At 42.4% G+C, this 129597-nt stretch overlaps 3 protein-coding genes across 3 annotated transcripts; 1 reads left to right on the top strand and 2 right to left on the bottom strand.

Annotated features, from left to right (window-relative positions):
- Positions 1-31561: 31561 nt before the first annotated feature.
- LOC135519293 (inhibin beta B chain-like) lies at positions 31562-41432 on the bottom strand. The gene is made up of 2 exons (XM_064944440.1): positions 40259-41432; positions 31562-34308 (listed from the first exon to the last, which is right to left on the bottom strand). Exons 1-2 carry the CDS (start codon positions 40638-40640, stop codon positions 33479-33481), a joined length of 1212 nt encoding a protein of 403 aa, XP_064800512.1. The 5' UTR covers positions 40641-41432; the 3' UTR covers positions 31562-33478.
- Positions 41433-62658: 21226 nt separating this feature from the next.
- On the bottom strand, positions 62659-81349 carry klhdc3l (kelch domain containing 3-like). Its single transcript, XM_064944439.1, has 9 exons — positions 81274-81349; positions 70074-70299; positions 69708-69790; positions 69493-69571; positions 69169-69212; positions 68710-68830; positions 68354-68540; positions 67493-67600; positions 62659-67280 (listed from the first exon to the last, which is right to left on the bottom strand). Exons 2-9 carry the CDS (start codon positions 70240-70242, stop codon positions 66746-66748), a joined length of 1326 nt encoding a protein of 441 aa, XP_064800511.1. The 5' UTR covers positions 70243-70299; positions 81274-81349; the 3' UTR covers positions 62659-66745.
- Positions 81350-95156: 13807 nt separating this feature from the next.
- Positions 95157-116031, top strand: LOC135519291 (ras-related protein Ral-B). Its single transcript, XM_064944438.1, has 5 exons — positions 95157-95307; positions 112508-112673; positions 113266-113474; positions 113748-113925; positions 114083-116031. The coding sequence occupies exons 2-5, from the start codon at positions 112560-112562 to the stop codon at positions 114206-114208; spliced, it is 627 nt and encodes a 208-aa protein (XP_064800510.1). The 5' UTR covers positions 95157-95307; positions 112508-112559; the 3' UTR covers positions 114209-116031.
- The last annotated feature ends 13566 nt before the right edge of the window (positions 116032-129597 follow it).

The raw sequence follows: 129597 nt of genomic DNA, 5'->3' as shown, positions 1-129597 counted from the left end.
CTGTTGCTTTTAAATGAGAGATTTCTTAGCAAATTGAAGTAATTCAGTAATTCTGCTCATAGATTATGCATGTATGAAAAAACACATCCAGACCAAAGCGGGAGGTTTAAAAAATAATTAGTAGTCGCCAAAGAAGCTCCACGTCACGTTCTGACCTTTATTTACGTTGTTTTGTCATTATTTAGTATGGTCAGGGCGTGAGTTGGGGTGGGCAGTCTGTTTGTTTTTCTATGATTTGGGTATTTCTATGTTTCGGCCTAGTATGGTTCTCAATCAGAGGCAGGTGTCATTAGTTGTCTCTGATTGAGAATCATACTTAGGTAGCCTGGGTTTCACTGTGTGTTTGTGGGTGATTGTTCCTGTCTCTGTTAGTTTGCACCAGAATAGGCTGTTTCGGTTTTCCACGTTTGTTGTTTTTGTATTATGTTCATGTTTAGTTGTCTTATTAAAAAACATGAATAGTAACCACGCTGCGTTTTGGTCCGCCTCTCCTTCACCTCAAGAAAACCGTTACACCACAACTCTTGTACTCTAACATCAACAGCATGAATTTGGGTCTCTTTTCTTTTTCCTTCTTCTTCCTTTCTGCCCACATTTTTTTCAATCTTTACGAACGTCATGCCACTGGCTTTCAGTAAAGCCAGTGTGTATATGAATGCGGATGAATCAACTTTATACATGTCAGCTACTACAGCGACTTAAATGACTGCAACACTATACAAAGAGCTGCAGTTAGTTTCAGAGTGGGTGGCAAGGAATAAAGGAATAAATATTTCTCAAACTAAAAGCATTGTATTTGGGACAAATCATTCACTAAACCCTAAATCTACAGGTACTAGTTTTGTCACACCTGGACTACTGTTCAGTCGTGTCATCAGGTGCCACAGAACAGGGCAGCATGGCTGGCCCTTCGATGTACACAGAGAGCGCCCATTAATAACATGCATGTCAATCTCTCCTGGTTCAAAGTGGTGGAGAGTTTGACTTTGTCACTACTTGTGAGAGGTATTGACATGTTCAATGCACCAAATTGTCTGTTTGAACTATTGGCCCACAGCTCGGAAGCCTATGCATACCTCACAAGACATGCCACAGGAGGTCTCTTCACAGTCCCCAAGTACAGAACAGACTATGGTAGGCGCACAGTACTGCATAGAGACATGACGACATGGAACTCTATTCAACATTAAGTAACTAATGCAAGCAGTAAAATTTGATTTAAAAACAGATGAAACAGCGGGGATTCTGGAACAGTGGGGATTGTGAAGCAACAAACATAGGTGTGACACATGCATACACACACGATAACATACGCACTATACACACACTTACACATAGATTTTGTATTGTATATATGTGGTAGTGGTGGAGTAGGGGCCTGAGGGCACACAGTGTGTTGTGAAATCTGTGAATGTATTGTAATGTTTTTAAAATTGTATAACTTTGTTAATGTTGATGGACCCCAGGAAGAGCAGCTGCTGCCTTGGACACAGCTAATGGGGATCCATAATGAATACAATTACAAATCCTCCTTGTCCTCCTCCTCCCTCTTTCAACAAGAAGCATGAAGCTGATCACCACCACATCCTGCTAGACAGGGTACCAGACAGACCTAGACAGCTCATATCCATACAACCAAATGCTAGAGGGGGCACACCTGGCTGGATGCTCTCAGCTCTAGGCTAGCCAGTGGTCATGCGGTTAGATGTTAGACGTACGTCTGTCTGTGGTCCAGCCAGCCCAGCCCTGTATGCAACTGTGAGATGATACTGATTTGTGTCTATGTGAGTCATGGGGCTTTCTTATCCCCTCTGCCAGAGTCTCTTTATCTGCCAGTAGTTTAAGCTCAGTTACAGTACAGCAGTGGAGTGTGTGCATGTGCGTGTGTGTGTATAAAACCACTCAGTACAGCTGACAGTAACGTTCACAGCAGTGGAGTGTTAACTGTGTTTATCGCCAGACAGCACAACATCTGTCATGGCTTCACATACCTCCACCCTGCAGTCTGACTCACACACAGAAACAGACCAACCTGCAGTCTGCACCTGGGATTGCAAGACAGAGCTGTCTGTCTGGCTTGAAATACTTTACTTTGTCAGAATCAGGCAACAGTTTGCTGTGTCTAGTAACTCTCAACTGTCAACTCTTGTGATTGATGTCTAATAGAATTGTCACTTACAGGTCTACACAGACATCCAGCTCTTTCGCCTGTCAGATACTGTAGCCTAAAGTGTTGAGATTGTGAATTATGACAGCATTACAAAAGGTTTCAACACAATATGGAAACCCCAGAGTGTGAATCAACTGATCATAACAACGCACCACAATATGAAAAAAACATTAGTGTCAATAAATCACTACTGTAAATTGAATTGCCAATTACTGCTCATGAAATATGTTGATGAAACCGGTTTCTTCTTGTTTTACCCCAAAATGAACTACCTTCAATCCAGTCTATGAGTCTATTCATCCTCAACATAGCACCTCCCTGTTGTGACTGTCTTGGACTCCTCACTTACTCATCCATCCCAACCACTGTATTGCACCAGGACTGATCCACTGACTGATCCCTGCAGTGTTGAGAAAGCATCTGAAGCATCTCAGTAATTCCCTCAGAGAGCCTTTATGACTCATCATGGATGATAGTACAGCAGCTCACTGACATCCATCAGACAACAAGTGCCTACACACACACACACAAAAACTCACTCGGGAGCCGCCGCCCTAGGCCAAGTAAATAGGGGCTGAACCTTACGAGGAAAGACAAGCACGTACTGTATCATCACTCCTGAGTGTTTGTGCACTGACTTCCTGGCTAAAGTGGTGAACATCCCATGGCCCTCAGAAAGACCACAGCCCAAGTCTAATCTGGGCACTAGCCTGATACCAATAGATTCCCCCAGCTCAGACACAGGGTCTGGCCAATCAGGCAGCCTTAATACTCCCGACATTATTTTCTATGACCGAAAACAGCATCAGAAAAGCAATAACTTACCTTGAATTGAGTGAATATTTCTACTTCAACTTCAACTAGTTGGCAGCTGTGCATGTACAACTAACTCCCAGGCCCTAATCCACGGGACTCAATAGAGGAAGAGACAAAGCAAGAGAGGCAAATGAGTGGGCTCCATGACGAGACTACGTCATCAAGTAAATAAGCCGCCTTTACCCTCCGTTCTATTTGCAAACGTACAATCATCAGAGAGCAAACTGGATGAGCACCGTTCGAGACTATCCTATCAACGGGACCTGAAAAATTGTAATATCCTATGTTTCTCTGACTCATGGCTGAACAAGGACATGGATAATATACACAGAGTGTACAAAACATTAAGAACATCTTCTGTAATATTGAGTTGTACCCCCACCCCCTTTTGCCTTCAGAACAGCCTCAATTCGTTGAGCCATGGACTCCACAAGGTGTCGAAAACATCTCACAGGGATGCTGGCCCATGTTGACTCCAATGCTTCGCGCAGTTGTGTCAAGTTCTATTTTTGTTTCATCAAACCAGAGGAAAAAGTACAATATTTGTCCCCATGTGCAGTTGAAAACCCTAGTCTGGCTTTTTTATGGAGGTTTTGGAGCAATGGCTTCTTCCTTGCTGAGCGGCCCTTCAGGATAGGTCGATATAGGACTCGTTTTACTGTGGATATAGATACTTTTGTACCTGCATCTTCACAAGGTCCTTTGTTGTTGTTCTGGGATTGATTTGCACTTTTCGCACCAAAGTACGTTCATCTCTAGGAGACAGAACACATCTCCCTCCTGAGCGATATGACAGCTGCGTGGTCCCATGGTGTTTATACTTGCATACTATTGATTGTACAGATGAACGTGGTAACTTCAGACGTTCAGAAATTGCTCCCAAGGATGAACCAGACTTGTGGAGGTCTACAATTTTTTCTGAGGTCTTGGCTGAGTTCTTTAGATTTTCCCATGATGTCAAGCATAGAGGCACTGAGTTTGAATAAACTTTATTGTATGACATAAGTATTTGATACATCAGAGAAGCAGAACTTAATATTTGGTACAGAAACATTTGTTTGCAATTACAGAGATCATACATTTCCTGTAGTTCTTGACCAGGTTTGCACACACTGCAGCAGGGATTTTTTGGCCCACTCCTCCATACAGACCTTCTCCAGATCCTTCAGGTTTCGGGGCTGTCGCTGGGCAATACGGACTTTCAGCTCCCTCCAAAGATGTTCTATTGGGTTCAGGTCTGGAGACTGGCTAGGCCACTCCAGGACCTTGAGATGCTTCTTACGGAGCCACTCCTTAGTTGCCTGGCTGTGTGTTTCGGGTCATTGTCATGCTGGAAGACCCAGCCACGACCCATCTTCAATGCTCTTACTGAGGGAAGGAGGTTGTTGACCAAGATCTCGTGATACATGGCCCCATCCATCCTCCCCTTAATACGATGCAGTCGTCCTGTCCCCTTTGCAGAAAAGCATCACCAAAGAATGATGTTTCCACCTCCATGCTTCACGGTTGGGATGGTGTTCTTGGGGTTGTACTCGTCCTTCTTCCTCCAAACACGGCGAGTGGAGTTTAGACCAAAAAGCTCTATTTTTGACTCATCAGACCACAACCTTCTCCCATTCCTCCTCTGGATCATCCAGATGGTCATTGGCAAACTTCAGACGGGCCTGGACATGCACTGGCTTGAGCAGGGGACCTTGCGTGCGCTGCAGGATTTGAATCCATGATGGCGTAGTGTGTTACTAATGCCGTGTAGTTCTGGGCTGATCCCTCACCTTCCTCATGAGCATTGATGCCCCACAAGGTGAGATCTTGCATGGAGCCCCAGACCGAGGGTGATTGACCATCATCTTGAACTTCTTCCATTTTCTAATAATTGCACATAATTGTTGCCTTCTCACCAAGCTGCTTGCATATTGTTCTGTAGCCCATCCCAGCCTTGTGCAGGTCTACAATTTTAACCCTGATGTCCTTACACAGCTCTCTGGTCTTGGCCATTGTGGAGAGGTTAGAGTCTGTTTGATTGAGTGTGTGGACAGGTGTCTATTATACATGTAACGAGTTCAAACAGGTGCAGTTAATACAGGTAATGAGTGGAGAACAGGAGGGCTTTTTAAAGAAAAACTAACAGGTCTGTGAGAGCCAGGATTCTTACTGCTTGGTAGGTGATCAAATACTTATGTAATGCAATAAAATGCTAATTAATTACTTAAAAATTATACAATGTGATTTTCTGGTTTTAGATTCTGTCTCTCACAGTTGATGTGTACCTATGATAAAAATTACAGACCTCTACATGCTTTGTAAGTTGGAAAACCTGCAAAATCGGCAGTGTATCAGATACTTGTTCTCCCCACTGTACTTAAATTCACACAGGACACCGGATAAGACAGGAGAAATATAACATATATATTAGCCCCCCGACACAAACTATTGCAGCATAATTACTGGAGGCTGAGACAGGTGGGGTCGGGAGACACTGTGGCCCCCGTGACCCAACTATACCCCTGGACAGGGCCAACCAGTCAGGATATAACCCCACCCACTTTGCCAAAGCACAGCCCCCACACCACTAGAGGGATAACAACAGACCACCAACCTACTACCCTGAGACAAAGCAGAGTATAGCCCATGAAAATCTCCCAACGGCACCAACCCGAAGGGGGGCGCTAACCTGGACAGGAAGATCACGTCAGAGACTCAACCCACTCAAGTGATGCACCCCTCCTAGGAATTGTATGGAAGAGCACCAGTAAGCCAGTGATTCAGCCCCCGTAATTTTCCGTCAATATAGAACTGTCAAAGGTTGAGGAGTTGCAATCTACTGCAGAGAGAGCCTGCAAAGTTCTGTCATACTTTCCAGGTCTATACCCAAACAGTTTGAACTAGTTTTAAAAATCAACCTCTCCATAAATAAGTCTCTTACTGTTGCCGCCTGCTATCGACCCCCCTCCGCTCCCAGCTGTGCCCTTGACACCATTTGTGAATTGATCGCCCCGGCCCATCGAGCTTCAGAGTTCGTTCTGTTCGGTGACCTAAACTGGGATATACTTAACACCCCAGCAGTCCTACAAGCTAGATACCCTCAATCTCACGCAAATCATCAAGGAACCCACCAGGTACAACCCTAAATCCGTAAACATGGGCACCCTCATAATTATCCTGACCAACTTGCCCTCCAAATGCACCTCTGCTGTTTTCAATCAGGATCTCAGCGATCACTGCCTCATTGCCTGTATCCTCTATGGGTCACTATCAAACGCTCCCTAACCCCTCATCACTATCAAATGCTCCCTAAAACACTTCTGCGAGCAGGCCTTTCTAATCGACATGGCCCAGGTATCCTGGAAGGATATTGACCTCATCCCGTCAGTCGAGGATGCCTGGTCATTCTTTAAAAGTCATTTCCTCACTATCTTAGATAAGCATGCCCCGTTCAAAAAAATGCAGAACTAAGAACACATATAGCCTTAGTTCACTCCAGACCTAACTGCCCTTGACCAGCACAAAAACATCTTGTGGCGGACTGCAATAGCATCGAATAGTCCCCACGATATGCAACTGTTCAGGCAAGTCAGGAAACAATACACGCAGCCAGTCAGAAAAGCAAAGGCCAGCTTTTTCAAACAGAAATTCGAATTCTGTAGCTTTAACTCCAAAAACTTTTGGGACACTAAAGTCCATGGAGAACAAGAGCACCTCCTCCCAGCTGCCCACTGCACTGAAGCTAGGTAACACGGTCACCACTGATAAAACCATGATAATCTAAAATTTCAATAAGCATCTCTCAACGGCTGGCCATGGCTTCCTCTGGCTACTCCAACCCCGGCCAACAGCCCCCCCCCCGCAGCTACTCGCCCAAGCCTACCCCGCTTCCCCTTCACCCATATCCAGACAGCAGATGTTTCGAAAGAACTGCAAAACCCGGACCCATACAAATCAGCTGGGCTAGAGAATCTGGACCCTCTTTTTCTAAAACTATCCGCCTCCATTGTTGCAACCCCTATTACCAGCCTGTTCAACCTCTCCTTCGTATCGTCCGAGATCCCTAAAGATTGGAAAGCTGCCGCAGTCATCCCCTTTGAAGAGGTGACACCCTAGACCCAAACTGTTACAGACCTATATCCATCCTGCCCTGCTTATCTAAAGTCTTCGAAAGCCAAGTTAATAAACTGACCATTTCGAATCCCACTGTACCTTCTCCGCTGTGCAATCCAGCTTCCGAGCCGGTCACGGGTGCACCTCAGCCACGCTCAAGGTACTAAACGATATCATAACCACCAACGATAAAAGACAGTACTGTGTAGCCATCTTCATCAACCTGGCCAAGGATTTTGACTCTGTCAATCACCGTATTCTTATCGGCAGACTCAATAGCCTTGGTTTTTCTAATGACTGCCTCGCCTGGTTCACCAACTACTTTGCAGACACAATTCAGTGTGCCAAATCAGAGGGCATGTTGTCCGGACCTCTGGCAGTCTCTATGGGGGTACCACAGGGTTAAATTCTCGGGCCGACTCTTCTCTCTGTATATATATCAATGATGTCACTCTTGCTGCGGGCGATTCCCTGATCCACCTCTACGCAGAAGACACCATTCTGTATACTTCTGGCATTTCCTTGGACACTGTGCTAACTAACCTCCAAACGAGCTTCAATCCATACAACACTCCTTCCGTGGCCTCCAACTGCTCTTAAACGCTAGTTAAACCAAATGCATGCTTTAACCGTTCACTGCCCGCCCGCACCCGCCCGACTAGCATCACCAACCTGGACGGTTCCGACCTAGAATATGTGGACAACTATAAATACCTAGGTGTCTGGCTAGACTGTAAACTCTTCTTCCAGACTCATATTAAACATCTCCAATCCAAAATCAAATCCAGAATCGGCTTTCTATTCCCAACAAAGCCTCCTTCACTCATGCCGCCAAACTTACCCTAGTAAAACTGACTATCCTACCGATCCACGACTTTGGCAATGTCATCTACAAAAAAGCTTCTAACACTCTACTCAGCAAACTGGATGCAGTCGACACAGTGCCATCCGTTTTGTTACCAAATCACCTTATACCACCCACCACTGCGACCTGTATGCTCTAGTCGGCTGGCCCTCGCTACATATTCTTCGCCAGACCCACTGGCTCCAGGTCATCTATAAGTCTATACTAGGTAAACCTCCGCCTTATCTCAGTTCACTGGTCACGATAACAACACCCACCCGTAGCACACGTTCCAGCAGGTATATCTCACGGATCATCCCCAAAGCCAACACCTCATTTGACTGCCTTTCCTTCCAGGTCTCTGCTGCCAGTGACTGGAACGAATTGCAAAAATTGCTGAAGTTGGAGACTTTTATTTCCCTCACCAACTTTAAACATCAACTATCTGAGCAGCTAAACGATCACTGCAGCTGTACATAGTCCATCTGTAAATAGCCCACCCAATCTACCTACCTCATCCCCATACTGTTTTTATTTTATTTACTTTTCTGCTCTTTTGCACACCAGTATCTCTACTTGCACATCATCATCTGCTCATTTATCACTCCAGTGTTAATCTGCTAAATTGTAATTATTCACTCCTATGGCCTATTTATTGCCTACCCCCTCATGCCTTTTGCATACACTGTATATAGACTTTCTATTTTCTATTGTGTCATTGACTTGTTTATTGTGTTATTGGCTTGTTTATTGTTTACTCCATGTGTAACTCTGTGTTGTTGTCTGTGTCACACTGCTTTGCTTCATCTGGGCCAGGTCACAGTTTCAAATGAGAACTTGTTCTCAACTAGCCTACCTGGTTAAATAAAGGTGAAAAAAATAGGGTTAGGGGCAGAGAATCCCAGTGGAGTGAGGGGAACTGACCAAGCAGAGACAGCAAGGGTGATTCATCACTCCAGTGCCTTTCTGTTCACCTTCATGCCCTTGGGCCAGACTACACTCAATTATAGGATCTACTGAAGAGATGAGTCTTCAATAAAGACTTCAAGGTCGAGACCGAGTCTGCATCTGCGTCTCTCACATGGGTAGGCAGATCATTCCATAAAAATGGAGCTCCATAGGAGAAAGCCCTGCTTCCAGTGTTTGCTTAGAAATTCTATGGACAATAAGGAGGCCTGCGTCTTGTGACCGTAGTGTATGTATGTATGGCAGGACCAATTCGGAAAGATAGGTAGGAGCAAGCCCATGTAATGCTTTGTAGGTTAGCAGTTAAACCTTGAAATCACCCCTAGCCTTAACAGGAAGCTAGTCTAGAGAGGCTAGCACTGGAGTAATATGATCAAATTTTTGGTTCTAGTCAAGATTCTAGCAGCCGTGTTTAGCACTAACTGAAGTATATTTAGTGATTTATCCGGGTAGCCGGAAAGTAGAGCATTGCGGTAGTCTAATCTAGAAGTGACAAAAGCATGAATAGATTTTTCTGCATCATTTTTGGACAGAAAGTTTCTGATTTTTGCAATGCTACGTAGATGGAAAAAAGCTGTCCTTGAAACAGTCTTGATATGTTCTTCAAAAGAGAGATCAGGGTCCAGAGTAACGCAGAGGTCCTTTACAGTTTTATTTGAGACGACTGTACAAACATCAAGATGAATTGTCAGATCCAACAAAAGATTTTTGTTTCTTGGGACCTGGAACTAGCATCTCTGTTTTGTCCGAGTTTAAATGTAAAATATATGCCGCTGTCCACTTCCTTATGTTTGAAACACAGGCTTCCAGGGAGGGCAATTTGGGGCTTCACCATGTTTCATCGAAATGTACAGCTGTATATCATCCACATAGCTGTGAAAGTTAAGATTATGTTTCCGAATGACATCACCAAGAGTTAAAATATATAGTGAAAACAATATAGCTCTTAAAATGGAACCTCGAGGAACACCAAAATTTACAGTTGATTTGTCAGAGGACAAACCATCCACAGAGACAAACTGATATCTTTCCGACAGATGAGATCTAAACCAGGCCAGAACTTGTCCGTGTAGAACAATTTGGGTTTCCAATCTCTCCAAAAGAATGTGGTGATCAACGGTATCAAAAGCAACACTAAGGTCTTGGAGCACGAGAACAAATGCAGAGCCTTGGTAATTTACCACCTTCACAAGTGCTGTCTCAGTGCTAAGATTGGGTCTAAAACCAGACCGAAGCATTTCATATACATTGTTAGGCTTTTTCAATTTATTTGAGAGGAACGGGGGATATGATATAGGCCGATAGTTTTTCAATGTTTGGCTTTTTCAAGAGAGGTTTTATTACTACTACTTTTAGTGAGTTTGGTACACATCCGGTGGATAGGGAGTCATTTATTATGTTCAACATAGGAGGGCCAAGCACAGGAAGCAGCTCTTTCAGTAGTTTAGTTGGAATAGGGTCCAGTATGCAGCTTGAATGTTGAGGCCATGGCTATCTTCATCAATGTGTCGAGAGATATAGTACTAAAACACTTGAGTGTCTCCCTTGATCCTAGGTCCTGGCAGTGTTGTGCAGACTTGTGACAATGGAGAAGAGGAGTCCATAATTTCCTTTCTAAATAAGTTCATGATTTTATCACTGCTGAAGTGAAAGCCATCCTCTCTTGGGGAATGCTGCTTTTTAGTTAGATTTGCGACCGTACCAAAAATAAAATGTAGGACCGTTCTTATTCTCCTCAATTAAGTTGGAAAAATAGAATGATCGAGCAGCAGTGATGGCTCTTCGATACCGCACGGTACTGTCTTTCCAAGCTAATCGGAAGACTTCCAGTTTGGTGTAGCTCCATTTCCGTTCCAATTTTCTGGAAGCTTGCTTCAGGACTCAGGTATTTTCTGTATACCAGGGAGCTAGTTTCTTATGACAAATGTATTTTGTTTTTAGGGGTGCGACTACATCTAGAGTATTACGCAAGGTTAAATTAAGTTCCTCCGTTAGGTGGTTAACCGATTGTTGTACTGCGATGTCATTTGATACTTGGAGGGAGTCTGGAAGTGTCACGCCTTGGTCTTAGTATTTTGTGTTTTAGTTAATTAGTTGGTCAGGCCAGGGTGTGACATGGGTTTATGTTGTATTTCGTATTGGGGTTTTGTAGTTATTGGGATTGCGGCTGAGTAGGGGTGTTGCATAGGCTTGGCTGCCTGAGGCGGTTCTCAATCAGAGTCAGGTGATTCTCGTTGTCTCTGATTGGGAACCGTATTTAGGTAGCCTGGGTTTCACTCTGTATTTCGTGGGTGATTGTTCCTGTCTCTGTGTAGTGTTCACAAGATAACTAATTACAGCCTTTCACGTTCCGTTTGTTGTTTCGTATTTATTTAAGTTATTTCATGTATCGCTATCTTCTACATTAAAGACATGAGTAACCACCACGCTGCATTTCGGTCCGACTCTCTTTCAACAAACGAAGAACGCCGTTACAGGAAGGGCATCTAGGAATCTTTGGTTTGTCCGAGAATTTATAGCAAGGCTTTTGATATTTGGTTGGGGTCTGAGCAGATTGTATGTTGCTATTGCAAACATAATAAAATGGTGGTCCGATAATCCAGGATTATGAGGAAAAACATTAAGATCCACAATATTTATTCCATGGGACAAAACTAGGTCCAGAGTATGACTGTGGCAGGAGTAGGTCCGGAGACATGTTGGACAAAACCCACTGAGTCGATGATGGCTCCTTTTGGAGTGGGTCTGTGGACTTTTCCATGTCAATATTAAAGTCACCAAAAATGTGAATATTATCTGCCATGACTACAAGGTCTGATAGGAATTCAGGGAACTCAGTGAGGAACGCTGTATATGTCCCAGGAGGCCTGTAAACAGTAGCTATACAAAGTGATTGAGTAGGCTGCACAGATTTCATGACTAGAAGCTCAAAAGATGAAAACCGTCTTTTTTGGGGGGGTGGTTGAAATTTGGTTTCGTAAATGTTAGCAACACCTCTGCCTTTGCAGGATGCGCAAAGGATATGGTCACTAGTGTAACCAGGAGGAGAGGCCTCATTTAACACAGTTAATCCATCAGGCTTAAGCCATGTTTCAGTCGGGCCAATCACATCAAGATAATGATCAGTGATTAGTTCATTGACTATAACTGCCTTGGAAGTGAGGAATCTAACATTAAGTAGCCGTATTTGAGATGTGAAATATCAAAATCTCTTTCAATAATGACAGGAATGGAGGGGGTCTTCATTCCAGTGAGATTGCTATGGCGAACACTGCCATGTTTAGTTTTGACCAACCTAGATCGAAGCACAGACACAGTCTCAATAGGGATATCTGATCTGACTACACTGACTGTGCTAGTGGCAGACTCCACTAAGCTGGCAGGCTGGCTAACAGCCTGCTGCCTGGCCTGCACCCTATCTCATTGTGGAGCTAGAAGAGTTAGAACCCTGTCTATGTTTATAGATAAGATGAGCACCCCTCCAGCTAGGATGGAGTTTGTCACTCCTCAGCAGGCCAGGCTTGGTCCTGTTTGTGGGGGAGTCCCAGAATGAGGGACAATTATCTACAAATCCTATCTTTTGGGAGGGGCAGAAAACAGTTTTCAACCAGCGATTGAATTGTGAGACTGCTGTAGAGCTCATCACTCCCCCTTACTCGATGCCGACATCTTTCTAGCTGATTTACGTTGTGCTTGGGGACCTCTGACTGTTACATCCTAACATCGTTGGTGCCGATGTGGAAAACAATAACCCTGTACTCTCTAGACTCCCTAGTTTTAGCCTTAGCCAGCACCATCTACAGATTAGCCTTAAAGTCGGTAGCCCTGCCCCCTGATAAACAGTGTATGATCGCTGGAGGATTCTTTTTTTTTACTGCCGGTAATGGAGTCGCCAATGACTAGAGTTTTCAATTTGTCAGAGCGAATGGTGGGAGGCTTCGGTGTCTCAGACCCCATACCGGGTGGAGGAGAGACCAGAGAAGTCTCGGCCTCTGACTCGTTTCTTACTGGGGAGAACCAGATGAAAGTTTGTCAGCTGAATGAGCGTCACTGGTTGAGCATTCCTACAGCATTTCCTTCCAGAAGCAATGAGAAAATTGTCCGGCTGCGGGGACTGTGCGAGGGGATTTATATTACTATATGTACTTATTTGTGGCACAGACACTGTTTCATCCTTTCCTACACTTAAATTACCCTTGCCTAACGATTGCGTCTGAAGCTGAGCTTGCAGCATGGCTATCCTCTCCATAAGGCTATCGCTCTCCTGTATATTATGAGTACAGCGACTGCAATTAGAAGGCACATTTTAATGTTACTACTTAGCTTCGGCTGGTGGAGGTCCTGTAGAGCCATGTCCACATAAAGCATCCGGTGTGGAAAAGTTGAATGAAAAAAGTCAAGCAATGGAAAAAAAATGTAAATATAAAATGGTAATTAAAAAGTAAAAACCTTAAAGTTGGCAGGTAGCAAAGTAACGCAAGAAACAAAACGCACAGCAGCACGTAACTAGACTATGATGTGCTACAGGCCCACAGAGGTATCCACAGACACTATTAAAAGGGCTCGGGATGAGGAACTTGGTTCAGAAATCTCAGATGAGGACTGGGTAGAAGCTCTCAGGAATATAAACCACAGATCAGTGAATGCCAGACACAACCTTGTTTAGTTTAAGGTGATACACAGGTTACATTACTCCAAGGTTAAACTGCATAAAATATTCCCCGACAACTCACCACTGTGTAAGAGGTGCAAGCTGGATGAGGGGACTTTGACTCACTTATTTTGAACATGTCCTAAGTTACATACTTACTGGGATCTCATTTTTTATTACTTATCTAAAGCCTTTGATAGAGTTATAACCCCAGACCCATTGATAGCTCTGTTTGGTACATTTGATGGGAATAATCAGAAAGGGACTCTATTAGCCAAAAGGCTCATATTGCAATTTTGGAAATTGGAGACTTACCTACCTTTGAAATGTGGTTAGGGGATTTAGGGAATGTAATGCATATGGAAAAGTTGCAATACAATACCTCCAATAGAATTCCCATGTTTTACAAATATGGCAGCCAAGACTGGATAAATGGGCTATTCCCCCTTCATAATTAGGTTGATGATCTGCTGCTACTATTTGCTGTACTCCACTCAATATTTATTTTTAGTTGAACTACCCTGCTTGTAATGACTGTCTTCTTATATGTTGTCTTCTTATAATAGGTACCACCTAAAAGGATTTTAAAATTGTCTTTTTGTATGTGTATGTGAGTTAAGTTTTGTTTTGTCCTCTAAATTTGCCATTCCATTCAACAGTACAATGAATGTCAATGTTTGTATCTCTGTCTTCTTTTTTTATTGGAAAATAATAATATTGGAATGAACATTTTTATTCTCAATAAGACAACTGGAATAAACATGTGCTTAAAGGAGAATAATCAGATTTATTCAAAACAGTCAACTTTCATAAAGAACATAAATTATGTACAGAAAAGTATTTACAGACATGTGCATAGCCAAGAAAGATATGGACAATAACACTTTTGCTACAAAGTTTAAAAAATGTAAAAAGACAGAACAGCAGCTTCTGCCATTATTAGGGTGAAGGTGTGCGTCTCTTTGTTAATAACATTAGAAATTGCGCACCAGCTGTTAAGGAAGTCTCAAAGTTTTGCTCACCTGAGTTAGAGTACCTCATGACAAGCTGCAGACCATACTATTTACCAAGAGAGCTTTCATCAATATTTTTCATAGCTGTCTATTTACCAGCACAAACCGATGCTGGCACTAAGACCACAATCAATGAACAGAATAGGGCCATAAGCAAACCAGAAAATGCACATCGAGGCGACACGTCTAGTGGTTGGTGATTTTAATGCAGTGGTACCGATGCACCAAGTCTGGAACCAACAGGACCCTTTAATGCAGGGAAATTGAAATCGGTTTTACCTCATTTTTACCAGCATGTCACCTGTACAACTAAAGGCGAAAAAACTCTAGATCATCTTTACTCCACACACAGAAAGGCATACTAAGCTCTCCTTTGCGCTCCATTTGGCAAATCTGACCATAACTCCACCAGTGATGTGCTCAATACGGAAGTTGTCCAATGAAGCGGATGTTTAGCTACAGGACTGTTTGGCTACTACAGACTAGAATATGTTCCAGGATTCATCCGATAACATTGAGGAGTTTACCACATCAATCATTAATAAGTGCATCAACGATATCATCCCCACAGGGAGGGTACATACATATTCCAACCAGAAACCATGAATTACAGGCATCATCCACACAGAGCGAAAGTTTAGAGCTGACGCTTTCAAGGAGCGGGACACTAATCCAGATGCTTATTAGAATTATTAGAACACCAAGGTAACTTGTCTAAATGACTATCGGCCTGTAGCACTCACATCTGTAGCCATGAAATACTTTGAATGGCTGGTCATGGATCACATCAACACCATCATCCCAGACACACTGGACCCACTCCAATTCCCATACCACCCCAACAGATCCACAGATGACAATCTTTATTGCACTTCACACTGCCCTCTCCCACCTGGACAAGATGAACACCTACCTGAGAATGCTGTTTATTGACAATAGCTCAGCATTCAACACCATAGTGCCTTACAAGCTTATCACTAATCTCAGAAACCTGGGACTGAACACCTCCCTCTGCAACTGGATCCTGGACTTCCTGACAGGCCGCCCCAAGGTAGTGAGGGTATGTGGTTGACCTAATCACTGAAAATGATGAAACAGCCTATAGAGAAGAGGTCAGCGACCTGGCATTGTGGTGCCAGGACACCAAAATCTCCCTCAATGCCATCAAGACAAAGGAGCTGATCATGGACTACAGGAAACGGAGGTCTGAGCATGCCCCCATCCACCTCAACGGGGCTGTAGGGTTGAGAGCTACAAGTTTATCTGTGTCCACATCACTAAGGAATTATCATGGTCCACACACGCCAATACAGTCTTGAAGAAGGCACGACAACGCCTCTTCCCCCTCAGGAGGCTGAAAAGATTTGTCATGGGCCCTCAGATCCTCAAAAAGTCCCTCAGCTGTACCATTGAAAGCATCTTGACTGACTGCATCACCACTTGGTATGGCAACTGCTTGGCATCTGACCACAAGGTGCTACAGAGGGAAGTGTGTACAGCCCTGTACATCACTGGGGCAGAGCTCCCTGCCAACCAACCTCTTTACCAGGCGGTGTCAGAGAAAACCCCCTAGAAATTGTCAAAAGACTCCAGCCACCCAAGTCAGACTGTTCTCTCTGCTACCGCAGGACAAGCGGTACCGATGCACCAAGTCTGGAACCAACAGGACCCTGAACAGCTTCTACCCCCAAGCCATAAGACAGCTAAATAGTGAGTCCAGGTAGCTATTGGTGAACTATTTCACTATCTGGATTGACCCTTTTTACACAAACTCTTTTGACTCATCACATACGCTGCTGCTTATTATCTATCCTGTTGTCTATCCACTCTATCCCTACCTATATGTACATATCTACCTAAATTTCCTCGTACCCCTGCACATCAACTCGGTAATGGTACCCTGTGTATATAGCTAAGTTATCGTTACTGATTGTTTATTTATTCCTGGTGTTATTATTTCTCTCTTTTTCTCTTTGCATTGTTGGGAATGGCCCGTAAGCAAGCATTTCACTGTTAGTCTGCACTTGTTGTTTATGAAACGTGACAAATACAATTTGATTTTATTTGTCTGCCTTACAGGTCACTAGCCTGACACAAATAGATGCTCCTGGGCCTTACAGGCAGCCTTACCTCAGCTGATAAGCATCTGGTCAAGGCAGACAAGCAGGAAGTGAGTGAGTATATGAGATAATTGAGGCCTTACTCAGTGCAGCAGCAGTAGCAAGAATGATGAGGTAAGAGAAGAGGCATCTATAGACCATTACCTCAGTCTGGCTTAGCTGGACCTAGTTGTCTAGTAACAAAACATACTCTCAATTACACCACCACCTTTTTAGGAAAGAATCACCCAACTCCTTATCTGTGGAGAAAAAACAGCATAAAATCTGATGATGATCCCGGTTTTGGAACATAGGTATCTATTCCTGGTAGAAATTAAATGAAAATGTGTTCCTGCTTGATTAGTCTGTTTATAGCCCGTGATAACCACCTTCAGCACTCACATCTGCCAAGGAATATTTTGAAAGGCTGGTCATGGATCACATCAACACCATCATCCCAGACACCCTGGACTCACTCCAATTTGCATACCGCCTCAACAAATCCACAGATGACGCAATCTCTATTGCACTCCACACTGCCCTTTCCCACCTGGACAAGATGAATACTTATGTGAGAATGCTGTTCATTGACTATAGCTCAGCGTTCAACACCATAGTACCCTCCAAGGTCACCAGTAAGCTCAGGACCCTGGGACTGAACACATCCCTCTGCAACTGGATCCTGAACTACCTGATGGGCCGCCCCCAGGTGGTGAGGGTAGGCAACAACACATCCACCATGCTGACCCTCAACACACCCTCAGGAGTGATTGCTTACTCTCCTCCCGTACACCCGGTTCACACACGACTGGGTGGCCACGCACGACTCCAACAACATCATTACATTTTCTGACGGTGGTAGGCCTAATCACCGACAATGATGAGACAGCCTGTAGGGAGGAGGTCAGAGACCTGGCAAATGTTTTGCCAGGACAACAACCTCTCACTCAACGTCAGCAAGACAAAGAAGCTGAATGTGGACCACAGGAAACGGAGGGCCAATCACACCCCCATTCACATCGACGGGGGTGTAGTGGAGCGGGTCGAGAGCTTCAAGTTCCTCAGTGTCTTCATCACTAAGAATCTATCATGGTCCACACACACAACAGAGTCGTGAAGAGGGCATGACAACGCCTCTTCCCCCTCAGGAGGCTGAAAAGATTTGGTATGGGCTCTCAGATCCTCAAAGAGTTCAACGGGTGCACCATTGAGAGCATCTTGACTGGCTGCATAGCCGCTTGGTATGGCAACTGCTTGGCATGAAACCGCAAGGCGTTACAGAGGGTAATGCGTATGGCCCAGTACATAACTGGGGCCGAGCTCCCTGCATTCCAGAACCTCTATACCAGGCGGTGTCAGAGGAAGGCCCTAAAAAGTGTTAAAGACTCCAGCCAACCAAGTCATAGACTGTTCTCTCTGCTACCGTAATGGCAAGCGGTACCGATGCACCAAGTCTGGAACCAACAGGACCCTGAATTGCTTCTACCCCCAAGCCATAAGACATAAGACTAAATAGTTAACCATATCGCTACCCATGTTATCTGCATTGACCCTTTTGACTCATATTCCTAGTTATATTATACATAGCTACCTCAATTACCTCGTACCCCTGCACATAGACTCAGTACTAGTTCCCCGTGTATATAGCCAAGTCTTTACTCATTGTGTGTTTATTATTACTTTTAAATTATTTCTCTACCTTCTCTCTTTCTGCATTGTTGGGAAGGACCCGTAATTAAGCATTTCATGTTGTAGTTTCACTGATAGTCATACTGTAGTGGTTGAGATCTCTTGAAACTCTAACACCCCGGTAACTACCCTCTTAGGACTCAATGCTTCTTTATTCTTCCTTCTTTAACAGTTACCTATGCTGTGGTTGCTGGCATGGAATCAAGGAATGTTCAGAACGCACCTGAGAATGTCAACAATAAAAGTATTTAGAAGACATGAAATCACACACAATGGCCGTTTATTACAACAGAAGCTTCAGTTCTGTGGTCGGTGGTGTGGGCACGCATCCCATTTCTCGTCCGTAATCCAAGATAAAATAAAACATCTCGGGGGGGGCATTTGAGGAGGGTTGGAAAACGCAAGATGGTATCGCAGCCTTTGCATCATCTAAGAAATCATCAAGGAATCAGAGACTGTGTGTGGCATGGCACTCACTCCCTTCCCCTGATAGCGAGCCAAAACGTCAAACTCTGTGAAATTAAACGTGATCGAATGATAACCACAGCAAACTCTGGACTTGTGTCCACACCCAAAGGAAAACCCACTCAGTCAGTCTGCCAGACAGACTTTGATTCCGTATCCTTCTCGGTAACGACTCGCAATGTCTAGTATTGTTGAACCTTTATTTAGCAATGCCTAGTATATTAATATGGACAATCTGTCTACCATGAGATACAGGTCAAAAGCAAATTTTCCTCCATCATTTTTCGTCTTTCAGATACAGAGAAACTGTATTTTTCTCCCTCTCCTTCCCCCCTAGCAGGCGCCAGTCATTAGTTTGAAGAACTGAACATTGTCGTCTTATACCTACTGTCGTCAGAGAGAGAGAGAGAGAGAGAGAGAGAGAGAGCGAGCTCACAAAGCTGCCTTTTGAATGGTATAGTTTGAGTCTTTGAGTAATCTTGGCACCCCAGAACAAATCTCTTGCTGTTAGAGAGATTCTCTGGTGCTTTTATATACTTTTTAGCCAGTAGTTCTGATCGTAGCGCTCACGACTCAAAAGTGGTTACTAAGTCACATACAGTGCTTTCAGAAAGTATTCACACCCCTTGACTTTTTCCACATTTTGTTGTGTATAACAACCTGAATTTGAAATTGATAACATTGTGATTTTTTGTCATTGGCCTCCACACAGTATGCCAAAATGTCAAAGTGGAGTTGTTTTTCTTATTATTATTTTTTTTACAAATTAATCAAATAAAAAAAAGCTGAAATGTCTTGAGTCAATAAGTATTTAACCCCTTTATGGCAAGCCTAAAAAGGTTCAGTAATTAAAATGTGCCTAACAAAGTCACATAATAAGTTGCATGTTTTTTTATCATTACATGATCTTTGAATGACTCTCTCTTCTCAGCACCCCACACATACAAGTATATGTAAGGTTCCTCAGTCTAGCAGTGAATTTCAAATACAGGTTCAACGACAAAGACCAGGGAGGTTTTCAAATCCCTCGCAAAGTTGTTCATCTATTGGTAGATGGGTAAAAATAAAAAAGCAGACATTGAATACCCCTGGTGAAGTTATTATTTACAATATGGATGGAGTATCCATACACCCAGTCACTAAAGATACAGGTGTCCTTCCTAACTCAGTTGCCGGAGAGAAAGGAAAAGGCTTACGAATTTCACCATTAGGCCAATTGTTAAAACATGTAATGGCAGTCATAGGAGAAAACTGAGGATGGATCAACAACATTGTAGTTACTCCACAATACTCACTTAATTAACAGAGTGAAAACAAGGAAGACTGTACATAAAAAAGTATTCCAAAACATGCATCTTGTTTGCAACAGGGCACTAAAGTAAAACTGCAAAAAAATTGGCAAAGCAATTCCGTTTTGTTCTGAATACAAAGTGTTATGTTTGGGGCAAATCCAATACAACACATTACTGAGTAAACACTCTCCATATTTTCAACCATAGTGGGGCTGAATCATGTTATGGGTATGCTTGTAATCGTTAAGGACTGGGGAGTTTCAGTATAAAAAAAGGAATGGAGCAAAGCACAGGCAAAATCCTAAAGGAAAACCTGCTTCAGTCTGCTTTCCACCAGACAGTGGGAGATTAATTCACCTTTCAGCAGGACAATAACCTAGAACACAAGGACAAAACTACACTGGAGTTACACATCAAGAAGACTGAATGTTCCTGAGTGGCCAAATTAAAGTTCTGACTCAAATCTGCTTGAAAATCTGTCGTCTTGAAAATTTGACAGTGCTAGATATATTTTTTTAAAGAATATAGAGACCTACCCAGAAAGACTTACAGCTGAAATCACTGCCAAAGATGATTCTAACTCAGGGGTGTGAATACTTATGTAAATGAGATAAATGAGATAAAAAACATTTGTTTTCACTTTGTCATTATGGGGTATGGTGTGTAGTAAATGGGTGAGATAAATATTTTTATTTTTAAATCAGGCTGTAACACAGCAAAATGTGGAATAAGTCAGGTGGTATGAATACTTTCTGAAGGCACACTTTGTGCAGATATGTGCACCACATCATTGCTCTCTGTGTCTCCCTCTGCTGTGTCCATTGAGCCGCTGGGCCCACCATGCAACCTCATTGGATAACACTGGACAGACCTCTTGCTTGTGGACACTCAAATGAGAGGGGTTGAAGCTCATTGGCTCAAACTCTAATTGCTATGGGGCTGGTCCACGTGGAGGGCATGTATGTAGGTTTAAAAAAATACTTTTTAGTCGCCAAGGTACTGGAGAATGCCTTTAATATCTGTAATAAGAGACTAGCATATGAGGGCATAAGATTGATGTTATTCTATTCTCACATCATCGGCCAACACCTCATTTATTACTGACTGCATGCCATAGTCCCGGCTGAAAGACCAATAGGACTTTCCCATGAAGTCATCCATACACCAGGGGATATCAGTAGACCAACACTACCACAGCTCTTCTCTCCACATCACATCAGTGCTGTGTTGTTGATGATGTCTGTGGCTAGGAATTATCCTGGGACATGGACATGTTTTGATAATCACCACTGTACATTCCGATCGTTCTCTGCCATAAAAAAAAACAAGTTGAGAAGTAAACTATGAGAATGTAGTCTCTCTATCATACTCTCTGAAAATTGTCCAGCTCTTTAAATCAGCATGTCAGAATTCCCCTGCCTTTGTAGGTGTATGACTACAGAACCACATCTAACATCCCACCTCTCTCTACCACATTTTTATCTCACCTGACAATACTACTTACTGGTAGGCCTATATTATTTTTTTCCAGGACAAAGGATCCTTTTTGCTTTCTTTGATGAGAGTTTTGCTGCATCTTGGCTGGCCTGACTCAGTTCAACCCTGCATAGTTAGGTTGTGTTTTGGAGAGGGGCGAGGATGAAAAGGGCCACGGACAGAACAATGGAGCACCTGCACAATAATGAGCCCTCAGACTGAACACACATGCAGCTGGCTTGGCTGAGGAGTCATGCACGCACGCAATAAAAATGAGCATACATTACTAAAGTACAAATCCTAACATAAAAACATGGTAGTAAAAAAAATTGTTTTACAAAATATGAGAAGTGGATGCTAGTTGGATATGATGGAGCGAAAACACTTTTAACCATATGGACACGGACACACACACACACACACAGGGCTCTCTTTAAACTGGTCAGAGATTATCCTCCACCACACCTTACATCCCCCTGGATGGAATTCCCCCTCTCACACCCACCCACACCAACGTGTCATTCTTCCCCTGTGTCGTATACCGGTATCTTCACAAAGGAAGAAACTGTATTTGTCTTTGGGTGACCGGACCATTTAATGGAGAGAGAGAGAAAGAGATAAAGATGGCCAGAGATGGTTCATTCACACGTGTTGTCAGTGTCACTATCACTACCTGCTATCAGCTTTCTATCGTCACTTGAATGTGGGACAGAAACTATGTTCAGTTCAAGGGTGAACAAAAGGAAGTCTGTTTACTCTCTGCTTCTACTTTTAACTCTGCCAGCGAGTGAGAGAAAGTAGTACTCAGCTAGCTAGGACATTAGTCATCAAGAATGTCTTTCCCTTTTAAAGGAAAAAAAAATCCCATCATCCAGAATACTAGACTTTGAGTGGCTAAATTTAATCTGGCTGGTCAACAACAAGATTTCCAGACCTGTGGATATCATGGATCATATTGAAGGAATGAGGGGGCCAGAGGGGTGAGAGGGTGGTAGGGGTGAGGGGGAATGGAGCAGCTCCCAGGTTCCATAGCGGCTCAGTGTCACAGAGATTGAATCAATCCCCCCCCTATTCAGACCTCCCCCTTGTACACTGTAAAAAATATCCGTCATTTTACTGGAGAGAGACAACTGAGGACTGCCATGTGCCAAACTTTGTTTTCAGAAATGTTTTTGCCTTCAAAGTTGAACACCTCTGTGGTAAATAATTTAGGGTATACATGGACTGGACATACAGTGCATTCAGAAAGTATTCAGACCCCTTCACTTTTTCCACATTTTGTTACCTTACAGCCTTATTCTAAAATTGATTCAATAATCCCCCCCTCATTAATCTACACATAATACTCCGTAATGACAAAGTGAAAACAGGTTTAGACATTTTTGCAGAAAATATAAAATATAAGCTGAAATACAAGTATTCAGACCATTTGCCATGAGACTCGAAATTGAGCTCAGATTCATCCTGTTTCCATGGATCATCCTTGAGATGGTTCTACAAATTGATTGGAGTCCACCTGTGGTAAATTCAATTGATTGGACATGATATGGAAAAACACACACCTGTCTATATAAGGTCCCACAGTTGAGAGTGCATGTCAGAGCAAAAACCAAGCCATGAGGTCGAAGGAATTGTCCGTAGAGCTCCGAGGCACAGATCTGGGGAAAGGTACCGAAAAATGTCTGCAGCATTGAAGGGCCCCAACAACACAGTGGCCTCCATCATTCTTAAATTGAAGAATTTTGGAACCACCAAGACTCTTCCTGGTTCTGGCCGCCCGGCCAAACTGAGCAATCAGGGGAGAAGGGCCTTGGTCAGGGAGGTGACCAAGAACTAAATGATCACTCTGATAGAGCTCCAGAGTTCCTCTGTGGAGATGGGAGAACTTTCCAGAAGGACAACCATCTCTGCAGCACTCCACCAATCAGGCTTTTTTTTTTTTTTTTTTGGTAGAGTGGCCAGACAGAAGCCACTCCTCAATAAAAGGCATATAACAGCCCGCTTGGAATTTGCCAAAAGGTACCTAAAAGACTCTGGTCTGATAAAACCAAGATTGAACTCTTGGCCTGAATGCCAATTGTCACGTCTGGAGGAAACCTGACAACATCCCTACGGTGAAGCAAGGTGGTGGCAGCATTATTTTGTGAAGATTTTTAGATTTTACAACAGCAGGGACTGGGAGACTAGTCAGGATCCAGGGAAAGATGAACGGAGCAATGTACAGAGAGATACTTGATGAAAACCTACTCCAGAGTGCTCAGGACCTCAGACTGGAGCAAAGGTTCACCTTCCAACAGGACAACAGCCAAGACAACGCAGGAGTGGCATAGGGACAGGTCTCTGAATGTCCTTGAGTGGCCTGGCCAGAGCCCGGACTTGAACCCGATCGAACATCTCTAGAGAGACCAGAAAATAGCTGTGGAGCGACGCTCCCCATCCAACCTGACAGAGCTTGAAAGGATTTGCAGAGAAGAATGGGATAAAATCCACAAATACAGGTGTGCAAAGCTTGTAGTGTCATACCCAAGAAGATCACTGCCAAAGTTGCTTCGACAAAGTATTGAGTAAAGGGTCTGAATATTTAAATGTGATAGTTCACATTTTGATATTTTTTTTCTAAAAACCTGTTTTTGCTTTTCCAGTATAGGGAATTGTGTGTAGATTGATGAGGAAAACCTGCTTTTTAATACATTTTCTAACAAGGCTGTATCGTAACAAAATGTGGAAAATATCAAGGGATCTGAATACTTTCCGAATGCACAGTATCATTAATTATATTTTAGCATAACGTTATAGCTCCATCCTCGTTGATGGAAGATTAGCTGCCTGATGATGTGCTGTAGCTAGCTAACATTAGTTCAATACAAAGCTGTGCCTTGAAATTAAAATGTACTGTAGCTAAACATACAATTTTTATTTCCAGCGGCTATCGTAAAAATGTATCATATAACCTAGCTCTGTAATGTAATTGTGTTATTGCCTGGACCGTTAGCCAACTAGCTGTCATTAAGATTTGGTGCCTTTTTGAAATTCTCAAAGTTGAACACCTCCACCATAAACAATTTCACTGGCAAGCGATATACGCTAGCTAGATAATAGATCTGCTTAATATCATACATTTGTTGCTGCTGGTGTGTTAGCTAAGTTAGCTAATGTTATTGTTACATAGCTAGTTAACTGGCTGCAGCCAGGGTCAGATGGTAAACGCTGTCACTTGGCAGTGAATTAACATTGGACTAGCTATTTTAACTACTGTAACTTAGCTTAAAGTTCTGGTCTGGGTATCACTAAGATCATCTTAATTCCATTCAAACTAAAATGCTACCTTAGGGTTACTAACGTTATGCTTTTGGGAAACCTAGCCCTGGCTATTATGAATCTCAAGGCCCAGGGTTGTAATGAGTGAATGAACAGACTCCCGTATGAGGACATCAAGAATTTTCTAGCTGTCTAATGTGGTAAAAGGATGCTGTACTGCCAGCTAAATTAGTAGTTTGTTAGCTCACTCGTTTAGATTAACTTGGCTAATGTCAGCTAGCTATTTAGGTATGATAACAGGGTAGCTCACATCAGTTCAGATAGTAGGACCCATAATTGTCATGGCAATGAAAGGCTCTTTTATTGTGTCCTTCAGATATCACAAACAGTTGGATATCACTCAAATAGCACCTGTTCACCTATGTGAAAAGAACTGCATTTCTGTTGGGGTTTTCACAACATTTTCCTGTGTGTATCAAGAATGGTCCACCACACAAAAGACTTCCAGCCAACTTGACACAACTGTGGGAAGCATTGGATTCAACATGGACCAGCATCCCTGTGGAAAGCTTTCGACAACCTGTAGAGTCCATGCCCTGACTAAATGTATATACAGCATATAGAGTATAGTGTATTTCTAATTATGCTGTGACCTATATATAGATACCAGATTGATTGCTGTCATTGACAGTTTTGTATGGTGCACATTATAAATATAAGTCCAGGTGTGAATTCTACATATTAAAGCTTTTTCAAATGGAAGAATTTTAATGATCTTATCATGTGCTCAAAAGTTACTTAATAAACTGAACGTCTACCATCGCTCATGATTTGTTTTTGTTATCTTGTGATATGTTCTATCCATAGGACCAACGGCTGTCCCCAAGCCCTCAACCAGTTTCGTCAGAGCCTCCTCCAACATTAAGAGCAGGTCCCAGTTCCCCATCCAGTGAAGTGTTCACAATTCCTTGCCACAAATTACTCTAACCTCACGCTTGCAATGGAAGAAAAGAGACCAGGCAAATTACTAAGAAGAGAGATGGTTTGTATTGTCACTGATGATCTACTTAGCAAAGAGACCAGGCACGGAAGACAAAAGCTTGGCAAGTTGCTAAAGAGATCCTAGAGAATTATCCCAGCTCTTTCCAAGACAGAAGTGGAAAGAATGTAATTGGAACGGTATACGGTTCACTCCTTGTAAAGATGGAAAACGGAAATCAAGAACTCCTTGAGGCTGACCTCTGCACCAACAAAGAGGCAAGCAGGGAGGGTAAGATGGGGTGAAAATGGTGGGAGAAGGAAGTCAAAATGTTCAGATCGTTATGGATGCGTGGAGTGGCAGGCAACAGCACACCTGACACGCTGATCCTCAACACAGGGGCCCCTCAGGGGTGCATGCTTAGTCCTGTCCTGTACTCCCTGTTCCCCCATGACTGTATGGACAAGCACAACTCCAACACCATCATTAAGTTTGCTGACAACACAATAGTGGTAGGCCTGATCACCGACAACAATGATACAGCCTATAGGGAGGAGTTCAGAGACCTGGCAGTGTGGTGCCAGGACAACAACCTCTCCCACAACATGAGCAAGACAAAGGAGCTAATCATAGACTACAGGAAAAGGAGGGGCCGAGCATGCACCCATTCACATTGAGGGGGCTGTAGTGGAACGGGCCGAGAGTTTCAAGTTCCTTGGTGTCCACATCACCAACAAACAATCATGGTCCAAACAAACAAAAAACAATGGTGAAGAGGGCACGATAACACCTTTTCCCCCTCAGAAGACTGAAAAGATTTGGCATGAGTCCCCAGATCCTCAAAAGGTTATATTTCTGCACCATCGAGAGCATCTTGACCGGTTGCATCACCGCCTGGTATAGGATCTACTCGTCCTCCGACCGTAAGGATCTACAAAGGGTAGTGTGTACTGCCCAGTGCATCACTGGGGCCAAGCTTCCTGACATCCAGGACCTACACTACCTAGAAGGCCAGCAACCCAGAGTTGCCTCTACACTGTTGACGTTGAGACGGGTGTTTTGCGGGTACTATTTAATGAAGCTGCCGGTTGAGATCTTGTTAGGTGTCTATTTCTCAAACTAGATACTCTAATGTACTTGTCCTCTTGCTGAGATGTGCATGCAAAATCTTTTCTGTCTCCTGAGGGGGAATAGGTTTTGACATGCTTGCTTCACAACTGTCATGGTGTGCTTGGACCATGTTAGTTTGTTGGTGATGTGGACACCAAGGAACTTGAAGCTCTCAACTTGCTCCACTGCAGCCGCATCATGTGATAAATTCAATGTAATTTGACTCTCACGGAATAACTGATTGAAAAGAAAACAGAGCTGAAGAATTAACATGCAATTAACATGGAAAGCAGTGTGAACACATGGAGGATTGGCCCTACCTGTTCAAGGCGGCCCGTCTCGCCGATCACACAAACACCCTCCATGGCATAGCTGGCTGAGGAAATCTCAAGAAAAGAGCATCAAGGACTTCTTTGAAACAAAATATGGTGACAGAGCAAAGCGAAGACCCAGTAAAACTGATATCCTGCATTGCAGAATACTTAAAGGAACGTCTAGAGGAACTTTTATTTCAAAATGTTTTTTTATTTGTTATAGCTTTGTCCACGTAATTGATCACGTTTTTTTATTTTCTTGGTATTTTGCCTTTTCGTTACTGCATTGAACTGAGATTGAACAGAATATCACAAGCACCCCCTGCATCAACATCATGGGTTTGTAGTGTGAGTTGTTTTCATTTTCTTCTCCCAACCATTTAAAGTAGAACACTGACCATAGTTTACTCTTCACTCCCATTCATTCCAATTTATTCTTATTCACGCCCATCACTTGTACAGAATGAAATCGCCAACACATTTTTGGGACACTGGAGCATTTTTTTCCCTTTTGTCTCTATACTTCAAAAGTTTATATTTTAAATGAAACAATGACTACAGAGGTTAAAGTGAACATTTTCAGCTTTCATTTGAGGGTATTTTCATCCATATCAGGTTAACTGTTTAGAAATTACAGCACCCAAATTCATAGCATATGAATGATTACATCAAGCTTTTGACTCTATAAAAGGTACATTGTAATGGTGAGAGGTTAGCATGTCTTGGGGGTATGATATTTGTGCGTCTGTCTCTGAGTTTCATACTCATCATTGTTTACGATTCATCCAAGTTTATCCGTAATCATGGTAGCTTCCACATTAATGTAGAAGTGTTTAGAAACATATTCTCTTCTTATTTACAATAAGATGACTCCAAAAGGACAGTGTTATTTACCATTAATTTCTGTTGGGCACAAAATAATCTGAAACACAGCCAAAACAAACAGTTATTTTACCTGCTTTTTATTCTAGAACTTTCCTGGGGATCAATCCAGAACGGGGGTCAAAGGCCGAGATGAAGGGGAAAAAACAGCATCACATTCCTCCCAAACTGGAAGACAGGTGTGTTGAATTTATCTCTGAACTGATCAATTAGCTCATTTGGTCAGGTGTTGTGACTAGTTGGAGCAAAATCCTGCATTACCTGTGGCACTCCTACCATCATGGGACTTTAATTAATTGTTTTATTCTGTGTTATAGCATTTAACTCACATAATGCAAGGTGCATTTAATGTGAACACCATGGTATTTTTTTAATAATAAAACCCGAAACCCGACCACAGAGAGCACTAATCACTCATTACTATGAATTTGAAAAGACTTTCGTTAACTTGTTCTCTCTTTCACCAATAAAGACAACATCAATGTGTACTTTTGGTCAAGGATTTATTAAGGTTTACACATTGCTATTGTACATGAACTATTTATAATATTGAATGCATTTGTTGTATTGAGGAATCTATTGTTTGTTCTTTTGCAACAAATGTTTTATTTTTTTATTTTAACTACTTATTCTGAATGGTAATTGAAAAATGTCTTTAAAATAATAGTTTCGGTAAATTTACAAAGCCTACATTTGCAATTTTTCTACATTTTCATTAGATAGATAGACAGAGGAAAATAAGAAAAAGGAACTTTGTGTATATACGTACATGGAGGGAGCACTATTTTAACAACATTTCCAAATATCTGGGTCTCCTGAGTGGTGCAGTGGTCTAAGGCACTGCATCTCAGTGCAAGAGGCATCACTGCAGTCCCTGGTTTGAATCTAGGCTGCATCACATCTGACCGTGATTGGTTGTCCCATAGGGCGGCGCACAATTGGCCATAAATAAGAATTTGTTCTTAAATGACTTGCCTAGTTAAATAAAGGTTAAATAAATATACAGACAGAAAATCTACTGGCAAAGAATTAACAGTATATTTTCCACTATTTTATGGACAGTTCCTTCAAAGAAATGACAGAAAATACTGTATAAACACACTGACTGTCCATTAATAGACAGATATTTGAATAAATATGTAAAAAATAAAAATACAAATAAAAAGTATTCCCTTTAATCTATTACAGGGAATGTCCGTAAAAATAAGAAAAAAACATGTTTTTTAACAGATTTATACAAATATCACCTCCAGCTATTAACGGACACTCTGTGTTTATACAGTATTTTCTGTCATTTCTTTGAAGGAACTGTCTGTAAAATAATGGAAATTGTAACAGTAATTTTTGGTCAGTAAATGTTTTGTTTTTATATGGATTATTTTTTTTTACAGTGTATGTGGCATAGGGGACTATCAGCTCTTTCATAGCCATGGCCAGTGCTGCCCTTCCTGAAGGAAAGGTCAGGGGGCTCCTTTGCTTTGTGGAGGTGATCCCTACCCTGGCTAGAGCTGGGCTAGGCTAGCCACTGACTGACATACAAACGTGAGCTTTGTGGCCCTGAGTGTACCTTAGTGCTCTGGAAGAAAGGAGGTCAAGATGGAGGAAGGAGGGGTGAGAGGATGAAGGGGAGGAGGTGAGGGTTTAGGAGCTAAGGGGACTGAGGGGGGATGGGGTAGGTTTAGTGACAAGGCTCTAGTTGTTTTCCTACAGAGGGAACAACTTTAACGTTGTTGACTTGCTGTGTCAACCTCCCCCCACGTGTTGACCTATAGTGTAGCATATTTCGTTGTTTTTGTTTCATCCATAAACAGAGTAGAAGAAGGGGGTGTACGGAGGGAGCACAGTCAGCACAATCACTTAGAGTGATGGGTTAATGAACTTTCTGCTCATTAGTCGCTTGCAAATATGTTGTCATGTCTTCAAAGTCCTTCTACACTGCTTTACTCCCCCTATGAGCGTGTGCTGGTGGCTCCTAGTGCAGGTCGCTCCAAAGGTCACAATGTCACCCTGCATTGGAGGGTGAGGTAAACAGGGGAACAATAAGCCTTGAGGTTGATCCTAAGACACAGACTGTTTGTTAATGTCCGTAGTCTTAAGAAGAAATGGTACGTTTATTTAAAGGGTATCTAAAGTACATAAGTCCACTACACAGCTACACAGCTAACAAGCCCCAATATTACAGCAAACCTAAGAACAATCTGTTGTGTACTAAGCTCAGAACTGCTCTATATGGTGATCCTGAGATCAAACACAATGGTGAAAGAAATAGGAATGGTAACTGTATTTTCACTGGAACACATCTGTTGAAAGTCTGCCGAAAAGCCAAAGCTGAGAAAGTATAGTATGTTTCAAACAGCCAAGGCAACTTCACCAACATAAAACTTGTATAATATGAAATTATATAGAAATGTTTTTTAACACCTAGTTTAAGTGTTTAGTTGAGCGGTTCCTCCTTCGCAGTCCCTAACATGCTATTCACCCAACAGGCCAGTGTCAGGCGTAGCTATCTAGCTTATCCACTTGGCACATATAAATGGATACATTTCAACCAATTATCTCCAACAATGTTTTTGGGAATGCGTGGCATGTTTTGAACGGTTTGTGCTTGTGTGTGTTTTGCTCATGTTGTACAAGGAGATCATACATAAAGTCTCAACACGTTGGTAAATGTGTTGGCTCATTCTGTTTACACAAGGTAATGACACATAGCTACTTCTGTCATTTTGGAAACCTTAACCTCTGGCTCTGATAAACAGCAACAGTCAGATAAGGCTCTTTCAGGGGAACCTGCTGGCTGTGATGTAATAAGGCCATGTGGCTACACGCTGCTTCATCTAGGCTCTCTCAGATCTCTGCTGTTTCCCAACGAGACCAGCCCAACCCACCGTCATCACAACAATGACAGGGAAGCCTCAGGAATTAACCTGGTACAGTGTGACTGTCTCTATCAGCCATATTACCTTCAGCAAATAATGGACAGCTAGGTACAGCTAGTACTGTTCTGACAGATAGTAGCTTATACTGTATGTTAAGCAGTTAGTCTGTTCCCCACTTCAGCAAATGATGAGGAATAGGGCAGCTACTGTAGTAAGCAAGAGGCACAGTCCTGACACTAACAGTAAGATGTTTTACGTATAAAGCAGTACAGATGGAAATTGCTTTTGATATTCCTTTGTTTTGTACATTCTGTTTTGTTGTGTACCCCTCCCACTACTTTTCATACCTAGCGGCTGATGAATGTTGAGTGCCTGAAAGGACTCACTAAAATGATTTTGACCACAACACTGGAGAATAGGATAATGATGCGGAATAAGCATTTATTTTAAAGTTACAAAATATTTTAAGAAAACATATTTTACTTTACATAAACTGTACAGATGACATTGATATGACTAAATGATTCTGAAACAGGAATATATTTTTATTAAATAGAAAAACGGGAGAAAAAAAATAGAATTAAAGATGAAAAATGAAGTGTCCACATGTGTATTGTACAAAATAGATAGAGAAAGGAAATAATATAACTAAGAAATAGAATCATCATATTGTACCCTGATACGTAGATTAGGCCTCTTATGATCAAACAGCATTGTACACAGAAAGTAACGTGATGGCCTCGCCATCTAATTATAATATTAAGCTCAAATAATATTGGCCTCTTTGGTTCCATTAATAGGTCAAATAAAATTTGTACAAAAAAAATACAATTTACTTCTAGAAAAATAACTTTCAATGGCAGTTTGTTTATTAACTAATCCCGCAACTTTTCAGTGCAAATGTCATAACAATCATTCGCTTTGGAAAAATGGAAGCGAAAGATCACATTTCAAGTATTTGATAAGAGGAGTTAAAGACCAGGAGAGGAGGAGAAGAAAGATCATTTCAGTCTGGTAGAGTTGTGTAGGTGGGCATGGGTGGGTTACTATACATTGCATAAATTACGTGGCACTTATTTATGACAGGACACTCAGTACCCCTTTGAAGGCATTTCAATATGCAAGTGCTATTAGGAGTGGGAGTGTGCATTTAAAGAGTTTAGTCTGCAAGTGCTACACTGCACCATCATGCCCTGTTGGCCCATAACAAGAGTCTCCTCCTCGTCCACTTTATCGAAACAAGTAGGGGCAGTGCGGACTCTGTTTTCTCTGGATGAAGTGTGTGTAGTTGTGCACTGTGCACAAAGTTCCATCTTCACCTTTAAACTGAGTGCTCGCCTGCAGTATGGTCACAGACAGGAAGAGAGAACGTGTGGTCCAATGTCAACAACAACATGTCAACAACGTTGTTGTTGTGTCATCACCTCCCTGGACAGAAGTGTAGTCCCAGAAAGGCTTTATTCAATAATAAGCACAGGCTGATACACTTTCTGTAATAATTCCACCGGATCGAATGGGACAGTCATAGTGTCTTTGACAGTCTTTATGGAAGTGCTGGTGTTTCTAATTGTATTATCCGATGAATTGTCATTGTCAGTGCTTTTGTTTTGTCAATGTTCTGGTGTGCTTCAGTACTCAGGGAGGGGAAGAAGTCAATGTGCGGTTGGCTGATCCTGGACCTGTACGCTTCCTTAAAGGTCCAATCCAGCCCTTTTTATCTCACTATCAAATATTTTCTGGATAACAATTAAGTACTTTACTGTGATTGTTTTAATTAAAATGGTAAAAAATAAACAAAAATAACTTCTTAGCGAAGAGCAATTTCTCAAAGAAAAATGTTGCTAAGACTGTCTGGGAGTGGTCAGAGTGGTAAGGGGAAACTGAAAACGACCTGTTATTGTCAGAGAGGTTTGGAACTCTTTCTTATTGGTCTATTAACTAATTGAACACCTGTTGATGTCACTAGGCAGGCCAAAACTCCATCCCACCAAAACAGGCTGAAATTTCAGGCGGTCTTTTCAAAAGACTCTAACAGGGCATTATCATAATTTTCACAGTTTCACAGTATTATTCCAACCACATAGTGTGGAAATATATATAAAACACGTTTTTGACTGCACTGGGTCAATAAGCGCTTTTCTTTCCATCTTCATCAGAGAAGAGATAAAGTACCATTATTTTTCATCTAAAAATGGCAAACTAGTAAAATAATATAATTTGGTGATCAACCATTCCCTTTTCCTCCCATAACTCTGTTCTTAATATGAAATGGACAGAAACTGGCCTCGCTCTGCCAGATAAATAATCCATTAATACATGTTTGTTTGTGCCATATAACTAAATATATAAATATATATATATATATATTTAGTTATATGGTATATGTGTATAGTACAAAAAGGTCCTTTTGTACAAGACTTTTTAACTATAGTCGTTTGATTTGACTTTCAAAGTTCAAAGTTTAAAAAAAATCACAGACAGTCTCAGGCACAGCCACACTCTTCCACTATCATATTGGGCACATCTCGTTTTACTATGTTGTACTCATCGTCGAAGTACAGCATAGACATGGTGCTGAGCTTGGTGGGGATACAACAGGAGTTGACCGAGCCGGGGCTCATGCCCCTCATCCGGTATTGGTTGACCACTGCCGTGTGGAACGACGACGCTGACCCCGGTACCCCTGCCATGTACGCCGGGCAGCTCCCCTCGCAGTAGTTACCGTAGTAACCCGCAGGTGCGATGATCCAATCGTTCCAGCCAATGAGGCGGAAGTCAATGTAGAACTGCTGTCTGCAGCACAGACCTCCACTGCTCCCATCACACTCCAGGCCCCTCTTCCTGATGCGGTGCTTCCCTTCCACCTGCCGCGCCCGGACAACCAGGAAGGGCCTGTGTGAAGGGTCTGCTGTGTCGACTAAGATAGGAACCACATTGGATGCCTCACAGCCCTCGCAGTGCACCTCAAGGTCCTGCCGCCGGCCACCCTTACCAAACACGGCCCTCACGGCCTCTGACATGGGGAATGTGTGCCAGCCACTGCGCTTAAGGTCCACGCGCTTCTCCACCAGGGTCCACCGACCTCCTCCCCCTGGCCCTGTTCCCCCCCCGGCTCCACCTGCAGTCCCAGTCCCTGCCTCCTTGTAGTGGATCTTCACTGTGACTTTTCGTCGAGGCCCTTTCTCGGAGCCGGTGGGCTGCAGCCTGAAGTAGAGCCACAGGTTGGCCTGAGACACGTACAGGTTCTGGTTCCCTTCACTGGAGATGAGGAAGTAGAGGCTGGACTTAGATGCTTGAGATGAAGTCAGCTCATCTGATGGAGAGAAGAAGAGGGATGTGGGTTTAGTGATATACTGTATATTGTACAGCAGGGTTCCCCAACTATTTGGCCCTGCATGTCTTGTGAGCACAAAAAAATATATATAATTGTTGGACATAAAAGACAGTACAAACACCAGAAAATCAGCTCCAAGTTATTTTAATTTTGGAAATTTGTTCCAAAGTATTCCGACACGCGTAACAATATGATTTTACTGTATACAAATGTAAGCTTGGTTTGAAATTCTTATAGTTTTAAACAAATATTATATTTGTTTGGGCTTGACCATCCGCCCCCTGACCATCCACTCAAGAAAAAAAATTGTCCCGCAGCTGAATCTAGTTGATGAACGCTGCTGTACAGTCAAGGGTCAAGAGAATAAACTAACATGATTTTTAAGAGCAAGTTAGAAAAGTTGACACAATTCACAAAGTAAAACACATAGTTATCCAACTTCTGTCTGTGTGAATGAAAGTAATGTAACACTACATCTGAGTATAATTTGTAAGAGGGAGAAAGAAGTGGACAAACAACAACAAGGTGCATGAAGCAGGTAGCCAGGGAGGGAGCAGTTCAGTCACTTCTGTCTCTCCTCTCACCACTCTCTTTCTCACACATCACATGCTGTTAGCCTAGTTCCTTATAGGCTGTTTCTTCTGACAGCCCAGTTCTGGGAGCAGGCCCAGTTGGCCTCAGGTCAGATTGTGAAGACTAGCGACAGAGCCAGAGATAGAGGAGAGAAGGGGAATGGAGGAGAAGAGAAGAGGGGGATCGGAGGGGAGGGGGGTGGGACAAGGCTCGGGCCCCGGGGGGTTCATTGAGTTCGCTGAGGGCTGTGTGTGTGTGTGTGTGTGTGTGTGTGTGTGTGTGTGTGTGTGTGTGTGTGTGTGTGTGTGTGTGTGTGTGTGTGTGTGTGTGTGTGTGTGTGTGTGTGTGTGTGTGTGTGTGTGTGTGTGTGTGTGTGTGTGTGTGTGTTGTGAGACACTGCTATGAAAACCCTGAGCTCCCCGGAGCCTTTGAGACTGACAGCATAAAGACCCGAGTGAGGTATTAGGAGACAGCCGCGCTGCAGCCTGGAATTAAGCGCGTGGCCCTCCTAACCAAAAGCATGATGAGGCAAAAATAAAAGCCATTTACATGACACTGGCCACTTTCTAAAATGAAACAATGAAGAGATTCGAAATGTCTAAGGCATAATGGGGTTTGGGGTCGGCCATATATTTTTTTAAGCCTAATGATGTCTTCCAAATTACTGTGAAAACCGAGAAGTTTCTGTTTAAGAGTTAGCCAGGATCGTCTTCGGCTGAGCACATGCTGAAGCGGCTAAATTACTTTGTTTGCAAACTGATTAGCGTGAGTTGGTGTCAACAGCTGGCCACCAAAGATGGTCCTTTGTAAAGCGACCCTATGCCTACAGGGTACTCCAGTAACAGTGACTTTAAATTAATGCACACGCACACACTCACACCCACACACCACGCGCACGCACAGACTCGCATTATCATACACACACACACACACAAACACATACAGTGTAAACAACCATCCCTGTGGCAACAACAAAAGCACAAGGCATATTGATACCGAACCCTCAGGGTGCAGTCTCAAGTATTTAAGAAGAAAAGTATGCATCTGAAGTGTAGATGTAAAGGCATTGATGCAATAATAGTTTTAACCTGATTTAAATGCTGTCATTGCCCAAGGACATGAGTATATATCCTTGCCTCATTTCATATCATGACTTGCTGCTTGCCTCAACAGCTCCCAGTGATCAACAGGGGAGATGCTAGGCCAGGGCGTTTCTCTATCTGTGCCCTGGGTGACACTGTGTGTAAGGCAATGAAGTGCTGGGTGGAGAGAGATGGCAGTCTGAATCTCTAACAACAAAGATACTACAGTCTGGGCTGAAGCATTGTCATATTTTTTTAAATATGTGGTGGAGTGTATCTGTAGTTTTTCCCCTGTATCCCATCAGTGAAAAAAGTACAGACATTTTTTAATGACCCATAACTTAGCTGAGACTGGCCACATTAAACTGGTTGCTGGAGTGGATTGAGAATCATCCTGCTGGAAAACACTTAAACTATTTACATTTTCTTTGCTTTTAGAAAATCCCACAAAAACACATAGTCAGTGCCTGAACCAGGCTTTAGGGAGGTGAGTTCAGGAAGGAGGTGAGTTGATGGAGAAGGTTATGGAGGAGACCAGTTAAACAAGGAGGTGTGCTGCCTGGGTTAGTGTGACTGGGGTCAATGTGCTCCTGGGCCAGGCAGGGTTAGGACAGGGCGGGGGAAGGGAAGGGAGGGGAGGTGAGGTTGACATCTGGGTGGACCTCTCTCTCTCTGGATGGAGCTAGAGTGCTGCTGCAGCTACACCTGCCTAAGCGTGTCTCCACCTGTGCCACCAACACAAGGACAGGGCAGGCATGTAGGAAAGGTAGGCAGGTGGGCAATCAGGCAGAGAGAGAGAGAGAGAGAGGGGAGAGAGAGAGAGTGAGAGAGAGAGAGAGAGAGAGAGAGAGAGAGAGACAGACAGTGTGTGTGCACGCGTGTAGCAGGGTGCTATGCTCATTACTCGAAGTCTGCGTCGACAGAGACCAAATGGCGCGGAGCACCGTTGCTCTGACATGAGCCTCGCCTCGCAGTCAGACACACACGCACACACACACACAGCTCTGACAGGCATCCCTTAGGCTGCTGGGGTACAACGCTCAGCTCAGCACTCCAGCAATTCCCACAGAGGGAAATAGGAGAGGAGAGGGGAAAAGAGCAGAACAGGTCAGGGTGAGCCCCAGAGAGCCCCATAAAGCACCATAGAGCTGGACTTTTGGCCAGTAGTTAGTAAGCTGCTTCGCTGGTAGTGGTGGAGGAGTAAGTTTGAAGTTGTACTTAAAAAGCTTAACTCTTGATGGTTTAATAAAAGCTTTGAAAAGCAGTTACACATGGAAAAGCACATGTATAATGATGTATGAGCAAGGGGTGAATCTACAGTTAGTCAGAGCACCTGAGATATACTCATACACACACACTTGGATTGAGTGTGATGTGGAAAATTCCATGAGCGGCTTCAGACAGGGCATGATTGACGTGTCTTCATGAAAGACCCTGTCCCAGGGTAAACCCAGCAGCCAGCCCTATAGCCCTGAGAGGGATACATCCAAAATGGCACCCTATTCCCTATATAGGGCACGATTTTTTACAGTTTTTTTCCAGGGCCCATAGGGCTCTGGTCAACATTAGTGTACTATTTAGGGAATAGGGTGCCATTTGGCACACAACCCAAGGACTGGGCCAGAGTTAATGACATCCAATAATGAAGTCTTAATTCATGTCTTGGACCGGAGTCACAGGGAGTTCAACAGGTCCAAGCGGCTATACCAACGACAATCGAGATGCACACATCTCCCCCTGCACTCCGCTCCGCTCCCGTGGTTACGGGACACTGAATCCCTCCGCCAAAGCGAGGGTACGCGAGACTGTGTCATAAGAGACGGGTGGTTGGCACTGTTCCTCACCTGGAACCTTGGCAGCAAGCCTCAGCCTCTGCTCCGCTAGGCGGTCATGAGACTGAATACTGACTGAGCGATAAGAGCTATAGCTGTCTTTTTCTAGAGGACAGCGTCCCACACCATCAACACTTTTTTTTGCCAGTAACGCTCACCACAAACTCCCCGAGGCTTCTACCAGCCATCCAGAAATGTCCATCACAAACTCCCATAGGCCCCTACCAGCCATCCAGAAATGTCCATCACAAACTTCCCTAGTCCCCTACCAGCCATCCAGAAATGTCCATCACAAACTTCCCTAGTCCCCTACCAGCCATCCAGAAATGTCCACCACAAACTTCCCTAGTCCCCTACCAGCCATCCAGAAATGTCCATCACAAACTCCCATAGGCCCCTACCAGCCATCCAGTAATGTCCACCACAAACTCCCATAGGCCCTACCAGCCATCTAGAAATGTCCATCACAAACTCCCATAGGCCCCTACCAGCCATCCAGTAATGTCTACCACAAACTCCCTTAGGCCCCTACCAGCCATCCAGTAATGTCTACCACAAACTTCCCTAAGCCCCTACCAGCCATCCAGAAATGTCCATCACAAACTCCCATAGGCCCCTACCAGCCATCCAGTAATGTCTACCACAAACTTCCCTAAGCCCCTACCAGCCATCCAGTAATGTCTACCACAAACTTCCCTAAGCCCCTACCAGCCATCCAGTAATGTCTACCACAAACTCCCATAGGCCCCTACCAGCCATCCAGTAATGTCTACCACAAACTCCCCTAGGCCCCTACCAGACATCCAGTAATGTCTACCACAAACTTCCCAAGGCCCCTACCAGCCATCCAGTAATGTCTACCACAAACTCCCCTAGGCCCCTACCAGACATCCAGTAATGCGCACCACAAACTCCTATAGGCCCCTACCTACACACCTTGATCTTTGACTGTGACATCATTAAAGTCCCTCTGCTTGGGTCCCGGCCTGTGCCTGGGACTGGTCTAGCTGCCTCTCTCCCGGCTGCTCCAGGGGCCTTGTCCCTCTTTCCATGCCCTTGCTGGCAGCCTGGGCTCTGGGGGTGAGTGCCAGCTGGCCTGAAGGCAGAGGGGGTCTAGAGAGCAGGGAGCAAAGCCAGTTCCATGGCACAATGCTGCACAAAGGCTCAAAGGTATCGTGTATAATGGAAAAAAAGCAAAGAGGCCTGGTTGGATGAACCTTTATATGACAAAAGCATTCTTTAGAAAACGGAGATATGGGCACACCATACACCCCCTCCCACCTCCTCCATCTCTCCATCCCCCGAACCCACGACTCAAATGTCTCATGCATTATTCTGAGCGTTTTCCTTTGTTTTCTCATGCTTTTTGTTCTGAATGTTGACATATTGGGTTTAGCAAGAATGCACAGTGCTCTCCCAATAATTGCCTTGCTTTTGTTCCCTTGTCATGAGTGTGCTTACATCATTTCTATTGGAGGGTGACAGCTAGGAACCCATCCAGGCTGATTGTATACTGTGTGCTACAGCGTTGCACTGTGGGACCGGCATCTCACTTTGTTTCTTAATGGTATGCTTTCTCTGCTAAACAAACACTACATCTCAAATATGATGTTCTCACTGCACTAACCTGGCAATTATTGGTTTCAGTTGTTAACAGACAATAGGTGTGTGTGTGTGTGTGTGTGTGTGTGTGTGTGTGTGTGTGCGTGCGTGCGTGCGTGCGTGCGTGCGTGCGTGCGTGCGTGCATGCATGCGTGTGAAGGGGGAAAGGAGGGGTTTATCTTCGGACCCTTAAGACTTAGCTACATACACATTCTTAGAAAGTTGGATAAATGGCCAATTGAAGGGTTTTTCCCTTAAAATAGAGCTCTATGCCTAAACACGTTTAACTGCTGAAATGGGACTCAGGGTGCTTTACTATTCCCTATACAACACATGGGGGCCATTTAAGGTTTCATTCTATAATGAATTGTTGAATTGTTGAATGAATGAATGAATGAATGAATGAATGAATGAATGAATGAATGAATGAATGAATGAATGCAAGTTGAATAATGGTATGTGTCATGTTGACTTAGTGAAAGACCGTTGTATATCAGTTGAATTGTAAGTATATAGTCTTTCTTCAAAAACGGAAAACGAAAATTAAAGGCATTGGCTGTAATAGGCTACACACATCTGGGTTGAGAACTTTACGAAACCCACTAGATCCCATCAGATGAGGCATTCAATCTCGATTATGAGGCAATTATATCGTGATTATGTAGGGTTGTATCCTTCGCAATTATGGCTGTCCTGATATGAATATTAATTCCTCGAATCCTCGGAGGGGACTTGTGCTATATGCTCCTACTACACCTTTTGAAATTGAGTCATGACTCAGAACAATAAAGGGAGAGAAATTAGTTAGATAAATGCTCTGATTATTGATAATTGGGCTACCTGATTCTGCGAAGCTGATTATCTCCGAAGTCTCTTGCCCCTCGTTACTGTAGGCAGCCTGTCCATCAAGGTTAGGGATCTCAACCCTTCCGTCTTCTCGTAGTTTACCTGCGTGTAGCCGCCTCAGCGCTGTCACCATTGCCGCTTTCGGGATAGGATGTGTGATGTTGGGTCTTTCTCTCATTTGTAACCTGTTCAAGATGTGCCTCTTAACAGCTTCCAATAAGTCTATATCCACCCGTTCTGACGCCTCCGGCATCCCGCACGAAGCGCACGACTCCTGGGTCACGGTTTGAGTCTCTGCCCCAGTTGTGCCCAAAGTAAAGCAGATGGAAAGGATGCAAGCCATTAAACAAGCCAACGTGAGATTATATCTTTTCATTTTCTCTTTTTGAGACTGGAATTCCCAAGCACGATGGAGAGGAAGAATATTGGTTATTCGATACAGAGAGCAAAGAAAGAGAGTTAGGCTACTTCACAAGTTTAGCATCCTGGTAAATATCCAGCTCTGCGCCAGCGGGAATAGTTTGCACATGGAACTATGATTGATGCACACGTTAGGGTAATCCAAAACAGTCCATGCGGTTTTTGTATTCCAAAGAGGTTGCTGTCAAGAGCTAATAGATTATTCCAGATGTTCTTATTTGCTTCCTCTCGAGCCCTGTAAAGCTTGGGTCCTTTTTGTGAAGCGCACTACAGTTCAGTTCTCATCTAAAGCACAATTCCAGAGGTGTTGGTTCTTAACCGGATTTCTTGACCGGCGAATCTGAAATGAGCACCGTGTGTAGTAGGCTATCTGAATGGCACTACCGCGTCTGGCATGCCATTTCTTCAAATTTAACAAAACGAATTATTATATTCCATAACCTTTGCAAACCACATTTAGTATCTCACCGGTACGTGGGCTTTGTATCCGTTGATCAGGAGACGAAACGTTTGATGTGAAGTTCCAAATATGACGTTACCTTTACATTCAAATCACTCCTATAAACGCAATTTTAGGAATCCAACTAAATTGCAATCGAATTCATACCCAAGTAATCCCTAGATCACTGTTTTGTTGGTCTACTGGTGAGTTTGAGTAGACTATCCTATGGGTGTGTGTATGCGACGGCTCTGTCTCTGTGTCCTGAAATAGATGCTGTTATCTTTACAATGTTCTCCTTTGCAATCACGACACGGAGCCCACAGCACACGGAAAGTTTTTATACAGGAGTTGAAACCACGTGGGGCGTTCCACCAACAGGGCTCAAGGGATTATACACTGCTGCTAGAACTATCTGGGAGGAAAGCGCTGCGGAGGATGGAGAGAAGACGTTCCTATGGTTACAATAAAAAAGTAGTAGAATACGACAGAGAACACATTTTAACCCTACATTATAATTGTACACTTCATTACCTCATAGAAAATACTGTATTATAGGCCTAAACAGATAGATTGTCATTTTGAATAAATGTGAGGCTATTTCGGCAAGACATCCCATGCTCTAAAATTGGAAGGATTTTATAAATGTTGGTATTATGGTGTCTGAAACAAACAAACAAATGAAACGAACAAACATAAACATGGACGCACGTATCACACACATACACAATGTGTTTAAACCATCGGATTTTTGTAAGGTCCTGCAAGTTTCGAAAGCCAACGACTTGTTTTTGTATGTAGATAACTCAGGATAGGCAAATCACTTGACTGCAATGGGATACCACTCATAATGCAGTGTTCATACTGAAAGGCGCGTGCTTTCTGTGCGCTTTTACGCATGAGGAAAAAATGTTATAAACAGCGCCACCTTTTGTTGAAACACTTTCCCTACATTATTAAAGCATGAATCTGAAAGAAATCTGCTATTCTTTCTGAGGAAAGTGCCAACACACCAATCAGAAAACAAAGGATGTCTAAATATATCAACATGTCCCGACCTTTATGTAGGTTAGTGGGACAAGTGAACTGGCGCATTAGCCAACATTCAAGCGTGGTCGTGGATTAGGCAACAGTATAGTTACTTTTCCAGGCAGAGGCTTTACTAGACAGTCACATAGAGACATAGACCTGTGTGTGTTTATCTGTTTCTCTCTCTCTCTCTCTCTCTCTCTCTCTCTCTCTCTCTCTCTCTCTCTCTCTCTCTCTCTCTCTCTCTCTCTCTCTCTCTCTCTCTCTCTGTGTGTGTGTGTGTGTGTGTGTGTGTGTGTGTGTGTGTGTGTGTGTGTGTGTGTGTGTGTGTGTGTGTGTGTGTGTGTGTGTGTGTGTGTGTGTGTGTGTGTGTGTGTGTGTGTGTGTGTGTGTGTGAGAGAGAGAGTGTGTGTGAGGGAGAGAAGGAGAGAAAGAAGGGGCAGGGGGTGGTAATAGTAATTTATGTAATTAATAAAGATGAGATCTAAACCCTATACCACTGCACAAACAGGGTCAAAACAACATGACTCAACGGTGCTTCATAGGCCTAGCACTGTCATGGATTATGCAACAGTATACTTACTTGTCTAGGCTTTGTTAGACAGTCACATAGGGACACAGGTGTGTGCGTGTGTGTGTGAGAGACACACACACTTCAATGTAGTTTATAGGGTTGATTGAACATTTAAAAATGTTATTCTCTTCCAATGTACTTTAGATATCACATTTTTTTAAGGTACTGACAGTGAACGATTCGGTTTAGTGTGTAGGCCTATGGTTCTGCATACTTATGACTTGTGTGCTTTTACGTATGAGGAAAAATAAAATAAACAGTGCCACCCTTTGTTGAAACATCCACTACACTATTGAGCCATTAATCTGAAAAATCTCTGTTGATTATTTTTGATGACAGTACCAAGACGCTGATCAGAAAGCAAAGGCTGTCTAAAAATGTCAAAACGTCCAGACCTTGATGTAGGTTAGTGGGTCAAGTGTACTGTTGCATTAGCCAACGGTCAAGAATGGTTGTGGATTAGGCATAGGGACACAGGCCTGCTTATGTGTGTGTGTGTCATTCATTAAGCTGAACTCTATACCACTGCACAAATCAGGTCAAAACAACACGACTCAACAGGGCTTCTGCTTCATAGGCCTATTACACTCTTAATCATGCCCATATTCAGTGGTCTCCCTCATGATTGACAGAGAGAGCCTTCAGACCAGGGGTCAAAGTCATTTTGCCCATGAGGCCATTCCTGTAAAGGCTTCTCTGTAGCCACTTGACTGTGTTCATTCATTGCTTGTGGGTGAACGTCTTCTCCAACATGAAATCCTTTCTACTAATCTGAGAGGATATTGATGGGAGCACAAGTGGGGCCCATTGACATGTGGAAAATGTCTCCAGTGCTGCATGCTTGACACCCATGCTAGACTGATGGAGAAGAGAAGGTAGACCCATAACCTGATTTCCTCCTGTAATAACCCTGTAATAACCCTGTAATAACCCTGTAATAATCTCATAATGCGGCAATGGAGAGACTATTTATTTAACATGTTGTGCTCTTAGTTTTGATATAAGTAATCATAATTGCCAGTGGTAACACGAAAATATTGTATCTCACATTTTGAATTAGTAATCCTTCAGTAGAAGAACCTTGAGAATGTGATGTCAAAAATCTTTGTTAGTACCTGGCGCCATCATGTGGAGTGAGAGCACATTGCATATATATCGAATATATTTGATATTTATCAGTATTTGAATAACAGACACATATTAATCAGATCAAATGTACAGAGTGCAATGCATAAATATCATTTATAATTTTTGGTGACTGCAATATCTGTGCAACATCGAGTAAAGCATACAGTGCAAACATAGACAAAATAGTTCTACGCTTTTTGGTATGAGTAAAAATAATTACCATTAGTGCCTTTTACGTCTCTGATATTTTAAGTAGAAATTGTGCACGAATATTGCATTTAAAAGCCTGTTACATTAAATTAAGTGCCCTTTAATATAGACCACAAGGAAAATTCCGTAAAACAGATTGTTTTATATGGATAAAGGCTTTTGACCCCTCTCTGCCTTCTCTTCTTACCTAACACTAATCTGTGAGAACAATATTTTTGGTGAACAAATGCTTCATTTTGTCATTATAATAAGGTTGGTAGCAACATGTGAAATTTGTTGCAGCTCAAGTTGACTAAAAAAAACACATTGCAATTATCTCGCTATGGTCTGGCTAGCATGTGAAGTAGCTAGCACAATCAATTTTGGAGTCCACAATCTCACCATGTTCAACCTGCAGATCGATGTGCCTCACAGAGTGGAGTCTGACATTTGCAATGGCACCATGCAATGTACCCTGGACTGAAGTGGAGCAGACAAATAGGAGAAATGCGTTAGACCCTCTGTTAAATTACAAGTTTCTCGAGGTAGGAATATGATCAGTGGCTCATTCGAGAGAAGACAACCTACCTTGTATGACGTCGGGCAATATTGAAATCTGACATGTATGATAAACGTTTTCACGAGGTAAAAGGTCGTACTCCGATTAACTTCCAAAGTTCTGTATCCAATCTTCAAGGAAAATAGATTGAAAGGGAAACGTGTAGCTCTCATAGTCGATACACTATATATTGATAAACAAATGTTCAGAGACACAAAGACTACTCCATGGCTATTCTAAATATGACAAAGTTCCCATAGAGGAGTTGAATAATGGAAACACAATACTAGACATGGTACGGATTATTATAAAAACATATAAAAAGCAATAAAGTACAACAATTGTTAAAGAAATAAACTACAACTACACCTTTCTAAATAGGGAATGGTGGAAAATAATTAGACTTTCCATTTATAGTATTTCATAAATCGATAAGACAGAATTAGAAGAAAGGATGGTTAGCGAAATAATAAACCTTCAAATATAAGGACCTGGAACACAAAAGTACTCAATCAACATGGTGGAGATAAAACACAGAGGAAATAAAAGGCAGAGTATGTGGGTATGTGTGCATGTATACACCCCTTTGAGAGACCCATACACGAAGGAGCAGTACTTATGTGTTTTATGGGCCTGCAGTAAGTAGCCTATACGCAGCCAAATCAGAAAGATCAAAAAGTAGCACCGCCCTCTCAAGATTCTGAACCTGCCTGGCAGGGTTGGTCCTACAAAGCCAATCATGATATACATGATACATGATATACATGATGATGAAATTATTGAAATGATGATGAAATTATCAAAGCTGCTAATGAGAACCTTGATGACCTTCTACCTAGCCGGTGGGGATTCTGGTGGGGTGCCCCCACCCAGGCAGTGGCAGTGCTGGCAACACTAGCTGCAGTAACCCATGGGGAGGGATCACACTCAGACATTTAGAGAGGGCGCATATTATTGTGACCCTGGTGACACAAAATCATCAATGATCTGAATGCACAGAGATGCTTGGGAATAATGTCACAACGTGTGGGTGTTTCAGGGGAAGGGGGTATATCTGACCTCCATCACCTAAGACATGACAATGGTTAATCAAATCTCCCCATTTTTGCTCAATTTTGCATGTCTTCTCATACAGCTGCAACTGTATATGCATTCGTAAATCAAGGCCTTTCTAGAGTTGGGCTCTGGGATGGAACAACTGTTGAGTATCTGAGTGTACGTTTGTTTGTGGGGGAAAGGGGTTGAATGTGTATGAGTGTTTGTGTGTGTGTATGCATCAAATAACTGTTGCTAGGGAGTAAAGATCTTATGGACAATATAGGATGAATCACAATTATTGTTTGTTAAAAAAATAATTGCTTCCCAAAATGTAATTTTTGTTATGGCAATACTGGTAAGAGGTAACAACCTTTGCATAAACTACCTACATTATTACAAATATGAGCTTCCGGCGCCAACAGAGATGGCCGCCTCGCTTCGCGATCCTAAGAAACTATGCAGTATTTTGTTTTTTTTACGTGTTATTTCTTACATTGGTACCCCAGGTAATTTGAGGTTTTATTACATACAGTCGGGAGGCACTACTGGATATAAGAGCAACGTCAACTCACCACCATTACGACCAGGAATACGACTTTCTCGAAGCGGAGCCTGTGTTTTGCCCACCACCTAGGAAAATGGATAGGATCTCAGCGGGCAAACCAAAACAATGTTGCTGTAGAAGGGGCAGAAGAAGTGTTCTTCTGGTTAGGCTCCGGAGACGGGCACATCGTGCACCGCTCCCGAGCATACTACTCGCCAATGACCAGTGTCTTGACAACAAGGTTGATGAAATCCGAGCAAGGGTAGCATTCCAGAGAGACATAAGAGACTGTAACATTCTTTGCTTCACGGAAACATGGCTCACTCGAGACACGCTATTGGATGCCTTATGATTAACAAGACGTGGTGTGATCATAACAACATACAGGAACTCAAGTCCTTCTGTTCACCTGACTTAGAATTCCTCACAATCAAATGTTGACCGCATTACCTACCAAGAGAATTCTCTTCGATTATAATCACAGCCGCATATATTCCCCCCCAAGCAGACACATCGACGGCCCTGAACAAACTTTATTTGACTTTATGTCAACTGGAAACCACATATCCCGAGGCTGCATTCATTGTAGCTGGGGATTTTAACAAGGCTAATCTGAAAACAAGACTCCCTGAATTCTATCAGCATATCGATTGTGCTACCAGGGCTGGTAAAACCCTGGATCATTTTTATTCTAACTTCCACGACGCATATAAGGCCCTCCCCTGCCCTCCTTTTGGAAAAGCTAACCAAGCTAACCTATAGACAGAGACTAAAACTGGAAGCTCCCGCGCTCAGGTCTGTTCAATGCTGGTCCGACCAATCTAATTCTACACTTCAAGATTGCTTCGATCACGTGGATTGGGATATGTTCCGCATTGCGTCAAACAACAACATTGACGAATGCGCAGATTCGATGAGCGAGTTTAGTAGCAAGTGCATCGGCGATGTTGTACCCACAGCAACTATTAAAACCTTCCCAAACCAGAAACCGTGGATTGATGGCAGCATTCGCACGAAACTGAAAGAGCGAACCACTGCTTTTAACCAGGGCAAGGTGACCGGAAACATGACCGAATACAAACAGTGTAGCTATTCCCTCCGCAAGGCAATCAAACAAGCTAAGCGTCAGTATAGAGACAAAGTAGAGGTATGTGGCAGGGTCTACAGTCAATCACGGATTACAAAAAGAAAACCAGCCCCATCGCGGATCAGGATGTCTTGCTCCCAGACAGACTAAACAACTTCTTTGCTCGCTTTGAGGACAATACAGTGCCACTGACACGGCCCGCTACCAAAATCTGCGGACTCTCCTTCACTGCAGGTGACGTGAGTAAAACATTTAAACGTGTTAACCCTCGCAAGGCTGCAGGCCCAGGCGGCATCCCCAGCCGCGTCCTCAGAGCATGCGCAGACCAGCTGGCTGGTGTGTTTACAGACATATTCAATCAATCCCTATCCCAGTCTGCTGTTCCCACGTGATTCAAGAGGGCCACCATTGTTCCTGTTCCCAAGAAAGCTAAGGTAACTGAGCTAAATGACTATCGCCCGTAGAACTCACTTCCGTCATCATGAAATGCTTTGAGAGACCAGTCAAGGATCATATCACCTCAAACCTACCTGACACCCTGACCTACTCCAATTTGCTTACCACCCCAATTGGTCCACAGACGACGCAATCGCAATCACACTGCCCTAACCCATCTGGACAAGAGGAATACCTATGTAAGAATGCTGTTCATCGATTACAGCTTAGCATTTAACACCATAGTACCCTCCAAACTCGTCACCAAGCTCGAGACCCTGGGTCTCGACCCCGCCCTGTGCAACTGGGTCCTGGACTTTCTGACGGGACGCCCCCAGGCGGTGAGTGTAGGAAACAACATCTCCACCTCGCTGATCCTCAACATTGGGGCCCCACAAGGGTGCATTCTCAGCCCTCTCCTGTACTCCCTGTTTACCACTGACTGCGTGGCAACGCACGCCTCCAACTCAATCATCAAGTTTGCAGACGACACTACAGTTGATTACCAACAACGACGAGACGGACTACAGGGAGGAGGTGAGGTCCCCCGGAGTGTGGTGTCAGGAAAAGAACCTCACACTCAATGTCACAAAACAAAGGAGATGATCATTGACTTCAGGAAACAGCAGAGGGAGCACCCCCTATCCACATCAACGGGACAGTAGTGGAGAAGGTGGAAAGTTTTAAGTTCCTAGGTGTCCACCCACACAGACAGCGTGGTGAAGAAGGCGCATCAGCGCCTCTTCAACCTCAGGGGGCTGAAGAAATTGTATTTTTTGGCTTGGCCCCAAAAACTCAAACTTTTACAAATGCACAATTGAGAGCATCCTGTCGGGCTGTATCACCGCCTGGTACGGCAACTGCTCCTCCGCCCACAACCGTAAGGCTCTCCAGAGGGTAGTGAGGTCTGCACAACCCATCACCGGGGGCAAACTACCTGCCCTCCAGGACACCTACACCGCCCGATGTCACAGGCAGCCAAAAAAGATCATCAAGGACAACAACCACCCGAGCCACTGCCTGTTCACCTGCTATCATCCAGAAGGCAAGGTCAGTACAGGTGCATCAAAGCTGGGACCAAGAGACTGAAAACAGCTTCTATCTCAAGGCCATCAGACTGTTAAACAGCCATCACTAACATTGAGTGGTTGCTTGCCAACATACTGATTTGCCAACATACAAATCTCCAGCCACTTTAATAATTAATAAGAGGATGTAATAAATGTATCACAATGCCACTTTATATAATGTTTACATACCCTACATTACTCATCTCATATGTATATACTGTACACTATACAATCTTGCCTATGCCGTTCGGCCATCGCTCATCCATATATTTATATGTACATATTCTTATTCATTCCTTTGTTGTTGTGACATTTTTACATTACTTGTTAGTGTCACAACTTCGGCCGAAGTCAGTCCCTCCCCTTGTTCGGGCGACGTTCGGTGGTCGACGTCACCGTCTTTCTAGCCACCGCCGATCCACTTTTCATTTTCCATTTGTTCTGTCTTTGTCTTATCACATCTGGCTTCACTCAACCAATTACTTGTTTATTATTTAACCCTCTGTTCCCCATGATGTGTTCGTGAGTGATTGTTTATTTTAATTCGATCCGTGGTTTGTGGGCTGTCATGGTTGCATTGTAATTTTAAAATAATTGAGTAAAGTACTTTAATTACTCATATCTGCTGTCCTGCGTCTGACTCCCTACACCAGCTACACATAGGACCGCTACAGTTAGATATTACTGCATGGTCAGAACTAGGAGCACAAGCATTTCGCTATACTCACATTAACATCTGCTAAACATGTGTATGTGACCAATAAAATTTGATTTGATTTGATGACCTCACATGTGAATCCTTAAAGAGATGGGTGGGTCTGGCTTAAGAGGATGTGAGCAATGCTGAATGGGTGTAGATAAAGGAAAGCTCTCCATAGGGTTCTCACGGGTCCTTGAAATCCTTGAAAGTTTGTGAATTATCAAAAACAAAATCAAGGCCTTGAAAGTTTTTGAAAATAGACATAAATAGACATGGGTCATTGAAAGTGCTTTAATTTATATATTTTGTGCAAGAATAGAAATTGAAGATTTCGCTGTCTGCATGTGTCTCCCACCGTCTGTGCGTCCTTGTTTCACGTGCCACCTGCCTCGAGAAAGTGTGATGGTCACGTGCGTGCATGAGTGATTGACGTCAAATGATTAATGCTAAACAGTGGCAAGCAAGAGAGAAAGCTAACGTTAAGTGAACCTTCAGCTATGCCTGGAAAATGGAAATTCCTGGACTCGTGGCTCACCAAAGACACTCACAAAGACTGGCTTGTTAAAGATCCATGGGACATCCATATGGCCCGATGCAGAGCCTGCAGCAAATCAATAAAAGTTCATGCCATGGGCGAAGCAGCTGTGACGAGACGTGCTGCTGGAGCATCACACAGGACGGCACAAGTTAAAAGCAGGTAGGTCCTACCCCTGGTAACATGTTAAAAGGAATACAACAACCATACTTAGTTTGTTACTAACGTTAATTAGTTAACTAGATTATTCAGTCTCTTCGTGGTTGGGTAAATTAACTTTAACATTACAGTATTATTCGGTTAAATTAACATTTGCTATGTTGTTGTTAGCTAACGTTATCTAGATGTCTCAGTCAGTTTTCCCACAGAATTACACCTGTCAATATAGTGCAAGCTAGCTAACGTTAGCTAAGTTGTTAACGTTGCGTTAGCCAACTTGCGGCAAGCAGAGCTGGACAGTGAACATTTAAAATAAATGACAGTTCACTAACATTAGCTGAAAGTTTACATTTAGTTAAAGGATGTTCACTAGAGTTGTTAGTGACAACGTTTAATGAATAATGCTAGCCAGCTAGCTAGTCCTTCATCAGACTTGGACACTTATTTTCTTACAGCTCACACTCTATTGAACTATGTGGAAAATTCATCGTCATCTACATCACCACCTAGACAATCTTCTACAACTGCAACCACATTCACCATCTCCTCAAGACATCATTACTGGCGTACCCAAAGAGGACACATTGCGGGCTGAGACACTGTGGTGTCTGAATATTATGGAGTCTGAGTGGCATGGTTTATAAACTGTTACCTGTAACATGAAATTATTTTTTAGGGACATGTTATGTTTGTTTTCATAGTTCACATTCTCTCTGTGACACACACAGACACACACGTTCACACACAGGCTAGAAACAGAATTAAGTCTTTGATTTCAATATTTTTTTTTACTCGTGGGTATGCTGTTCTCATCGATGTTCCCAGACAGTGCAATAGCCAAGACCTTCGCATGCTGCACAACAATTCCAGCTGTGTACACACGTGGCTTGGCTCCTAATTTCAAGCACTTGTTGTCTAAAAAACTGTCTGCTGGGGAGGAGGACTATGTACTTCTCTTTGATGAGAGCCTTAACAGAAAATCACTTTATGGGACATGCGACTGTGTTGGACCTTAAAGCGGTCTATGAGAAGAGCACCGAAGATCTACCAAAGAAAAACATGGTTCAGATCTCCATAGATGGACCAAATGTAAATTGGTCATTTTACTTAAAGGTTGAGAAGTCCCTCCTAGATTTTGATGTACACCTTATAAATATTGGCAGGTGCAGTCTCCATATAGTACATTTCAGAAGGGAGTGGAAGAAACAGAGTGGAAAGTTGATAGTATACTGCATGCTATGTACCAACTTCTGAAGGATACTCCAGCCGACAGGGAGGACTACTTTAACATCATTGGATCATCAGATCCCCACTGCCATTTAAGTTTTGCAAGACACAGTGGGTTGAAAATGTGCCGGTGCTTGAAAGAGCTTCAGAGCTTTTACCCCATATGGCAACAAATGTGAACGCTGTAGAGAAGAGATGTCCAAATACAGGCACAAAGTCATTTGAGGTGATTTAAGAGGCTGTTAAGGACCCTCTTAAGACAGCAAAACTGAATTTAATCTTGTCAACGAGCAAAGACGTGACAACATTCCTCACACGCTACCAGACCGATAAGCCCATGGTGCCATTTCTCTCTACAGACTTGTTCAAGCTGCTTAAGAGCTTGATGAGCAGATTCATTAAGCCAGCCCTCATGAAAGAAGCGAAGAACCCTCAAAAACATCTTGATGTCGAGGTGAGCCAGTCATCCAATCACATCGACTCCTCACAGGCCGACTTGGGCTTTGTTACTCGAAGAATTGTGACAGAGTTGTCCGCAGGGAAGAAAATTGGACAGAAAACATTGATGGACTTCAAAATCGCTTGCAAGAAGTGTATGCTCAAAACTGTTAACAAATGTATTGAGATCTCCATTGAAGTACTCTCTGGTCTCGCATCTTTCTTTCTTGGAGAAATGGCTGGCACGAGAAATGGCAGGCACAAATGGAAAAATGCTGTGTACAGCAAAATTGAAAAAGACCCTGACCTACCTTGTAAATATACATTGGGTGAAGGAAGAAGATTGTGATGACATCATTCATCAATACTCACATTTTATTGATGACATTGTCCAGGCCCAACATTCAGAGTTTGCTAACTTTGATCCTGTCCAAGACAGCGTGAACACATTTTTACATGAGTACATGTCAAAGGACAAAGAGCTCAGAAATCTATGGAGACTTTGCCACCAACTCCTCTTACTGTCACACGAACAAGCCTTAGTAGAGCGTAGATTCTCCATCAATCGGCAGATTGAAGTGGAGAACTTGAAGATTTGTATGTAGCACAGAGATATATAGTTGACCACATAAGAGCTGTGGGTGCCATACATGTGTGCATTGACAGACCGCTGCTGATGTCAGTGGCAGCTGCAAGGCAGAGGTATGTGACACATCAAGAAGAACAGAGACAGAGAAGAATGGACGAGCAAAAAAACATAGAGAAAATACCTTATAGATGAAATAGATGAACTGAAAGTGAAGACAAGAAGACTGACCGATGACATAAATGCTCTCTAGACCTCAGCAGACAAATTTGCACTCAAAGCGGAGAGCACAGGCAACCTCAGTCTTATTGCCAAGTCCAATAGCCTGAGAAAGGGTGCTAAAGGTTAAAGAGCACAAATAGTTGAAATAGCTACACTACTCAACAAAAAAGTGAATGAGTAAATGAAGGGGCATAGCAGCAAAAAAAGGGTTGGCCACTGTTTTAACAGTTTGAAAAAGGGCAAAACACTATTGAATGAGTAAGTGATAAAAAAAGAAGAAGTAAATTAATCAAAAAGCCAACAACCCCAGAACACATTGGTTGTGGAAATGTTTAATTTATTTTGATCCAATTCATTTATCTCATCTTTTATTGTTGCAAAACATTTAATTTATGGTCATGTGTTTTTGTTTATTTATATTCTATTTTGGTCATGGTCATGTTCATGAAAAAAGGCCATGTTTTTGCTCTGCGACATGTTTTGTGTTGTTAAGCTGGTGCTAATGAAATAAACAAAGAATTACTTAGCTCTTCAAGTCTCTGTCTCTATCGCTCAATTTACACAATATATTGTTTTGCTGTGCTGTGTTAGAGAAGGCAAGAGACCGCGTAGTCTGCCATCACTGTAACACAGTACAATTGAGAAGTGTTCACACATTCAAGCTTCTCTCATTATAAAAATTCTCAGTGTTGTAACAGTAATTAACCTTGATCCGTGTCTCAAACTATGCCATGTTGGGTCCTTGAATTTGAGGGAATTGGGCCTGGAAAGTCCTTGAGTTTGATGTTTAAGAAGCTGTGGGAACCCTGTCTCCAGTAGGTACCAAAACATTCAAAGGCCCTTATCTCAAAAGGGAGTTTACAAGTTTATCAACTTTCAAAGTAGAATTACTTTCCCATCGTTCCTCAACAATGCTGTGTATGATATATCATTTTGTAGCTCTGAGTTTCTACTTTAACTTTGGGTCTGTGATAGATGTGACGTTAACGTTAGCTAGCTAGCTAAAAAAATGAGCTAAAATCCCAATCCACAGTGTAATGTTACTAGCAATAGAAACCGATTGTCAATGCTAGCAAGTCAGCCATTGAACTTTAGCTGGCAAGCTAACAGCAAGCTTTAACTAGCAATACAAACCAATTGCCATAGCTAGCTAAAGTTAAGAATATAGGTTCAATGTTAGCTTATTAACATTATGCTATAACTAGCAATGCGAAATGGCATTCTGAGAAAATATCGCTAACGTTACACACACTTCATACATGTACGTTAATGTTAGCTAGCAAGCCAGCCATCGAATTCCAGCTGGCTAGCTAACAGAAAGCGTAACCTCTTACAGCTACCCCCCTACTTTTTTCAATTTCCACCTGAAGACATACCCAAATCTAACTGCCTGTAGCTCAGGCTCAGAACCAAGGATATGCATATTCTTGATTTCATTTGAAAGAAAACACTCTGATGTTTGTGTAAATGTGATTTGAATGTAGGAGAATATAACACAATAGATCTGGTTTAGCATACGTTTTTTCATTTTTATTGTTGTATCATCATCTTTAAAATGAACAAGACAAACATTCTGAAAGGATGATGGGGACAATTTCAGTGAAAAACATAGGAGGGCAACAGTAGTTGTGCAAAGTTTCAGAATGATAACTTCCAAAATGAGTGTGCTACATGACATTTATCATGAAGTCACCCAGGTGTCCCACACAAGTAGCCCAAAAGTACCCAAGTGGCCAAATTGGTGAAGTTATACATTTTGAATGGAATATCTATATACTGTACAAATTACCAAAATGGTATTCTAACACACCCCCACCCAATTTTTTTTGAAAAAAAAAACATAAAAAAAACATTTACAAAATAACACTTTCAATATTTGGAAGACCCTCAGTCCTCTACACAATATTGTGCTGCTGCTGATGCCAGGTGCTATAGCAGTCTCTTTCTGCTGTAAAGCAGAGGGTCACCAAGCATGTGGTGCAGGTGATGGGGACTTCATTTTGCAAAGAACACAGCAACGCCTCCATGCTGTGCCCTTTTGGCCCTGAGGCACATCCATGCCTGCAGACATAAATTTGGGCAGATGAACACCACTTGTGGCAGGAGCTGGATGAACCAGCTTCAGTGGGGGATTGACACCTTGGCACTGGGGGCTCCCATTTGGAGTCAGTGTCACTGTAAAATGTTCAGTTAGAATAGTTTCATATATGAGCCCTGTATCAACAGGTATAACAGATATATATAGAGTACAGGGAACATAAGGTTGAATATATTATTATAGACCTGCTAGATCGACTGTCTCATTTATATTTATATTATGACAGACCAGCTAGATTTACTGTCTATTTTATATTATGACATTTCAGCTAGATCTACTGTCTCTATTATATTATGACAGACCAGCTAGATCGACTGTCTTTATTATATTACAACAGACCAGCTGTATCTACTGTCTCCATTTCACTTTGGTCATTGTTGTGGGCCTGCCCTCCCCTCAACAGCCTCAAATAGGCTATTTCATGTGGGGGTGGGGCGGCAGACACACGCATCTCACATTTCATTACATTACATTTTTATATACTGCTACTAAATTTAAAAAAATCACAAATAATATTTTATATTATTAATTTCAAACAACGGCATTAGCATGAGAAGAACTTACCAGTCCAAAACAATGTCCTCTCCGTTCAAAAAATATTCCTCCTGTCATGCATAGGTGTAATAGGTGGCAGGGAAGTCAGGCGCAGGAGAGTCAAACTGAGTGTAAAATGGAGTCTTTTAATAAAGTTCCACGAGTATGCTCCATAACAATAAATGTACAAACATGGGTACGAGCACCCGACGCGCACCTATGCAACAATCACACTATACTGACAATAAAACAATCTCTGACAAAGACATGAGAGGGAACAGAGGGTTAAATACACAACAGGTAATGAATGGGATTGAAAACAGGTGTGTGGGAAGACAAGACAAAACCAATGGAAAATGAAAAAAGGATCAATGATGGCTAGAAGACCGGTGACGTCGAACGCCGAGCACCGCCCGAACAAGGAGAGGCAACGACTTCAGCAGAAGTCATGACAGTACCCCCCGCCCCCCTGACGCGCGGCTCCAGCTGCGCGTCGACACCGGCCTCGGGGACGACCAGCCAGAAGGGCGAGGTGCAGGGCGATCCGGATGGAGACGGTGGAATTCTGATAACATGGAAGGATCTAACACGTCCTCCACCGGAACCCAGCATCTCTCCTCCGGCCCGTACCCCTCCCAGTCCACGAGGTACTGAAGGCCCCTCGCCCGACATCTCAAATCCAAAACGGATTGAACCGAGTACGCCGGAACCCCCTCGATGTCTAGTGGAGGCGGAGGAACATCACGCACTTCAGCCTCCTGGAGCGGGCCAGCCACCATCGGCCTGAGGAGAGACACATGGAAAGAGGGGTTAATACGGTAATGAGTGGGTAGTTGTAACCTATAACATACCTCGTTCACTCTCCTCAGGACTTTAAACGGCCCCACAAACCGCGGACACAGCTTCCGGCAGAGCAGGCGAAGGGGCAGGTTTCGGGTCGAGAGCCAGACCCTGTCCCCTGGTGCAAACACTGGGGCCTCACTGCGGCGACGGTCTGCGCCAATTTTCTGGCGCCTTATGGCACACTGAAGGTGGACGTGGGCTGCCTCCCAGGTTTCCTCAGCGTGCCGAAACCAATTGTCCACCGCAGGGGCCTCGGTCTGGCTCTGATGCCAAGGAGCCAGAACCGGCTGATACCCTAATACACATTGAAAGGGAGTAAGGTTAGTGGAGGAGTGACGTAGCGAGTTCTGAGCCATCTCTGCCCAGGGCACGAACTTCGCCCACTCCCCCGGCCGATCCTGGCAATAAGACCGCAGAAACCTACCCACATCCTGGTTAACTCTCTCCACCTGCCCATTACTCTCGGGGTGAAAACCTGAGGTAAGACTAACCGAGATCCCCAGACGCTCCATGAACGCCTTCCAGACCCTTGATGTGAACTGGGGACCCCGATCAGACACTATATCCTCAGGCACCCCATAGTGCCGGAAAACATGTGTAAACAGGGCCTCTGCAGTTTGTAAGGCCGTAGGGAGACCGGGCAAAGGGAGGAGACGACAGGACTTTGAAAACCGATCCACAACGACCAGGATCGTGGTGTAACCCTGTGAAGGTGGAAGATCAGTCAAAAAATCCACCGACAGGTGCGACCATGGCCGTTGAGGAACGGGTAGAGGTTGTAGCTTACCTCTGGGCAGGTGTCTAGGAGCCTTGCACTGGGCGCACACCGAACAGGAAGAAACATAAATCCTCACGTCCTTAGCTAATGTGGGCCACCAGTACCTTCCTTCAAGACAGCGCATCGTCTGACCTATCCCAGGATGACCAGAGGAGGGTGACGTATGAGCCCAATATATCAATCGGTCGCGGAGAGCAGACGGAACGTACAGACGACCAGCTGGACACTCAGGGGGAGAAGGCTCTGCACGTAACGCCCGCTCAATGTCCGCGTCCAGCTCCCACACTACAGGCGCCACCAGACACGAAGCTGGGAGTATGGGAGTGGGATCCATGGACCGCTCCTCTGTGTCATACAGCCGAGACAATGCGTCTGCCTTAACGTTCTGGGAGCCTGGTCTGTAAGAAAGAGTAAACACAAAACGAGTGAAAAACTTGGCCCACCTTGCCTGGCGAGGATTCAATCTCTTCGCCTGCCGGATGTACTCCAGATTGCGGTGGTCAGTCCAGATGAGAAAAGGGTGTTTAGCCCCCTCAAGCCAATGCCTCCACACCTTCAAGGCTTCTACGACAGCTAACAGCTCTCGGTTCCCCACATCATAGTTTCGCTCCGCCGGGCTGAGTTTCTTCGAAAAGAAAGCACAAGGGCGAAGCTTCAGTGGCGTACCCGAACGCTGAGAGAGCACTGCTCCTATCCCAGCTTCGGATGCGTCCACCTCCACTATGAATGGCAAAGAGGGATCCAGATGAGCCAGCACAGGCACCGAGGTAAACAGAGTCTTCAGGTGCTCAAAAGCCCTGTTCGCCTCAGCCGACCACTGCAAGCGCACCGGGCCCCCCTTTAGCAGTGAGGTAATGGGAGCTGCCACCTGACCAAAACCCCGGATAAACCTCCGGTAGTAATTGGAAAACCCCAAAAAACGCTGCAACTCCTTTACCTCGGTTGGATTCGGCCATTTACGCACGACTGTAATGCGGTCGCTGTCCATCTCCACTCCTGAAGTGGAAATCCGATGCCCTAGGAAGGAGATGGATTGTTGGAAAAACAAGCATTTCTCAGCTTTGACATATAGATCATGCTCCAACAGGCGACCAAGCACCCTGCGCACCAGGGACACATGCTCGGCGCGTGTAGCAGAGTATATCAGAATATCATCGATATACACCCTGCCCGTGTAGGTCCCTGAAGATCTCATCTATAACCGTATTGATCAGAGGTAGCGGGTAACTATATTTCACTGTGATTTTATTAAGACCTCGATAATCAATACACGGGCGTAAACCGCTATCCTTTTTTTTTCACAAAAAAGAAACTCGAAGAGACGGGTGAAATGGATGGCTGAATGAACCCCTGATGCAGGGATTCAGAGACATATGTCTCCATAGCCTCCATCTCCGCTTGCGACAGGGGATACACGTGACTCTTGGGATATGCAGCGTCTACCAGGAGATCTATCGCACAATCCCCCCGTCGATGGGGTGGTAATTGAGTCGCCTTCTTTTTACAGAAGGCGAGAGCCAAATCGACATATTCGGGGGGAATGCGCACGGTGGAGACCTGGTCTGGACCTTCCACCGTAGTAGCACCAACGAAAACCCCTAAACACCTAAACATTCTCGCGACCATCCCGTGAGAGCCCTCTGTGGCCAAGAAACAGTGGGGTTATGACAAACTAACCAGGGTAGGCCTAGCACCACAGAATACGTAGGAGAATCAATAAGGAAAAGACTAATCTTCTCCTTGTGACCCTCCTGCGTTATCATACACAAAGGTGCAGTTACCTCCCTGATAAACCCTGACCCTAATGGTCGACTATCTAAGGCATGAATAGGGAAAGGCATATCCACAGGAACAATAGGGATCCCTAAACTATGAGCTAGACTTTTATTAATGAAATTCCCACCCGCACCTGAATCTACTAGCGCCTTATACTGGGAATGCAGTGAAAAATCAGGAAAAGAGACAGAGACAAACATTAGTGCAGCAGAGGGCTCTGGATGAGAATGGTGCCTACTCACCTGGGGTGACGCCAAAATGCCCTGCCTGCCCTCTCTATTCCCAGAGGAACCAACCCGGCACCGATCAGCAGTGTGCCCTCTGCGACCATGAATGGTGCTCGAGCGGGAACCCCCTCCGGTCTCCCTGCGCACCATCCCTCCCAATTCCATAGGTTCGGGAGAGAGGGTGCGGGAGGATGGAACAACCAGACCCCGATCTAGACATCCACGAGTAGCCAGCATGTTGTCCAGCTTGATGGACATGTCCACCAGCTGGTCGAAGGTGAGGGTGGTGTCTCTACAGGCCAGCTCCCGACGGACGTCCTCGCGTAGACTACAACGGTAATGGTTGATCAGGGCCCTGTCGCTCCATCCAGCGCCGGAAGCCAAGGTCCTAAATTCCAAAGCAAAATCCTGGGCACTCCTCGTCTCCTGCCTCAGATGATAGAGGAGCTTACCCGCTGCTTTGCCTTCAGGTGGGTGATCGCATACTATCTGGAATTGGCGGGTGAACTCCTCAAAATGGTCCAACGCCGCATCCTCCCTTCTACACACAGCACTGGCCCATTCCAGGGCTTTCCCGGTGAGGCATGAGACGAGGGCGTAACTCTTCTCATGGTCAGATGGTACTGGGGAGGCCGTGGCTAGATATAAGTTCAGTTTGAGGAGGAAACCCTGGCAGCCGGCAGTATCTCCGTTGTATCCCGTGGGTAGGGATAAATGGATCCTCGATTCCGGAGAGGATAAAATGTTCACGGGAGATTCCGGTTGTGGTGGTGGTGGCGCTGGAGAAACTCCCTGTCTCTCCCAGCGATCCATTTTCTGGACAATGTGCTCCATGACGGAGCTGATATAGTCAAGCTCCCTCGCTTGTTCCTGAACGCGTTCCTCCAGGTCCATGGGCATAGTGTCCTCTCCTGCTGACTTCATATATATTGGTCAGAGATTCTGTCATGCATAGGTGTAATAGGTGGCAGGGAAGTCAGGCGCAGGAGAGTCAAACTGAGTGTAAAATTGAGTCTTTTAATAAAGTTCCACGAGTATGCTCCATAACAATAAATGTACAAACATGGGTACGAGCACCCGACGCGCACCTATGCAACAATCACACTATACTGACAATAAAACAATCTCTGACAAAGACATGAGAGGGAACAGAGGGTTAAATACACAACAGGTAATGAATGGGATTGAAAACAGGTGTGTGGGAAGACAAGACAAAACCAATGGAAAATGAAAAAAGGATCAATGATGGCTAGAAGACCGGTGACGTCGAACGCCGAGCACCGCCCGAACAAGGAGAGGCAACGACTTCGGCAGAAGTCGTGACACCTCCATCGCTAAATGAATCGTCCTCCAACAATCTCTGTCTCACTTTCCCGATAAATTTCTTCTAAAATTGTGTGTACATCTGTATATCTAGACTTAGATTTAGCTTTCCCTGACTTAGTCGCCATACTGATTGTCACGTTCTGACCATAGTTCTGTTATTTGATCTTCGTTTTAGTATTGTCAGGGTGTGAGTTGGGTGTGCAGTCTGTTTGTTTTTCTATGTTAGTTTTTGAGTTCGGCCGAGTATGGTTCTCAAATCAAATCAAATTTTATTTGTCACATACACATGGTTAGCAGATGTTAATGCGAGTGTAGCGAAATGCTTGTGCTTCTAGTTCTGACAATGCAGTAAGAACCAACAAGTAATCTAACTAACAATACCTAAACTACTGTCTTATACACAGTGTAAGGGGATAAAGAATATGTACATAAGGATATATGAATGAGTGATGGTACAGAGCAGCATAGGCAAGATACAGTAGATGGTATCGAGTACAGTATATACATATGAGATGAGTATGTAAACAAAGTGGCATAGTTAAAGTGGCTAGTGATACATGTAGTACATAAGGATGCAGTCGATGACATAGAGTACAGTATATACGTATGCATATGAGATGAATAATGTAGGGTAAGTAACATTATATAAGGTAGCATTGTTTAATAAAGTGGCTAGTGATATATTTACATCATTTCCCATCAATTCCCATTATTAAAGTGGCTGGAGTTGAGTCAGTGTCAGTGTGTTGGCAGCAGCCACTCAATGTTAGTGGTGGCTGTTTAACAATCTGATGGCCTTGAGATAGAAGCTGTTTTTCAGTCTCTCGGTCCCAGCTTTGATGCACCTGTACTGACCTCGTCTTCTGGATGATAGCGGGGTGAACAGGCAGTGGTCTCAATCAGAGGCAGCTGTCAATTGTTGTCCCTGATTGAGAATCATACTAGGTAGCCTGGGTTTCAGTTTTATGTTATGGGTGTTTGTCTTCTGTGTCAGTGTTTGTCGCCACACGGGACTGTTTTGTTCATTTCATATTTATTGTTTTGTATTTTGTAGTGTTCAGTTTATGTTTTAAAATAAACATTATGGACACTTACCACGCTGCGTTTTGGTCCTCCGATCCTTCTCGCTTCTCCTCCTCAGAAGAGGAGGACGAGGTGCGTTACAATGATTGATATATAAACAGCTGAAGATGCGCTTCACCAAAACAACACTGTGCGTAACATGCGTTGCTCCTTCCTGTATGAAACTTCAATGGCGAATGACCCTCTTTACGCCGGAGTTTACTACATGGGTTGGTCTTCCAACACAAACATTACATATTGCCGTTTTTCTACCCAGCTAGATTTCAAGACGATCAGTGGTCATTGGGTTAAAATACAGTCAATCAACGAAACAGCGGTCATATCATTGGTGCACAATGATGTCATTACTTGTTGTCTTCAAATCGGTTTCTTTCAGTCAATACGTCCCGCGAAATGACCCATCACATTTGGTTGTGTTACAAACAAACCAGTTGATTACAATGAAACCAAACATGACTGGAAAAGTCACGTTTAGTGTGTGTATTTACATCGAATGTGTCGTCAAATGGAATGAGACCGAATTCACGACACAAGTGGTTCACAAAATGTTTTGTGTTAGGCTATAAAAATGGATTTTATCAAACAAAAGACCATTCATTGTGTAACAATGAACATTGGGATTGCATTACATTTAAACAGAGTAAGATCGTCAAAGGTAAACAATTTATTTTATTGCAGTTTGTGATTTTGTTATGTCTGTGCTGATTGAAATAGTTGTTTTTTATGGGGCTCTATCCTCAGATAATCACATCGTATTCTTTCGTAGTAAATCCTTTTTTAAATCTGACAACGCAGTTGGTTTAAGCAATATTCTAGGCTTTCGAAACATGTGAGACACTTGTATTTTCATGAATGTTTAACGGGTTCGGTGCGCAGAGAGGTTAAACTCGCAATGAAAACAACTTTCTGACAAAATTAAAAACGTATAATATCTGAAACTGTAGCTAGATTCTTACCCGAATACATGGATGAAAGCTTCATGGCAGACTGCAACCACTTTTATTACATTTTCAGAGTCAGAATGGCATGAATGTCCTCCAGAAAGTAGCCCATCACAATTTTTTCCCACTGTCCTTTGTCGATTGTGCCTGATAAATTCAGGGCAGCAATGTTATTGAGAGCAGTAGCAACATATTTTCAGCTCTTCATGGCTAATGTTATATATTTCGTAAAAACTGCAGTAGAAAGGATTATCTACTCATAACGAGCAGCTCATTTTTATAGACACAAGCTGCTACACCGCAGACCAATCCAAACTCATCTCTCGGCATGTCCAGCCCACTCATTATTTCAGCCAATCATGGCTAGCGGGACGGTTGCTGTCTTTTTCTGTGGATAAACAAACTAGGCTCGTAGTTTAATAATTTTATTTGTATTTACACATGGCATACAAGTTTGTTATTAACCTCTAGCGTCGAGCAATCCCGTATCCGGGAGCGTAATCATAGCCTCAAGCTCATTAGCATAACGCAACATTAACTATTCATGAAAATCGCAAATGAAATGAAAGAAATATATTCACTCACAAGCTTAGCCTTTTGTTAACAACACTGTCATCTCAGATTTTCAAAATATGCTTTTCAACCATCGCTACACAAGCATTTGTGTAAGAGGTATTGATAGCTAGCATAGCATTAGCCTAGCATTCAGCAGGCAACATTTTCACAAAAACAAGAAAAGCATTCAAATAAAATCATTTACCTTTGAAGAACTTCGGATGTTTTCAATGAGGAGACTCTCAGTTAGATAGCAAATGTTCAGTTACTCCAAAAAGATTATTTGTGTAGGAGAAATCGCTCCTTTTTGTTCATCACGTTTGGTTAAGAAAAAAAACAGAAAATTCAGTCATTACAACGCCAAACTTTTTTCCAAATTAACTCCTTAATATCGACAGAAACATGGCAAACGTTGTTTAGAATCAATCCTCAAGGTGTTTTTCACATATCTATTCGATGATAAATCATTCGTGGCAGTTGCCTTTCTCCTCTGAACCAAATGGAAAAGTGCACTCAGCTGGAGATTGCGCAATAATTTTGACGGAGGACACCAAGCGGACACCTGGTAAATGTAGTCTCTTATGGTCAATCTTCCAATGATATGCCTACAAATACGTGACAAAATATCTTGTTTAAAACGGGAAAGTTTTTTTATCCAAAAATTAAAAGAGCGCCCCCTATATCGAAGAAGTTAAGGCACATGAAAGTTCACATGGTCGAGAAGGCATTTCTGTCAAAAAAAATGTATAACGTTCAAACGGCTCTCCTGTGAAGTTGTAACTTGCGACATACGCCTAGTTTCCTGAATCGGGTCACAGATGTGGATATGTGTATGTATGTAAGTATACCCCAAAAATATATGGGAGATTGGAAATTATGCAGACAATTACATTGATGGAAGCTACAATCTATCCGCTATATTAAAGCTGATCCACCCTGTTAAAAAAATACTTACAGTGTAGTGAGAGCGGCTTTATCTCAATGCTACCTCATACCTGCCAAATTTCTGTCTGCTTGAATGGCAATTTCTCAGATATACATGAAAACATGAATTGACCCAGGGAACCGATAGAACATTGCTCAGAGATGCACACAAACAATATAACATTCAAAATGGGTGAATATTTACTTTAATAGGCACTTACCATAGAATTTTGTTCAAATTTAAGATGGAAAACTTGAACATTTGCTCTTTATAAAATTTTGTTTTGTTTTTTTACTACTCAAAAGGCACCTAATTGGTGGAATGACCAACAAGCTCTCAGTGTCATTGCAGAATCTGATGTTTTACCATTAACAAACATTTCAATGGTTAAGTTTAGGAATTCATTCAGAATTGTTAAGGTAATGGTTAAGGTTTGGGATAGGGTTAAAACTCAAAATGCAAAACGAGGGTCTAGCCCTGGGATTGAAAACACCCTCCCCAACACCCTATTTGATGGTAATAGCTCTCACTGTTGTCCCTAGTGACCGGTTTTCAGTGGTGTAAAGTATTTAAGTAAAAATACTTATAGTACTACTTAAGTAGTTTTTTGGGGTATCTGTACTTTACTTTAATATTTATTTATTGACAACTTTTCATTTTCCTCCACTACATTCCTAAAGAAAATAATGAACTTCTTACTCCATACATTTTCCCTGACACCCAAAAGTGCTTGATACATTTTGAATGCTTAGCAGGACAGGAACATTGTTGGGAGATGAATTCAAAACCGGCAGTGGTGGAAAAAGTACCCAATTATCATACTTGAGTAAAAGTAAAGATACCATAATAGAAAATGAAAAGTCAAAAAGTAATTGTTTTTAAATAAACTTAAGTATCAAAAGTAAATGTAATTGCTAAAATATATACAATATTTCAAAACCAATGTGTTAATTGGGGATATTCTCCCATTTTCACAAACACAAAACATAAAAAATGCAATATTTTTGAGTACAAACAAGTTCATAATTAATGTGGTTTAACACTTGGTTTAACATTGACAACAATGTCCTTTTTTAAACTATCTAAAACATAACACTTGGGAATATAGGTACAATGATTATTTTTTGGATTCTCTGCAAAATAGATTTGCTGAATTGTTTTCTTAAAACTGAACGATTATTCAGCTGAATTAACAAAGATTAAGATATGTACAGCATATTTGGGACTGATATGTGGACTATATAACACCTTAGCGTGGGAACGCTATGCATCAACAGCTGCATCACACCCACGCTTTGTGATACATTTCCATATAAATATATACATTTTTCTTTTAAATACAGTGGCTTGTGAAAGTATTCACTCCCTTGGCATTTGTCCTATTTTGTTGTCATGTAACCTGGAATTAAAATAGATTTTTGGGGGGGTTGTATCATTTGATTTACACAACATGCCCACCACTTTGAAGATGTAAAATATGTTTTATTGTAAAACAAACAAGAAATAAGACAAAAAAATGAACTTGAGTGTGCATAACTATTCACCCCCCACCCCACCCCTAAAGTCAATACTTCGTAGAGCCACCTTTTGCAGCAATTACAGCTGCAAGTCTCTTGTGGTATGTCTCTAGAAGCATGGCACATCCAGCCACTTTGATTTTTGCCAATTCTTCAAGGCAAAACTGCTCCAGCTCCTTCAAGTTGGATGGGTTCTGCTATTGTACCACAATCGTTAAGTCATACCACAGATTCTCAATTGGATTGAGGTCTTGGCTTTGACTAGGCCATTCCAAGACATTTAAATGTTTCCCCTTAAACCACTCAAGTGTTGCTTTAGCAGTATGCTTAGGGTCATTTTCCTGCTGGAAGGTGAATCTCCGTCCCAGTCTCAAATCTCTGGAAGACTGAAACAGGTTTCCCTCAAGAATTTCCCTGTATTTAACGCCTTCCATCATCCATTCAATTCTGACCAGTTTCCCAGTCCCTGTCGATGAAACACATCCCATAGCATGATGCTGCCACCACCATGCTTCACTGTAGGGATGGTGTTCTCGTGGGTGATGGGAGGTGTTGGGTTTGCGCCAGACATAGCATTTTCCTTGTTGGCCAAAAAGCTCAATTTTAGTCTCATCTGACCAGAGTACTGTCTTCCATATGTTTGGGGAGTCTCCCACATGTCTTTTGGCGAACACCAAATGCGTTTGCTTATTTCTTTCTTCAAGAAATTGCTTTTTTCTGGCCACTCTTCCATAAAGCCCAACTCTGTGGAGTGTGCAGCTTAAAGTGGTCCTATGTACAGATACTCCAATCTCCACTGTGGCGCTTTGCAGCTCCTTCAGGGTTATTTTTGGTCTCTTTGTTGCCTCTCTAATTAATGCCCTCCTTGCCTGGTCCATGAGTTTTGGTGGGCGGCCCTATCTTGGCAGGTTTGTTGTGGTGCAATATTTTTTCCATTTTTTAATAATGGATTAAATAGTGCTCCGTGAGATGTTCAAAGTTTCAGATATTGTTTTATAACCCAACCCCGATCTGTACTTCTCCACAACTTTGTCTCTGACCTGTTTGGAGAGCTCCTTGGTCTTCATGGTGTCGCTTGCTTGGTGGTGTTGCAGACTCTGGGGCCTTTCAGAACAGGTGTGTATATATACTGAGATCATGTGACAGATCATGTGACACTTAGATTGCACACAGGTGTACTTTATTTAACTAATTATGTGACTTCTGAAGGTAATTGGTTGCACCAGATCTTATTTAGGGGCTTCATAGCAAATGGGGTGAATACATATGCACCACTTATCCATTTTTTAAAATGTATTTTAATTTATTTTTGAAAAAAGTAATTTTTGTCATTTCACTTCACCAATTTGGACTATTTTGTGTATGTCCATTACATGAAATCCTTCCAAAAATCTATTTAAATTACAGGTTGTAACGCAACAAAATAGGAAATATGCTGAAGGGGATGAATACTCTCCAAGGCACTGTAGTTTATAAAATGCCATCCCTTCTCTCAAAGCTCAGAAGTCAGCCAATGTCATCTGCCACACAGAGATGACCGTGTGTCTAACTAAGGGCTTTCCCCCCAGAACCAGTAGCAAATCAGGCAGGTTTTGTGCTATGCTCTCATGGCTCTCCTCTGGTTTACCTGAACCATCCTCCTCTATATTCTCACAGCTCCACTGCTTACTGAAGGCCTCCTGGTTCTCAAAGGTCAGACAATTCCCAAACCGCTGAGTGTCATTCCCACTTAGACCATTACAATAGTCCTCCACTTCAGTCAATAGCTTCTCTGAGCTACTAAACGTCTCCAGCTCTATAGTGCCCTCTGTCTTTGAGGAGGATGGGAAGCATTTGTTCTTGAATGGCCGTATCTTGCTGTCAAGTCTGTTTCTGATGGTGGTGCTGGGGATCAGGGTGGTGCTGGTGGTTGTGGTCACGGAAGGCTGGTAGCTAGGGCCCAGGCCAGCACAGCAGTGGTAGATCCTATGGGGAGGTGGGTTGGAGCCGGGTAGCACGGCTAGCTTCCCCCAGGTCTGGGTGGTGAAGCTGTACCTGTGGATAAAGAGCATCTGCTAAATGGCATATCTTATATTATTATATATTCAGTGTAGCTTGCTTCAGCAAGCACACTCTAGATATTTCTCATACTTCTGACTTATAGTTATTACTATGATTTAGGACGCTATTTCTCTTACACCACCATTTACGATAGAAACTCCATTCAAATGTGAAGAGTGACTCAGGTCTGAATGGTGAAGCTGTACCTCCATAGACAGCTCCTGGGTGTGTGCTGGCTCTCTCCTCCTCCAAACAGAAGCATGCTGTCCCGGTAGACCACAGTTGAGTGGCCCACCAGCTTAGAGGGGCCTGATCTGTATAACACATCCACAGGACAGACAGAAAGGAAGAAAAAACAACACAACGCATTGTTAAACAAGCAACACAATTCGTCTATTGTTAGTTTTTTTGCTTTGTGTGGAAAAGATAACATCACTTAAGATTGCTGATTTACTTAATGTGCTGTGTGTACATAAACTGCACAATCCCAATTATTTATTCAAACATAACAATTAATAGTGAATGATGATAGAGGTTTGTGAGAGGTTAAAGCTACAGGTTAAGCAAATTAATCTGGTGGCTCGGCGCCAGATAACATTGTCTGGTTTCAGCTGTTTTGCATTTCCTGTTGAGAGTAAAAATGCTGAACAAATTGCCACACAAAATAACTGAGCCCATAAAGAGACGTTATAATTGACATGATATTGCCCTCCATAAGGCTGTTGAGGTTGTCAGTGCCTGAAACAGACCTGGGTCAAATACATTATCTCAAATTCTTTCAAATACTTGACCGGAGCTTGACTTAGCTTACCCAGTACAATGGAGCCAATGGAACAGTCCTAAAAGCATCCTCCATAAGGGTATTGAAAGTTGTCAGTCCCTGAACCCTTGAAAACAATTTTCATAAATCTGTAGTATCCAGTGAAACCCCAGAGGCAGGCAGAGAGAGAGAGAGAGAGAGAGAGAGAGAGAGAGAGAGAGAGAGAGAGAGAGAGAGAGAGAGAGAGAGAGAGAGAGAGAGAGAGAGAGAGAGAGAGAGAGAGAGAGAGAGAGCAGAGATCACTCACGTGGCATTGAGACAGCTCCAGGAATGACTGGTAGAGTTCCATCTCCACAGATCCCTTTGCTCCCTCAGGCCTCTCAGACCCCCGAAAAGGTACATGCAGTCCAGGTGTGTCATGGCAGAGTGGCTGTGTCTGGGACCTGGACCCACCTCTGTCTGGGTACAGTCCAGCAGGGACCACAACATAGTGTCTGACACACACACACACAAGACAGTGTTAAGTGAAGTGTTGGTAAATTCAAAACATATTCCAGTCATGATATCATTATTGTTTTCTCTGGAAATGTGACAGCAATGCGTTGCTATTAAATGATAATCACGAAAACCAAATTATCTATCCATAGAAAACATCTAACTCACCAAATTCAAACTTCCAAAACTCCTGTGATGAGGCTCTCATGTCAATGTATCCTCCGTAGATGTACATGGCAGAGCTAAACACCACGGCACTGTGGCCCTTCCTGTTGACTGGCACCTGATTCTGTTAACATGTTAGCATATGGACGGCCATGAGAGATGTCATCAATATCAGTACAAAGCATGGGAACCGTACTTGATCAGCTATTACTATTAATCGTGCTATGGGCCAGTTTATAGAGCTGCCGTATGCTGTTGTTACATTTAGTTAATCAATTGATTATGTTTATCATTCATTGCAGTTAAAACCGTACTTGATATGAGAGCGTATACAAATTAATATGTACTGTTCTTTTAATAATTTATAGTGGTGCATTTGTGCGAGCTGTGGAAAATGAGCATGGTTACATTATCACTCTCAATTTCCCTGGTATATGGAGCATTTACTTTTACATTACATACCTGAGGAGGGTTCCTATCCTGCCAGGACACCCACTGCTCTTTCACTGCAAGAGATATGAGAAAGGACACAACTGACACAACTGTGCAGGACTCACAGAGAAACAAAGGCAGAATGGCAGCATTTCTTTGCCGTCACTCCCTATGAGAACTGTGAGCTAGTACCAACTTTTTATGTTGTCAGGTAGGATTTTAAATGCCAGATGCAAGTTTGATCATGTTTTAACACTTCTTTCTAGTGAAGGCTAGAAGTGTTTTGGATGTTGTTGGATCATTATGATTGTGTCAGTAGTTATTGAGGTGTATGTTGCCCACAGTGGATATTACCAATATCAAACACCCAGAGGGGGGTTTTCCATATAGTGTACGCAGAATCAATCATTCCACCGAAGACATACAGAACACCCTGTAAAGATAATGATTTACAATCAACATTGAGCTACATGAAGCCTACCATGTAAAGCAATGCTAAGCAGTCTGAGATACAATGAAATTGATATTACCTTGATATAACCATACAGATGACATAGATATAACCCTACCTGATGGGCCACCATGGAATGTTCCTGAAGCTCCTCAGGTGCTGCCTCACAGCTACAGTCCAACTCTGTCCACTCATTGCGTACTACATAGACACACACAGTGGTTAGGTCCATACCCACATTCGTAATGCGTAACAACATCACTGTATAACACTGTTATAACATGATTGAATCACAGTCTGCATAACTGACATATACAGTTTGTAGCAGACCAGGTCACAATATAAACAAAGTTATAATAATTATGACTTAGAAAAAGTATAGTGTATCTGACACTTACTAATCTTTTAATGAACCGAGAAGAAAATATTGCCTGCATGCTGGCCAGCTATATTAACAGCCTGTCACCAGAGACTAGTCACTTACCAACATTATACCTCCAGAAGTCCCTGAGCGAGTGGCTCTCCCTCCCTCCCAACAGAAAGACACTGTCCCCATAGGAGCAGCAGGCGTGCTTGTAGCGTTCACATGGTGCAGGGCCACTCTGAGGCAGTACGGTCCACAGGCTGGGGCTGCTACTGCTCCTCCGGCTCATACTAGGGCATCCTCAATCTCAGCTGTCATTGGGATGCTATTCTCCTCAGGAAAATGACTGCATGGTGAAGAATAGGGCACAGCAACAGAAGTTGTCAATCACTAACCACTACAGGTGTCATGTGACTGTTCTCCTCAGTTGTTGTCTTTGGAAAGAGATTCAATGGACACAGTGAAGAAATCTTTAACCAAAACAGTCCGTGTGAATTCGAATCCCAGCTGCAAGAAAAAAAAACGTTCAATGAACTATTATCCTCCGGGAAAAACTAACAGTGAGGTTTCTGATGTCATGCTTCTCTCTGAGGGGAATGGACAAGTTCCCTGGATTATGAACGGCTTCTCTGTCCCCGGGTGTGACGAAACCTGTTTGAAGAGGCACCTAATATAACAGACAATGCACTGCAACCCCAGGCAACACCATTGGTCAGGACACAAAGTCGGCCACCACCACACTCCATTATGTCACCAACGTATGGATGACAGTCCTACATAGACACAGTTGCCAAGACAGTATTTGTTGTTGCTGCTGAAGTATGCTTGTGTGCTCACCTGACACCCTCTACAGGCAGAGCACCTGACTCTGTGGGTAACGCAGCGAGGAGACCTCCCTATGCAGGCAACATATTCATTATTTTAACTCCTCACACTCTTATGACTATATAATAGCCTGAGCCTATATCTGCTATGTTGTCTTGCCAACTTTGCCAGGCCAAACATACACAGCACAATTAGATCTGGGACCAGGCTAACTGTATACAAGTACTTCATTATATAATCAGAACAGTCAGTTTCATATCCAAAAAGAGACATTTGTCTTAGTACTTTGTATGGTTTTTGAATATTCATAATACATGTGTATATTAATTTGTATTGTACAAACAAGCATCAAGTAACCATGGCGACAGTACACATGTTGTCACCACGAATGATGCAGCTCCCCCTTGGGCCAATCAGTGTCATTTTGTAAATGCGAATGTCTATGGCAAGACATATTATTCACCCAAGTTTCATCAACATTGGGCCAGTGCTGTCTGAGTCGCATGTGACTAACGTACTAACGAGCTAATGGACAGAGACAGATCCACAGTCCGCTCCAGGGGTATAGTGCTACACAGAGCTGGTAAAAATATTTCTGGAAAATGTATTCTGAAGCAATGTCTCGCAAGATCACATAATAATTCATTCATTTTATAACAGAACTGAATATAATAGCATGACATAATAGGCCTATAATGTTACTGTTACACCAAAAAAAACTCAGCACCTGCCACGAGGCAGAATATATGCTTTGATTGAAACAAAATACAATGTTTATAGTTTAACAACATCTGGTCTAATTCGCTCACAAAACAATTAAATTCAAGAATATCTAAAATCATATTCCCATGAATCTGATTGAAATCAAATGATTGGTATGCAGACGAGGTTTGGACATTTCACCGGTAAAACATGAAGAATTAGGCCTATCGTTCACGATTCACAGTGATGATGACATATTTTGAAATTAGGTATGCCTAACTTGGTGTTTGAGGGTGAAACAAGTAAGGCATTTTCTTGACACAAACCAGGTTTCCATCCAACGTTTTTATGCAAGTAAAGTAGGCCTACATGTCGGATTACAAATGTCACGACAGGCCTGATGGAAACAGCAGATTTGTCCATAAACTTTCCAAATGTTGACAAAACAAAATACGTTTGACAAGCTGGGATCTTTTTGTGTCGGTAAAATGAACTATGCAAAAAATGATGCACCTTAATACGCAAATATTGATATAATAACTATCATATCGATGTCACGCAATAACATGTCGTGTGGTCCTCCCACTAGGACTTGCAGTTTATTATGCTACAGATGAAATAAGTTATGATGAACTTCACAGGGTGGTAAAAGTGCATTGTGATGAGCTTGATGCTACTTTCTAATAAATATTGAGGGTCTTATTCTGGTGACATGATGATCAATGCTCGGCTGCCGTTTGACAAATAAAAATAATCTCGCTATTTTGTCTATACAAATCTCATGTAGGCTTGGTACGTGTTACGGATACAAGTATCCTGTGTGTGTATCCTGTGTGTGTGTTTCTTTTCTCTCCTTCTCCCCTCACAGGTGAAAATCATCACCCTCCAATCAGTCACCAATCATCAATCAGAAGACACACCTCCTCCTGTTTCCTACTCAATCACAGTTCCTTTCCCTTAAAACCCTGTCAGTAGTTTGCTCTAGAGCTCAATCTCTCTGTAAATACCATGTCTGTAGGTCTTTCTGTTTCACTCTCTCATTGTGTATTGATCTCTCTTTTGTTTGAGCACCTCCATAGCACTTTGTCATCACCTGGGAGTATTGTTTTGGTTATGGTGTTTGTTTGTTTGCTGGTGGGAAAAGGGGGAACCAAGACAAGTCGCCCATGGGCATACACTACCCGTAGGTAAACTTTGTTAAATACACTAGTTAGAACTGGGCGGACCACCCACTGTATTTTGGTTAGTTAGTTAGCTGTTGTTAACATCTAGCATCGAGCAATCTCGTATCTGGGAGCGTAATCATAGCCTCAAGCTCATTAGCATAATGCAACCTTAACTATTCATGAAAATTGCAAATGAAATGAAATAAATATATTGGCTCACAAGCTTAGCCTTTTGTTAACAACACTGTCATCTCAGATTTTCCAAATATGCTTTTCAACCATAGCTACACAAGCATTTGTGTAAGAGTATTGATAGCTAGCATAGACTTAAGCCTAGCATTCAGCAGGCAACATTTTCACAAAAACAAGAAAAGCATTCAAATAAAATCATTTACCTTTGAAGAACTTCAGATGTTTTCAATGAGGAGACTCTCAGTTAGATAGCAAATGTTCAGTTTTTCCCAAAATATTATTTGTGTAGGAGAAATCGCTCCGTTTCGTCACGTTTGGCTAAGAAAAACCCCCGAAAATTCAGTCATTACAACGCCAATCTTTTTTCCAAATTAACTCTATAATATCGACAGAAACATGACAAACGTTGTTTAGAATCAATCCTCAAGGTGTTTTTCACAAATCTATTCGATGATAAATCATTCGTGGCAGTTGCCTTTCTCCTCTGAACCAAATGGAAAAGTGCACGCAGCTGGAGATTGCGCAATAATTTCGACGGAGGACACCAAGAGGACACCTGGTAAATGTAGTCTCTTATGGTCAATCTTCCAATGATATGCCTACAAATACGTCACAATGCTGCAGATACCTTGGGGAAACGACAGAAAGTGTAGGCTCATTCCTGGCGCATTCACAGCCATATAAGGGGACATTGGAACACAGCGCATTCAAAATCTGGGGCATTTCCTGTATGAAATTTCATCTTGGTTTCGCCTGTAGCATTAGTTCTGTGGCACTCACAGACAATATCTTTGCAGTTTTGGAAACGTCAGTGTTTTCTTTCCAAAGCTGTCAATTATATGCATAGTCGAGCATCTTTTCGTGACAAAATATCTTGTTTAAAACGGGAACGTTTTTTTATCCAAAAATCAAAAGAGCGCCCCCTATATCAATGAAGTTAAAGTAGGCTAGTCTAGCTCAGGGGTGTTTTGGATGCTTATTGTTTCTTTCCTTGGGTCCAGCTCAGCCCATTTTCCTGCTCCCCCCATTATCGTGTGTTTATTAATAAACCCTGAGTTTGACGTTAGATTTCAGTTGTCGTGGTTATTTCGTTCACACTTTTACTTTGTCACTATTATAATTTGCATGAGTTATTTTACGGGTCTCATTACCATTCCCCCCTAGACTGTCGGGCCAAAAGGGATTCGTAACATAAGGCTATACCTGCACTGTATCTGCCAGCGGTTGGCTCGAGTGCATGTGCCATGACCAGTGTTGGCACATTTGCTATATAACCCAAATTAGTTGAAATAGTAGATGGAAACATCTCTGGTGGGAAAATGTGAATATTGTTTTTATGCAGATTTTAGAATATTAATCTGTCACCAATTGGATGCCAACCTACAATGTGTGGGCAAAGGCAGACGTTGAAATCGAAGGATGCATTTTCTGCATATTCTATTATGATATTCAATAGGATACAAACTTTGAGAAATTATGATGTCCATTACATTTTTTGGGGCACTCCTGCACCAAAAATATAGGTAACACCACTAGTCCCCTGCCCAATTTCATTGTGGGGGTCAACTTCTCAATTTCTACATTTTGAAAACAGTTTGCAACATACAGTAAATGAGGCTACGTGGTAGTCCGCCCAACACCCAAAGTTTGTTTTGGGAGAAAACATTTTTTTAATGAACTAACTTCCTGCATTTCTACACATTTTGCAATGGGGCAGAGAGAAAAATGTGCTATTTTTTATTTCGGTATGAGTTAACGGAATATGTAAGTGATACTTTCACTTACATATTCTGTTAACTCATACCAAAATAATGTTGTTGACTCATCCTACACTCGTATTTGTGACCAAAGCAAATATTGGAGAAAAAAAACACTTTAAAAAACCCACCTCAAACTTGTATCTCAAACAGACCGTTTAAAAAATGTGTGTTATTTCCTCATAGAGGATGACGTGGATGAGCTGGCCATCAGTCTACCTAATTAATATTTTTAATGACAGGGATACATCCACACCATTTCGTTGTTGAGATACGACCACATCATTCCAACACAGAAAATATTATTTTTGAAGGTCATGTTTTTCATGATATTTGAAGTACGATGACCAAATAAAATAAAATGTTATTGGTCACATACACATATTTGGAGGTTATTGCAGGTGTAGCGAAACGCTTGTGTTCCTAGCTCCAACAGTGCAGTAGTATCTAAAAACGATTCACAACAATACACATAAATCTAAAAGTTTAAAGAAAAAAAGGGGGAAAAATGAATAGAATTAAGAAATATATAAATGTCAGAGTGGCATTGACTAAAATACAGTAGAATAGAATACAGTATATACATATGAGATGAGTAAAGTAGTATAGTATGTAAACATTATTAAAGTGACCAGTGATTCATTGTCTATGTACAGTATATGGGGCAGCAGTCTCTAAGGTGCAGGGTTGAATAACCGGGTGGTAGCTGGCTAGTGATGTCTGTTTAACAGTCTGATGGCCTTGAGATAGAAGCTGTCAGTCTCTAGGTCCCAGCTTTGATGCACCTGTACTGACCTCGCCTTCTGGATAATAGCAGGGTGAAGAGGTCATGGCTCGGGTGGTTGATGTCCTTGATGATCTTTTTTTGGCCTTCCTATGACGTCGGGTGCTCTAGGGCAGGTAGTTTACCTCCGGGGATACATTGGGCAGACCACACCACCATCTGGAGAGCCCTGTGGTTGCGCCCGGTGCAGTTGCCATACCAGGCAGTGATACAGCCCTACCGGATGCTCTCAACTGTGCATCTGTAAACGTTTGTGAGGGTTTTAGGTGCCAATCCAAATTTCTTCAGCCTTCTTCACCACACTGTCTGTGTGGGTGGACCATTTCAGATCGTCAGTGATGTGTACTTCGAGGAACTTGAATCCGCAGGTGCGACAAGAAAGTCAGAAATAGCGATATAAAAATGCCTTACCTTTCATCTTCTTCTGTTGGCACTACAAAAGGTCCCAGTTACATCACAAATGGTCCTTCTGTTCGATAACGTCCTTCTTTATATCCACAAAACCTCAGTTTAGCTGGTGTGCTTCAGTCAATAATCCACCCAGTTTCCCTCCATCAAAATACATACAAAATGAATCCCAAACGTTACTAATAAACTTTTCCAAACAAGTCAAACAACGTTTACAATCAAACCTTAGGTACCCTAATATGCAAATAAACAATACAATTTAAGACGGAGAATCGTTATTGTCTTTACCGGAGAAAAATACACGCTTGGAAACACTACAGCCAAAATAGGAGCCACTTAGAAAAAATACAATTTCTGGCAAATTTTTCCAAAAACCAGTCTGAAACCCGTTCTAAAGACTGACATCTAGTTGAAGCCCTAGAAACTGCAATCTGGGCCTTATAATAAAAGTGATAGCCATTGAATATAGTGGTTGGCTGAATTTTTTGGGGGGGGTTGGTTTGTCCTTGGGGTTTCGCCTGCCATATCGGTTCTGTTATAATCACAGACATTATGTTAACAGGTTTAGAATCTTTAGAGTGTTTTCTATCCAAATCTACAAATTATCTGCATTTCCTAGCTTCTGGGCCTGAGTAGTAGGCAGTTTACTTTGGGAACACTTTTCATCCTGATGTCAAAATACTGCCCCCTATCCCAAACAAGCTAATGGCTATGTACTCTTTTCTAATCTTCGCCCAGCACAGCCAGAAGATGACTAGCCACCCCGCAGAGCCTGGTTCCTCTCTAGTTTTCTTCCTAGGTTGCGGCCTTTTTATGGAGTTTTTCCTAGCCACCGTGCTTCTACATCTGCATTGCTTGCTGTTTGGGGTTATAGGCTGGGTTTCAGTATTGCACTTGTGACATCTGCTGATGTAAAAAGGGATGTATAAATACATTTGATTGATTGAAATCAATTTGATTGATATACAGTACCACATGTCATGACATTGGCCTCTGGGTAAGGTTTATGACACCCCCTCCCCCATAAATAGCATTCTCCCTTCCCTCTCTCTTGACTCTATAGAGGGACTCTTAAATAGCCTTTGTTAAACAGAGAGTCTGGGAGCATCAAACAAGTGGAGGGAAAGGAACCATATTTCGGGAAATAGAACCAGTTGAAAATATGCGTTGGTACTTAATGAATATGATGTCAGTTCGGTTGTCATCTGAGACATTATGACTGATGACCGGACGACCTAAACTGTATCTGGGAAAGTCTACACTTTATAGTTCACATGGAATTGTTATGCAATTCAAATGTTTAACTTCTTCGATATAGGGGGCGCTCTTTAAATTTTTGGATAAAAAAATGTTCCCGTTTTAAACAAGATATTTTGTCACGAAAAGATGCTCGACTATGCATATAATTGACAGCTTTGGAAAGAAAACACTCTGATGTATCCAAAACTGCAAAGATATTGTCTGTGAGTGCCACAGAACTAATGCTACAGGCGAAACCAAGATAAAATTTCATACACGAAATGCCCCAGATTTTTGAATGCACTGTGTTCCAATGTCTCCTTATATGGCTGTGAATGCGCCAGGAATGAGCCTACACTTTCTGTCGTTTCCCCAAGGTGTCTGCAGCATTGTGATGTATTTGTAGGCATATCATTGGAAGATTGACCATAAGAGACTACATTTACCAGGTGACCTCTTGGTGTCCTCCGTCGAAATTATTGCGCAATCTCCAGCTGCGTGCACTTTTCCATTTAGTTCAGAGGAGAAAGGCAACTGCCACGAATGATTTATCATCGAATAGATATGTGAAAAACACCTTGAGGATTGATTCTAAACAACGTTTGCCATGTTTCTGTCGATATTATAGAGTTAATTTGGAAAAAAGTTTGGCGTTGTAATGACTGAATTTTCGGGTTTTTTCTTAGCCAAACGTGATGAACAAAACGGAGCGATTTCTCCTACACAAATAATATTTTTGGAAAAACTGAACATTTGCTATCTAACTGAGAGTCTCCTCATTGAAAACATCCGAAGCTCTTCAAAGGTAAATTATTTTATTTGAATGCTTTTCTTGTTTTTGTGAAAATGTTGCCTGCTGAATGCTAGGCTTAATGCTATGCTAGCTATCAATACTCTTACACAAATGCTTGTGTAGCTATGGTTGAAAAGCATATTTTGAAAATCTGAGATGACAGTGTTGTTAACAAAAGGCTAAGCTTGTGAGCCAATATATTTATTTCATTTCATTTGTGATTTTCATGAATAGTTAATGTTGCGTTATGCTAATGAGCTTGAGGCTATGATTACGCTCCCGGATACGGGATTGCTCAACGCCAGAGGTTAAATATAAAATTATTGGTGAAAAGATTAAATGTAATTTTAGCTTCCAAATGAGAGATTTGGGTTTTCATAAGGTTAGGGCTCTGCTCAATCAGTGGCCCACCCCTGTGAAGAGACATGGGCTATAAACTATGAAACACACCCTTCTCCCTCCACTATATAAGTCCTTGACGAAAATGTAACCTCCTGTCCCGGGTACATTAGGATGACGGTCCGATGTCAGAAGGGTTCAAATAATAACTACAGAATGAAGCCAACCTCAGCGTGAGCTTTGGTTGCGAATGGTATGAACTTTGAACTCTTATTCACTATAGAAGTGATACCTCCTAGCCGTTGAGTTAGCAGCGGCCGCTGTAAACGTGGGCTAGGAGAGGACAGACAGAGTATCCCGTCTACCACACTTACGACGACACTACGTTTCCACCAGAGACACTCTTCAAAGGACTCTGTTGGGCAACATGGCCTTCAATCTACCACAAACCTATTGAAGCACAGTTCAGAGTAAATATTTATTGCATTTTCCTTTTCCAAATGGCCGGTAATTTAGAATGTATAAGATTCTGTATTTACGATAGAGTAGCTGCCTACGGCCGGATAGAGACATCGCTTCTCCCATTGTTCTTCAGTCTTCCCGCTCTTTCACTCCAACCCAACACCCGTTCTTTGTGTAACCAGCTGTCATATCTGTTCCGTCCGCTAGGGATGTTTCCTTTTATGACATAATTTGTAATCATGTATGATTCAATCTGTGTATATGTAATTCTGTGTGATTAGTTAGGTATTTAGTAAATAAATAATTAAACCCAATTTTGAATTGCTGATTCAACTTGTTAGCCAGGGTTCGTGAAGAATTTACAACTTTCAGATGAGACTGAAATAAGGTGACGATTAATATTGACTGCTATTGATGTGAAATATTACTAGGTCTTTAAGAGTTTATTCGGAAGATAACAGCTCTATAAATATTATTTTGTGGTGCACTGACTTTCTAGTTAATTACATTTACATGTTAACTCAATCAGGTAATATTAATTACAGAGAAAGGATCTTATAGAATAGCATGTCATATCACTTAATCGGGCATAGCCAAAGACACGACACACGCCAACAAAAGCTGAAGAACATACGCACATCCTGGTTCTTTCCGCAGGTGCTCGAATTGTAGACAAACTCATGGAAAACAGAATGGAAAACGCTGCACACTGCTGCTCATGCTCCCAGGTGATTTTATTTATAACAACGTTTCGACCCTTAGGTCTTCATCAGGCATCCATATCCCAGGTGGGGGTGAACAGCCCTATGCGGCATTTTCCTTTCTGTTTTCCATTTACCAAACCCCCTTGGGCCTTATTGGTTAAATATATAATTGATGCAGTTTCAATGTTTGAGTTGCTTTGTGTATCACCAAATTTGCTTGAGATCATTGATACTGCAACACCTCTCACTACATCCAAGTTGCTTGACATAGGCATTTCAAAGAGTTGTCAATCAAGGCGAACTCATGAATATAATCTCCCCGCCCACTCAGCCTGTCTTTTCAAACTTCCTGGTAGTTGCCATGAGAGAAAAAGTACCGTTCAGAATGACTGTTCAGGACATTTAACATACTTATTTAAAACATTTTTGGAAGGAAAACTATTTCACTCATATTGTAATTAATTCTAGATCATATTTCATAGAAATCTGGAAACACTGGACAGCTACTTTAAAAGGTTGACTTTGGGGAAAACCCTAAAACAAAGGCTTTAAACTGTATAACTGATAAATGCACCATATCAGGTAATTTAATGGTTACAATTTATTTTAGGAATACGATATTTTGCTACTTGGTAGTGCCATTTCTTACTGATCTCTGTCCAAAAATAAATCATGTGAAATGACATCAACACATACTGGAGGAGTTACTAGCTAGCTACAAGTGGCTAGCTTAGCTAATAGGTAGGTCAGTCACAGCCTTCATGACCAGAATGACACATCGATGAATCACCAAAGGCATACCTCATTTCGGTAAAAAAATTCAGAAGGAGTTGTATCGTTTTTTGTGCCCAAAGTCGACCGTTAAAGCTAATTTCCTGCAATTATACACATTTTGCCATTGCTTATGACATGTTCATATGCTATCTGGGGGGCCCCCAACCTCAAGGTTGTTTTTGTGTTCTAAAAAGCAAGTAGGTCATTGGGAGCAGTACTTATCTTCCTCTATCTTGAATTAAGAATTTAGATAATTGTAAATGAGTCAATATGATATGACACTGATTAAATTGAGAAACATAAACACAGCCTCATGACTGTGTGAAGGCATACCCTATGTGAACAGGAAATTATATCGTCAATTCCTTCACTGATATTATATTCTTCTATCTCAACTGTTTTCAAGTGATTTTCTGAAGGCTTTTATTTCTCTGTTCAATCAACTAGCCTACCCTGATTAGAACGGTTTGGATTAAGAAAGGTGCGTTCTAATGTTATTACAAACTACAAAGCACAAACTATTATTACATTGTTATTAAGAAATCGAAGGAATAGTCAGATCATGGAAAAATACAAGTTTGACATCTCTGGAAGAGAACGTCTAGGAGGTGCACGTGACCGTTATTTCAACACTCAGGGCACGCTATTTCACTCTGTGCCTGTTTCTTACCACATTACTCCTACTGACTTTATAGTTCCATGCTGTTATAGGCTACTACAACCTAGTCAGTAAAATTAAAAGTACGCCGACATCTCAAGATGTAGCCTAGGATACTTATTCTACAAATATCCTTTGCCTAGGCTACTACATACAGTACATTACATGAAGGGTCTTTTCCATAAGAGAAACTCACAAGTGACAAAAGTTTAGCTACAATGTGAGCACGGTCACTGGCCAGAAATGTTTCATTGTGTAAAATAAAATGAATAGATTATTTACAATGTCTTACTTATGGCATTAGAATAATTGTTGGTTTCATTGTGGAAATATATCATTATAAAACCCTTCCAAAAAATAAAGCAAACCACTATTTCAATAGCTAATAAAAACGTAATGTTTTTTATTTTCCTTTTAGGCTACATAGCCTACACAGCCAAAGCTGAACTCGCTTACTGCATCGTTGAATAGTCTATACATTGAAAATGTAAAGTTACATCATAGAAAACAAAATTACCCGATTAGAGAGCCGATATCTCACCCGTTCCTCTTCTTTGGGTTTTGCTGCGCCGCAGTGATCATCCGGGCTTTGAAGAGCATTTCATTCAGAAGGAGGGGCATATTGTGGTTTGAGCAGGAAGTGTGGGTGTTTCTCTAGACTGAAAAATAAAAAAAAACTCTTCCCCAGCACTGGAGAAAGCACGTGATAGTAGGCTACTATTTGCACCCACATATTACAGTCAAATGTAAATGTTTGCCTGTCAGTGTAATCTGCATATGTCCACTTTACTACTATAGGCTACTATGACATAAGGAGAAAAAGATAAGATGCACGAGATAGGCCACTATGAAAGCATGTGATTGTTTATGATATCGAAATATTCCATTCAAACTTGACCTTGAACCTATAAAAAGTTATTATTGCATACTGTCTATGACAATTAGGTGATTTATATTCCTTATCAAATGCCAGATCAGTGGAATATTTTCTGTCACTGGAAAAATATCCCTCTGAAAATGATATCCAATCTGTTGGCTCCATAATAAGAATTGGCCCTCAAATCTGTACATTAAGGACAAAGAGCTGGCTAATGTACTGTTCCATATTACATATTCAAACATAATTGACTTGTGGGGATGAAGAGTAATATTTGTACTTGTTATATTCTCCCGTAATAAAAGGTTACAGGATTTTTGTTTTGTTTGCTATGGCATATACACCGAGTATATCAAACATTAGGAACACCTTCCTAATATTGAGTTGCACCCCTCAGTAATGCACTGAGGTCAAGTGAGCCAACACTTGCAAAACAAGGTCAAGCCATCCGCACGTTTCCACTTTACTGTATTGCATGTTTTCTGGTAGGGAAACTGAGTCGGATGCACGCTCATGCACAGATAGAGACGATATAGCTACAAATAATTCCAATTAAACAGTTTGAAGCACACGTAGTGAGTATTCCATAATCAAAATGATACAAAATCGTGTATTTCATTTTTGCGCCTTATAAAACATTTCTTTGGTATCACGATTAGAGTGCGGCTGCAGATGCTGCAGTAGCCTAACGGTGATGCTGTTTAGGAAATATTAAATTGTTAAAATGTTATAATTTTAAAATGTTAAACTGTTATAATCTCAACCCGGCACAGCCAGAAGAGGACTGGCCACCTCTCAGGGCATGGTTCCTCTCTAGGTTTCTTCCTAGGTTCCGGCCTTTCTAGGGAGTTTTTCCTAGCTACCGTGCTTCTATATCTGCATTGCTTGCTGTTTGGGGTTTTAGGCTGGGTTTCAGTATAGCTAGCACGTTGTGACATCGGCTGATGTAAAAAGAGCTTAATAAATCAATTTGATTGATTGATTAAAGCAAATGTGTTTACAGTAATGACATACGAACACAGTACACAGACATACACAGATGCACACACACACACAAACACACACAGCTTCACAGCAAGATCGAAGTGAATTTGATATATTTTTAGTAGATTACTAATCTATTGTGATGACCATTGTTACCATACAATAACCATGTTATGCCTGTTTAAAATGGGTTAATGTAATTGGTTATTCTATATTAAAGTGAACTTTCAAGTAACAATACCATTGTAGCAAATTAAATTGGATGGTAAACATTTTGTCACATCTGCCACTAGTACATCATTAATCCATTGTCATTAAAATTGTGAGGTATCTGTGACCAACAGATGCATATCAGTATTCCCAATCATGTGAAATCCATAGATTAGGGCCTAATTTATTTATTTAAATTGACTGATTTCCTTATATTAATTGTAACTTAGTAAAATCTTTGAAATGGTTGCATTTATATTTTTGTTCAGTATAGGTGAGCTTGATATAAGGAAATCCGTCGATTTAAATAAATAAATTAGGCCTTAATCTATGGATTCCACATGACTGGGAATACAGATATGCATCTGTTCGTCACAGATATCTCACAATTGGCCTCCGGATCTTCTCACGAGATTCACAACGTTGACATCAACAAACCGCTCGCCCACACAACGCCATACACGTTATCTGTGATTGTGAAGCCGTTTGGACATACTGCCAAATTCTCTAAAACGACGTAGAGAAATTAACATTCAATTATCTGGCAACAGCTCTGATGGACATTCCTGCAATCAGCATGTCAATTGCACGCTCCCTCAGAACTTGAGACATCTGTAGCATTGTGTTGTGTGACAAAACTGCACATATTAGTGTGGCCTGTTATTGTCCCAGCACAAGGTGCACCTGTTTAGTGAGCATGCTGTTTAATCAGCTACGTTATATGCCACACCTGTCATGTGGATGGATTATCTTGGCCAAGGGGAACGCTCACTAACATGAATGTAAACAAATTGTGCACAACATTTGAGAGAAATAAGCTTCTTGTGCTTATGGAACATTTCTAGGATCTTTATTTCAGCACATGAAACATGGGACAAACACTTTACATTGCATTTATATTTTTGTTCAGTATACATCATGACCGTAAACACATCTTCCTTGAAAAATTTTACATTTCCTAAACAGCACCACCATTAGGCTACTGCAGCCTAACTCTACCTGTGATATCAATGTTACTTTTGATAAGTCGCGAAAATGAAATAAACGATTTGGTATAATTTTGATAATGGAAGATTGAATATGTATTCTTCAAACTGTTTGCTTGGAATGATTTGTGTACTGTCTCTACCTGTGCATAACGGTTCAACAGACTCAGTTCCCTACCAGAAAACACGTGATACCGTAAAGTGATGTCTATTCACTCAAAAATGGTAGGCGTAAACTGAAGAGCGGATGGCTTGATCCTGTTTTGCAAGTGTCGGCTCCAGCAATGGGCACTCAGTGAGCCGGCTCGTTCTGCTCAGCTCACCAAAAAGAGCTGGCTCTTTTGGCTCCCAAACGGCTCTTTAAAAAATATATGTTTTGTATTTTTTCAAGTCAAACAGTTTGCAATAGTTTGACTATGATTGGTGTTAAAACAAATTCTTAAATGAAATCATACTCTACCTTAACCACAATGTATTTCAAATGCATCAGTTTGTTATGAAAAAGAATGCTATTAAACATTTGCATTTAAAGTATACATTTTTTAATGTATATAAATAAATGTAAAAAAGACGGATGCTATTACACATCTGCATTTAAAGTGTAACTTTTTTAATGTATATAAACAAAGTGCATATAAATGTAACAATTCAAAACGAATACAATCTGAACAACATAATAATAGAATATTGCACCATATCAAAGAAAAATAAATAACAATGTGCAAAACTGCAGCGTCCCACTTAACTGGTCCCTCTTTTCTCTCTCTTCTTTATTGCCATGTTATAACCAGCAGAACACACCAATGCTGACCATATTTTTATTTTATGAGAGATTTGCATTCTGAAATACAAGCTGCCTGTCACGACTTCCGCCGAAGTTGGCTCTCCTGCCTGTTCGAGCGGTGCTCTGCGGTCGTCGTCACCGTCCCACTAGCCACTACCGATCCCTTTTTCGCTTGTCTGTTGGTTTTGTCTTATTAGTTTCATCTGGGTGTATTTTAGTTTAATTAACATCCTTATATGTAGTAGGTTGTCCCGCCCTTGTTTTGTGCGGGATTGTTATTTGTATTCATGTCAGTTGGTGTAGTGTTTGTGTTTTATTCTCCGGTCTGTCTTTGATCCTGTGTTGGATTGTTCACCCTGTGTGTTGGGTTGACCGTGTTTTTTGTGCGCCGGAGAATAAACTGTCGTATCACTAATCTGCTCTCTGCGCCTGATTCCACCCACCTTGATTATACGTGACAGAATCCCGCACCGGACCATGGAATCAGCAGGAGCAGCCGCGTCTCCTCTCCCATCGATGGAAGAGAGGGTCCTCCATCACACCAGCGTGCTTCACCGGATTGGTTCTGCCATGGATCAAATTATGGAGAGGATGGATCGATGGGAGAGGAGTGGCCTCCCCACCTCATCTTGAGCACCCCCTTCTCCAGCACCTCCTGTTCCTGTGACCACATCTGGCTCCGGGGCTCTTCGGCTGACACTCCCACGGGAGTATGACGGATCGGCGGCTGGGTGCCAGGGTTTCCTCCTTCAACTGGAACTATACCTGGCTACCGTGCATCCTGCTCCCTCCGGAGAGGAGAGTGTGATCGCCCTCGTCTCCTGCTTGACTGGGCGAGCCCTCGATTGGCCCAACGCAGTGTGGAACGTTCCGGACTCGGCGAAGGATAATTACCCAGAGTTCACCCGCCGATTCCGAGCTGTTTTTGACCATCCACCAGAGGGTCGGGCGGCGGGTGAACGGCTGTTCCACCTGCGTCAGGAGACGAGGAGCGTACGGGACTTTGCTCTGGAGTTCAGGACCTTGGCCGCAGGAGCAGGAGCAGGATGGAACGACAGGGCCTTGATCGATCATTTCAGATGCAGTCTCAGGGAGGACGTCCGCAGGGAGCAGGCATGTCGGGACACCACATTCACACTGGATGAACTCATCGACTTGGCTATCCGTCTCGACAACCTGCTGGGAATTTCATGGATCGTGGGCTTGCGTTAAGGCTAGGGATTCCCCTGGTGTCGTTAGACCTACCTTTCCCCGTGCACTCCTTAGATAGCCAACCATTAGGGTCAGGAGTAATTAGGGAGGCTACGGTGCCGCTGGACATGGTAACGCAGGGGGATCATAAGGAGCAGATTAGTCTGTTCCTTATAGATTCACCTGCGTTTCCAGTGGTGTTGGGGGTTCCCTGGTTAGCTCAACACAACCCGGTGATTTCCTGGCAACAGGGGGCTCTTAAGGGGTGGTCAGAGGAGTGTTCAGGTAGGTGTATAGGAGTTGCCGTTGGTGCGACTACGGTGGAGAGTCCAGACCAAGTTTCCACTGTGCGCATTCCCTCTGAATATGCCGATTTGGCTATCGCCTTCAGTAAAAGGAAGGCGACCCAATTACCACCTCATCATCGAGAGGACTGCGCGATAAACCTTCTGGAGAACGCTGCACTTCCTAGGAGTCACGTGTATCCATTGTCCCAGGAGGAGACGGTAGCGATGGAAACATATGTTTCTGAATCGCTGGGACAGGGGTACATTCAGCCCTCCGCGTCGCCCGTCTCCTCAAGCTTCTTTTTTGTGAAGAAGAAGGATGGAGGTCTGCGTCCGTGCATTGATTATAGAGGTCTAAATTCCATCACAGTGGGGTTTAGTTACCCACTACCTCTCATCGCTACGGCGGTGGAATCATTTCACGGGGCGGGCTTCTTCACAAAACTGGACCTGAGGAGCGCGTATAATCTGGTGCGTATCCGGGGAGGAGATGAGTGGAAAACCGCATTTAGTACTACAACTGGTCATTATGAGTACCGCGTCATGCCATACGGGTTGAAGAATGCTCCAGCCATCTTCCAATCCTTCGTAGATGAGATTCTCCGAGACCTGCTCGGGCAGGGAGTGGTAGTGTACATCGATGACATCTTGATCTATTCTGCCACATGCGCGGCGCATGTGTCTCTGGTGCGTAAGGTACTTGGGCGACTGCTGGAGCATGACCTGCATTGCAGGCGGAGAAATGTGAGTTTTTCAAACAGTCCGTTTCCTTCCTGGGGTATCGTATTTCCACCTCCGGGGTGGTGATGGAGGATGACCGGTTACAGCCGTGCGTAATTGGCCGACTCCGACCACGGTGAAAGAAGTGCAGAGGTTTTTAGGGTTTGCCAATTACTACCGGAGGTTTATCCGGGGTTTTGGTCAGGTGGCTGCTCCCATCACCTCACTGCTGAAGGGAGGACCGGTGTGCTTGCGCTGGTCAGCAGAGGCGGGCAGAGCCTTCAGTCGTCTGAAGGAGCTGTTCACCAATGCGCCCGTGTTGGCGCATTCGGACCCCTCTTTAGCGTTCATAGCGGAGGTGGATGCGTCCGAGGCTGGGGTCGGAGCCGTGCTGTCCCAACGCTCGGGCGTGCCACCCAAACTCCGCCCGTGTGCTTTCTTTTTGAGCAAGCTCAGCCCAGCGGAGCGAAACTATGATGTGGGGGACCGGGAGTTGTTAGCTGTAGTCAAGGCTCTGAAGGTGTGGAGACATTGGCTTGAGGGGGCTAAACACCCTTTTCTCATCTGGACTGACCATCGTAATCTCAAGTACATCCGGGCAGCGAAGAGAATAAATCCACGTCAGGCTAGATGGGCCATGTTTTTTACCAGGTTCCGGTTTACCCTCTCATAACGGCCAGGCTCCCAAAACACCAAAGCCGACGCACTGTCTCGCCTCTATAATACCGAGGAGCGGTCCGTTGAGCCAACTCCCATCATTCCACCGTCATGTCTCGTGGCACCGGTGGTATGGGAGGTGGACGCGGAGATAGAGAGGGTCTCACGGTCAGAGCCGGTCCCCCCTAACTGTCCAGTGGGGACTCAGTACGTGGGCTCATACTCTCCCCTCCTCGGGTCATCCTGGCATCGAGAGGACAGTGCGGAGTCTGAGAGGGAGATACTGGTGGCCCACACTGGCTAAAGACGTGAGATTTTATGTCTCCTCCTGCTCAGTGTGTGCTCAGAGCAAGGCTCCTCGGCACCTGCCTAGAGGGAAATTACAACCCCTCCCCGTTCCACAATGGTCGTGGACACACTTATCGGTGGACTTTCTTACCGACCTTCCCCCGTCCCAGGGAAGTACTACGATCCTGGTCGTTGTGGATCGGTTTTCTAAGTCCTGTCGTCTCATCCCATTGCCCGATCTCCCTACGGCCCTGCAGACTGCGGAGGCCTTGTTTACCCATGTCTTCCGGCACTATGGGGTGTCTGAGGACATCGTCTCTGATCGGGGTCCCCAATTCACGTCCAGAGTGTGGAGGGCGTTTATGGAGAGACTGGGGGTCTCGGTTAGCTTAACCTCAGGTTTTCACCCCGAGAGTAATGGGCAGGTGGAGCGCGTCAACCAGGATGTGGGCAGGTTTCTGCGGTCCTATTGCCGGGACCGGCCTGGTGAGTGGGCAAGGTATGTTCCATGGGCTGAACTAGCTCAGAACTCCTTACGCCACTCCTCAACTAACTTGTCCCCTTTTGAGTGTGTGTTAGGTTACCAGCCGGTCCTGGCTCCGTGGCATCAGAGCCAGACCGAGGCTCCTGCGGTGGAGGAATGGGTACAGCGCTCCAAGGACACCTGGAAAGCCGTTCAGGACTCATTAAGGTTAGCGGGAGAATGGCAGAAGAGGAGCGCTGACCAGCACTGCAGTGAGGCCCCCGTGTTTGCACCGGGGGACAGGGTCTGGCTCTCGACCCGAAACCTGTCCCTCCGCCTGCCCTGTCGGAAGCTGGGGCCGCAGTGTGTGGGGCCGTTCAAAGTCCTGAGGAGAATAAACGAGGTGTGTTACAGGTTACAACTTCCTAGGTATTACCGTATTAACCCCTCGTTTCATGTGTCTCTCCTCAGGCCGGTGGTGGCTGGTCCCCTGCAAGAAGGTGAGGTGCCTGAGATCCCTCCGCCCCCTCTGGACATCAAGGGGTCCCTGGCGTACACAGTTCGGGACATTCTGGATTCGAGACGCCGGGTGGGGGGCCTACAGTACCTCGTGGACTGGGAGGGGTGCGGTCCAGAGGAGAGATGCTGAGTTCCGGTAGTGGGCATTTTGGACCCTTCTCTCCTGAGAGATTTCCACCGCCTTCACCCAGATTGCCCAGCACCTCGTCCTCCGGGTCGTCCTCAGGACGGTGGCGGCGCGCTGCGGGAGCCGCGCGTCAGAGGGGGGGTACTTTCACGACTTCCACCGAAGTTGGCTCTCCTGCCTGTTCGAGCAGTGCTCGGCGGTCGTTGTCACCGTCCTACTAGCCACTAGCCACTACCGATCCCTTTTTCGTTTGTCTGTTGGTTCTGTCTTTTGTGTATTTTAGTTTAATTAACGTCCTTATATGTAGTAGGTTGTCCCGCCCTTGTTTTGTGCGGGATTGTTATTTGTATTCATGTCAGTTGGTGTAGTGTTTGTGTTTTATTCTCCGGTCTGTCTTTGATCCTGTGTTGGATTGTTCACCCTGTGTGTTGGGTTGACCGTGTTTTTTGTGCGCCGGAGAATAAACTGTCGTATCACTAATCTGCTCTCTGCGCCTGATTCCACCCACCTTGATAATACGTGACACTGCCTCACTTTCGAGGGGCTGATGTGGTTTCTTCTCTCAGTAATTATTTGTCCCATTTTCGAGAAGACCCTCTCAGAGGGAACGGATGTGGCCACTATGCAGAGTCTCCCTGTCATGACTTTAGTAAGCCATCGGGAGACAGAGGCCTTGTTCTTCCACCAGCTCAGAGAATCTGCAGATCTATGGAGGAGGGGCTCCTCCAAATAAGATCAGACATCCATTATGACATCTGCTGAGGGATTCCTTCGTGCTGCATCCCCAGTTGCTCTCTCGTCAAAAAGCATCCAAACAGCAGATGTTTGTGGCACTACTGCTGGTGCTTCTGCTCCATCTGATCCCTCTTCTTCCTGTTGCCCTGGTGCTTGAGCCAAATGACTGCTGGGTCTGTTCCTCCCTGCTGCTGAGGTTATTCTTTGAAGAGCCTCATCAATCGCTCTGGCATCACTGAAGGCTAACTTCTTAAACCTGGGGTCAAGTGCAGTGGTTTCTGATAGCACGTGATTATATTCCATTCTGTAGAACTTTGTGTCCATTGATGAACATAGGGTGTCCATCAATTCTGTCACATGTCCTGTGGTTACATTTGCTTCTCTCTGGCAGCTGGGTGTGATTTGCTGCAAACCACACGGGAGTAAAATTTCTGAGGCTGTCTGTCACATAGCTGAAAAGAGAGAACAGTAACCTATTAGTTCAGGTTCATGTTTTGTCTACTGATACTACATTCTCATCTACTGCTCATTTACATATATAATACTGGATTAAATAATGATGTAGTAATAACTGCTTACTGTACCTCTCCCCACAGTGACCTGCTCAAAGGGCTCCAGGACTCTGCACACCTCCACCACCTCCCATTCCTCGGGGGTCAGAGCATCAACAGGTGCATTGACAATGGCCAAGGTAGAGATGACATCGTTTGACTCAAGAAACCACTTCAACATATAAAATGTTGAATTCCACCTTGTAGTGCAGTCTTGTTTAGGCCTCAGCTCAGGCATCCCCATCTGGCGTTGTGTAGACTTTAGTTTTCCAGCACCTACTGTGCCCCTGTGGAAGTATTCCACAGCTGCTTTCATTTTGTCCACAGTGGGATTCATCACCTTCAGAGCGTCTCTTACAATCAGGTTGATTGTGTGGGAAAGACATGGATGATGGGTCCATATAAACATTTTCATTTCATTCTTTGGTTATGATAGCTGGATTTTTGCTAACACAACAGACCACTTTTCCATCTACTTGCCATTCTCTGGCCACACTCAACACTTCCTCTGCCAAGTTCTCTGAGGTGTCTGTCACTGAACTCAAAGCAGTCCAGAAGACAGCTAGACATCGAAAAATCTTCAATGAAGTGACATGTAACCGACATGTAAGAAGTGGTTAACCTTGATGTCCAGCAGTCAGTGGTAAGGCAAACTGCAGTAGCTTTTTGGACTCTTTCCCACACTGAAGCCTGTGTGCTCTCGTACAGTTGTGGAATAAATGATTTTGAAATGGTTTTCCTGCTTGAAATTGTGTACATTGGATTTAGAGTATTGCTATAATTTCTAAAACCTCTGTCCTCCATGATCGAAAATGGCTGGAAATCAGTGGCAATCATTATAGCCAATTCAATATCAACTTGACCTTGTTTTGCTACAGACATAGACTTTGGCATAAACTGGTCCATAGAAGAATGTGTTGCTGTGGGTTGCGGAGTAGGCCTACTTGAATGAGTGGATACATCTCCACGTGTGGAGGTGCTGGCTCCACCACTATCACTAGCAGGCCTGCTAGTTTCTCGAAGCTCCACTACAGCTTGCTCTACAGTTGGGTGCACAGTTGGCACATGCCGGTGTAGGTTGTGCTTAGAACCGGCTTTATATGAGATTTTGTTTTGACAAATTCTACACTGTGCTCAAACATTGTCTACATTATTATAATGCATCCAAATGCTACTGTGCTTCCGACTCATTTTCCAGCTGTCCTTCCTCTCTCCTCGGCTGCTAAGTGTGTGACTGTGAGTGAGTTGGCCGGGCCCTCCCTTATGTATCTTTGGTTCATTGGTTGATACTGCATGTCTGATTGACAGGAACAAACAGCACTCACAAACTTTTACAGATGCACAATCGAGAGCATCCTGTCGGGCTGTATCACCGCCTGGTACGGCAACTGCTCCGCCCACAACCGTAAGGCTCTCCAGAGGGTAGTGAGGTCTGCACAACGCATCACGGGGGCAAACTACCTGCCCTCCAGGACACCTACACCACCCGATGTCACAAGAAGGCCATAAAGATCATCAAGGACATCAGCCACCGAGCCAAAGCCTGTTCACCTCGCTATCATCCAGAAGGCGATGTCAGTACAGGTGCAACAAAGCAGGGACCGAGAGACTGATAAACAGCTTCTATCTCAAGGCCATCAGATTGGTAAAGTGTCACCACTAACATTGAGTGGCTGCTGCCAACATACTGGCTCAACTCCAGCCACTTTAATAATGGAAAATGTATGTAAAAAATGTATCACTAGCCACTTTAAACAGTGCCACTTCATATAATGTTTACATACCCTACATTACTCATCTCATAGTATATACTGTACTCTATACCATCTACTGCATCTCGCCATCTTTATGTAATACATGTATCACTAGCCACTTTAAAAATGCCACTTTTATGTTTACATACCCTACATTACTCATCTCATATGTAAATACTGTACTCGATACCATCTACTGCATCTTGCCTGTGCCGTTCTGTACCATCACTCATTCATATATCCTTATGTACATATTCTTTATCCCTTTACACTTGTGTGTATAAGGTAGTTGTTGTGGAATTGTTAGGTTAGATTACTCGTTGGTTATTACTGCATTGTCGGAACTAGAAGCACAAGCATTTCGCTACACTCGCATTAACATCTGCTAACCATGTGTATGTGACAAATAAAATTAGATTTGATTAGATTTGATTTGAACAACATATGAGGCTGTTAGTCTGAGCAGACAGTCAGAACGAATGTGTGTGTGCTTGAGCATTTAGGCCTATATATACAGTGCCTTGCGAAAGTATTCGGCCCCCTTGAACTTTGCGACCTTTTGCCACATTTCAGGCTTCAAACATAAAGATATAAAACTGTATTTTTTTGTGAAGAATCAACAACAAGTGGGACACAATCATGAAGTGGAACGACATTTATTGGATATTTCAAACTTTTTAACAAATCAAAAACTGAAAAATTGGGCGTGCAAAATTATTCAGCCCCTTTACTTTCAGCGCAGCAAACTCTCTCCAGAAGTTCAGTGAGGATCTCTGAATGATCCAATGTTGACCTAAATGACTAATGATGATAAATACAATCCACCTGTGTGTAATCAAGTCTCCGTATAAATGCACCTGCACTGTGATAGTCTCAGAGGTCCGTTAAAAGAGCAGAGAGCATCATGAAGAACAAGGAACACACCAGGCAGGTACGAGATACTGTTGTGAAGAAGTTTAAAGACGGATTTGGATACAAAAAGATTTCCCAAGCTTTAAACATCCCAAGGAGCACTGTGCAAGCGATAATATTGAAATGGAAGGAGTATCAGACCACTGCAAATCTACCAAGACCTTGCCGTCCCTCTAGACTTTCAGCTCATACAAGGAGAAGACTGATCAGAGATGCAGCCAAGAGGCCCATGATCACTCTGGATGAACTGCAGAGATCTACAGCTGAGGTGGGAGACTCTGTCCATAGGACAACAATCAGTCGTATATTGCACAAATCTGGCCTTTATGGAAGAGTGGCAAGAAGAAAGCCATTTCTTAAAGATATCCATAAAAAGTGTTGTTTAAAGTTTGCCACAAGCCACCTGGGAGACACACCAAACATGTGGAAGAAGGTGCTCTGGTCAGATGAAACCAAAATTGAACTTTTTGGCAACAATGTAAAATGTTATGTTTGGCGTAAAAGCAACACAGCTCATCACGCTGAACACACCATCCCCACTGTCAAACATGGTGGTAGCAGCATCATGGTTTGGGCCTGTTTTTCTTCAGCAGGGACAGGGAAGATGGTTAAAATTGATGGGAAGATGGATGGAGCCAAATATAGGACCATTCTGGAAGAAAACCTGATGGAGTCTGCAAAAGACCTGAGACTGGGACGGAGATTTGTCTTCCAACAAGACAATGATCCAAAACATAAAGCAAAATCTACAATGGAATGGTTCAAAAATAAACATATCCAGGTGTTAGAATGGCCAAGTCAAAGTCCAGACCTGAATCCAATCGAGAATCTGTGGAAAGAACTGAAAACTGCTGTTCACAAATGCTCTCCATCCAACCTCACTGAGCTCGAGCTGTTTTGCAAGGAGGAATGGGGAAAAATTTCAGTCTCTCGATGTGCAAAACTGATGGAGACATACCCTAAGCGACTTACAGCTGTAATCGCAGCAAAAGGTGGCGCTACAAAGTATTAACTTAAGGGGGCTGAATAATTTTGCACACCCAATTATTCAGTTTTTGATTTGTTAAAAAAGTTTGAAATATCCAATAAATGTCGTTCCACTTCATGATTGTGTCCCACTTGTTGTTGATTCTTCACAAAAAAATACAGTTTTATATCTTTATGTTTGAAGCCTGAAATGTGGCAAAAGGTCGCAAATTTCAAGGGGGCCGAATACTTTCGCAAGGCACTGTATATATATATATTTTTTGTTCTTTGAATGAGTAATTTCTATTAATTAAAATATTTTGATTATTCATATCTTAATTTAAAAAATATTTTTATAAATAGATCTGGCTCTTTTGATATGCGAGCCGGCTCCCAACGTTCACCTACAAGAGCCGGCTCTTAGAGCCGACATGTTCGCGAACGACCCATCACTAGTCGGCTCACTTGACCGCAGCCTCAATATATCGGGGCATGGACTCTACATGAGGTCAAAAGCGTTCCACACGGATGTTGGCCCATGTTGACTCCAATGTTTCCCACTGTTGTGTCAAGTTGGCTGGATGTTCTTTGGGTGGTGGACACGAGAAACTGTTGAGTGTGAAAAACCCAGCAGCGTTGCAGTTCTTGACACAAACCGGTGCGCCTAGCACCACCTACCATACCACGTTCAAAAGCACTTACATCTTTTTGCACATATACACAATCCCTGTCTCTGTTGTCTTAAAAATCCTTAATCAACCTGTCTCCTCCCCTTCATCTACACTGATTGAAGTGGATTTAACAAGTGACATAAATACGGGATCATAGCGTTCACTTGGATTCATGTGGTCAGTCTATGTCATGGAAAGAGCAGGTGTTCTTAATGTTTTGTAGACACAGTGTATTCTGTTCTATTCTGTTTATTCTTATCAACAGGTGGCACTATGATACAACATTATTTAGGCCTATTACCAACAGCAAAACATCCTACGCATCTTATTTAAACATCTGTCTAATGTAATCCATAAATAAAACCAGGCAAAATATAACTGATAACTGATTCTGTGTTCATACATTTACACAAACGAAAGACAACTCGGCCTATGTATGAAGATCAGTATTCATACTAGGTGCAGTGTTCTTATTCAAATGCTTTCAAACGAACCCCTCGCTTTTTAAAGTAGCTCACTGACCTAACACAGATGGATTGGTGAAAGGAGAGATTTATCCCATAACTTTCATCGTTCCATGTCACTCCTGATCAGAGATGAGCATACTACTTAAAGGAGGAAAGGAAGGATCCATTTGGACGATATTATGACGGGGCCATTCGGAGTGCCAGCGCAATGAGCTGTTGTTGACATCATATCCTGTCGGGCTTCTTCCTCCCTGTATGTCCGGAAGGTGGGGTTTTGAGTTGCAGCGGACGGTTGGTTTGTGTTGGAACAGTGGAACTCGGCAGCCCTATGCCTCGCTATTCACCATTAATGCACTCATCAAGATAGCAGCAAGAAAGGGGAAACGTCAAAATCTTGCTTTGGTAAGCTTTAAAAATGATCTAATAAATAAATGTATATTTATTACAGAGCATTTATATGTAGCTATAGGGCTACTACGTCTCTGTTCTTTCAGAGTGAGACTACCTACCAGTCGAGGCAGGATTTCCCCCCCCCCTTCCTTCCTTTCCTAACTCAAATCTAGAGACTTGCAGACTATGGGAATAAGTGCCCATATTTGTGACTTCTGTTTGAAACGACCATAATACAATTATTCCAAATAGTGGTAGGGCCTTTACCAGTTGCACTTATCCAATTGAAAGCACACTCCCCGAGGCGGTAACGGGGATGTGGCACGATGATAATAGAAGTCCTTTAGAGACCATCAGTATTTTTATACATTGTTGCACTCAGCGGTATTATGGACTAGTAAAACAACAATGTTGCTATAATGTTGTTCTTGTATCAAGGCCAAAACAACGATCATTGATGATTAGGCTAGGCTACTGTATCACTGCGATCTTTTCTTATGTTTATTTATTTTCTTTTAGTCAGCTGTTTTGCTGAATGTAATTTAAATCATATTTTAATCCAAGTATTTATGAGCCACACACGTTAAAAAAAAACACATTTCCGTTTCACACCACACACTTGTACAGCTTACACACTTGTCGATGTGTTTAACAAGACAAATATATATATTGGTATAAATATGTTTCCTTTAGATACAGTAGGCCTATTAGATACATATTAGATACAGTAAGAGTGTCTTAGACAGCTTTATCTCTCATGGCTTCCCCAGATACAATGTTTCATTTAGCTCTCCCACCATTGATTATCCCAACAGACCATTTTGTGAGTAATTACACTGTTAAAACAGGCTACTATGACTTTGGGACCACATCAACCAGAGAATATAAATAGGATACTTCACATCTTGTTCCATATTTGCCTTATGCATGTAAACAACACTGTGCTGCCGACATGGTTTTGTACCATTCATACATTGATTTTACAGATGACTAATGAGGTTGCCACACCCAAGGTAGCTCACACAAATGTGTGTTTTAGTCAAATCTGATCGATCAGCAAAACTGTCTTTTCCCATTAATATATTGTCTGTACTTTAGGACACATTTATCATGCATGGGTTAGTATCTTGTCTCTTTAAAACAGGAATGACATGTATGTACTGTCCTGTCAAAATTGTTCACCAGGTCAACAGAGCAAGGCTACTTAGGCCTATAAGTAATGGCATTTTCATTTGTTACCAAAACCGATGCAGAGTATTTAGACTGAATTATTTTTGGTGTTTAAATGTATTTTTTGAAACCTGTAGGCTAAAACACAGATCCTTCCTGGTTATGCTCAGCAACAATCATGTCATGTAGCCTTTATGAAGTTTATAAATTACTTAAATATTGCCTTTTTGTTTTAATTGGATACAGCATGCCCATTATTTTGTTACTTCTTACTGCTGTTCTTCAAGTTGGGTGTAGCCTTTATATGGCCTTTATCACATGACACACATGGGCTGTATGGTGTGGAACAGTTACATCACCCTTATCACCAGGGTGTGGGAGGGGCACACACACACACACACACACACACTTTCCTCTCTCTCCAGCATTCTGACCGTACTGTGCTGTAATAAGTTAACATAAGACACTGGCCTTGCAACTCAATATTAGGAAGGTGTTCCTAATGATTGGTGTACTCAGTGTAAATGAAATAAAAATAGCAGAGTACACACACCAAATGTTCAAATCAAAAGGCTATTGCACAGAAAAACATGGAGTCAGGTGCATCACAAGTTCAGAACCGCTGGTCAGCAACATAATAAACTAAAGCACTGATCATTGAGAACGAGATCAGAATGACTACTATAAGGCTTGATCCATCAATGCAATAATTAAATAGGTAGCCACGCCTACAAAATTAAAACAATCCATATGTTCAAATCAAAAGGCATGATTACCATGACATCAATACAGCAGCTACATACCGAGTCCCCGGTGCCGACACATTCAGAAATCAAAAGATGGTTTAGTATTTAGTTTAAAAGACCAAGAGAACAAGAACACTTTTCAGTGAGAAAACAGAAATCCACTTAGGGGGAAAAAATATATAAAAAATACTTATCAAATATGTATACTCGTAGAAAAAAAGGTGCTGTCTAGAAAAGGGTTCTTCGACTGGTCCCATAGGAGAACCCTTTGAATAACCTTATTTGGTCCCATATAGAACCCTTTTCTTTCCATGTAGAACCCTTTCTAGAGATGGTTCTACATGGAACCCAAAAGGGTTCTACCTGGAGCCAAATAAGGTTATTCAAAGGGTTCTCCTATGGGACCAGTCAAAGAACCCTTTTGGAAACCGTTTGTCTCAGAGTGTTGTAGCCTACGATGCAATACTCGTGATCATTTTGATTTGAACACCACCACAGAAGCTTTAGGCACCTTCCCAGTTAAGTAGCCTAGTTTGGCTACTTGAAGAGAACTAGAACCTATCATTCGCAGCCCAACTCTTCCAATGCATTGTGAAAAAGTGTGCATCGAATTCTACTAGATGAAGACCCAAAATGAGACTAACATCCTGGCATTTAAACCATACTCGATTTTCGAAATGTTGTATACTATTAAACATTCTATTTTCGCATACTGAGAATGTATCATGCATGATTGCGTTGTTTCCCGCTATTTGTTGATTTCGGTAGCGCATCACCATATCTAATTGATCAGCTGTTGTCAAAATGAAATGAGTATGCCATCCCGGCATTTAAAGTATACTCGATTTTCGAATTGTCGCATACTAGTAAACTTTTTTCCCATCAAGCATACCCAAACGGACTACTATTTAGGACGTACGTATGGGATTCAGGCACAGCCAGTGAGCTGTGTAATAGTAATATCCCCATATTAAGCTCTCTGTGCCTCAGGGTGGACCAAGCCTAGTTTCATTCTCTCTCTTGAGGAATAGAGCATGGACAAAACCCACCCATTTTGACTATAATATGTGTTCCTTTGTTCTGTCATGTGGTAGTGCCACATTGGACTCTGAGTGCCGCCAGTTAACCGTAACATTTGCCTTGTTAAGTGAAACTGCTGACTACAGTATATCCTCCATCAACTGGACCAGTTGTTGTTGGCTGTTACACATTCCTGACAATATTGCAAAAAATAATACAGGAAATAATCATTTCAAAATCAAGGGAATCAAATCAAGGGAATCACAAGGAGATTAATGATTCCGAAGTGTAGTAGCCTAGATATTCCATATGTAAACATAGGCCTGTTTTGTACAGCTGGTGTTTCCTTGTGCTTTCCCTTCCCTGTGCTCTTTTAAGTTTCAGAAGGGCACCCAAAATAAGGTTGTATTCAGAGCATTTTTCTGTCTTTGAAGGCAGAATGTAGAGACCGTCCTATCAGATCCTCATTTAGGTACCCTTAACAAGATAACATGACTTTCTACAGCAGGAGTCCTGTCTAGTCTTAATTCACATCTTTTTAAAAGTTTAACTTCAGACGACCAGACTAGTGTGTCTGACTGAATGTGAAGGCATTCACATTCTCCTTCCCACAGCTGGTGTTCATGTTAGGTGTCTTTGTCCCTAACTGAATAAACCGTTTAGTTTATAATCCATTCAAGTCAACAGACTTTTGTTAAGTGAGGTTTTGTTAAGTGAAGTATTATTAATGGGTAATGGTCTAGGCTAGGGTATGCATGGTGGTCATAAATGAATGCTTTCGCAGATGAGAAAAAAGTGTCATGCAAGGCCTTGACTTTCTGATGCTGTTCTGTCTCAGTGAGACTGCTTTATTTCCCTCACTGATTGTGAAGGACTGTCAGAATCTTTGTTTCTGTGGAGAAAGGTCCTGAGATTGGTACTGGACTGACCCTGAATTCTTTCTCTCTCCCCGGGCCCTAAGACACTCACTCAGGCTGTGGATGTTTATGTGACTGTCTCAGAGCTACTCAAGGCCCTTTCGTTTAAAATGTAATCCTTCTGGTTATTTCCTGTTACTGGGAGCTGTCAGAAGGAATATGACAAGTATTATCTGATATAGCAGGGGAGCGGAAAAAAATGGGTTTCCTTCAGGGTTCTTTCTTTCCAGTTTAACCTAATGACATTTCTGCTCCGATCCATGACAGAGAACCTTATGCACTATTTAAAGATCTTCCTAGTGACTTTAGCTGACCGTCTCTTGCCTCCTGTCCTGTCTTCTAGAAATTCATTCAGAATGTAATGACATCTGAGAAAGAAGAGAACTGTCTACTAATGATGTTGGCGTTGGAGGTTGGGCTAGACAGGCACAGACACAGAGACATTTTATATGACTTGGGAAAAGCTCATTTCCAGAGCGGAGAAAGAGAGACGGATCATCATGCCATCAATCGTCTGCTCTGTGTCGGAGTCAATGCTGTATATTTTGTTGTGAGAGTCAGGTCCTATCAGTGACCTCTTGGTGATAAATGCCTTGTTGGCTGGATGCCCCTTGTGCCTACTGGAGAGAAGAGTTTAAGTAGTGGGAGCCAGCTACACCTGGGTTCAAATACAATTTGAAATTCAAAATACTTTAGGTGTCCTTGATTTGAGTATGCCTGTTGCAATGTAGCCAATGGAAAAGTCCCAAAAGGTGCACGCCCCACCTGCCTGGTATTCCACGTATTTCTTTTTGACTGATGTCGGGGATGTCTTTACGAAATGATTGTTTTCTCTCTCTTTCTCCCTTTCTCTCCTTTATTCCACACATTTCTGACTGAAGACAGGGATGTCTTCACGAAATGCTTGTTTTCTCACTGCATGTCCCAGCAAGTCCTGGGAGGTGGCTAGTTGTAATGTAGTCAATGGGAAAGTCCCAAAAGTTGCAAGCCTCACCTGCCTGATATTCCAGGTAGACAAAAGCAAATGCTCAATGTATTTGACATATTTCAAATACCGAGTATTTGAAGTCAGGTCTGGGTGGTAGTGGGTACCAGCCCTTCACCCTCCCGGGACCATAAACATAAACATGTCCACCAGCAGGGCCTCTCTAGGGAGGCTGGACTGAGGGAAGCTCTCCTCTCGCCACAACCCAGCCCTGCTTGTCACCGAGTAAGCTCCTCCAGCTCTGCTCAACTTCACCCAGAGCCCAGACCCACTCATAGTCTGTTGACTTTGACAAGGGAAAAGTAGGCCTACATGTGGAAAAAGGGTTCTCATAACTTCTTTTTGGCCCTGCTTAACTTATGTATCTGCCAGCTAGTTTGTGGTTTTTGTATCCATCTGGCCTTCTTTCCCCTTCTCCCTTTGTTCTCTCATTCCTTCCACATCTTTCTCTCGCTCTCTCTGACTGAAGCTGGGGATGTCCTTACGAAATGCATGTTTTCTCACTCTCGCTTTCTCTTCTTGCTTCCATGTGTTTCTTTTTGACTGAAGCCGAGGATGTCTTTATGAAATGCTTGTTTTCTCACTGCATGTCCCAGCAAGACCTGGGAGGTGTCTGGTCCCTCTGAGATTGTGCTCCTAACACATGAAGTTAAGCCTAATGCATAAGCTCACTACCATAGTAACATGGGTTTGATTAGAATCAGATGTTTTCTCCTTAGGCCTAAATGGTATGCAATCCAATGTATGGATTCTATGTGTTTAACTTTTTACTTTTTAAAACCAATAACACTATGCAAAATGACTACAAAAGCAAACAGGACTATATTCTGCCTTACATCTAAGTACAGAGTACAGAGAGAAGCTAGCTATGCATTTTTCCTTATATATATTTTCAAGACATGGGCCTTATTCTGAAGTAGGTTGGTCCGGACCGTCGTTGCAAAGGTTATTCTTATCCCCTCCCTCTCTTACATACTCTACTGTAGTACATATTACATAAGGCCGTGTTCTGTTTTTAGGAAACAAGGCTTGATGAGGCTCTACCACAGGCCTATAACATTCTACTCTAATTTTTCAATGAACAACAATGTCCCACGGTCTCATAGCCTAGGCCTAACACTGCCGTCAGTCTGTCCCTGACTGTGTGCTCTGTTGAGGTAAGTCTTAATAATCACATTCATGTGGCTAGGTATGTTATGCTGTCTCTCTCTGTGCTCGCTGTGTATGCTAGTGCCTCTCTGTGCCTGCCTGTGCTCTATTGAGGTTGTAGGCCTACATCTCATTTGACTAGCTCAGGCTGTGTGTGTCAGTGTCTCTGACTGTGCCTGCCTGTACTGGGTGACGCTGCTCGAGGGCCTCTCAGGCTGATTACAGTTCATGCCACTGCAGATGTGTGGCATTCTCCCACTCATGTCGAGTGCTGGTAATCTCTATGGGTACTGGAACTGTGGGTTATGTTGGGTTATGTTGCAAGAGCTGTACTATCTGCACTAGCAGTGCGTGATATGGCTGTAGTGGGAGATAGACAGAGAGCCAGCGGTCTGGGGTCTGTTCAGTGCTTAGAAGGCCCCGACCGTGTCAGTAGTTGGATGAGGGGCTGATATGTTTATCGCCATCACAATTGCTCTGACTAGCAGGTTTTGATTCCAGGCCACTATAGCCACATAGCATCTGAGTCAGAAGGATGTGAGTGGGATGTGTTGGATAGATATGAGCGTCGCCATCACTCTGATTGCTGTCGTTTGATTCCAGGCCACCACATAAGCATCTGTTAGCATATAATTTAGCACAGCATATAATCACCGTAGTATAGCATCTATCATACCATAGCATCTAGCACAGTAAACTCAGCAAAAAAAGAAAACTCCTCTCACTGTCAACTGCATTTATTTTTAGCACATTTAACATGCGTAAATATTTATATGAACATTACAAGATTCAACAACTGAGACATAAACTGAACAAGTTCCACAGACATGTGACTAACAGAAATTTAATAATGTGTCCCTGAACAAAGGGGGAGTCAAAATTAAAAATGAACAGTCAGTATCTGGTGTGGCCACTAGCTGCATTAAGTACTGCAGTGCATCTTCTCCTCATGAACTCCACCAGATTTGTCAGTTCTTGCTGTGAGATGTTACCCCACTTTTCCATCAAGGCACCTGCAAGTTCCCGGACATTTCTGGGGGAATGGCCCTAGCCCTCACCCTCTGATCCAACAGGTCCCAGACGTGCTCAATGGGATTGAGATCTGGGCTCTTCGCTGGCCATGGCAGAACACTGACATTCCTGTCTTGCAGGAAATCACACACAGAACGAGCAGTATGGCTGGTGGCATTGTCATGCTGGAGAGTCATGTCAGGATGAGCCTGCAGGAAGGGTACCACATGAGGGAGGAGGATGTCTTCCCTGTAACGCACAGTGTTGAGATTGCCTGCAATGACAACAAGCGCAGTCCGATGATGCTGTGACACACCGCCCCAGACCATGACGGGCCCTCCACCTCCAAATCGATCACGCTCCAGAGTACACGCCTCGGTGTAATGCTCATTCCTTCAACGATAAACGCAAATCTGACCATCACCCCTGGTGAGACAAAACCGCGACTCGTCAGTGAAGATCACTTTTTTGCCAATCCTGTCTGGTCCAGCGACAGTGGGTTTGTGCCCATAGGCGACGTTGTTGCCAGTGATGTCTGGTGAGGACCTGCCTTACAACAGGCCTACAAGCCCTCAGTCCAGCCTCTCTCAGCCTATTGCGGACAGTCTGAGCACTGATGGAGGGATTGTGCGTTCCTTGTGTAACTCGGGCAGTTGTTGTTACCATCCTGTACTGGTCCCGCAGGTGTCATGTTCGGATGTACCGATCCTGTGCAGGTGTTGTAACACGTGGTGTGTCACTGCGAGGATGATCAGCTGTCCGTCCTGTCTCTCTGTAGCACTGTCTTTGGCGTCTCACAGTACGGACATTGCAATTTATTGCTCTGGCCACATCTGCAGTCCTCATGCCTCCTTGCAGCATGCCTAAGGCACGTTCACGCAGATGAGCAGGAACATCCTTAGGCATCTTTCGTTTGGTGTTTTTCAGAGTCAGTAGAAGGGCCTCTTTAGTGTCCTAAGTTTTCATAACTGTGACCTTAATTGGCTACCGTAAGCTGTTAGTGTCTTAACGACTGTTCCACAGGTGCATGTTCATTAATTGTTTATGGTTCATTGAACAAGCATGGGAAACAGTGTTTAAACCCTTTACAATGAAGATCTGTGACGTTTTTTGGATTTTGACAAATTATCTTTGAAAGACAGGGTCCTGAAAAAGGGACTTTTCTTTTTTTGCTGAGTTTATATAGCATAGCAGATAACATCTGTTAGCATCTTTTTCCTGGTTATACTACCACCATGTTGAGCTCCAAGTTCCTCTTTGGATATCCCAAAGACCCCCTTGCGTCCTTCACTCTAGGCAGCCAGGCACCCCTGATCCCTGAGAGGGATTTGAGATGAACTGGGACATGCACTGTCTCCATGGTAACCCATTGACTGGTGCCTATGGGTCACTGTGTGTGTGTGTGTGTGTGTGTGTGTGTGTGTGTGTGTGTGTGGGGCTGCTTTGTTTCCCTTGAAAACTTTCAGAGGATGAGTAGGCCTACAGCTTACAAATGTTAGCCGATAGAGCTAAGAGATGGGGACAAGACAACTAGGAGAGGAGGATGCACTTTCTTTTTTGGAAAAAATGGAGAGTAAGCTGTAAATTAGTACTACAGATCAAGAAATGTACCTGAGTCTCAAATGACAGGAAATAAATAGAAAAGCTGATTGAGTGCTTAGGAGTTGTATGAGTGTGTGGTAGCAGTATGGGATTGGAGGGTGGGGAGTATCTGGGAGGTACCCTGTATAAGTCAACCCCCTTCCTAATCATCCCCAGATAGACTAAAAAAACAGTCCTCTGGTACTGAACCCCAACTGAAAGACTACTCCTCCCTGATGTCATCACAAAATTACATATGGTGTTTTTGCTCTACATATTCAAGAATATTGTGTATAGCTATATGCTCCTATAAGACCTATAAACAGGAATCTGTGTATTAGACCTATAAACAATGATCTAAGTGTGTTAGATCAGCCCTTATATATGATATATTCTCCCTATTTAAATACTAGGGAATGTACTCCACAAGTGCATTTATGAAATGTAGTGAATTAGGGGTGTTAAGAATTCAGAAGAGTGAATGTACTACTAAGCGACTAGGGTGGTTGGATCAAGCTTGAAACAGAGACCCAGTTTAGCACCCTGCTGCCCAAATTAGTCAAAGAGTCCTCTGTGTGTTCCTCTGCTGGGGATGGTTAGTATGCATTGTGGGGTGTCGGGCAGCTCAGATTGGGGAGCTGCTTTACCTCAAAATAAAGATTCTGGGGCTTTATTTTAACTGAATGGACCTTAAATACTGTTTCAAATATGATCTTTAAAGAAAGTAAACATTGAACAAAAGTGCAATTAAAGTACAAATAAAACCCTCTCTCCGTCTCAATTATTCATAAGCCCTCTGATAATAAACAAGGGGTGGGTCTCAATAATATTTCCTTTCTCCTGAAGTGTGCACCCGTTCACTACTTCCTGGTCGAGGCATGGACGTTTAACCATATTTCTTATACTACTCAATTCCTTTTAAATCAGTGAAGGGAAGTGAAGACGTTTCCACTTTGGGAGAAAGTAGGTCATTGGGACATTCCCAGAGTCTGAGTATTCCCCTGAACTCCCTGTCCCTCTGTGCAGGGTGCTGCTTAGGTTACAGATGAAATCCCCTTCCCCTAAACACCTGCCTCATAACTTTAACTGTAGAGTCCACTCTGGCCACAATCAATGCAACAATAATCCATAAGCTATCTACCAGACTTATTCTAGAGAAAGACTTGAAGGGAACTTGCTGCTCGTACCATTCACTTTGTGGAAATAGGAGAAAGAGAAAAGCTTTTTGTGTGTCTCTTTCTCATTGGTTCTGTGCCCCTAGTGCGTGATGTGCTGAACAGGTGAGGAGGTTCTGTGCCACTAGTGCATGATGTACCGAACAGGTGATGAGGAACTGGCTAGTCCTGGTACTGTTTTGGAGGGAAGTGAGATGTGAGTTCGTCCAGAGGAAGTACATATACTGTAGCTTGGGGTGAGAGCCAGGGTTTTAGAAAAGGGAAGGGAGGCCTGGCTGGGGGATGTTTTCTGGGCAATCAATCCCCCTGTTTTCCCCATCACATTTTTCAGAAAGTCCCCAACTGGCCTTTAAGGTGAAGGCAGGAAGAGTCCTACCAGACAACTGCATTCTAAACACTTTACCAGAGTATGCTAACATAGTGGTTGCATCATGGCTCATGTTTTGAAACTCATCACGTTTTATAGCTTCAACTTACTTTTATGATTAAGGAAGGAAGGAAGGACTGACTAAGATTTGTTGAAGATGTTGTAGCATGACTAACTGAATGAATAACTGATCTGTTGTTGAAGTTACATTTATCTGAATTAATTAAATTAAATTAGATTGTTTTCCAGGACTATACTTCTATTTCAGTCAGTGTGTTGTTGATGAGTCAGTGTAAATGGCAGGATATGTTCTGTATCACAATAATATGGACCTGACTCTGGCTTCTGAAACCCATCATTTCAGTCAATGTTCTGTTAGGTTGACTGCTGTTTAATTGTAGTTACCTGTACACCGTGTTGCCTGTCACCTGACTTTATCCTGACTGGCATCCTGACTTTATCCTGACTTTATCCTGACTGGCATCCTGACTTTATCCTGACTGGCATCCTGACTTTATCCTGACTTTATCCTGACCGACATCCTGACTGGCATCCTGACTGGCATCCTGACTTTATCCTGACTTTATCCTGACTGGCATCCTGACTGGCATCCTGACTTTATCCTGACTGGCATCCTGACTTTATCCTGACTGCATCCTGACTTTATCCTGACTGGCATCCTGACTTTATCCTGACTGGCATCCTGACTTTATCCTGACTTATCCTGACTTTATCCTGACTGGCATCCTGACTTTATCCTGACTGGCATCCTGACTGGCATCCTTATCCTGACTTTATCCTGACTGGCATCCTGACTTATCCTGACTGGCATGTTTCCAGCAGCAATCACCTGTTCTGCTCCTCATCCCTTCCTCCTGCCCCTCCTCCACCCAGTGTCTCGGGCTGAGCTCAAGGCCTGACATGTGCCTTGATTGACCCCAGCCCTCCCCTCCCCCTTGTCACCTCTCTGCAGTGGAGAGGGTTTGAGGTCACCCTGATCAAGCACTTCTCATCCAACAATGCACTGATCTACAGATAAGTATTTGTAGTGGACAGAGTAGTACACATGCAGAGGACACATGACTGAAGCCTGGTTCTATCCTACACTGCATATTACACATTACACTGCAATAAATAGGCCTACTGGATAGGCTGTGGGAGGCTAAAGCCTTTGCCAGGAATTTCCCAGTGTCGCACTGTGTTGTGGGCTGTCAGAAGATGCCAAGACAGTGAAGAGAACATGGGACTGCCTAGTGGGCTCTTCTCTGCCACTATATGGACTCACTGTGCTGTCTGTTGTATGGGATGTGGAAGGGTGGAAGACAGAAGAGAACATGGGATGCCTGGCCCTATGCCTGGCTGCCACTATATGGACTCACTGTGCTGTCTGTTGTATGGGATGTGGAAGGGTGGAAGACAGTAGAGAACATTGGATGCCTGGCCCTATGCCTGGCTGTGCTGTATGGACTCACTGTATCGTCTGTTTGGAGAACATAGGCTTCCTTCTGCCTGCTATATTGACTCAGTGTATCGTCTGGGGAATCCTAATGAATTCCTGCAGCCTGGTTGTACGCTCTAGTCATTTATATTTCAGCAGCTCCTAGCTGTCAGACACAGACCGATCATGCAGATAGGCCTTGTATAGCCTTACAACCCTCTACTGTACTATGCTGTATATATAGGTCAGGTAGTTTGCAGTGTTTTCTGCTGGGGACGGGCACTCAAGACCACCCTCCATTTAACCTTAGCGTAGACTTCATTGACTGGCACTGAAGTTAGAGGAAATGGAGGATCGATCCCATGACTCATTCTCGATGGGCTTCTCATTCACAAGTCATGTTCGTTTTTCTTCTTCAATGAGCCTACAATGACAATGACGTTATCCATAATGAAACTGTAATAGTACTATAATGTAGTGTATATTAGGCAGTAGCATTGGATTGGTACAACATTTTAAATTGAGACCTACCTGAAAGTGAATGAGTGATAAACTAGGCTGAGTGGTAGTGTAGCGGTTCTGCTTTTCTTGCTCGGTCTCATTGTGTGTTGGATGGAAGTAACATATTTACTGTACCTCCTGTTTTAAAGTGCTGAGCTCGTCACTTAGCAGGTTCAGCCTGCAACCACCCGGTGTGTCCTTCCTGTCCACTCAGGTCTACCTCTGTCGGCCTCTAGAAACAAAGACAGGATGTTACATGGGCAGACCTATTTTTTCCTTGACAGGAAGATCCAGGTTGACCTGGCATCCCATAAGGCCACTCCTCCCTTCACCCTCCCAGTTAGTGGTTTTACCTTCATGAAGCTATTTGTTTTCTGCTATAGACATATCATAGCTTAGCTGTGGGCAATTGTGCAGGAAAAACAGTTGAGTGTCCAGGTTTGTTAATCGATATACTCCACAGCAGGTATTCCCAAACTGGGGCAATGCCGTTGGGGGTGCGCCAAATAAAATAAAATTAAACCATCTAGTGTTCAGCGAAATAACAACATAATGTCAAATACAGGTAACCCAGTCAAATAATTAACATCCAATCACATTAACCTTTACTCTCTCGCTGGAATTCCACTAACGGTCCGTATGTAACCAAACGTAGCTGCTGCTCATTCCGTTTGCTCAAAAATTGATAAATGGTTAAAAAAAAGGAAGGCCCGCGTCCAGAGAGACACATACCAGCTCTACTGATAGTACTGCTACTACCAGCAGTACTACACCTGCACCTGTCGACGACACAAGTTGTTCTGCTTCCACGAGCATATCCAATGCTAGCATCAGAAATTCTACATTTGCTGTTAGCCCAGCTAGCATGGACACTGACAGTTGTGATTCTGATGCATAAAAAAAAGTTGTGATTATGCAGCCGAAGAGCTACTGCCCCCTTACCTGGGAAAACACCAAACAACAGACATGGGCATTGGACCATCGAAGAGGTGCAAATATGATGAGAACTACATTGATTTGGGGTTCACCTATATTGAGTGCAGTGCCTTTCCTCAGCCACAGTGTGTTATATGTGGAAAAGTACTATCTCACAACGTGATGAAACCTTCACTCTTGCGCAGACATTTAGAAACAAAATATGCCAATTTGAAAAATAAGCCACAGGAGTTTTTTGAGCGAGAATTAAGACGATTTTCGAGTTGTAAGATATGTATAAAAGCAACAGACACCATTAATAAGAAGGGGCTAGAAGAGTTTTATATGGTGCGCTACTGAGTGGCTAGGACAGGCAAGCCCCATACTATTGTGGAGGACCTAATTCTTCCTGCTGCTGCAGATATGGCTGGGACAATGCCGGGGGGAAATGCCAAAAAAACTATATAGACAATTCCTTCATCAAACAACACTGTTTCACGATGCATTAGTGACATAGCAGGAGATGTTTTGAAACAATAACTGCTTCGCATACAGACGTGGTGAGCCTGGCCCAGCTCCTAGTATATGTCCATTACGTTTATGGTGGTCAATTAAGGAAGACATCCTATTCTACAAACTACTGGAAACCAGGACAACAGGACAGGATATTTTTAAAGTACTGGACAGCGTTGTGACATCAAATGAACTTTGGTGGTCAAGATGTGTTGGTATCTGTACTGATGGCACAAAAGCCATGACAGGGAGACATAGGGGAGTGGTAACGCGTGTGCAAGCAGTTGCTCCCGACACCACTTGGGTACACTGCAGCATCCACCGAGAGGCTCTTGCTGCCAAAGGAATGCCTGACAGCTTGAACGACATTTTGGACACTACAGTGAAACTTTTCTTAAACTTTGTTAAAGCAAGGCCCCTGAACTTTTGTGTATTTTCTACACTATGCAGTGATATGGGCAGTGGTCATTTACAACATACAGAAGTGCACTGGTTATCAAGGGGCAAAGTATTGACACTTTTTTTTTTAAATTGAGAGACAAGCTTAAAGTTTTCTTTACTGACCATAATTTTCACTTGTCTGATCGCTTGCATGATGACGAGTTTCTCACACGAATGGCTATCTGGGTGATGTTTTTTCTCACCTGAATTATCTGAATGTAGGATTACTGGGACTCTCCACAACTATATTTAATGTGCGAGACAAAATTGAGGCTATGATGAAGAAGTTGGAGCTCTTCTCTGTCTTTATTAACAAGGACAACACACAGGTCTTTACATCATTGGATTATTTTTTTTGTGTGTAAATTAACTCAAGCTTATGGACAATGTCAAATGTGATACAGTGAAGCACCTGAGTGAGTTGGGTGCGCAATTACGCAGGTACTTTCCTGAAACGTGTGACAAACAACTGGATTCGTTATCCCTTTCATGCCCTGCCTTCAGTCCACTTACCGATATCTGAACAAGAGAGCCTCATAGAAATTGCAACAAGCGGTTCTGTGAAAATGTTATTCAATCAGAAGCCACTGCCAGATTTCGGGATTGGGCTGCTCTCCAGAGTATCCTGCCTTGGCAAATCGTGCTGTTAAGACACTGATGCCCTTTGCAAACATTTACCTATGTGAGAGTGGATTCTCGGCCCTCGCTAGCATGAAAACTAAATACAGGCTTGTGTGTGGGAAATTATTTAAGACTAAGACTCTCTCCAATACAACTCAACATTGCAGAGTTATGTGCATCCTTTCAAGCACACCCTTCTCATGAACCTGTGGTGAGTTATTCACAATATTCGATGAACAGATCAAGTTTTATCTGAAAGGTGTAAAGAGAAAAATGATTGGTTATTATAATGTGTGCCCTGGTCCTATAAGAGCTCTTTGTCACTTCCCACGAGCCGGGTTGTGACAAAACTCACACTATACGATACATTTATTAAACACAAGAATGAGTGTATGTGTGGCAGGCTTACAATGATGGCAAAAAAACAACATTTGAGAGTGTACTGACCCTAGTGCTAGATGGGGTATGCAGCTGGAGGTTGAATGTTTGAAGGGGTACGGGACTATAAAAAGTTTGGGAACCACTGCTCTATAGTAGTAAAAAATGTTGTTTTTGCTTTAAATTCACCATCAAGATTATACATTCTCTATCCCGGATGCCATTTATTTGGCTTGACTTTACAGTCAAACAGTAATGTGCACACTCACTGAAACACTGTTTGAGTGTGTTTATGTCGAGCTGACAGGTTTGCTGGTATGGAGGATCAGACAAGAAGACTTTCCCAGGAAGCTGGGAAAGCTCTGGGTTTCCGAAGACAGAAATCCCCTGAGGCAGGATGAGAACCGGAGACCAGCAAAGTCTCCACCCCTCTAAACAGAAACTTTCAGCCAGTTTCGGGCAAGTCTATGGGCTAAATGTCCCCTCCCTAATATGATCAGTGATGAAAAATCAGCGTGCTGGAACAAAGTTCGTCTTTAGTTGTCACGTCCCACAATCCGTCGACAGAGATGCCACTGGGCAATTCCACAGTAATGGAATATATATTTTTTAGCTTAAAATATCTTTGAAATCAATTGTTTTTGTTTGGTATACATTTTAAAGTGGAAAATCTGAGTCTCAGCGTAATTCCGTTACCATGGAATTGCCCTACTAACATTTATCTTATGTGCATCAGTCCATGAGAGTTTACCTGTACAGGTGTGGGGTGGAGGTTGTCATGGTAACCAGCTAAGCTTGGCCGTGGCCATGCCTGGAGGGAAGGGTAGAGTGGAGAGAGAGATGTGTGTCAGTAGGCTACTATGCTACACAGAAACAGGAAGGACAGGGCTTGGTCCCATCCTTGACAAAGCCTTCACAACAGTGTGAAGGGAGAGGTCACAGGATGTTAGAGAATACAATTAATTTTACAGCTCCAATGAATCATCATTACAGCGACTGTATGAGAGGAGTTGTTAAAATGTTTGGAGATGCCTTCACGTGTGTGTGTTGTCAATGTGTGTAGGAGAGTTGCCTAAAAATAATAATCTGTTATTTCCATGACTCTTTCTGTTGATAACTCACAGTTCAAACACTGCTCTAAGAAGTTCTAAACCTGTTCTCACTGAAGCTCAAAGGCCATGATTGTTAAAATATATTGCAGACGATATATTATTAAACTGCTTTATCAAAGGCTATCAAGGTGCCCAGAGCATATTATAATTTCACCCACTGAACTAGTTTGACATAATGTCCTTCGTCACTAAAATTCACCTGAAAGCAATTGTACAGTTTTCTGTGTATGCAGATATATTGCCCTGGCCTGAAGGTGTCTTACTGCTCTTCCTTTTAGGTTTTCTATGAGTTAGACTGTCCTTAAAATAGGTATTTATCATGGTTCAAAATCCCACCCTACAGTAGACATGCATTTGATCGGTAGTATTGCCCTTTAGATGGTGAACCCCACTAAGCCAGCTATTAAAGTCTGCTGTGAGATTCATGACCAGCCTATTTGGCAGTGTGGGGATGAGGTTTGGGACTGGCTGCAACGTAGGCTGGTTTGGTTTCACAAGCTTGGTTCAACTATGTGTAAGGTTTTGTGAGTGCTTTTCATCAAACAGGTTGACCATCAGTTTTAGTAGGCTCTGTGATTGACTGGGCAATGTGTGTGTGTACTGTGTGTATTTGGTATTTTATTAGGATCCCCATTAGCTGTTGCAAAAGCAGCAGCTACTCTTCCGGGTGTCCTCACAAAACATGAAACATAATACAGAATGACATAATGTCACGTTCTGACCTTAGTTCTTTCGTTATGTCTTTGTTTTAGTATGGTCAGGGCGTGAGTTGGGTGGGTAGTCTATGTTCTTTTTTCTATGTTGTGGTTTTGTGTTTGGCCTGGTATGGTTCTCAATCAGAGGCAGTTGTCTCTGATTGAGAATCATACTTAGGTAGCCTTTTCCCACCTGCGTTTTGTGGGTGATTATTTTCTGTTCTGTGTTTTGCTTCAACGTTCAGGACTGTTTGTTTTGTCGTTTTATTGTTTTTGTTCAGTATCCTTATTAAAACAATATGGACACTTACCACGCTGCGCATTGGTCCTCCTCTTCTTCCACCCACGACAAGCGTTACACATAATACAGAACATCAATAAACAAGAACAGCTCAAAGGACTGTTGCTGTGTGTATTATCTGTATTGTTTTTGTGTGTGTGTTCACTGACTGACTGTTGTACATTCTGTCTCTACAGGTGGTGTCAGTGAGTGTTTGGACATAGTGACGGTGTGTGACAGAGACCAGAGATGGCTGCCAGTAAGAGTAAGACCCAGAGTTCTCTGGCCTTGCACAAGGTCATTATGGTGGGGAGTGGTGGCGTGGGCAAGTCCGCCCTCACACTGCAGTTCATGTACGACGAGGTAAGAGCACGACACACATACTTGTTAGGGCTGGGAATTGCCAGGGTCCTCACAATATGATATTATCATGATACTTAGGTGCCGATATGATTTTATTGTGATTCAATGTTCTTAACATATTGCTTACCATATATCTGCTGCAGAGGGACAAGAGAGAGCCATAAGAAAATTAGTTTTGATCAGTCATGGAAATAAGTGCTGAAAACAAATTGGCTCCATATTTAAAAATAATATGGAGAACAAGCTATGAAGGAAAAAAACTGGAATTTTGGTGCAGGTACAGCCAACTATCGCAAAAAATGATAGTCAAAACTATACGATATATCGTCAAAAATAATATCCCGATATTTAACGATATATCGTCAAAAATAATATCCCGATATTTAACTATCGACTTTCCCCCATCACTAATACTTGTTACTTTTTGTCATATGTTAATGTTTCAAAGCTGTATTGTGTAGAAGCTTTGTTTATACCTAATTTATACCTAATATTCTTGACGATGCCTGCCAGCCTATTTCCACATTACACTCTGAGATGTACTGTCGTGACCGATGAATTGTTCTGACGGTTCTGTGGTTCCTCCTCCTAGTTTGTGGAGGACTATGAGCCCACCAAGGCAGACAGCTACAGGAAGAAGGTGGTGCTGGATGGAGAGGAGGTCCAGATCGACATCCTGGACACGGCTGGGCAGGAGGACTATGCTGCCATCAGAGACAACTACTTCAGGAGTGGAGAGGGCTTCCTGCTAGTCTTCTCCATCACAGAACACGAGTCCTTCACAGCTACTGCAGAGTTCAGGTTGGTACCATGACTAACTCCTCATGTATCCTAGCATGGCTCACTATGACAGTAGTGACAGAATACTCGGAAACTATGATTTGCGTGAGTGTGTGTGTGTGTGTGTGTTTTGCCTGCGATATAGACCTAGGAAATAATTTCCATGACTTCTTGATTGTAAGACCATACACCTCTATTCCCTTTTCCCTATGTTTGTTCCTTTGCACCTGACCTCAATGCTTGTCTCTGGATCCAGATAAAGTATTTGTAATGCTTGTAATGTGTGTGTTTCAGGGAGCAGATACTGCGGGTGAAGGCAGAGGAGGATAAGATTCCTCTGTTGGTTGTGGGGAACAAGTCTGACTTGGAGGACCGCAGACAGGTCTCTGTAGACGAGGCCCGAGCCAAGGCAGAGGAGTGGGGGGTGCAGTATGTAGAGACATCAGCTAAGACACGAGCCAACGTTGACAAGGTACTGACACTGTGTGTGTGTAATTACTGCAGATAATTATGTTCTATATGCCATTTTCAAGTTGATAAAGTGATACAGAAATAGTGGTGGACCATGACTGATAATTGTCTGTTCAGGTAAATGTGTCTAGCAACATTGTTTATTTTAAATTCTCAAGGTATTCTTTGACCTAATGCGAGAGGTGCGAGGCAAGAAGATGTCGGAAAACAAGGACAAAAACGGCAAGGGAAAGAACAAGAATAAGAACAAGAAGAGTTTCAAAGAGCGATGCTGTTTACTCTGAACCCAACATGGACCTTTACAACACAAAACACCACAATCTATTGTTACTCTGAGGAACCAACCAGCTCAGAATCACATCAGAACATCCATCCTCACATCGAGTCAAAAGTTTTAGATTTGTTTTTAATCTGGCCATAGTAGGTTTGTTTAGCAGGTATGGGATTAGTTCCATTTCAACTCTGTCAATTCTGTAAGTAAACTAAAATTCCAGTAGCAATTTTGCTCATTGCTTTTCAATAAGGGGAATTGGAATTTCAGTTTACTTCTAGAAGTGAAATGGAATTGACCCCAACCCAGGTGTTTTCCACATTCTCAACCACTGTTTTTGAAACTAAAACTTAAGGTTAGATAGCCTGACTGTTTATTGTTTTTAATGGAAGGTGGCCATTGTTCTGCTACTCTGTGACTTGATCTGCAATGTCTGACCGCTCCCCTGATAACAACCTAATGACCAAACTGCCTCCAACACTAACTTCAGACAGAACAAGTTCAAAGCAGACTATCTCAATAGATCTGTCCTTTATGATCAACTTATACCATTTATTTTCATCAAGAATGGGCCTTTGGACATTTTTGTCTAGAATGGGAATGGATCTGTGAATGGGGATTGTTTCAGTCAAGCACAGAAATGTAGCGAAACTCATTTCAATGCTTTTCACTGATATCTATGTGGTCACTAATCTGTGTTTCTTAATGGAAAAAAAGATTTCCTGGTTAGTAAGAGTTGGGGACTAAGACTGATTTTGTCATTGTTTCCTTTACAATAGGATAAAGCAATTGTCAATCAAGAAGGCTCATTGCCTAACGATTCAAAGCACATGTGGGGGCCAGGAGTTTCTTCGGGTCAGTTTACATTGTCAGGAAAAACTCCTGAACCTAGTCTAAGAATGATGGATGTTGAGGTGTGAAGTTGTACGTTTACTAACCAGAACTCCCGTGGCAGTTAGCATGCAGTGTTTTTGGAGCCACCTGCTGGCACTTATTGGGTACTTCCTGGTAAATACAGGAACTGAAATGGAACTTTGCCACATCTATTAGTCTGTGCAATATGGGTCAGTTGGCACCATAAGAGGAGAGTGAGATTTAAGTACACTCTGTGTTGCCATTAACTATCAGCCAGTCAACGTCAGCTTTGGGTTATTAATATTTGTACTTATTATGGATTTTATTCTAATGCTTTTGTAGAAAGTGCACTACATTGTTGCCAATACCTTAAAAAATAAGAACTCTTCAAAGTTCCCATGCTGGAGAATGCTAAAGCAGTTTGTGCCAACACCATTAAGGATATCATGATATAGGCTACCAACTCACTGATATAGGCTACCAACTCACTACCAATTCACCTCTCTATATAAATAATGTTTGTATATTAACTGAGTGTATGTATGTAGGTATGTATGTGCATCAGACAACAGTTGATACTTCTGGTTAATTTGTGTCCGTGTGAACGAACTTTGGTCATGTTCATAAGGCATCAAATTGAACAAAATGGACAGGCACATGAAGGGACTACCTGGACTTGACCAATAGGAAATTGATATATATTTTTTTTTACATAAAATAATGTTTTGTGCCCTAATGAATGCTACTCTGGTGAGGGACACAGCTCGTTTGCTGTTATTGTTGGATCAGTCACTCTGTTCTGCCCTACAACAGTAAAGTAATATTTCCAACAACCACTGTTCTAATCATTCTGCTCTTTAATAACAATGTGTGTCCTACTCTTTTCTTTTAAAGTTAGTCTATTATTGCTAGGTTTTCACCTTTTCTGAACAAAAAATACTTCAAAATATGTTGCCAAATAAATGCTTTTTTCTTTGTAAAGTTGGTGGTCTTCAATCGCAACGTAAAATGGTCAATTGTGAAATATTGGATTCAACCTGTTAGATTTAGACAATGTTGTCTTTGTTGATATGTGTTGAATGTATATTTTGAAATGCCTACTGGTCTCAGGACATGATACATCTCATATTTCCTTCAGAATTATAGTGTAACGTACTGTAATGGTAGGGAAACAAACATGCCATACAGTATCCTCTACAGGTCATTCACAGTACATTGAGATCTTACTTTAGATGCAAAAAGTGCATAGCAATGAATGGGGACACATATTTGAGCTGTTAAGCATTTATATTAAGAAGAAAAAGAAAGAGAAACGCACACCTATAAAGACGAGGTGCTGGCTAGTGGAGTAGAAACTTGAAAATAAAAATAAAAGAGAGCCGCACACTCTTGGAGCTCAGATGCAAAAATTTTAATACCAACGTATTAAAATTTTTGCATCTGAGCTCCAAGAGTGTGCGGCTCTCTTTTATTTTTATTTTCAAGCATTTATATTAACCCTACAAACACCAAAAGGAGGACAATTTTGACCCCGATGGGTAAAAAAAAGTATATTTCGAAACCCTTGTTTTTATCCTTCTGAAATTGTAGGACTTTGTCAAGCAGAGTTCGTTCCCCCCCATCACTCAAGCAGGTGGAGTGAAATGCTATTCACACTTCCCAATCCAAAGCTTAGTTAAAAAAAAGATCAGAAACCAAGTCCCCAGTAGAAGGTAAGCAAATAAACTAAAGAACTGACCCTGTAAAGAAACACATTTTACTGTACCTATCTGGTGTATGTGACAAAATAAACATCTACAATTCAAATCAGAGGTTTACATACACCTTAGCCAAATCCATTTAAACTCAGTTTAAATCTTGACATTTAATCCTAGTAAAAATTCCCTCTTAGGTCAGTTAGAATCATCAATTTATTGTAAGAATGTGAAATGTCAGAAAAATGGTAGAGAATTATTTATTTCAGCTTTTATTTATTTCATCATATTCCCATTGGGTCAGAAGTTTACATACATTCAATTAGTATTTGGTAGCATTGCCTTTAAATTGTTTAACTTGGGTCAAACTTTTCGGGTAGCCTTCCACAACATTCCCATAATAAGTTGGGTGAAATTTGGCCCATTCCTCCTGACACAGCTGGTGTAACTGAGTCAGGTTTGTAGGCCTCCTTGCTCACACGCTTTTTCAGTTCTGCCCACAAATATACTATAGGATTGAGGTCAGGACTTTGTGAAGGCCACTCCAATACCTTGACTTGTTGTCCTTAAGCCATTTTGCCACAACTTTGGAAGTATGCTTAGGGTCATTGTCCATTTGGAAGAACCATTTGCGACCAAGCTTTAACTTCCTGACTGATGTCTTGAGATGTTGCTTCAATATATCCACATACTTTTCCTTTCCTCATGATGCCATCTATTTTGTGAAATGCACCAGTCCCTCCTGCAGCAACGCAACCCCACAACATGATGCTGCCCCCCCCCCCCCGTGCTTCAAGGTTGGGATGATGTTCTTCGGCTTGCAAGCCTTCCCCCCTTTTCCTACCAAAATAACGATGGTCATTATGGCTAAACAGTTCTATTTTTTTTCATCAGACCAGAGGACATTTATCCAAAAATTATGATCTTTGTCCCCATGTGCAGTTGCAAACCATAGTCTGGCTTTTTTATGGCGGTTTTGGAACAGTGGCTTCTTCCTTGGTGAGCAGCCTTTCAGGCTATGTCGATATTGGACTTATTTTACTGTACTTTATCTTCACAAGGTCCTTTGCTCTTGTTCTGGGATTGATTTGCACTTTTTGCACCAAAGTACGTTAATCTCTGGGAAACATAATGCATCTCCTTCCTCAGAGGTATGACGGTTGCGTGGTCCCATGGTGTTTATACTTCTGTACGATTATTTGTACAGATGAACATGGTACCTTCAGGCGTGCTCCCAAGGATGAACCAGACTTGTCGAGGTCTACAATTCTGGCTGATATCTTTTGATTTTCCCATGATGTCAAGAAAAGAAGCACTGAGTTTGAAGGTAGGCCTTGAAATACATCCACAGGTACACCTCCAATTGACTCAAATGATGTCAATTAGCCTATCAGAAGCTTTTAAAGCCATGAACATCATTTTCTGGAATTTTCCAAGCTGTTTAAAGGCACAGTCAACTTGGTGTATGTAAACTTCTGACCCACTGGAATTGTGATACAGTGAATTTTAAGTTAAATAATCTGTAAACAATTTTTGGAAATATAACTTGTGTCATGCACAAAGTAGATGTCCTAACCGACTTGCCAAAACTATAGTTTGTTAACAAGATATTTGTGGAGTGGTTGAAAAACAAGTTTTAATGACTCCAACCTAAGTGTATGTAAACTTCCGACTTCAACTGTATCTAGCTGAAAATATGGACTCAATAATAAAAAAATAAAAGTTTGTGATAAAAGCACCAGATAGAAAATATATGGAGCGACCGGTCCACATATCACCTGTAACGCCCATATCAGTGGCTATTTTAGGACATACCAGTATGTCAGATTAGCTCAATCGCCTTTGAATGAATAACAGAAACATGTTCATGACAAGTTGCTATGGATGAAATGGATCAAAATAACTTGACTATAAATGTGTGAAAATGTAAAAATCTATGCTTATTTTGGGGATTTTAAACCATTTACTAAGATTGAAAGAAAAAGTGTTACTGTTTGACAGGTGTAATTTTGCCATCATTTCCAATTTGAGGTAAAAACATTACCCCTGTCGGTGCTTTTAGGAGTTGAAATATGTTGGTGCTTTTTGGATTAAAACTGTTATATTTGCTTGTTTCATTAGTCATAATGCAGAAAGTATTTAATAAGACACTCCTAAGGAGTCTACAGAATTCTGATTTACCTCACTAACCAGCTCAGCAAGCAATCTTGAAGCTAGCTAACTGACTGTAGACTATCACAGGCTAGCTAGGTTGCTAGCTACTGGGTATAATTTTTGATATGTTGTTAAATTATAGGCCACACATTTCAGGAAACATTGTTAACTTAGAGCATTTCATCAGATATCTTCTCTATTCTACCAATATTTGGGGATATGGCATTCCTTCTTCCTCTTACCAGCTGCAGGCTCGCACCCTGAGAAGCTTGCCTGGTTTTATTTGGGGCCATTTGAATTTAGTGACGTCACGTTACACGTGTGGAAAGAGGAGGGATGGGGGAAATGGTGGTTGCTAGGGCTGCCTGATCTTGTAACAGAGGCTCGTGGATATTTCACCTCAATCTCACCTGCAAACCATGCCCACGTTCAAATCAAATTGTATTTGTCACATGCATACAGCAGGTGTAGTAGACCTTACAGTGAAATGCTTACTTACATGCCCTTAACCAAAAATGCAGTTTTAAGAAAAATACGTGTCAAGTAAAAATAGAAAAGTAAAGAATAAGAAATAAAAGTAACAAATAATTAAAGAGCAGCATTAAAATAACAATAGCGAGGCTATATACAGGAGGTACCGGTACAGAGTCAATGTGTGGGGGATAGTCGAGGTTGACCATATTCCAACACCAACATATTTCCATGAAACTTTTAACACTATAAGGTAAATGGTTATTACTCCTGAGTCCTGCTGTCCACGTTTACATTTAAATACCAACTCAAAACAAGTCTGACCAGACGGACAGCCCGGCAGCATGATATGAAGCATAGTTTGAAGCATGCTAGCTTTAGTTAGCTAATGTTACATCCAGAATACCAAAATGAATAAATACAGCACTTTGAACCTCAAAACTTCTTAGCTAAACTCGAGGTCATGTTTCTTAACATATGTTGAGAATGAAATTGCAAAATGACTCACCTTATTATTGTTTTAGTTAAGAATAGTCATACCATTATGTATTAGGTATTATTGTTTATTGTATTTAACCCCAATTTTTTGCCAAGTAAGTTGACAATTTTCCAAATCATTCTCATTTACTTACAGCAACAACCTGGGGAAGAGCGACACGGGAGAGACGAGGCATGAAGGACCCCACCATGTTGTCAGGTGAGTGATTAGTAAAGATGGTTCTTAGCCTATTACTTGCCTCCCTGACATCAGACCAGCTGTGATACTTCTTCTTAGCTCTGCCTTCCCTTGCCCCTCTTAAACAGATTAGGAGGTCTGCTAAACTCACAGTGCGGTACTTATTTAGAAATGTCTGAAAAGGGCAAACTGAGGAAGACTAATGACCGATGCAGTGTCACCAGCGCACTCCTAAGTCTTTTATCATTCTACAGAGTGGCTCGTCCTCTGTGTAACCCTCATTATATTTGAGCTAATGTTGGGGATGAGTATGGACTAGTGATAAAGCACCATCCCACTTCTTCTATTACACAGAAAGAGAAACAGACTCAGTGTAATTGCTCTGGAACAAAATATAAATATAATGGACAGAAAATGACTTATATTTTATCAGGGTAAATCACCATGGCTTCGTAGTGGATAGTTTGGGAGGGGGCTATACTTGTTGGCCACAAGGTGGAAGTCACACCATTCATAACTTTTCATCTGTCTATATTTTCATTGTTTGTAGACTTCATAATATGATGGATATGTCCATACTGCTGATTAGCTCTTTTCATATAGCCAGTAAATTATATTTGATTGCACAGTAGAAGAGACACTTGTCAGTAAGACCAATTCCTCTTTCAGCAATTCTCTCTCTGTAGATGATGACTGATGGTGTATCCCCAAATATTCTATACAAACAAATCCCATATTATGTGAACATCAAGACCTGGATCCATATTGTGAGATGGGATAGACTAGAGGACATATGGGGAAAATGGCGGTGGCAGAGGTATAAGTACGTGAGGCTGTATATTGTGACATCCACCTTGCTTGAGAGTGCCGTTGTACAGTAGTTCCCGATATGGCTGGTTAAACAGACCCAGATTGTCCAGGAGTAAGCTTAATCTGGGTCCAGGAAACCAGTGCCTTATCATTGCTCTCCTTATTGTTCACTAGCAGCCGTGTTGTGTAGCTATCAGGGAGAGGGGATTGGGGACTGTGAAGTTCTCCATTGCATCTCACAGTAGATGACCCATAGAGAGAAGTTGCCTTAATGATCAGTGAAATTGTCTGTATTAATGGTGGAACAGGGCTGTGGGGAGTATACTGCACTGGGAAATGTTAAATAGGCTTTTTAATGATTCCAATTCAACAGCATCTCAGTATCTGGCCTCACCATTCATCAACCCTGTAGGTCTAGAGAACAGTGCATACAGAGCTCAAAATATATATTTTCTTCTGCTTCACTTTGCAAATCGTAAGTTTTAATATACATTTTTTACCATCATGAGCTGCTTGAGGTTCATGAACCTGTATTGTTTATTGACACACCTGAAATGAACTACTCCCACATCCTCTACATATAAAACACTGATGGAAAGTTAGTACAAGGAGAGCCTGAAGGAGAGTGGAAAAAGTAAAGAAAAGGCAACCACAAGATCACACATCACGGTCAGCGTTTCTTGGTTTAACTAACTTGTAGAGCCATGTGAATAGTATGAATAACTTGTAGGTCTGAATAGTTTAATTAACTTGTACAGTATATGTAAATGGTGTCAAATGTGATCCTGAAAGCATAATTTCTTATCATACTCGGCCCTGACAAACTACTTAATATCAGTCATCAGGGATGGGATGTTGTCGAAGATAACAATTTACTGATGACAATTCATTTGACCCTCGGTGTCAGAGGGCTTTGTGATGGAAGGGACTCAGCATGGGAGCTGAGAGAGGAAGGCTGCCTCATTACTTCTGCTTGATTGCAGGGGATTGAGAATGAGAACAATGGCAGGAGGCAAAAGTAAACTATCCTATCCTACTATCCACATTAATCTGCATGACGTGTGTGCAATGATTGCATCAGGAATTCAGCCTGCTTTGTTTTGATGGAGCTATAAAGTAGGGAATGATCCAGAGAGAATGCAGTGAACTGAGGGGTGAATTGTTGGAAGTCCCCTAAACAATATGAGCAACGAGTAGAATACTAATGGGTTTGGAAAGAAAGAAATCAGATGAGATGAAGCCAAAACTAATGATTGTGATTCTGATCTGTTATTTGTAAAAACTGAGGAACTTGTCTGATGAAGGACCTTGTACAATAGGCTTGTAGCATACTGTCTGTGTCTATAAGTTATTAAGAAAGATCCAGGGAAGGAGATAACCTGTAACATTCTATGATACATTTACATTCACATGTATGCATCCGTCCTTTTTAAAACACATACAACTGTGATATTCTGATTCCCTCTCTGTGACCGGCCTAGCGTATATACAGTACCAGTCAAAAGTTTGGACACACCTACTCATTCAAGGGTTTTTCTTTATTTTTACTATTTTCCAAATTGTAAAATAATAGTGAAAACATCAAAACTATGAAACAACACATATGGAATCATGTAGTACCCAAAAAAGTGTAGTTAGTATAGTTTTTATTTGAGATTCTTCAACGTAGCCACCCTTTGCCTTGATGAACGCTTTGCACACTCTCAACCAGCTTCATGAGGTAGTCACCTGGAATGCACTTAAATTAACAGGTGAGCCCTGTTAAAAGTTTATTTGAATTTCTACCTTCTGAATGTTTTTGAGACAATCAGTTGTGTGGTAACAAGGTAGGGGTGGTATATAGAAGATAGCCCTATTTGGTATAAGACCAAGTCCATATTATGTCAAGAACAGCTCAAATAGGCAAAGAGAAACGACAGTCATCATTACTTTAAGACAAGAAGGTCAGTCAATCCGGAAAATTTCAAGAACTTTAAAAGTTTATTTAAGTGCAGTTGTAAAAACCATCAAGCGCTATGATGAAACTGGCTCCCATGAACACCGCCACAGGAAAGGAAGACCCAGAGTTATCTCTGCTGCAGAGGATAAGTTCATTAGAGTTAACTGCACCTCAGATTGCAGCCCAAATAAATGCTTCACAGAGTTCAAGTAACAGACACATCTCAACATCAACTGTTCAGAGGAGACAGCGTGAATCAGGCCTTCATGGTCAAATTGCTGCAAAGAAACCACTACCAAAGGACACCAATAACAAGAGACTTGCTTGGGCCAAGAAATACGAGCAATGGACATTAGACGGAAATCTGTCGAAATTTGAGACATTTGGTTCTAGCTGGCAGTGTCTTTGTGAGACGCAGAGTAGGTGAACGAATGATCTCCACATGTGTGGTTCCCACCGTGAAGCTTGGAGGAGGAGGTGTGGTGGTGCTTTGCTTTTGACACTGCCTGTGATTTATTTAGAATTCAAGGTGCACTTATCCAGCATTGCTACCACAGCATTCTGCAGCGATACGCCATCCCTTCTGGTTAGCCCTTAGAGGGACTATCATTTGTTTTTCAACAGGATAATGACCCAAAACACACCTCCTGGCTGTCTATGGACTATTTTACCAAGAATTAGAGTGATGGAGTGCTGCATCAGATGACCTGGCCTCCACAGTCACCGACCTCAACCCATTTGAGATGGTTTGGGATGTGCAAAGTGTGCAAAGCTGTCATTAAGGCAAAGGATGGCTTTGAAGAGTCTTTAACACTTTTTTTGGTTACTACATGATTCCACATGTGTTATTTCATAGTTTTGATGTCTATAAAGAAAAACCCTTAAATATGGAGGTGTGTCCAAACTTTTGATTGATACTGTTTATATATACTTTGAGGTGCAGACAGTGCCAGTAGAACCCTTGGGGATAGAGATGGGGCTTTGGCCTGATACAAGATCACTTTTGATCTCCACGCTAATAAGCAGTATATTCCATTTCCATTTGCTTTACTGTTGTTTGTTCGTTTGCACACAGGTATAGAGACATACTGAGACAAACCAGGGATATTTACATATGAATTCGTGGACTCTTCCCGGAAACGTATGTGGCAATTATATTTGGACAGACCATGCATAATATAACGAAAGCATTCAATAAAGTTCCAAAACAAAATGTGAACATACACCAAGGAAATGTCATCTGTTTTAGTCTCACAGCATTTAGATCAAAGAATCTAAACTATACAGAACCTCCTCTGGTTTGTGCTTTACTGTCCAAAATTATTTAGAGGTTGTTATTGTTGTTGTGTTTATGTCAATTTAAAAGTTGTTATAGTGCGGCATTTTCACAATATTGCATGGAGATTAACATAGAGATTCCGTTATAAGGGCTGCCTGCTATAAAGGTATTCATATATGGACAGCTGCACTCACTGGCACTCTGCTCCCTGTCAATCAAACCTAGCCATGGGCAATGATGAAGTCCGTCTGAACAGTGCATGTCATTACTTCTTAAGTGCAACCTCTCAACTGACAGTATATTCAGTTTTATTTTTTACAGACATCATAGTCTATATTTACTAATTTAGTGGAAATAGCCTGTTAGCCACATGGGCACACACACACGCACACGCACACGCACACACACACACACGCACACACAGAGTGATTCATTATTAGTTTGTCTGTGCCGTTGAACAACGGTTACTACTATTTGCCTCATTTGATCTGGAAAAACACTCATTAAGAAAAAGTGACCGATTGACTTACGACGACAAATAAAAAGTTAAAAAGCAATGGTATTGAGGGAGGCGAAGGTTTATAAAAAAAGAACCCTAAATTAAATACTTGTGGTGCATGCCAATTAGTGTTGAAGATATTGTCTCTTGACTGATGCGTTGCTGCTGTTGATACAGCATATCTAGGTTCAAAGCTGGAGTTGAAGGATCACTTTTGGAGATTGTTTTGATTTCTAGACTTTCTGATTTTTGGAAGAAAGTATATATTTAAAGTTAGATGGGAAGAGAAAAACTAATGCTGTATTGAAAATTAGGAGATGAATACTTCAAACATGCTGGTACTTACTCTTTCCCGATTTAAAGATGACATTGTCTAGATATGAACCAACAATTGTCAATTTCAATTGGTACTGAGCATTCATATCTATACGAATCACAAAATGAATATAACATTACGTTAATTAAAATGAAAATTTATAGATTTTTTTTTGGGGGGGGGGCTCACTTGGCAATACAGTCTCCAAGAGATTGCTTTGCTTTGAAGAATCTGACTCAAAATAAAGGGGTAGACATTTTCAGGCACAAAGGAAGGATTTTATGTTTTGTACAGATATGACATGCAAGCTTCCATCCAGAAGCAATTTTTAAAGTAAAGAACAATCTTTGAAAGTGCAACAGCTCCCCATTCATAGTGTCACTTTAGCTTCAGAGAACGAAACAGATTCCCGCAATGCAACTGCCACATGTCATTCGCACTTAAAGTGAAAACTGAAGTCAATAGATACATTTCTACCTGTGTAAGTTCAATCACTGTTGCAAAACAAGCCTGGGACTGTACTAGTCTATGCCACAGGAGGTTGGTGGCACTTTAATTGGGGAGAATAGGCTTGTGATAATAGCTGGAGCGGAATTGGTGGAATGGTATCAAATACATTTCCATTCAATTTGCTCCGTTAAAGCCATTATTATGAGCCGTCCTCCCCACAGCAGCCTCCACTGGTCAAAATGCTGGTGAGTTTTGGATTTCTAACCCCTTTTAAGCATTGTGTTTTTGAGCTACAGACTTTTGGGTTGTCTGTCTCTGTAGATACTAACCATTAGTATGTGAGATTAACAGGGGCTGAGCTAGAGCAGTGTTTATGAGACAAGGGCGGATTCCGAAGGCCTGGGGCCGAGTCTTTTTACAAAAATGTCTGTAGAATCCAAATGGTTTAACCTACACACTACTAAACAAAAATATCATAGGAAATCCCAGGACATAATTGTTCCTGACGAGTTGGATATTAATTTCCCAGTAAGCAAACTATTTCTGTACTTACAGCATTCATATAAATATATTTCTATCTATTGCTTTGGTGGACCCTATTTTGTTATTGACATTTAAACTCATGAATGCAACTTTTATGTTCTACTTGCAGCCCTGGTTGTCCTGAAAAGAAAATGTCAAAACCCTCCATTGTGAGGATAAATATAAGGGCTGGACATGCATATAAATGAAATAAGTCAGAAAAAGTCATAAAAATGAAAAGACCATTTTTCCTGTGCTCTCAGGATCGATAGGGTGAAACCAACTTGAAAAAGACCACAAGCTTTGCGTTCAAGATGCTTAATGCACATTAAAAGATTACCTGAACAGAGGAGTGAATTTCTGTGGAAACTGCCCTTTGCACAGTATTGATTGAACAGTGGAATCAAGTTGGATTGATGAGCGGAATTTAAACTGTATCCCTCAATCTAACAAGCATGCTCACTGTTCCAGGAGACTTAAAAAGTGTCTTTTACAGTTGGCAATGGAACATACATGAGTTAGGAGAGAGGATCAATTTTTGCTCACCTCATAACTGGATTGCCTTGGGTTGTGTCACAAATGGCACCTTATTCCCTATATAGTCCACTACTATTGACCAGAGACCTATTCGGCCTGGTCAAATGTACATAGGGAATAGGGTCCCATTTGGGATTCACACATTGTGATGTAATTACACCTTTGTTGCCCTACTCAATTTACAATCTGAACTTATTTCCTCTAAAAATAAAGTTCAAAGTAAGTAAATATAAAGTACAGTCAGGGTTGGGGATTAACTGATTACATGTTCAATCAGTTTGTGGACCCCAGGAAGAGTAGCTGCTGCTTTTGCAACAGCTTATGGGGATACTAATAAAAAGTAATCTGATTACAAAAAAAACGGCAACTGTAATCAGTTACAAAATTTTGTAATAAGATTACAGATAGTTTTGAAAAACTTTAGTTTTTGGATTACTTTTAAATTCAGAAAGGATGTTTGTGAGAGAAAAATATATCACGACACCTTTCTGTTTTCTTCAATACAGCATTGAAAAGAGAGTTTGTTCCACCTGAGTGAGTTTGACCACAAGTCAGAGACCACGATGATGACACACCAAATGCATTTGATGGAACTTGTTTTCTTCTTCTAAGGGACGGATCGCAATTTACTGGGGGGTGGGTTAAAGTTAACAAGGTGTTTTGGTACTTCCCTTATGCACTGTGCTTTTCCATGTGCTAAATTTTACTCTACCACAGGTCAGTATAGTCTACCAGTTTAACGGTCTATCCAGCCCTTTATCCACCATTCATTGTGAAAATAGTGGTAGGTGGATCGTTTGTCCAGATCTGCAATTGGTTAATGAGCAATCATACCACACATACAGTAAAAACAATCAAAGCTGCATCAGTATTTTATATGAATAGACAAGAACAAATAGGAATAGCTGATGGGTAGCAGAGAGGCCAGGTGCATTATTACGCATGAAAGAACAGTGAAGACACAGTAAAAATGTTTTACCTTGTTTAGGGACAATAGAATTATCCTACCTAGACTAACCTACAACACTACAATGCAATGAATAGTTGCTTTATTGTTTTCAAGTCAGTACAACATTCTAGCCTACTCTAAGCTGCAGTAAAAATGTCATTTGAATAACGGAGCAAAAGCCCTGTGATTTGAACGTTTCATATGAATCAGTTGTGGGTCTACTCTCGAAAGTTTATAAGGTCTAGAAAGGCACAGTAGCAGGCCAGTCTTGCTATATTTTTACTTCAGATACTGAATGTGCTGCCTGTTGCTGTAAGGACCGACTCTGAAGATGAGAAGCAGGTACGCAGAGTTGAACATTTAATAAATAATGGACACGGAACAGGACAGGAACAACATCAGAACAAGGTACACAATGACAAACAACAAATAATGCAGAAGTGGGGAACAACCTCGGGAACAGACAGATATACGGGAGGAAATAAACACAGGTGAGTGAGTCCAGGTGAGTGTAATGAATAGCTGATGCGCGTGATGAGGGGAGCAGGTGTGCGTAATGATGGTGGCAGGAGTGTGCAATGCAGGGCAGCCTTGCGCCTTCGAGCGCCAGGGAAGGAGAGTGGGCGTCAGGGAGGGAGAGCAGGAGCAGGCGTGATGGTTGCAGATCATCATTCTCCCAATTCACTCTATAATAATGTGGCCACATATGCTCCCAGCAGGCCCGGGGTTCGGTTGCATAAAACATCTTAAGTTAATGTTCTCCTCATCATTTCCCTTAAGGTTTACTTAACTTTAAGTAAGTTGCACAAACATTTTTAAGGTGAATTTCTCCCTTAAATTAAGTGAAAAGTTCAAGGGTGTCCATGAGGTCCCTAAGTGCTTCATTCAGTATGGATATCAATGTAAACAGCATTTGCGGAGGTGAATGTTGCTTTCCTTTGTCTTGGTTTCAAAAGGAAAACATCCATCAACTAGCTAGCTAGATACTTAGCTAACCAATGGAAGGTGCACCATGCACAATCCATGGCTACAAAGCTAGCTGGCCAGCTAGCTACCTACTCTGTAAGTTAGCTTGACGTGCTAGAAAGTAATCGAAACAAGTTTATTAAGATAAAAGTAACTAAACGAAATGTATTTTATTATCTTCTGAATCAATTAGTTTCTCCTGTCTTGAATGTAGAGGTTCTATTTTGCCATCTTCAAAAATAAATGTGATCTCTTTGACAAGAGGTTCAGTCAGTGAATCAGGTTATTGCCATGGTAACCATAGACTCTTTCTGCCATACATGCCTTCAAAACCCTTAAATTATGCCCTTACCTAAGGAAATGTTTGAGGGGCTCTATGCAACACGCTTAAACAATTCCCTTAGGTAAGGTACAATGATTCCTTATGGTAAACCCTTAAGGGGAACACTTACGGGTTTGTTTTATGCAATCAGGCCCATTTAGTCAGGAGAGTTTAACACATGCTCTGCCTCCTCTCCAATCCAAGCGGCTATTCCTCGCGCACCTAGAACGTAACGCTTCAATATAGCTTAAATATTTATCATTTAACTTTTAAAATGTATTTCCTTTTATATGTGGCATAAACAGAACCAGTCACAATGTTTAAATCTAGGCTACTTCAAATGTTTTCTGGAGGTATGTGCACGTTCATCTAAAATATCATTCCAGCATCCTCAAAATGGCTTGACATAAATCGGGTTTCCATCCAACCTTTTGAGTAAAGTAGCCTACGTCTGATAAAAATGTCAACACATCATGGGAAAGAATGCAGTTTATTACAGATGCAATGAGTTATTCACAGGATGATGTGAGCTTCACAGGATGATGAAAGTGCACAGTGATGAGGTTGATGCTCCTTTCAATAAATATTGAGTATTATTTTGGTGAAATGGTTGTTGGCTAGAGCGCCCTTGCCAATACCAGAGTAATGCGATGAAAAATGCGATGGAAACCCATTTAAATGTTTTATTCAGTACATGGGAATTTGGTGGACTGTATGAAACATGACCCACCAAACCGCACTTCTAACACTCGCCCGCTTATCTGTGTCAGAGGAAACACCATTCAACTGATGAAGGAGATCAGCCTGCAGGAGACTGACCCACCACAAGGAATCGCTAGAGCGAGATGAGCCAAGTAAAAACAAAAGTTTGAGGGAAAATAGTATGCCGATAGTGAAGAGCCTACAAGGGGAATTTCATATACATTTTAATATTGTAGTGGACTAAAATTAGAAGAATGCAGG

The sequence above is a fragment of the Oncorhynchus masou genome, chromosome 29 (genome assembly GCF_036934945.1).
Source record: "Oncorhynchus masou masou isolate Uvic2021 chromosome 29, UVic_Omas_1.1, whole genome shotgun sequence".
NCBI lineage: Eukaryota > Metazoa > Chordata > Actinopteri > Salmoniformes > Salmonidae > Oncorhynchus > Oncorhynchus masou.
The sequence above is the reverse complement of the archived record's forward strand: the minus strand, read 5'-3'. Positions and strand labels throughout refer to the sequence as shown.

Coding starts and splice junctions, on each gene's coding strand:
- LOC135519293 (XM_064944440.1), bottom strand. CDS start 40,640: ATGAAAAGATATAATCTCACGTTGGCTTGTTTAATGGCTTGCATCCTT. Junction 34,309..40,258: donor AATCAGCTTCGCAGAATCAG/GTAGCCCAATTA, acceptor TCTCTCCATCAG/ATGAGCTGACTTCATCTCAA.
- klhdc3l (XM_064944439.1), bottom strand. CDS start 70,242: ATGAGCCGGAGGAGCAGTAGCAGCCCCAGCCTGTGGACCGTACTGCCT. Junction 69,791..70,073: donor CTTCTGGAGGTATAATGTTG/GTAAGTGACTAG, acceptor GTGTCTATGTAG/TACGCAATGAGTGGACAGAG. Junction 68,831..69,168: donor AGGATAGGAACCCTCCTCAG/GTATGTAATGTA, acceptor ACATGTTAACAG/AATCAGGTGCCAGTCAACAG.
- LOC135519291 (XM_064944438.1), top strand. CDS start 112,560: ATGGCTGCCAGTAAGAGTAAGACCCAGAGTTCTCTGGCCTTGCACAAG. Junction 112,674..113,265: donor TGCAGTTCATGTACGACGAG/GTAAGAGCACGA, acceptor TCCTCCTCCTAG/TTTGTGGAGGACTATGAGCC. Junction 113,475..113,747: donor ACAGCTACTGCAGAGTTCAG/GTTGGTACCATG, acceptor TGTGTGTTTCAG/GGAGCAGATACTGCGGGTGA.